The sequence below is a fragment of the Urocitellus parryii genome, chromosome 15, assembly GCF_045843805.1.
Source record: "Urocitellus parryii isolate mUroPar1 chromosome 15, mUroPar1.hap1, whole genome shotgun sequence".
Classification (NCBI taxonomy): domain Eukaryota; kingdom Metazoa; phylum Chordata; class Mammalia; order Rodentia; family Sciuridae; genus Urocitellus; species Urocitellus parryii.
The window spans coordinates 13,813,844-13,921,894 of record NC_135545.1 but is presented as its reverse complement, the minus strand read 5'-3'; the positions used below and the strand labels follow the sequence as shown (position 1 = coordinate 13,921,894).

Genomic DNA, 108,051 nt, shown 5'->3' with positions numbered 1-108,051 from the left:
GTGGGGGCTTCGCTCTCCCCCTCCCCTGCCCCGGCCTCGGTTTCCTCATCTGTGAAGTGGCTCTAAGGGTCTCACCCTATAGACAGTAAGCACAGTGACGTGGGCAGGACCTTCAGAGAGGGCCTGGCGTGGAGGACAGAGGAAGTCTGGGAGCAGCGGAGAATCAGACAACAGGGATTCAGATACTCCACGATCGTCAGAAACCAACGATGATAAGAATTCCTACAATAGTACTTGCAGGCTGGGCTGGGGCTCAGTGGAGAGCGCTTGCCCAGCACGTGGGAGGCCCTGGGTTCGATTCCCAGCACCACACACAAATAAAGGAATAAGATAAAGGTCCAGCAACATCTCAAAAAATATCTTAAAAATAGTAGTTACCACCGATGAATATTTTCACATACATGTTTATGCCTACGTCAGTCCGTCTGTCTGTCGGTGTGTCTGTGTCTCTCTCTCCCCCCCCCCTCCATATTTGGAATTGAACCCAGAGGCACTTTACCACTAAACTACATTCTTGGCCCTTTTAATTTGTTTTATTTCAGGACAGGGTCTTGCTAAGGTGCTGAGGCTGGTCTTGAACTTGTGATCCTCCTGCCTCAGCCTCCCAGGTCGCTGGGATCACAGGCTGCACCACCACACTCAGCTGCCTTTCTTTCCCTTTAAGATCAATTCCAGAGTTGGAGTTGCTGTATCAAGTGAAGAGTAGGTGACATCGTTGAGTCTCTTGATGGCTATCACCAAAAGGCTGCCTGAGAGGCTTTTTAATTTTTTTTTTTTATTTTAAGAGTGCTTCTTATTTTGTATTCTTACCAGCACTGATTATGACATTTAAAAGATTTTTTTCTCAGCTAAGTACAATAGCTCACGCTTGTAATCTTAGCAACTCAGGAGGCTGAGGCAGGAGGATCGCCAGTTCAAAGCCAGCCTCAGCAACGATGAGGTGCTAAGCAACTCAGTGTCTCTAAATAAGATATTAAAAAAAAAACAACCAAAAAACATTAGAGGCCAGCCTCTGTACCTTAGTAAAAAGCCTTGTCTCAAAATACAAAATAAAAAGGGCTGAGATGTAGCTCAGTGGTAAAGTGCCCCAGGGTTCAGTCCCTAGTGTGTGTGTATTTTTTTCTCCCAAGATACCTAAAAGATCAGTTTAATATGCATTTCATTCATTGTTTATTCACCAATTCCATTTTTCTCATTTATTGTTTGGATTGTTTTTTTGTATTTTTGTTCATATCTTTTGCTTATATTTCTATTGTATAGACAGCTATCTTATTGACTTGCAAGTGCTTTCTATATATGAAGGACCTAAAGCCTTGCTTGCTGTCCATACACTGTGATTCACCGTTTTCCTTGATACCTAGAAATCTACAATCTTTATTGTTACGAGTTCGAATGCTCCTCCCCTCTTCACCGTCTCCATCCAATTAGTCACCTCCACAGCACTCCTCCAGGGAGGCTCTGTCGGAGGCTCTTTGGACTCTGATTTTCTTCTTCCAAGGCCTTGAAGTAGGAAGGGGGTCCTGCCCCACCCTGAGTAAGCTCTTGGGGCGGGTCTGTCACCAGGATTGTCCCAGGGGTCTGATCTCTACCTGGGTCCTCAGCTAAGGTACAAGGGGCTTCCCCTAGCACATTCTGCAGCCGATTGCCCTGAAACTCGGGCTGGGCATCGGAGAGACAAAGACTGCGCCCGTTTCTCCTCCCATCCCTGTGGCCTGGGTAGCATTCCATCCTCGGCCCCTGGTCTTGCTCCTTCTAGAGCAGAGATTCTGGGAGGATTCAAAGGAGCACAACCCAGAGCCTTTCCTGCCGGCGAGGAGCCGCGGAATGCGGAGCGGGATCACACCATCTTGTAACACGCGCTCAGGCCGCCAGGGGGCAGCAGAGGGCAGCCGGTGAGCAGCGCTGGGTCCAGGGTTTGCCCCACGAGGTTGAGGCTGAGCGAGGGAAGAGGTTTCTTTCAGCCTCAGTGGCCTCCTGGACGAGCAGAGGTGGGTGTCAGAGCTCCTTGTTCAAATCAAATGGCTGAGCAGGGCGCGGTGGTGCAGCCTGTAATCCCAGCGACCTGGGAGGCTGAGACAGGAGGACCACAAATTCAAGACCAGCCTCAGCAACTTAGCAAGGTCCTAGGCAATCCAGGGAGACCCTTTCTCAAAATAAAAAATAAAAAGGAGGGGCGCTGGGTTACACCTGTAATCCCAGCACCTCGGGAGGCTGAGGAAGAAGGATGGAGAGTTCAAAGCCAGCCTCAGCAAAAGCGAGGCACTAAGCAACTCTAAATAACATACCAAAAAGGGCTGGGGATGTGGCTCAATGTCAGCGCCCCTAGGTTCAATCCCTTGTGCCAAAAACAAACAAACAAACAAACAAACAAACAAACAAACAAAATCAAATGGCTAGAATTATGACTCTATCAAGAGTCATAATCATAGAAATGCTTGAAACACAGGAAATGTATTAAATTTTCAAAATGGACATGCTAGGATTTGGGAATGTAGCTTGGTGGTAGCGCCCTTGCCTAGCATGCCAAGTCCCTGGGTTCGATTCCCAGCACCGCAAATAAATTCATAAGTGTACATTCCCTCTAACTCAACTGTTCTATTCATGGTAATCTATTCAGAGGAAATGATTAGAGCTGTGCACAAATGTTTAGCTCTTTGGATTTTTTTAGGAAACAGATTTATAGTAGCAAAATATGTATTAACAGTATAGATGCTCAACAGAATAGAGGGTTTAAGCAAATTAGAGTTCATTGATAGGATGCTTCTTATGCAGCCCTTAAAATAATCTTCTGAAAAATGTTTAATAACATGGAAAGATACTAGTGATATCTTGTTTTTAAAAGACACAACATTCTTTAGAAATGTATGTCTCTGACCCTATTTATTTATTTAGTTGTTGATGGATTTTGTTCATTCATTTCTATGTGGTGCTGAGAATCAAACCCAGTGCCTCACACGTGCTAGGCAAGTGCCCTATCACTGAGCCACAAACCCGGCCCTCCTATTTCTTTTTAAAGATAGGAAAATGTAAAGAGAACATACCTCAGCATCCATCATTTAGTCATGGTTTTCAGACATTAATGAACTGCCTACTGTGTGCTAGATGGTCTTGTTACCGCTGTTGACCGGTGACGAGTTCTTGCTCCCCGATGTTGAAGAATAACACCAAAGAAGCACGCCGAGGCAAGGTCAGAGTAGAAATTAGAAATTTATTAAAGGACAGAAGAAAAGACTTCTCCCGGAGGAAGAAGGGGACCCAAAAGGTGGAATCCAGTTAGCGGGCAATGTGTTCCCCTTTTTATAGGTTTGGTGAAGGAATGTAGGTGGGAAGGGTTTGGGACAAAGGAGTAATCTGGTCATTTCCGAGTCAAGTTTGCTGTTCATTAACATTTCTTTGGGATGAGCTACCTCCAAATCTGTTGGGGGCTGTATCCTGGGCTTCATTAACATTTCTTTGGGATGGGCTGTCTTCAAGTCTGTTGGGGGATGTTCATTAACATTTCTTCCAGGTGGACTTTGGCCTAGGGCCTTTTCGGAACTTTATTAACACTCCATGAGTTGTCCTGTTTTCCCTGAGTCATTCCCAGCATGGCCTCCATTTTAGATTTCACTCGATATTAGACCCGATTTACCTAACTACACTGACTACCTAACTTTAAATCTGGCTTCAGTCTGTTGGTGCACAGGAGCTGCATCCAACATTTAAGTGCATCTCTGAAGAGTGGAGTCACCAGTCGCTCAAAAACTACATACCCCAGCCCTTTTCATTTTATTTTGAGGCAGGGTCTCCCTAAGGGTGGCCTCAAACTTGTGAACCTCCTGCCTCAGCCTCCCAAGTAGCTGGAATCACAGGCTGCACCACCAAGCCCAGCCATTTAACAAATGTTTATTGAGCACTCCCAGGGCATCGATGCCAGCGCACTGGGTACGCGACGGTGAGCAAGGACAGAAATCCACCATCTCTTGGAGTTGACATTCCAGCAGAGGAGACAATTGACAATAGACGCAATCAGCAAGCACTAGTAAAGGTCTTGGTAGCATCTGAGAGACATGTTTGCTGCTTTAGGAGGGGAGGGCAGGAAGGAGCTCAGTGGGAAGGTGAGGAAAACCCTGAAGGAGGAGCAGAGGAGCTAAGCGAACACGGGGGAGAGCATGCTCCAGGCAGAAGGGAAATCCCGTGCAAAGAAAGGCCTGCAGCTGAAAGTGCTCCTGATTTTTTTTTTTTTTTCCAGGAAGGGTGAGAAGGCTGGAGGCTGGTGAGTGAGGTCATAGATGTCCGAGTTTATTCGTTTTTGAAGTTTAAAAGGGTTTTAAAATTTTTCTATTGTTTTATTCATTACTTTAAAAACTTATTTTAAAAAGGAAGACCAAATAGTGTCAGATGACTGTCCTTCAAAACCTATTCCCTACTTTTCTGGGATCCTGAGCCAGCTAGTCCTCCTTTAACCTGTTTCTTATCTGTAAAATGACTAATAGAAATAAAACAGGCTGCGCTGCGTGTCCGGCTAATCCCAGGAAAGCGTTTACCGCATGGCTGACGCCTCGTGCTTAAGAACGGTTCCTGGCGATTATTAACCCATTGCTGTCTTCCGTCCCCTAATTCCTTCTGGGAGAAGTGGGAGCGCGTGCGACAGGAAGACAGTCATTTCCCCTTTAAAAGAAACGGGGGGTGGGCCGGGAGTGGGCTTCTCCGCACCCTTTCCAAATTCTCCAATCCCCGCCTGGCATTTTCTGCCCGAAAGTCTCCGATTGGACCATCTACACCAATTAGAAGCTGGAGCGGGCACAGCCCCGCGCTCAGCTCCGCCCCTACGTAGGCCCAGCCCTCTGCCCGGTCAGCGCCGTTGCTATGGGGACTGGTGGGCGGCGAGGGGGAAAGCCCCGGATGTTCGTTGGGGATTCAACATGGCGGCGGTAGTAGCCGCGGTGGCGGCGGCGCAAGAGAGCTGAAGGCGGCGTAAGGGCGCAGAGTTCCGGGCCGAGCAGCCAGGCCGTCTGCGACGGTGGCGCCGAGTCGGTAGGCTAGGCGGTCTGGGCAGGGATGGTGGGGGTAGGCCGGGCGCCGGCGGTGGAAGAGCTTTGAAGTCGGAGGGGGCGGGGCCGCCGGTGTCAAAGTTCACAAGTGGAGGGAAGGGTCGCGTTGAGAGGGTCGGGGGTCAGCGCTGAGGGGAGGGAGGCGTAGAGGAGATCCGAGGTCCAGCTCTGGGGGGCGTGGCGAAGGGCAGGGCAAAGTTTGAAATTTGAAGTGGGGGCGCGGAACGAGTCCCCCAAAAGTGTGTGTGGGGGGGTCAGAGTTACTAATGTGAGGGGGGGTGCGCCTACATGGGTCAGAGGTCACAACTACGGGGACGGTGGGTTGCAGATCTAAAGGCCACAACTAACAGGACAGGTGAATGAGTTTTAGGTTTGGGGGTCTTTTAGGGGATCAAAGGGGGCGTGGCTAGAGGGTACAAAGGTCAAAATCTGACGGGGAGACCGAGGGTTCGGAGGGTCTAAAACTGAAACCCAGGGGACATACTGCTGGAGCGAAGGGGCAGGGACATCCAGAAGAGAGGTCAAAAGTGCTTCCTGGTGGTGGGAGACGGGGAACCCCTCCCACAAATGATGGCGCTGGTCTCCTGCTAGATCTCTTCCCCTGCTTCACTGTGTCCCCATCTAGCCCCCCACAGCCCCGTGGGGTCTTAGCCTGTTGTTAAGAACCTAAGTGCCTTGCCCAAGGTCAGCTATAAGTTGTGCCGCCGAGAGTCCACCTCTGGATTCTGTCTCAGAGCCCTGTGTTTCTGCCTCTCCAAGAATCGCAGTGTTGGTTAACGTTTAATGAGGGCTCACCCCGGGCCGAGTGCCGGTACCTGGTTTTGTTCCATCGCTATCACAATCGGAGCAGTGAGTTCTGGAGATAAACCCACTTTACAGGCAGAAAAAGAGAGGCTCAGAAAGCCGCCGAGGACAGGGGCCGATTCAGAGTCGGGTCAGAATGCTCCCAGAGCTCCTGCCTCTAGCTTCCACACTGACCGTTCCCCGGTGGGTCTGTGTCTGGAAGCAGCAGGTTGGGCAGGGCTGGGCCACTCCCTGGGCAAGAACAGAGTGTGTTTGGTCTCCTTGGAAGGGTGTGATCTGGGCGGGTTCCCGTGGGTCTGTTGGAATGGGATGTTGGTGGGTGGCCCACAGTTCAGGGAGACTGATGGGCTCATGGTTGGGAGGGTGTCCTTGGGGGGGGGGGGACCTGTGAAAGCCGGATGTTGTGTGTTCTTGGCCCCCAGCCTCTCCCTGGGTCCTCAGTGGCTCCCACCTCCTTTCCTGCCGCTGTTCCCCCAGCTCCCAAACTCTCCAGCTTCAGGCGTAGGCCTCCTCGCAGGCTCTGACCTCCCTGTTCCCCTTTTGCAGGATTTCCCTGCAGCTTCTCCCTCTGCTGCTTCCCAGCCTGCTGCCGGCCGCACCTGTTTGCTAGGGTGCGCTTGGAGTTTGCCTGTTAGAAGTGGGTGTTCCAAGCGCTGCCTGGCTTTGGGGAATGCCTGGGGTGGAGGGTGATTGCTGGGCGCTGGGACTGCAGCAGAGGACAGGACCCACAGAGCCCCCAACCTCAGGGTCTCCTGTGGGAGCAGACTAGAACCAGACGCCCACCTGTGACACATGGTGACATCTCTGCCAACAGTGATGAGGGCTGGAGCGTGTCCATACCCTGGGCCTGGCCTGAGACCTTTGTCCCTGGGAAAGTCCCTTGAGGAAGCTCCGAAGGTTCGGTAGCTTGGAAGGAGCGCCGGGCGCCGGCTGTAGCGGAGGCCATGTGTGGGGTTGGGGAGACCCTAAGGCTCAGCCCCGGAGGGCGGGGGCAGGAGAGGGGCCAGGAGTTTCCTCCCCTGTGACACAGCGCAGTGCTGGGCTGCCTCGTGGAAGTGCTGCGGGGACTCAGAGCACCTGTCCTGGCCTGGATCAGGGAGGCCTGGCATCAGGGGGGCCTGGCATCAGGGGGCACGTCAGCACTAGGCTTGCTGCTGCCACTGCCACCAAGAAGGGCCCCGGAGCTGGTGCGAGGCCTCGCCCCACCTGCCCCTGGCTGGCTCTGCGGCCGCCCCTCCCCCCGGGCCCTGGCATGGCTGGGAGCAGGCAGGCCGCCAGCAGCCCTCTGAGGCACCCAGCTCCAGCCTTGTGCTGCCAGCTTGGCACAGTGAGGGCAAGGCTCGGCCGTCGGAGACCCACACTTTCAGGTTCCTGCTCGTCACCCAGCAGCCTGGGACCTTGGGCAAGTGGTTTCTTATTAGCTGATTTTTACCTTGTGGTAGATTTTAGGCTGAAAATGTAGGGACGAGTTGTAGGGGTGCGCAGGAAGGTCAGAAGGGAACTCTCCAGGTCCCGGGGAGCCAGCCGTGCTAGATGGCGCAGAGGCCACCTCTCCCTGCAGCCTGCCTTCCCCGGGCCCTGGGGCAGCGGGAGCTTCCCTGCTCAGCGCAGGCACACTTGTCCCACTGAGCCTAGGAATGGTGTCCCCGTCACATGTCCCCGTGCCCCGTGCTTTTCGTGTTCCATCTTAGACTTCGGGTGTTGCTCTGGGCGGCTGGCCTGGCCTGGGGCAGCGTTCCGTTTTCCTGCCTCTGAGGCTTTTGTGACTGGGTCTCAGGAGTTATCCATTGCACTCTTGGTGGCCCTCCTGCTGGCTTCCGTCGGAGCTGTAACAGTGTTGCGGTGAACATTCTAGACCGTTTGCTGTATGCCAGGCCGAGTCTGGCCCAGTCGCCTTGCAGTGGCAGTGCTGCCTGTGGCTTCACAGCCCGGGCCCAGCGCCTCCTGAGGGGTTTCCGTGCGCCTCCCGACAGCTCCCAGCTGACCTCGTGCCACAGTCTGCAGCCACGACAGCAGCCTGTGGGGGACCCCCGGTAAGCCCGTTGGGAACGTTGGAAAGATGGTTCATGGCACTGCCTTAGCTGGGGCCGGACACCGACGAGTCCCACACCAGAGGCGGAGGCAGGCTGGGAGGGCTTTGACCTCTACCCCGGGCAGGCAGGACGCTGGCCCAGCTTTGATGCAGTTCTCCTTGGAGGGCAGCGGCCAGGGCTGGCGTTTGGGTGAGGGGCTGGGCTGACTTGAACCTGCTCCAGGGGCGAGGAGCGGGGAGTAAAGGTGGGAGGGGGTGGCACAGCCTCACTGCACTCTCACATGTGACCAGCACAGACAGCCGCTGACAGACCTGCTGACTCCAGACTGTGACAGCCCAGAGTCAGGACTGTGAGGGAGGAGCCTCAGGCAGAGGGCTCAGGGCCCGGGTAGGGCCGTACCTGACCCAGCCTAGGAATTACGCAAGGGCTTTCTGGAGAAAGGGACCAGAAAGGTTGATGAGAAACAGTGATCCGGGCTGGAAAGGAGGCAGAAAGAAGGAAAACAGGCAGTGGGTACGGAAGGTGCAAAGGCCCTGAGGCCAGAGCGAGGAAAGCCCATTACTTCAGCTGAGGTGGGGGGGATGCGTGGAGGAGAAAGGGGTGTGGCGGACAAGCAGGCCTGGCGGGGTTCGCCTGTGTGAGGGGAAGTCATTTAAGGGTTTTAACAACATCTGGTTTCCCTTTATAAAGACTGTGCAGGCCGCTCTGGGAGGGAGGGACCCAGGGTGCCAGGGAGACGGGGTAGGTGGGGTGGGGTGGTGTGTGCTGCTGTCATGGTCCACGCAGGAGAAGAGGGTGGGTCGGTGAAGGTGACTGTGATGCAGGCTTGTCCCCTGCTGACCGGGTCTGAGTTCTGACCCGCATTCACCGGTGGTCGTTCTGGCACTCTGAGACAGTGCGCTGCTGTCCCACTTTAGGGATGAGAACACGGAGATCCAGCCGGGGTGTGCCTTGCCTCGGGATACGGCAGGCAAGGCAGAGGCGGGACTGCACCCCAGGCTTCAGGCTCCAGAGTCGCTGTTCACTGTGGCCCCCTGGCCCCTGCCTGTCCCCTTGCTTCGTACCCAGGCTCCTTTTTAGACAGAAGCCCCAGGGGCCCTCTGGACGGATGCGGAGTCCCTCCTTCCTCGGGCCCTGTCCCGCTCCCCTCCGTGTGGGCCGCACCCTCCTGCGGCTCGTGGCAGCTGGACTTCCTGGCCAGACGCCGTGGGGTGTCCCCGCAGCTGTTTCTTCCATCTCCAGAGCCGGCGGTTAAGGTGCTGCCAGCAGGAAGCCGTCCCCTTCCAAGTCGCGGCCAGGGAACCGGGACCCTTCCCGTCCCAGCCATCATCCGGGGCTTATTGTCTGCTAGACACATTGACCACAGGAAGGGCAGAGGGAACTCTCCAGGTCCCAGGGGAGCCGGCTGAGCCAGATGGCACAGCAGCCACCTCTCCCTGCAGCCTTCTCCTGGGCCCCGACCCCGTCCCCGGTTGTGGCCTGCCTTCCCGGGCCCTGGGGGCAGCGGGAGCTTCCCTGCTGGGGTGCACAGCTGCCCCCAGGGCGGGTGCTCCCCTCAGGGCGGAGGAGGGGCTGAGGCCACTGGCCTGTGAGGTGCTGGCCCGGGCTTGGCGCAGAGCTGGGCGAGCCCTTGGTGAGCCTTGAGCTTGATGGCTTTCCCGCTGCTGTTTCCTGCCCCTGGCCTGTGGGCTCCCGGTCCTTAGCAGCTGTGGCCACCTGGCTCCCGTTCTTGGCTCCGCACGGGCACGTGCTTCCTGAGCGTCACCGCCAGGGCTCTGTGGGGACCCTGAGGACCGGTGCTCCTGGCCCCATTTCTTTCCTCCTGTGCTTCGTTTTCAGGAGGCAGGTTTGGCCGCTGTGCCTGGGTCGCCTATGCGCTGAAAGCCCTGCACAGCCAGCAGGGTGGCCGCCCCGGGGCCAACGGCCTCCCTGTGGCTGCGGTCCCTTCCCAGAGACAGGGTGCCTGCGGTTTCCCTCCTCTTGCCATGTCTGTTCCTGGGAGCACCACCGCCACCGCCACTGCCACCGCTTTTACCCAGAGGTCGCGGGAGGCCGGGTCTGTCCTGCCCCGGCGTTTCCACTCCGAGGTTCTGGGTCAGAACAGCTCGTGCCACCAGTGCCGCCGGCTCGTGTGTGCCCGCTGACCCCCCTCTGGCAGGCCAGGCCGGTTTCCCTGCTGTCAACAGGGCCACACTGCGTGTGAGCGTGGCTGTGGACAACTTCTAGAAGTGGGCTTGAGATTCGTCCCTTCTGCTGTGCCAGTATGTCCCACCCTGCAGACGGGTGGTGCCAAGTCACACTCCCACCCTGGTGTGTGGCAGCTCCACACCTTCGCTGCCTTGGACAGTAACACCTTTGACCTTTGCCACTTTGATGGGTGACAAACGGTCCTCATCATCTTTCTCATTTTAATAGAGTGGAGTGGAGTGTCCTTTTCTGAGTTGTCTGAACCTGATCGTTTTCCTTTTCCTGAGAAGGGGAGGCAGGCCTAGGCCCCGCCACCCCCCAGGAGGTGACAGATCCGGCCTCCCCCCAGCCTTCCTGGCCCCACCTGGAGCCCTCACCTGCCTGGTGCGGAGCGGGAGGGCTGGGCTCCTACTTCCTGGCTGAGTGTGCGGAGCAGTCACTGCCCCTGTCTCTGCCCTGTGTCCTTGTCTGTAAAATGGGGACATCGGCGCGTCCCAGTAGGGTTGTTTTGAGGATGTAAGTGCACATTCAGCAGGTGAGATACTAAGTGCCAGGACCGTGGCTGCTGAGTTCAGTAGTTGTGATAGTACCTGGCCCACGCCATTAACAGGCGTGGTCTAAGTGCCTTCTGCAAACTGACTTAATGGGCCTGTCCCTCCCATCAGTGCCAAGACATGGTGTCATTATCATCTCCCTTTAATAGGGGAGGGATGCTAAGCATGGTGGCACACGCCTGCAGTCCCAGGTACTTGCGAGGCTGAGGCAGAGGGTCACGAGTTTAAGGCCAGCCCAGGCAGTGGGCGAGACCCCAACTCAAAATAAGCTTTAAAAAGGAAGCCAGGCTGGGTGGCGCACGCCTGCAGGCCCAGCGACTCAGGAGGCTGAGCAACTTAATGAAGCCTTAAGCAACGCGGGGAGACCCTGTCTGAAAATAAAAGATAAAAAAGAGCTGGGAGTGTGGGTCAGTGGGTAAGCACCCCTGAGGTCAACCCCTGGTACCAAAAAAAGAAAAGGCAGGGCTGGGGTTGTAGTCCAGGGGTACAGTAGTCCCCAGTGCTGGGAAAGATGGGGGAGGAAATTGGGACCTGGGTCACTCGCCCAGGGTCAGCCCTGGGTCACGGAGCAAGCAGGACTGGGACTGGCTCCTACCCTGGGACCCCTCCTGCTGCTGTTCGTCCCTCCTTCCCACAGCCCCTTCTAGGATGTCCCCATTCCAGGCAGGCTGCGGGGGAGCTTTGAGGGGACACTGTGGTGGGGGGGACATGGCAAAGTCCTCTCACTGCGAGCCTCGCCCCCTCCCACCCCAGGTGCTGGCCGGAAACTCCTGATAAAGCAGCACTGTGTGGAGCTTCGAGCTCGTTCCCAGTCTGGTTTCCCCGCTCCCACGGGACAGAAAGTGGCTTGTCATTCTGGACTGAGGGAGATGCTAGGGACTCCCCACTAGCCTCTGACCCCACCAGTGGCCGTGGTCGGGCATCGGAGAAAGAAGGACACTGCAGCCCCTGGCTCCTCGGAATAGTCTCCCCACAAGTGAGGAGCCCCTGCAGGGCCTTGAGCGAGGGGCCCGTCCCTTCCTGGTGCCCACGGGGCCTCCCCAGGCCTGGCCTGCCTCCCCAAGGCCCCCACAGCGGCCGCCCCCGGTACTTGACTCTGACAGGCGTCTGCAGCCCGTGCTCTCCAAGGACCTTTACCAACCACAAGTGTGTGCTGCAGAGGGGCACGATGTGCGTGCCAGTTAGCAGAGTGTCACAGGTGGACAGACCTTCATCCCTCCTGGTCACAGCCTCCCTGGTGACCGCCATTTGTTCCTGATGGCCAGCGGGGCCTTGCTTTTCCAGAGAGCGGGTACTCGGGTTGTGCGTTCCTGGCCACGGAGCACTGCCCCCGCTGGCTGTGGCCTGTCCCTTCCTTCACCCCTCCTTGCTGCCAGCGAGTGTCTGTTTCTCTCTTGGTGGCTTCCCTGTCCCTTCTGCACATGCATTTCAGGAGCACGACCGGGAGTGCGCTGTTGGCACAGAGAGCCTGGTGTCACCACGATGTGTGTCCCCCTGCAGGGTGGGGGTGACAGCGTGGTCCCTGCGCAGCCCCACACTGGAGACTGTCAGTTTTCAGTTGCCACCCGGGACAGGTTTATTCTTCTCTCCTGCCAAAGTAGCACTTGGTTCTCGTCGGGTGGGTCCCCCTGTTCCTGCCCGCCGGTGCCTGGCGCTCCGGCTCGCGCTCCTTCCGTGTGGAGGAGTCAAGCGTGGATCCCTGATAAGCCTGGCTGCGGCCGGGGACCCCGGGGTGAACCCCAACGTCAGCAGCCTGCACAGAGCCCTCCAGCAGGGGTACAGGCCTGGACCGAAGAGTGACACCAGGACAGGGCAGGACTCTGACATCCAAGCCCCCGTCTTGCCCCCTTCACCCCCTGCTGGGCCCAAGCCTGGTCTTGTCCCCAGCCCTTCCTCTCCTCATCCCAAACGGCAGCACCTGTCCCTCCCTCAGGCCACCTCACCGCCTGAACCTCCCAGGGCCTCCTCGCCCTTCCCTGCTACCCTTATGCCTGTCCTCTTAACACCTGGCCACATCACGCCCGGCCCTGCCGGGGACCCTCCTGTGACTCTCTGCCAGAGGAAGAGCCTTCAAGGCCCAGGGCCCTGACCCGGCCTTCCCGCCTGCCGCACCCTCGGCGCCCTCCGCCCTCTGCCATTCCTGGACATTCCAGGTCGGGTCTCGCCCCAGGTCTCTGTTTCTTCTCTTCCCTCTGCTGAAAGCGCTGTCCCTCTGTCCATTCAGTCACCCTCAGAGACCCCTGCCCACAGGGTCTGCGGTGGCACATCCCACACCTGCGTTTTTCTTTGGCCGCCCCGGCTTGACCTTCACCCTGGTGCTCGTCACCGTTACTTATGCGACGTGGCGATGGGGGTCTGTTGGGTTAGGGTGCACCCTGCCCCTGCGAGAACTTGGCGCACATTATTGGGGGTGGCGTGGAACGACGGGCCTCGCTGTGTCCCATAGTTTGTTCCCATGGTTGGTGGGCAGTGGTCTCCATAAATGCTGGTGGGCTGGCGCAGCACATGCCTGCAATCCCGGCTACTCAGAGGCTGAGGTGGGAGGATCACAATTACGAGGCCGGCCTCAGCAATTTAACGAGACCTCATCTCAAAAACCAAAAAGGACTGGGGATGCGGCTGTGCATAGAGTGCCGGTTCAGTCTCCAGCACCAGAAAATAAAATCAATAAACAAATGTGGGGGCTCGCTCTGGCTGAGCTGTGATGACGGAGGGTGGTCACAGTGTCTAATGGGACCTGCTGTGGGCGGGAACGCAGCCACTTTCCTGAGTAGGAAGTGTCACTCCGGGAATGACCTGGCCTATCTAGGGGAGGAGGGGTTATGGGCACGGGAGGCTGAGGCACAGCCCGTGGGTCCCCCCCTCGAGATCACAGGGCCCTTTGAAGAGTGGGAGAAGAATGGGGCTGCCCGGGTTCGCATTCCGAGGCCCTCGGCTGCGCGCCTCGGGCCTTCCTGCCCAGCGCAGGCCCTTTCTCAACGCGCGCCCTTCACATCCTCGCCTGGCGCCTGGCGTGTCCACCTAGATGTGATTGTCTAGTTTTAAACACGTGCTGGCCTGCTGTGACCTCCAAGAGGACACAGTGGTAGATAAACAGACCCGGCTGCCACCCCTGGAGCCTGTCTCCTCGCCTCAGCCGCCGGGGCAGCCCTGCTCGGAGGCAAAGAAGGCCTAACATGACCTTGAGCCTGGGGAGTCCTTTTTCTGGACACAGGATCCTCGTTAGACTGATTAGAGGGCAGGGTGAGCCAGCGAGGTTGGCGCAGCCCGTCCTTCCTGGAACCCCGAGGTGGCCACACCCACCTGACCCATTTCACAGACCGAGGCCGGGTGGCTGCCGTGGTGGCCAGTCCTTGGCGCGTTGCGGGCTGGCACTGAGCCGAGCGGATCCGCAGCGGCTCCTGGCCTGGGGACCGAGGGTGGAGCCACTCCCAAACTCTGGCCTTGGCCAAAGCCTGACCAGGCCACTGCCCGCGTCCCCCCGGCTGGCCGTCCTTTCTTCTTGATTTCTTATTTCTTCAAGTTGAACCCCGGGTCCGGGAGCGCCTCGCCCGGGTGCTGTGCGGCTTCCCCAGTTGGGGGCTTGTCTTCCTCTGAGGTCGAGTCCTGCCGGGAATAACCAGGGCTCCCTGTGGGGTCACTCTGCGGCCATCTCACTGGGCTCTACGTTCCTGCTTCCCACGTGGCCGCGGCGCTGCTGTGTGTAGGTGTGAGGGCGGCAGAGTGACCCCAGCACCAGGCATTCAAAACAGGCCGCCCACCCTGCCCTGGTGCAGGCCATCACGCACCGCGCTGTCCTCGCTGTCCTCCTGTCCCCAAGTCTTGGCTGCGGTGAGAGGACCCACCCTCCACTCGCTCTCGTCCTGGCCGTGCCTGGCTTCATGTTTCATTTAACTATTAGCGCAGCGGCTTGTCAGTGCGTGCCCCACCCCCCATGCCTACTGGTCCATGAACTGGGTGTGCCTTGGTCATCTCCCCAGCAACTCTCGCAGAGTGTCACCCTTGCCTACACGGGCCTTGCCCACTTCCTGGTCTGTCACCGTGGCAGGAGGTCTCTGCCCTCCCTGGCACCAGGCAGGACTGGCCGCAGGCTTGGCCTTGTGGGGGAGGATCTCTGGCATGGCAGGGCCACCCCTCATTCCCGGCCTCTTCCCGACACCACCTCTGAGCCCTGGCAGAGGGTGGCAGGGCGCCCAGAGGGGAGGCTGTAATTTTCCTGAATGATTTCAAGGCTAATGAAAGGTTTTCCCTTGACTAATCAGCTTACAGTTTAATTATCAGGGAGCAGGATGCGGGGAGCAGCTGTGGCTGGGGTCTCCCTGCCACATGGCGGGATGGAGGCGGGGCCCAGCCTTACCCATGGGGGGGCAACAGCTGGGCCCACCCACACCCTCCAGGAGGTAAGCAGGGTGGCTGTCCCTGAGGGTCCGGGTGCAGGTCAGCAGGTGCTGGGGGGGGAGCCGCGGCCCCTGGCCAGGCCCCTCATGGCCTCACTTCACTTACTTTTCGCACCTCTGGAGGCCCTGCCCGGCTGGGGCCAGCTCTGATTACAGTTGTTCTGTCCCTCCTCATCCTGCCCACTCTGGTGAGCCCTGGAGGGGCGGCCAGGCGGGGCGCTGTGGCTGGGAGCCCAGAGGAGCCAGGGCCCTGGGCTGGAGCTGAGGCGAGGGCTGGGGTGAGGAGCAGGCCCGGGCAGTGGTGCCGGGGCTCCCTGGGAAGGCAGGTGGCTGGGCCCGGGTGGGGTGGGCCCTGGGGCTGGCCGTGCCAGGCTGGCTTCATTCCTTGCATTCCTCAGCAGGCCCCAGACTCTGGTGGCCCTGGTGGGGGAGGGTGGGCCAGCCCCTGGACACTGCCCTGCGCTGCGCTGCCCCCTCCCCTGGCCGCCCCAGGCCTCACTTTACACCCTCGGCCCCTGGGGAGCAGTGAGTGCTGCGGCCCAGGCTCTGGCTATGGGCGCCTGAGTTACAGGAGTGACAGCAGACCCAGTGACTCAGTGATGACACAGTGGGAAGTAGGGCTGGTGTCCCCATGCTCTGGCAGGGTGGCCTGCCAAAGCTCGGGGGTGGCTTCTGTGCTGCCTCGTCTGCCTTGGCCGCCCTGGGTCCCGTCCGGGGCTGTCCAGCAGTCCGGGCAGCTGTGCCCATCCCTGCTTCTCAGCCTCTTGTCCCTCCCCAGCCCTGCGGCTCTGCTTCCTCCCCCTGCAGAAGGGCCCGGCTCTGTGTTTTGCAGTGGGATCCTGCTGAGGCCAGAGGCCTGCCGAGCGAGCGTCTGGTGGAAAGGGTGCTGAGGCGCTGGGCGGCCCCCCTGCCCCTGGGGTCTGGAGGAGGAGCTGGGGGCCACGTCTGACCCACAGTGGGGCTGGTGCTGGGGCCGAGTTGCAGCCTGGCAGGAAGGACCCAGACCCCTCCGTGAACCCAGAATCTGGCCATCCACTGCCAGTTTTCATTTGCAGCCCTCGGGAGGACTGCCTGCCGGCCCCTGGCTGGCCACCAGCACAGGTGGGTGCAGCAGAGCCCACGTGGCATGGCAGAGACCTTAGTTATTTTATGGAGACGGCAGTGATCGCCAGTGCTCCCGTGTGCCCCTGCCTATTGGGGGCCGCCGGCCGCCTCTCCCGGTGCAGCTCCAACACAGCCTCCTCTGTGCCTCAGGGAGCCCCTGAGCCTCAGGTGTTCCCACCTGACTCTTTCCTACTCCCCAGAGTTCCTGCTAGGGGAGTGCGCGAGTCGGCTGTGCACAGGCGCCACGCAGAGCTGCTGCCCAGTGTCACTGTGGTCCCTGTGACCGTTACACCTGTTGCAGTCGTTAGAGAGGCAAGGGTGCAAGATCTCGGGGTGAGCAATCCAGGACTCGCCACTCTGTGATTAGGTCACTTCTCCTTTTAAAAAATGTGTGGCTCCTCTGCGCCGTGGAAATGCTCACGCAGCCAGGAGAATGGCCTCCTGTCCTCTCCAGGCCCCCGGTCCAGCTTTAGCAGGTACCAGTCGTGACCAGGCTTTCCCAGCTGTACCCACAGCCCCTACCTCCCGATATTTCAAAACAGTTTCCAAAGATCGTGCACTTTACCCAGGAATGTTTCAGACTTAGTTATAATTTAAAAAAAAAATTTTTAGTTGGACACACACCTTCATTTTATTTATTTTTATGTGGTGCTGAGGACCGAGCCCAGGGCCTCGCACGTGCTAGGCGAGCGCTCTGCCGCGGAGCCCCGTCCCTCAGACTTATTCATAAACACGAATTCCCTCATGTTCCCAGTTGTTTTCAAGTCCTTTTCCTTCTGTTGCGTGTCGGTCCAGAGTCTGCCCTTGGCCTTGGTTGAAAGGCTCTGCCTTCCACCCCGCGTGTCCTGTGGTTTCCCCCAGTCTGCACCCAGCCAGGCCTCGTCCCAGGTGCATCTCCTGGGCTACCTATAGCTGGGAGCAGGTCCAGAGGCTCGGCCTGAAGGGAGCACCTTCCAGGGGTGGCAGAGTGTGAACCTGGGGGGCACTTAATGTCCGCGTGGCTTCCAAGTTAACTTTGAAAATTAAGATTGCTAAGTGGAAAAAGACAGTGGATCAAAGCAAACCTTTTAAAGCTCTCCTCACGAGGCGGTGCCGGACACAGCAGGAGCAAGGCGGGGGACCCAAAGGACGGAGGCCGGCAACTCCCCTGGGCCGGTGTGTGACGGCTCCAGCTTCAGGTTGACCCCTGGGTCCCCGTAACTGACTTGTGGTGCGCGGCTTTGGGGTCGCATTCTGCTAAAGGCACAGGCCCTGCTCTGGCCCTGCCTGCCATGCCACCCGGGCAGCTTTCCCGGCCTCTCCGCCTCTTCTTCCTCGGCAGCAGGATGGTGACCATGTCCTTTGGAGGACCAGTGCTCCAGAGCCGCTGTTCCTCTTGGGCAGGACCTTGGGCCTCAGCTGCCCACCGCCCTCAGGCTCTGGCTCCTGGCCCACCCAGCCCCCCCCCCCAGTGTCCTCTCCCGACCCCCCAGGGCTCCCTCATTCTTTCTGATCTTTGCTGATGTGCCACCACGTCAGGAGCCTTCCCAGATTTGTCCTCTTGTGTAGCACTTTGACGCTCTATTCCTTTTCCCACTTAGTTACTAGAACATCAGCCCGGGAGGGCGGGGACTCTATCTTACTCACTGCTGTGGGTGGCCCCAGTGCGTAGAGGAGTGGCTGTCCCCACGGGCGGAGCGCATGATGCAGAGCCCTGACTGCAGATGAATGGGGTGGTGAGGGCAGACCTGCTCTGCTGTCCTGTGCGACCCGGGTCGGCGCCTTCCCTTGAACCTCACTGTTCTCTGCCCGTCTTGCTTGGCGCTGCCACTGCCCTGGTTCTGTGCGTAATGCTTTGTGGGGGCCTCATTGCTGTCCCCTGTCGCCAGCACAGGGCACAGAGGAGCCGGTCAGGGGCTGTCCCTGCCATGGGGTGCTTCACCTGATCTTAAGGAATGATAACTGCTTCCAGCTTCCGTGACCGGCTGTGGTGCCCAGGGCTGACCAGGACTGGGACGCCTTGGGCTGTTTGGTGGCTAGAAAGGCATCCTGGGCTGGGACTGTGATTCCAGAAGGACGGGAGAGTGGCAGGTGTGGAAAGGCCTGGGTGTTCAGGCTGGGCCGGGGTCGGGGGGACAGAGACTGTCCGCAGGCCACGCGGACGCAGAGGGCGCGCCTGGGGTCCGGCCATGCTGCCTCGTGCCCTGCATGGTGGGAGTCTAGCCCGCGCGTGGGAGCTCCACGTGCAGTTTCGTGACTAGTGATGCCCTGTGGCTGCCCCAGATGGAGGGCGTGGGCACCGTGGCCCCGGGACCCGCCTGTCGCTCCACCAGGTCCTTTTCCTTCTTTCTTCTTGTTGTCTGTTTGTTGTGAAGGACTTTGGATGTCCCCGGGAGAGCAGAGAGTCACCTTGCTGACGTCCCTCTGGCCCGCCACCCAGCTTAGATGAGCCTATTGGCATGGCTGAGCCCGCAGCGGCTGCCCGTGTGCCCAGCGCCCTGCCTGCCTGAGCCACAGGCCTGGCGCTGTAGGTCTGCGGGGAGGTGGCGTGCGGCAGGCGTCCGTGGCATTTTGCTCTCAGGGTTCCGCTGGGCACACGAGGGAAGCCCTGTGCTGTCAGAGCCTCCTTGGCGGGTCGGAGGTCCCTTCTCTGAGGCAGCCTTGGTGCCCTCTGTGATCCTGCCACCCCAGCTGCCTCCGCTCACCTGGCACCAGCCGCTTCCCCAGCCTTTGGAACAGCAGTGGAAGTGGTGCTTCCTGTTCCCAGTGACCACGCTGGTGCCCAGGTCACCAAAAGGGACTCAGGTGCAGGCGCTGAGCACCAGTGCAGTGTTAAGGGTGCTCTGGTCCCCTGGCAGGTCTGTGTCACGCACAGGGACCTTCCTGCAGGAGAGCCTTTGCCCCCCCCCCCCCCCCCCCCCCCCGTTAGCCAGGTGCTCGTGGCCCCTCGTGGGGACCCGCTGGGGCAGAGAGTACTCAGGCTCCGCACCTGGCTGCCTGGGTTTGCTGCACAGCCCTGCCACCTCCAGGTAGTGACTTTGGACTAACTGCCTCTGCTGGCCTCTTGCCCACGTGGAGACTGCTGTGTAAGGGACATCTCATCCACGGAAAGCACTCAAGAGCGGGTGCAGAGACGGCTTTGTGTCGTGGAGGAGGGTTGTCACCGTCACTTGTTCGCTCATTTAGCGGATTCACTGTGTGCCTCCTGGGAGTCCAGCCCGCCAGCCACTCCCATGACAGGCCGGCGGTGACCTGTCAGGCTGAGGACCAGCCCCCATAGGCCGTGTAGATACATACCAGGTCCGGTGACAGCAGGGGCAGGGGAGGGACCCCGTGGCTGTGGGAGGCCAGGCTTCAGGCTGGGAAACCTGGGAAGGGTTCCTGGAGGAGGGGCCATCTGGCTGCGGAGCAGGAGCTGGTGTGTGGAGGTCTGCTCGAGGAGAGTTCAAGGCGGAAGGATGGGAGGGCCTGGCGTTCTCAGTCAGTTCTTAGTATTTTGAAGTGAGCTTTTTATTTTGACCACGTAGATTCACGAGGGTTTTAAACAGTGCGAAGGGGGATCTGGTGCCCTCTCCCCTCTTCCCCTCAGTGAGGCCATCTTGCAGAACCGTGGTCAAGCCCACACTCTGCGGGGACGTGGACAGCGGTCAGGTCGGAGCCGCCGTCGCAGTAGCCCTCCTGACGTCCTCTGAGCCCACCCCGGCCACTCGCCCACCTGTTCCCGGGTGTGATCTGTCGTGTGAGTGGACTCGCACTCCGGGCAGCCTTTGGAATGGGCTTCTGCACGCTCCTGCCCCCAGAGCGTCATGCGGACAGCGCGCACTGTGGGTCCCTTGTGTGGTGGCCGCCAGGTGCTGCGCCGATGCGTGGCCGTGCTTGAGCCCTCAGTCAGGGAGGTGCGGGTGCTTGTCCCTGCCTTCGCCATCGCACAGAGAGCGGCTGTGGCATCCCCCTGCAGGTTTCCGTGGGGCACGTGGGTTCCGTTCTCTGGGGTGGACACGCAGCCGGGGATGGCGGGACGGGGTGGCGGTCGCATGTTTTGAGGCAGTTTCCCGAGTGCGGCACCGTGGGGTTCCCCCCGGGAGTGTGTGAGCGGTTCCCGTTCCTGTGGCCTCGCCAGCACTTGGTGTTGTCACGGCTTTTTTATTCTGACTCTTCTAATAAGTGAAGTGACAGCTCGCCGTGGTCAGTGTGTACCTCTGACGGCTGATGACGTTGGACTTCCTGTCCTGGCGTCTCTGCCATCTGGCTGTCCTCCTTGGTGGGATCTCTCAGGCCTCTTATTTTTCTTTCTTTCTTTCTTTTTTTTTTTTTTTTTTTTTGTTGTGGTGCGGGGCTGTGAGCCCCGGCCTTGTCCACGCGAGGCCTTGCGCACTCCGGCCCCTGAGCTCTCTCCCCTGCGCCTGGATTGTGCGGTTTTGGCTCTTGAGGCCTGAGGACGCTCTGCTGCCCGGGACAGCAGGCCTCGGTCAGTGTGACCTGCAGACCTTCTTCCAGTCTCGGCCTGTCCTTTATTCTCTCCACGTGGACTTTTGTAGAGCAAGGTTCTTAATTTTGATGAGGTCAATTCATTAATTTTTCCTTTTATGGATCGTGCTTTTGGTGTCAGCCTAAGAGCCCTGCGCCTTGTGCTAGATGCTGAAGATAGTGCCCTAGTTTTTTTTTTTCCAAAATTTTTATAGGTGTGCATTTTGCATTTAACTTAACTACAGTGAGATAACCCTCCACACCTGCCAGGGTGGCTGCCATCACTAAAACAGAAATGACCAGCGCTGAGAGGATGTGCAGAGAGCAGAGCCCCACGCTTTGCTGCGGGCATGTGAAATGATACAGCCTCTTTGGGGACCAGTTGGGCAGTTTCTCAGGATAAACACGGAAGTACCATGTCACCCAGAAGTTCCACTCCCAGGTAAACATCCAAAAGAAGTGAAAACAGAAATGTGAACAGGTACTCGTACACCCAGGTTCATAGCGCCTCACAGCCCGGGAGGCCGCCAGCCCGGCAGGGAGGAAAGAGAGGTGCCGCGGGGTCTTCAGAGGCGGGAGGCGGGTGTGCAGGTGCCGCCCCCAGCGCAGGATCCCAGGCAGGGCCGCCTCCAGGACAGAGCGCACAGGGCCCAGGACGCTGTCACTGCTCAGCCTCAGAGCCTTGGGCTTTGGCACCAGGCGCCGTAGAGACAGAAAGGAAAGGGCAGGTGGCAGGAAAGGGCAGGTGACTGACGCCGGGACCTTGTTCCTGCTGCAGCCAGGGCTGCCCAGCCCACCCCCTCTGGCCAGAGCCCGAACCAGCTGGTCTGGTTTGGGGAGGTGGCCGCCCAGGTGCTCTCTGGTGACTGCTGCTAGGTGCCCCACCCCCACAGGAGGTGGGGCCTGCGGTTTGGGTCTTCCGGGACCCCCCATACCTGGCCTGCTCTGGCCCAGGCCTGGTCCAGCCCCTGCTTAGAGCCCTTGGCTGGGAGGACTGGGTGGACAGGGCTGGGCTGCGGCTGTGGGCCCCTGGCAGGGTGCCGTCCGTCCTCGCAGCGCCTGCCCTGTGCATGGAGGGTCTCTGTCCTCAGGAGCTGGCTGCTGTTGGGAGGGGGGGCGAACAGGGGTGGACAGGACACAGGTGTCTGTCCACACACTCACCTTGTCACCTGCTTGCTTCACCAGGGTCTGGACCCTGTTCTGGCCCGGGCACCAACAGGAAGGGGACCCCCAGCAGAGGCCTGTCACTCGCAGGGCCTCCGCGTCGTGAGCGCAGGAGGGAGAGAGGCAGGCAGGCGGCAGGCTGGGACCCAGCCTGGAGCAGAGCAGGTGCGGGAGGCCAGGCCCTGCCCTCAGGAGGCTTTCAGCCCTGGGAGGGACTGAGAGGTCCAGCACACCAGGGGGCGTGCCCCGGGCCAGCAGGGAAGGTGGGGCCTGGGGGAGAGGGCTGGATCCCCTCAGGGTGCTGGAGAGGCGGCTCTGGGCAGGCTGGCCTCCCCCTCACCCTGGTTAAGGTGCTCGCCGTCTGTACTGGGCGACATCAGCTTCCTCCCTTTCCAAAATGGGCCTGCTGCAGCACCTGTCCCATCTAGGGCAGTGGCTGGGTGACCACGCTCAGCTTAGGACCTGGCCCGACCCGGAGTGCTGCTCCCGAGGGGCCGCTTGCACTCCCCAGCCCTCGCCTCCCCTGAGACCGAGACGGAGACGGGCCAGCAGCGGCGTCCAGGTCCCAGCCCCGTCCTCTCCCGTTCACATCCCCCTCCCGGCTGCCCCTCACCTCCCCTGGCTGTGTCCCCTCCCTCCCCTGGCTGTGTCCCCTCCCTCCCCTGGCTGTGTCCCCTCCCTCCCCTGGCTGTGCCCCTTCACCCCCTGGCTGTGCCCCCTCCCTCCCCTGGCTGTGTCCCCTCCCTCCCCTGGCTGTGTCCCCTCCCTCCCCTGGCTGTGCCCCTTCACCCCCTGGCTGTGCCCCCTCCCTCCCCTGGCTGTGTCCCCTCCCTCCCCTGGCTGTGCCCCCTCCCTCCCCTGGCTGTGTCCCCTCCCTCCCCTGGCTGTGCCCCTTCACCCCCTGGCTGTGTCCCCTCCCTCCCCTGGCTGTGCCCCTTCACCCCCTGGCTGGCTCCTACAGCACTGGCTGGAATCCAGGGTGGGGCTCGTTCCAGACACCCCTGCACAACAGAGAGGCCACCCAGCCCTTGCCCAAGGGCCCTTCACCCTGCACCTAACTACCACCCTGATGCACCCTGACCTGAGCCTGCCTCCAACCTGCTGGCCTCCCAGGGCCCCAGGCACTCCACCTTGCCCGGCTGGGCTGTGGCTTCCCGACCCTGGGGGCCAGCCTGGCGTCAGGGTCGAAGAGGAGGTCAGTGGAGGAGGTCAGTGGAGGCTCAGCTGCCGAAGTGAGTTGGTACCTGAGTTTGGGTGGTTTGCTCTTAGCCACTCGCAATCCCCTGGGCCAGCCCTGTGCTGGGCAGTGGCCAGATAGTAGTCCTGTCCTCATGGAGCAGGTGCCCACCAGCCGCCCCACTGCCCGCTGCCGTGGGCTCCCGGCTCTGGCCTGCCAGCTCGCCCTGCCTCCTCCTCCGCCTCCCTCCTGCTGGTGGGAGCCACATCCAGGCTCAGCGGCTGCCAGCACAGGGCCGTCACCAGGGCCATCACCAGCACTGCCACCAGCACCGCCAGGGCAGCCGGGTGCAGGGCCAGCCACTTTGCTCCGCTGGTTCTGCGCGTGCTCGCCTCGTCCCCCTTGCTGGAACCTCCACTGGCCGCCCCTTTGAGGGTGGCCCGGGCTCAGGGAGTAGGAGGGGAGGGAGCTGGCGGGCCCTCTCACTGCCCACACCTTTCTTGGGCCGGGGCGGGTCATGGTCCTTTCTGTGTGGTGCTGGTGCCGTCAGCGGGGACTTGACCCGAGTCTCAGCAGGCCCCTGGCCTCGGTGCTCTGCACGTTCCTGGGTCTGGTCTCCTGGGCGGGAGGGTTCCTGCGGTGACCGAGTCACTTTGGAGGGACACAGTACCTGCTGCCTCTTGTCTCGGGAACCCTCGGCCGTCGTGGGAGGTCTGTGGACTGCGTGCCTGTGGGCACATCCCGTGTTCTGGGGGTGGCTGCCCTCCATAGTGTGTGTCCCTGGGCTCCCCGGGTCCCTGCAGCGTGTCCCTTGTGGGAGTTCCTGCTTCTCTGGGGTGCGTGGCTCCCTGCGTGTCTGTGGAGGCGCAGGGCTGGCTCAGGGCCGCCTCGCCCGCCCTCCTGTTGGCTGAGAGTTGAGGGTCCGTGGCGTCGGAGCTCCTCCCTCCGTCTTCCCACTGATGCCTCTGAACTCTGTTGGCGCCCCGTGTTCCAGGCAGGACCTCAGGCTCAGGGCACATGTCCCTGCCCCGTGCTTCACACGAGCAAGGCACTGAGCCCTAGCCACCAGCTCCGGGGCCCCTGCTCCTGTGCCGGCTGCCGCCAGGGGCTCGGGGTGCGTTGCCAGGTCTCCCTGTGACCAGCGTCCATGGTTCTGTGTGTCTGCCGTCCATTCTGCGTGCCTGCGAGGTGGTCTGGGGGCTCCGTCGTGTGTAGTGCCCCAACACCGAGGCAGCACGCGTGTGTGTGTCTGTAGCAGGACGCCCACGTGCCGGTGTTGGTAACTGGGCATCGGGCTCCACGGTAAGAGCACAAGTGTGTGCAGTGGGCGTCCGTGGCTGCTCAGGGTGCCGTGTGCCCGTGGGGTAGGGGACGGTGAGCGCTTGGGATCCCGGGCCAGGGAGGGCCCTATCGGGCCTCATCTCCCTCCTTCCTGCCCGGCCTCAGGGGAGGGACGAGTGAGTCCTAGTCTGACTCCCTGTCCCCAGGCTCACCACGCTCTCAGGTTTGCTGTGGCATCCATCCCCTCCCTGGGCGCCTCTGGGGACGAGGGGCACAGTGTCCGTTCTGTCTGTGCCCTATTGTCATGGCCCGTTTAGGAGCAGGGGCTGGCAGGTAAAGGCAGCTCCGTCTCTATTCAGCCACGCTGTGCCCTGTGCCCTCCTGTGCTGGGCAGGGATGGGGACACCAAGCGACTCAGGTGGCTGAAGCCCTGCCTTTCGAAGGGAATAACCTGCCCCTGGAGGGCGGCCTGTTGTCGTCCTTCTTCACCCTGGAGGGCTGAGGCGAGCATGTGCCTGCGGGCAGCCGGGCCTGTGCTCTGTGATGTGTCCACTCGTTCATTCGTTCGTGCGGGAGCAGCAGTGGTGGCAGAGCCAGCCCGGAGTGGGGACCCACGTGGCCCAAGCGTTGTTCTACGGGCTCTACTTGTGTCATCTCCGTTTCTGTCCAAACATCCCGATGAGGTAGGGACTGTCATTACTCCGAATCTGCAGATGAGAGCACTGAGGCCCAGAGAGGTTGAGTGATTTGTCCCAGGGACACACAGCTTGGGATGATAGAGTTGGTACCTGAGTTTGGGGGGTTTGCTCTTAGCCACTCGCAATCCCCTGGGCCAGCCCTGTGCTGGGCAGTGGCCAGATAGTAGGTCCTGTCCTCGTGGAGCTGCCGTCCATTGGCGGAAGCAGGTATCCATCAAAAGACCACGTGACACACGGACAGTGCCGGCTGGGACGGATGGCCACTTGGAGATGGCAAGGTATGGGGCAGTTGGAGGGTCAAGGAGGGGGCAACTGGGGGCCCAAGCCAAGTGCACAGTGTCTGAAGGCGCTGTGGGGGGGGGGCAGTGCTGCCTCTGGGCTCTCCCAATGACCAGCTTCCCAAGGTGAGGGCACCTCTGGGCTGTGTCGCTGTGACCTGTCCCCGTGTGGCCGCTGATGGGTTCTCGAGGCCTCTCTGTGGTCCGCCTCCTGCCCTCTTCCCTAGGGCCCTGGCCACGAGGCTTGGGTGAGTTATGAGGCTCGCTGCAGGGGGACAGCCCGGGTTGGTCGCAGTGGGCACGGACGGCAGTGTTGGGCACACACCGGGCTCTTTGCTGAATTCCGAGGCATCAACCTCCGACTCTGAGGTGGAGTGGAAGAGCGGCCTTGGGGACCCCTGCCGGCCCTGTCCCTCCTCTCCCTGCTCCTCCTCGGCTTCAGGACTCCTGTTGGCAATGGCGTCAGTCTTTGTCCCCAGGTCTTTACTGAGCGCTGCTGGTGCCGGGTGTTGCTCAGGTTGCCAGGACCCATGCTCCCCTGGGGGGTCCAGGGAAGGGCCCACGTGTGACACCCTGTGGCAAGTGCCCTGGGGAAACAGCAAGCGGACCCCAGCTTTGTCGAGAGTCGGGCTGGGCTCCTGAGGACCATGTGGCCAGCAAGGGGAGTCGCAGCTCTGGGCAGAAGGGACAGTGGGTATGCCATAGGCTTTGGCGTGGCCAAGGGGGGAGGCCCTGGTGGCCAGAGCAGAGCAGTGGAGGGCCAGGTGCGAAGGCGGAGCCCCAGGAGGAGGGGAGCAGGGGATTTGGTCCCCAGGCAGCGTTTCCATCTCACCTGGTCGTGTGGGGAGTTGTCTCTGCTCACGTCCCATGAGCCTCTGGGTCCTTCCTGGGGAGCGGAGCAAGCCCCGATTTCCCCTGCTGTGGTGTCTCCCTGGGGAAGGGGTGGAGCCCACCTCCCTGGGCTCTGCCCCTTGTCCCCTGCGGTGCCTCTGCTGCCCTCCCCAGCTCAGTAGTTGATGGGTGGGCGTGTCGGGGTCTTGTGCATAGAGCAGGTGGGGGCCTGTGGTCCTGCACCTGAGGACCTGGGGAGAGGGAGGGGGCAGATGTGGCTGGGAGGGAGGGAGGGGAGATGTGGGGGAGGGGGGAGATGTGGCGGAGGGCGTGGCGTGGCTGGGGTGGGGTGGTGAGGAGCCGCGGGGGGCTGCAGAGGGAAGCCAGACCCCCACCCCCGCTGGTCAGCCCTGGCGGGAGCCGTCCTCCCTCCCAGAACCAGTGGTGGACATGATGGCCGGGCAGGCCTCTGTGCGGGCGGGGGCCAGCGAGCACTTCCTCCCTGGCTGTCCCTCCCAGGGTTTCACGTTGGTGACTAGGAAAGGGTGTCTGTGACCCTGGCTGTGTCCCCTGGGCTTGCCGTGGGCCCAGTTCCACTTGGGTCAGCCTGGAGGGCAGGGTGGAGGGCCGGCGGGTGGGTTCCTGGCCACACGTGTGCGCCCGGGCACACACACACCAGGCGGCTTCGTCACACCGGGAGCTTGTTCTTCCCCGGGCTGCACAATGACGAGGCCTGGGCAGTGTGTCACTTTCCTCTCGGAAGACGAGCAGGTGAGGGGCCACTGGAAACGGCCGCCGCTGCCGCTACCGCGGGGCCGGGCAGGAGCCGCAGGGCTGAGGAAGGCGAGAGGTTTTCGTGGACGTGCGCACTCTCCGGGTCCAGGGACACGTGTGCCTCATGTTCAGGATCAATCAAACACGACTTCAGGGGCACCTGTGCCTGTCCTCTGGTCTCTTCCCCGGGGTCCCTGGGTCGCTCTCTGCCTCTGGGTCCCCAGGTCCCTCCTGACTGTCCAGTGCCCTGGCCCTGTCTGCGGTGGCCAGGGGGAGGTGCAGCAGGCGCAGGTGCCAGGCCCTTCTCCGCTGTTCCCCAAGCGCCTGTGGGGGGTGGGGGGACAGTATCTAGGTGTCTGTGTCACAGGGAGCAGGGTGGGACAGTCCTTGTTCTCTGGAACTGACCTTCGAGGGGAGAGGTGGACACAGAAGACTCACAGCCCCGCCGCACACGCTCACCATCACCCCCCATGGCCAGTGCGGCAGGGGACGATCTGCAGAGGGTGACAGGACGGGACATCTGAGTGTAGACCCGTGGGGGGGCAGGTGGGCAGCGGAGAGTCAGGGGCGCCCTGCAGGGGCACTCGCTGCGCAGCCGGGCACAGTGACCCTGTGGCGAGCAGAGCGAGCGTAGGCAGGGGCGGCAGGAGGGCAGTGGGGTGCCAGGCAGGCCCTGCAGGACCGTGGCCCCAGGAAGCAAAGGGCTTGAGGCAGCTCATCCCGAGTGAACTGGATGGCCCAGAGCCAGCTCTGCTCGATGGCTTTGGAGAAGGACTTCACCTCTGTGAGCCTCAGTCTCCACATCTACAAAATGGGACCCAGAGTGGCCACTAAACCCAGGTGCAGGTGGCCTGTGAGCTCCGCCTGGGCACTGAGGTGCGGGTCCCCTCGTGGTGACCCCACGGTGCCAGGCACAGAGCTGGGCCCAGAGAGCTGCGGGGCCATCCTGTCTCTCTGCTGCTGCACACATCGGGCTGGAGGCCGAAGAGGCGAGAAACAAAAAAGGGGGGGAGGGGCCGGAGCCCTTCTGCGTGCTGCTCCCCACACCCCTCAGGACAGGACAGCCAGGGAGGAGGTGGGGACCCCTGGAGGGACCAGGGATGAGAGGCAAAGTGAGGTCTGGGCATAGAGCAGGCAGGGAGGGAGGGGGCGTGGCCAGGGCTGGCTGGAGGTGATGGTAGCCGGCCTGCAACCCCCGCAGGACAGGCAGGTGGAGCGCAGCCTCTGCCCGCTGGCTGGTTCACATCCCAGCTGCCTCTCCCTGGGCCCCCTGGACGGGGGGGGGGGGGGGTCCTGCTCTCCGGGCCTCAGTTTCTGCATTTGAGGATCAGGGTGTGTCTTAGGCTGGCCACGAGGACAGACTCGGATTAGGCCCGAGAGCAGTGCCCACACAAGCTGACCTCCGCTGACGGCCACCGCCGACTCCCACAGCTGGTGCAGCTGCAGGTTCAGGGTCAGAGGGCCCAGAGGTCTGTCCTGCCTTCCTCGCTGTCCCCTGGGCACGTGGGCTGTCCCGGCTGCCTTCTTCCTTGTCTCTGGCGTGGGCTTGTACTGTCCCCTTCTTCCTCCTGGGTCAGACGCATGGGCTAAATGAGGGGCGTGGCTGCTCAGCCCCAGTGCAACTGCGGGTAGGGGTGCCCGGGTGCCCGGCGTTGAGCGCTGTCTGTGTGCGGCTTGTCCTGGCTCTGGCCCCACGGACTCGGGCAGGCCTCAGCGCCTGTTCCCTGTGTTCAGGGGAGAACAGGCTGGACATGGACGTCCTAGGACTCGCTCGGGTGGTGCCTCGGAACCACTCCAGGGAGCAGCGCCATCATCGCTGCCTGCCCACGGGGGAGCCAGCACAGGCCCCAGAGCTGCCCAGGACGGTGCTGGAGCTCCCTGGATGTGGCGGGCCAGGTCCCCCTTCCACGGGTGCAGTGAGGTCGCCCTGCCACTAACAGCGAGCCAGCTGCGGGCGCTCAGCGGCCGACTCATGTTCCCAGCGGGCTGCGGACCCGCCCCTGCACCCCTGCCCACGAGGCCAGGCGCTGGCCAGGACTGCAGTGCCTGGAGCCGGCTGGGTGGGGCTCCCATGGTCATTATAAACACGGCCAGTTCCTCTGTTTGTCCTGTCCTCAGGACTGTGCCCAGAGGAAAGGGGTGGCCCAGGCAAATATCCGGAGGTGTGCCCCTCTGCCCCTTCCCCGCAGGGGCACATGAGGCTGTAGCCTGCAAGGTGGCTTGGGGGTGTATGCAGGGGCTGTGGGGCAGCGGGAGGCAGGCCACCCCGACAGCCCCGCGCTCCTGGTCCTGGGTTCCTCTTATCTCAGTATCTGCTCCTCCCCCCCTGGGTTTAGTGAGGGGTCGCGGCTGACCCTGTGCCCTTAGCCGGCAGAGGCCGTGGGAGCCGCCTTCGTGCCCCACAGTGGGAGAAGGAGCTGATAAACAGCACGGAAAGTTCAAGACGAAGAACAGGCTGCACACGGAAGACGGGGAGGGTCACGGGACACGGAGCAGGAACTAGAGTGCCCTGCATGGGATGGGGTGGGGACTTTCAAGGTTGTAGGGACAACCCTGGGAGCCAGGACTAGAGACCTAGAGTTGAGCCAGGGAGCAGAGAGCGGCCAGGGCCACCAGGCGGACCAGGGGTGCATGGCTGGAGGACAGAATGACAGTGTTCAGGGCTGGGGAGAGACTGCGCAGGGGCTTGCTGACCCTCCTGGGGTCAGAGAGGGGGCTGGGGCTGAAGTGGAGGGTGCCCTGTCCGCCCAGGTCTGCTTACCACACACCCGGGCCCTGGAACCCAGGGCCAGCAGAGAGACAGAGCCAGCGGGGGAACCCTGGCCAGGCCTGGCTCTGGCCACCTCTGGCCTTTATGGACCAGTTGAGACAGGTTGGCTGCCTGTCCCCACCCGCTTCCCACTGGGCTCCTGCTGCCAGACCGGTTCCCCTGGTTGGCTCTCCAGGACGGCCTTCTCTGGCCAGGGCTGGCCGCCTCCCCCTCGGAGCTGCACTCAGGAGAGGAGCCCAGGAGCCAGAGAGCCAGGCCTGGGGTGGGGGCGTGTGGCCTCAGACCCTCTGCAAGTACCCTCTCCCTAGGCCACGAGACGGTGCCACCCTGCGCCCAGCACTGTCAGGCGCTGGGAGCCAGCTGGGAGCAAGACGGAAGTCCTCCTGGAGTGTGGCTCCTCACCCTCTCCTCCACTCCCGCGGCCCCTCTCCGTCCAGAAGCCCCCCTCGGCCCGCACTGTCCCTCCCTGGCTGCTCCAGCTCCCTGGATCCCAGCTCTGACCACTCTGAGTTGTCTTTTTTGGGGGCCAGATTTTTTTGCCCCATAGAGACAACCCCATGAGGTCAGAGACTGTCCAGGTCACCACTGTGTTCCTGCTACCAGCCAGCAAAGAGCTGGGCACAGAGGAGGCCCGTTGTCGAGTTCCTGAATGAGTGCACGGATGGATGGACAGACGGACATTTTCTCCCTGTTTTACAGATGAGTCATCCGAAGACCCGAGAAGGCACATCACCTGCCCTTGGGCACTTCTAGCCCAGCCACCCTCAAACCAGGTCTGTGTCACCCCAGGGCCCATGTATTAGGGCATGGGGGCGGCCCACGGCAAGTGGCAGTGCCTGGAGCCCTCCTCCCACAGGCACCTGCGCGGCCTTCCAGTACTTGATGTCACTGTGCCCAGCCCTGAGCTGGGCACGTTGTTCACTCATTCATTCCTCACAGCGCCCTGTGGGATTGGCCAGCGCTTGGAGGGGTTCAATCACTCACCCAGGGTCACAGGTAGCAAATGGCAGAGAGATTTCTGCTCCGGACACCTGGCTTCTCTGCCATCCTTTCGAGGGCTCCCGTAGGGTGCCACCATCACCCTCCCCTTGGGGGCCCCATGACAAGTTCCAGACCCTAAAGACAGGTTCGTGTCACAGTGAGGGTACCCGGCACCCTGCCTGTCCGTGGCTGTGGGTGGAGTCGTAGCTGAAGGTGGGCAGCAGCTGGAGCCCAGGGTCAGGGCCCTGCCAGCAGGGCCGGGGCGATGGCTGAGTGCTCAGAACACGCTAGGCCCGGGTGGGACCCAGAGGAGACTGGGCAGCCAGGCCTGGCCCGGGCCCTCATGTCTGTTGGAGGGGGTGATGGAAACATCGAGCAGGGGACACGAGAAGCAGCACCAGACTTTTGACAAGTGAAGCCGTCGCTGGGCCGGGGTGGATTTCCTTGGGGTGGAAGGGTTCACTGAGCACTCAGTGCTGAGGAGGGGGGGCGTGGGGTGCCGGGCAGGGCGCCCAGGCACAGGACAGCTGCCCAAAGACACTGATGGGTGAGGGAGGGCGCCCCGAGGTGAGAATGGAGAGTACTGGGGCGATCGTGGGCCACGGAGGGCTGCGGGGCTCTTCCCGTTGACCCCAAGCAGGGAGAGCTGCGTGGGCTCGAGCGACAGGGCCGTGCTGACCTCCGAGTGCCGGCCGGACCCAGGGCCAGGGCCTGGAGGAGACTGCTGAGGAGGGGCCGCCAGGGACCCGGGCAGAGGAGAGGGAGCATCGGGCAGGTGTGGGCAAGCCCCACTGGCCCCTGGCCCGCCACTACCAGCATGTCCTCTGGCAGGTGCCCTGGTAGAGGAGCCCGAAGCCGCGGCGCCATGTTTGGGAAGAGGAAGAAGCGGGTGGAGATCTCGGCGCCATCCAACTTCGAGCACCGAGTCCACACGGGCTTCGACCAGCAGGAGCAGAAGTTCACGGGGCTGCCCCGCCAGTGGCAGAGCCTGATCGAGGAGTCGGCCCGCCGGCCCAAGCCCCTCATCGACCCCGCCTGCATCACCTCCATCCAGCCCGGGGCCCCTAAGGTACACCGCCGCCTCCCCGACCCCCACATCCCGGCCCAGTACTGGCCTCCCCACCCACCCACTTCCCCACCCAAAGCCCTTACTGGTCCACTGGCCTCCAGGCTCTGTAATCCTGTCCCCAGTGCCAGTCACCCAACTGCCAGCCTGCCCAGAGCCCCTTGGCAGTGCGGGGACAGGCCTGCTCCCAGGCAGTGACCAGCACCAAGTGGTCTGGGCTGGGATAGGGCGCACAGAGGTGGCCCGGACGCAGGCCTGAGGGTGAGCGGCTCAGAAGGGCGAGCTGCGGGCTCTGGAGGAGGCGGGCGGGTGCCCGGGAGGTTTCCACGTGTCCTGGGCTTTTCTGCCATCTTGAGCACAGCGACCAGGCTGGGGTTGGAGCCGGGCCGTGGCTTCAGCCTGTACTCTGCCCCCTGACCCCACCCCCATGTGGAGTTGAGGAATGATGGTCCTGATGGCCCGGGGGTGGCCAGGCTGGCCTTGGAGTGCAGAGTGCCTAGTGAGGCCACTCTTCATCCAAGGGTGATGGGACCCACAAGGGCTGCAGGCCGGGGCACTACAGCCAGCGGGTGGAGGTGGGCACGCCTGTTGCTCAGCAGACTGGCGCCCTGGCAGGCCTGTGGCTGACTCATCCTCCCCCAGTGCCCTGGCGGGGAGGAGGCCGAGGTCATCGGGTTGATCGTGGACAAAGTGCTGGGCCTCAGTCTGGGGCCGCTGGGGCGCTCGTGGCGCTGCAGGGTGCTGACTGCTGTGGCCTCTCTGCCCCTGCCTAGAAAGCAGGGTTCACGTCCAGAGCTGTGTTTGGGCTTCTCCTGCCACACACCAGCCACAGCCCAGTGGCGGCCACCTCTGTAGGTGAGCACTGGTCTTCTGTGCCCACGCTGCCCCTGTGGCGCCCCAGGCCCTCCCTGTGGCCACCGTGTGCAGGCAGGGCCCAAACTAGCTGGCTCTGCTAGCCAGGAGCCCCGCCAGGAAGGGGCGCCTGTCTTAATTCACAGAGGTGACCCTCAGTCCAGCACTGTCCTCAGGCCCCGCAGGCTTTGTGTTGGCTGCCCTGGGCCAGGAGTCCCCATGCCCCCAGGGGCCTCTTGGCCCCCTTCCAACCCCGCTGCCCAGCCACACCCTGCGTCTCAGGGGAGGCCGGGCTTCTAGGCTGGAGCTCAGACTCAGGAGGCAGGGGCAGCAGCGGGCCGCCAGGGGCTGTTTTTTGCACATTAGAGGAAGTCCTGGGCCCCTGTCCCTGCTGCCAAAGAGCCACAGCAGTGGCAGAGCCCTCCCCCAGCAGGTCCCATGGTTGGCTCCTGTGGCCCCTTCCCGCCGCCCCCTTCCCACTGGGCTGCTGCGTCTGCTGAGCACCTCTGTGTGCCGCGCAGCTCGGGGGCCCAGATGTCGCGGGACTGGAAACTGATGGGAGAAAACGGTCACTGCCCTAGGAACGTGGCACGTGGCAGAGCCCCGCAGTGGACAGGTGTGCTCCTACTGCACTGGGGTCAGCCCCTGAGAAAAAGAACCCGGGGAGAGGTGGGAGGTGGGAGCTGGCGTTCTAGACTTCGAGCGGCTGGGGTCAGCGGAACCCGAGAAACCCAGTTTGAACAGAGACCTGAAGGGTGGGAGGGGAGAGGCCGTGGCTCCCTGGGAGATGTGGGGTCCAGGTCAAGGGACAGCAGGTGCAGAGCCCTGAGACTCGCACCTTGTACGGGGCTTGAACCCTGAGGCGCTTAACCACTGAGCCGCCTCCCCAGTCCATTTTATTTTTTATTTTGAGACAGGGTCTCCCTATGTTGCTCAGGCTTCACAGAGTTCCTTAAGGCTGTCCTTGAACTTGGGATCCTCCTGCCTCAGCCTCCCAGGCTGCGGGGACAGCAGGCATGGCCATCACGCCCAGGGTGTCTGCAGCTTAGTGGGTGTGGGAGAGCCCTGAAGGCCACAGCTCTGCCTGAGGGGAGGCAGGTGGTGGCCGCGGGCTGCGTTTGCATTTGCCATGTGGCACCCAGGGCCCCCTTCCCTGCAGTTTGGGCCCAGGCGTGTCCATTGTCCCTGCCCCCCACCTCTGGCCTCCAGGGGAGCAGAGAGCTGGTTTGAGGGTAATGACCTGGCAGTCTGTAGAGGAGACGTGCCCAGCTGGACCCCGGGCACAGCGTCCTGTCCCTCACGGCTCTTCAGAGCTGACGATGGGGCGGTGCGCCCCTCCTCCCACCAGAGCAGGACTCTTCCCGCCCCGGGAGCCAGATGAGGGGTTGCCACCTAGGGGTGCCATCCGTCCTGGCTCTGGGGTGACAGCCGGGCCCTGGCGAGTGCTCCTTCGGCTCCCTCCTGCCCTGAAGTGTGGTGGGGGAGGGCCCAGCCCCCTCCCCCGCCCTCCCGTCCCCCTCCATCACCCCCTGGCATTTCTTCATTGCGTCTCTGTCTTGTCTCTGTGTTGTGTCGTCCTGTCTGTCGGATGCCCTTCCTGTGTCCCCTCCTCCTTGCCTGGCCCCCACCCTGCCATTGCCCGGGACCCCAGACCATCGTGCGGGGCAGCAAAAGTGCCAAGGATGGGGCCCTCACGTTGCTGCTGGACGAGTTTGAGAACATGTCGGTGACCCGCTCCAACTCCCTAAGGAGAGACAGCCCGCCACCCCCCACCCGTGCCCGCCAGGAAAATGGGATGCCCGAGGAGCAGGCCCCCCCAGCCAGAGGGGGCCCAGAGAAGTCTGGTGGCCGAGGCCGGGTCACTGGCCGCAGCGAGGCGGGGGGCAGCAGTGGTGACAGGCGGCGGGTGGGGCCCGAGAAGAGGCCCAAGTCTTCCAGGGAGGGCCCAGGAGGGCCCCCGGAGTCCTCCCGGGACAAACGCCCCCTCTCCGGGCCTGACGTCGGCACCCCCCAGCCTGCCAATCTGGCCAGTGGGGCGAAGCTGGCGGCCGGCAGGCCCTTTAACACGTACCCACGGGCCGACACGGACCACCCGCCCCGGGGTGCCCAGGTAACCCGTCCCCCACTGTCCCCTGCCCCTTGCTTCCCCCTCCCCGCCTGCCAGCCCCAGCCCAGGCCCAGCCCCTGTGCGTCACTCATCCTGACCACCATGTGTCTGTCCCTCAGCTCGGAACAGAGCCGCGCTGGCCCCTCAGCCCCCTCTCTCTTCTGTTTCAGGGAGAGCCTCACAGCAAGGCCCCGAACGGGCCCTCAGCGGGGGGCTTGGCTGCCCCCCAGTCCTCCTCTTCCCGGCCTCCCACCCGAGCCCACGGCACCCCCAGCCCCGGCGTGCTGGGCCCCCACGCTTCCGAGCCCCAGCTGGCCCCTCCGGCCCGCGCCCTTGCCACCCCCGCCGGGCCCCCTGCTGCCGGGCCCCTTGGACCCCGCTCACCCCAGCGGGAGCCACAGCGAGTGTCCCATGAGCAGTTCCGGGCCGCCCTTCAGCTGGTGGTGGACCCCGGGGACCCCCGCTCCTACCTGGACAACTTCATCAAGATCGGGGAGGGCTCCACGGGCATCGTGTGCATCGCCACCGTGCGCAGCTCCGGCAAGCTGGTGGCCGTCAAGAAGATGGACCTGCGCAAGCAGCAGAGGCGCGAGCTCCTGTTCAACGAGGTGGGTGGCCGGGCTGCATCCAGGCCTCGGACAGGGCAGGGCCGGGCAGGGAGGGTGCCTCTGGGTGGAGTGCCCGGGGGGCCGCGGCCTCGGCTCTCCCCTCCTGCTCCGTGCACCAGCCACCTCCCCGCTGGAGGGTTCCGTCTCCGCCCTAACAGCGCCCCCCCTCCGTCCCAGTGTGCCTCCCAGCCTCAGGGGAGGTCCTGGGGACCCCTGAGGCCCTCCCTCAGTGTCCTCTGGGCCTTGTCACCCATCAGGGTCCACCTGGCCTTCAGATCATCCCCTCAGGCCTGTTCCTCCTCTGGTTCCCTGTCTCCAGGAGACCCCACCACCCCTTCTGTCTCTAGGACAGCGCCCTGGACTCTCTTTGTCCCCCACCCACGTCTCTATGCAGCCTCCCCTCTTGGACATCCCCTAAATAGTCCCCATACAAGAGCCCAGGGGGGCCAGATGCACTGGCACATGGCTGTCATCCCAGCAGGTCAGGAGGCTGAGGCAGGAGGACCCCAAGTTCAAAACCAGCCTCAGAATTTATTGAGGCTCTAAGCAACTCAGTGAGACCCTGTCTCAAAATTGTAAGATTTTTTTTTTTAAATCAGGCTGGGGTGTGGCTCAGTGGTTAGCATCTCTGGGTTCAATCCCTGCCCCCCCCCCCACCAAATAGCCAGGGCTGTTTGCCGTGTAGGCCAGCCACGTCCTGCTCCGCTGCACAGACCCTCACAGCGCCCGCCCCCGTGCTCTCAGGTGGAGCCCTGGCCCTTCACTGTCCCTTGAGGTCCTTTTTGATCCGGCCCCAGTGAGGCGCCTGGTCTGTCCAGCTTCCTGCTCTGGCTCTCGTGGCCTCTTCCACAGGCAGCTCCCGGCTCAGCCCCCAGAGTCTGGGTAGGAGAAGTGGCCCCCTCTGACGCAGGATTCCTCAGAGGAGCTCAGGTTGGGGGTCGTGGGGACAGCCCCTGTCCTCCTGTCTCTGCGTTTCCTGGCCTCCCTGGAACCCACCCTGTGCTCCCTAAACCCCGCCTGCCCATCCCCTGTGGGCAGGGTCCCCACAGGCCCGGCTTCCCCTTGCGGCCTCTCGCCCCCGCACATGCGTCTTGTTCACCTCAGGCTGCGGGGCTCGCCCGTCCCTCTCCAGCGCCAGCCTGGTGGTCAGGGCCCGCCACCGCTCGCCCAGGCGGGAATGGAGGACGGGGTCAGAAGGCCGGGTGGTGCATGGGGTGAAGGGTCGGCCGCCCAATGGAGGTGTCGGGCCTCCAGCTGTCTTTAAGGCCTGCTTGGGTTGGGCAGCGGGGAAGGCCACAGTGACCGGTGAGCAGAAGTGGGGTGGAACCTCCCGAGGGGACGCTGCGCCCTGCCTCACGGACACCCCCCCAGGTGGTGATCATGCGGGACTACCAGCACGAGAACGTGGTGGAGATGTACAACAGCTACCTGGTGGGCGACGAGCTCTGGGTGGTCATGGAGTTCCTGGAGGGCGGCGCCCTCACCGACATCGTCACCCACACCAGGTACGCGGGTGGCCGCACCCTGGCTGACCACCAGCCTGCTGGCTCCCAAGCTCCCCTTCACACCCCCCTCCCGTGTCAGGGTCACGTCCCCCCAGATAGGATGGGTAAGGCCACATCTCAGCAGTGCCATGAGCCCCAGCCTGGGTCCCTGTCCTCTTAGATTCTTCCCCGTCCCCACTCAAAGCAGGTCTGTGTCCCCCATTGATTGGGATTGTGTCTTCTCAGATCCCTCCTCCCATACCCCAAGTCAGGGCCGTGTCCCTCTCAGACCCCCGAAGCAGGGCCCCCTCGCTCCTCGCCCCTCACCCCCTTGCCTCTCACCCCCTCGCCCACTGCCCATTGCCCCTCGCTCCTCGCCCCCTCGTCCCTTGCCCACTGCCCCCTCGCTCTTCGCCCATTCACCCAGTGCCCCTTGCCCACTGCCCTCTGCCCCTTGCCCCTGGCTCCCTCGCCCACTGCCCCTGGCCCCCGCAGGATGAACGAGGAGCAGATCGCTGCCGTGTGCCTGGCCGTGCTGCAGGCGCTGTCTGTGCTCCATGCCCAGGGCGTCATCCACCGGGACATCAAGAGCGACTCGATTCTGCTGACCCACGATGGCAGGGTGAGGAGGCGGGTGGCCAGGTGCTGGTGCTCCCCCACCTCTCCCCAGGTCCCCTCTGCCATTGGGGACACGTGCTGACCCTCAGTTCAGGGCTGTGAGGAGCAGTAAGCTGATCTGTTTCCCGTGGAATAGTCCAGACCTGGGCCCAGGGGCAGGCACCTAGACTGACGGGGGCCTCGGCCAGGTGCTTCTGCCTGCGCTGAGCAGCTCAGTCCAGCCCCGGCGGGCCGTGGGTGCCCAGCCATCGCCCTGCCGTAGACTGAGGTTCAGAATCCAGGGCAGTACCCAGAACTTGTATATAACCCAAGGGGGACATCACTGTCCTCGGGTGAGGGAGCTCGAGGTCCCTCATGTTCCTGCGAAGGCAGGGGGTGTGCGGTTTTCACGGAGCCCGAGGCGGAGAACCCCAGGCTCTAGACAAGTGTGTTTGGGAATGTTCATGAGCCTCCTGAAATCGCAGGCTCCTCCCCCCAGAGTGTGTTTTCTGGAAAGATCTAGATACCCTCAGTAGTCGGGAGGGGCCCAGGGTTCCGGACCCTTGGTTCTGGGGTCTTGGCTGTTGCCCAGGCAGGCTGTGTCTGTCTGTCTTTCTGTCTCCACCACCCCTACGCGCGTTCACACACACACACACACACACACACACACACACACACACACTGGGGCACAGTGTGTTGCTTGTCCCCATCCCCACCCGGCCTTTGGTATGTGCAGGACTCAGGCCACTTCCCTTAGCCCCAGGGCACCTGGTGTCCCCTAGAGTTTGTTAGTTCCAAGATGAGAGACCCCGAGGGCTCCGCAGGGTCGGCTGCAGACCCCGGCTCTCACCTCTGGGCTGTGCCTTGGCATCAAGGTGTCCAGGGCAAGGAGAGAGCCTGGCGGGCCCCTCTGCTGCCCCCAAGGCCACGCCCTGACCTGGCCCTCTGTCCCCAGGTGAAGCTGTCCGACTTCGGGTTCTGCGCCCAGGTGAGCAAGGAGGTGCCCCGGAGGAAGTCGCTGGTGGGCACACCCTACTGGATGGCCCCGGAGCTCATCTCCCGCCTTCCCTACGGGCCAGAGGTGAGCCAGCCGCCCAGCTGTCCCGGCGACATTTGCAGCACAGCCCTGGTGCTGGGCTGAGGAGACCAGCCTGGGCAGTGGTCGCAGGGACGGTGCAGTGGAGAGGGCGGGTGCGTGTCTCGTCGTTGGTGGAGCTCTGGTTCTGGATGCTGGCAGAAGTGGTCACTGTGGGAAGGGGCCGCGGCCGTGGGAGTTCACAGTGGGGAAGCCCGATCTGGCTTCAGGGAGCCCAGGTGCCCTCATGGCCCCTCTCAGTGTGCTGGGGGCCCCTCCCCTTGGAGAGGGCAGACACTCTCCAGCCATCCCGCTGCCAGCCCTGGCCTGTGTCCCTCCCTTGCCCTGGCCTGTGTCCCCCCCCCTTGCCCTAGCCTGTGTCCCCCCCCCCCGCCCTGGCCTGTGTCCCTCCCGCCGGTAGCTGCTTGGTTCAGGACTCCTCCCTGGTCACTCCACAGGACTTGACCCAGTGCCTGGCCAGGAGAAAGGACCCCTGGGAAGCACATGGGGGACTCAGGCTGGAGTGGGGTCACCCTGGCAGGGGAAGCTGGTGTGACTCCGAGGGGACATCTCAGAACCGTCTGAGACTGACAGAAACCCTTACAATCAGATTCAGAACAATGTGAAGGTCGTGGACCCCAGAACCGTCCCAGGCTTCCGACAGCCACCCCGTGTTTGTTCCCTCCCCAGCCCTGAGGTCCTCGTGGCCTGTGCCCGGCAGGCGCCCCCTGATGGAGCAGAGGCGGCCTCTGGGGGAGATGCTGTCCCCTGGGAGAGCCTCGCTGCTTCCTGCTGTTTCTGCTGAAGTCCCAGGACTAACTCTGATTGGCTCAGCTTGGTCACGTGCCCTGTGTCCCCACAGCTGACCCAGCAGCCTAGGTCATGGCCACATTGGGCCACAGTAGACCTGGTGCACTGAGAGGGAGGGCTCAGCGGAGGAGGCGCGAGTGCCCTTAGAGAGCAGGCGGGCAGGGCCGGGCGGGCAGACCCTCAGGAGGAGGCCATCCAGGGTCCAGGAGCAACATGGCGACGGCAGACCAGATCCTCACCCAGGGCCTCCCGCGGACTGGCCGCTCCTTCTCAGTCAGCCTGCTGTCCCTCCCCCAGGTGGACATCTGGTCACTGGGGGTCATGGTGATTGAGATGGTGGACGGGGAGCCCCCCTACTTCAACGAGCCCCCCCTCAAAGCCATGAAGATGATTCGGGACAACCTGCCGCCGCGACTGAAGAACCTGCACAAGGTCAGGCCCCGGCAGTGAGGGGCGGGTGGGACCGCGCCCCGGACAGGGCACCCAGGGTCCCGCACCTCATCGTCCCCAGAGGTGCCGCCCAGCCGAACACACCACGCAGCAGGGCCGGGACCTGCCCGCTCGCCCAGACAGGTCAGGCCCACTCCAGGGCCCGGCTGTGGCCTCGTCCTCCCAGATCACAGCAGTGGGCAGGAAGCAAGCCCCAGAGGCTGTGGGTTGTCACCGCCCCAGGTCAGGCTCTGACCAGGGCTTCTGGGCCCTCCCTGGTCAGCAGGTGCCATCCGCACATTAGAGGAGGCGAGGGAGACCTGAGGAGGTGGCAGCGGAGCTGGCCCTGGGCCCGGTGCGGGGCTCTCTCGACCCTCCTCTGCCTCCCCACAGGTGTCACCGTCCCTGAAGGGCTTCCTGGACCGCCTGCTGGTGCGCGACCCGGCCCAGAGGGCCACGGCAGCCGAGCTGCTGAAGCACCCGTTCTTGACCAAGGCCGGGCCGCCCGCCAGCATCGTGCCCCTCATGCGCCAGAACCGCACCAGATGAGGCCAGCGCCCTGGCCCTGAACCAAAGAGCCCTTGGGTCACCCTGCCCTGCCGGAGGCCAGTAGGGCAGCGTCCCCACTCCTCCCAGCCCACGAGACACTCCGTGTGGCGCCACCTCCTCACTGGGGGCTTTGTGGGACCTACTACTGAACTCTGGTTTTGGACTTTGAAAAACACAGGGACTTGGAGCAAGTGAGGCTCCTAGGACCCCCACCCTCCGGGGCAGGCCCTCCCCTGCGTCTGTCTCCAGGACAGATGGATGGACGGATGGCGGCCCACACACGTTGCTGGGAACCTGCAGCAGGGTCGCTGCAGGCGGGGACATACGGAAGGTGTGTGAGTGCGCGTGCCTGCGTGTGCACCTGGCAGTCCCTCTGTCCTCAGCCCGCAGGTGGGCGTCTCTGAGACCTCGCCTGGCCTCCAGCCTCCTGAGCCATTGTGGAGGTCCATCATGAATGTCTGAGAGTGGCCTTCTCCAGAGCCCGCACCCCTGGGGCTGCAGGGGTCAGGGGGCTGCCCCAGCCCACCCCTGCAGCTCGCGACTACTGCACCAGACAGCCTCCGTTTTCTAGAGATCTATTTATATTGTCATTTTATAACGCTAGCCCTGCCCCCAACTGGGGACAGACCATCCTTGTTCTGTGGGGTGGCACAGGGACAGAACCACTGCCTGAAGATTGGGTTCCTGCCCCGCCCTCCCCCGCCAAGTCAGTTTTACAATTAAAACATTTTCTTGTTTTGTGGGGTTTGTGCGTGTGGTGCCCGAGGCCCCGGCCTGGCTGCTTGGGTGGGAATTCATGGGCAGGGGCCTGGCTGACCAGGATTTTGTGACGGTCCCCCGCCCAGGCCCCAGACAGGAGTGGGACAGACCCCGGTCCTGGAAGCAGCCCAGTAGGCAGAGTCCACGGGCCACAGCTGCCAAAGGGCAGTTTCCTGGAAACTTCGAGAGTGTTTTGAGCTGACCTCACCCTTGTCGTGACTACTGACAAGACAGCAGATGAGCCAGTGACAGCAGACGGGCCACGCGACAGTCAGGCCAGTAGACACACGGGCTCTTTAGTGACCTGATGAAGTTGAGTGACCTGGAGCCGCCAGCCTGTGCTGCTCACTCGGCCAGCAGAGGGCGTCCCCTAAGCCAAGGGGCTGAGCCCAGTGGGCCAGCACGGAGGTGACCACCTGCCTCCTCCCCAGCACCCAAGAGGGGGGCAGAGGCTGACAGGAGCTCCCCCTGGAGCCCAGTGGGCACCCTGGCACCAGGACCTCAGCCCACCTCAGGCGGGGTGGGCCGAGGCGGGTCCGAAGACCTGCCCTCCCGCTGAGCTGACGGGAGCCGCCGTCCCTGCGGGGCCTGCCTGGGCGTCCTGGGCGCTCACTGTCGGTGCCAGAGCTGTGCTCAGCCCGCGGGGCCCCATGGGGACAGATTTAAGCCTGAGAGTGAGGAGCCCGCTGCACGAGAACCTTCTTGAGGCCCAGGGAATGGCACGTTCTGGAAAGCAGAGGCCCCAGCTGGCAAGACGAGGCAGAGACCAAGACCCAGCCAGGAGGGCCCACGCGGGGGCCGGGGCTCCTGGGGGCACGCCTCGCCTCGTACTGAGGCCTGGCTCCGCCTCAGCCCAAAGTGGAGTGGACGGCCTTGGCCGTGGGCAGTTCCGCCAGTGCCCACCACGGGCTGGGAGCAGGCTGCTGCTGCGCTGTGTGAGTTGTTCCAGAAAACAGGAGCCCAGGCAGGCGCACGCAGGCTCCCCGGGAACTGCTGGTTGGGGGGCCCTGTCACTGCAGTGGAGTGACGTCCTGGGGAAGGGGAAGCTGCCGCCACCCACGTGCCATGCTGGGACAAGGGGCCGGTGTGGTCACTTGTAGGAACACTGGGAGGCCGCTTGCCTCTGTGTGCCCCCCCCTCCACCCCGGGCTTCAGGTGCCCCCTGCTGGCAGAGCCGGCTGGTCCCCCTGCGCCTCAGGCCTCAGTCTGGGCAGATGGGCCGCTCAGAGGGGCGTGTGAGCCTGGTGGCAGCCGCCTGGGGCCACAGGGGGCTCACTTTGCCCAAGTGTGACTGACCGACCTCCATGAGCAACGGACGTCGACTCGGGGCCAGGAGGTGCCGTGCTCAGGCCCAGGTCCAGGCAGAGGAGCCAAGGGCGGTGACGAGGCCCCAGGTGAGCCACTTAACAGGTCAGACCGGTGCAGCAGCCCGGGAGTGTAGAAAGGCAAACTCCTGGGCCCCACCCCAGGCTGAATCAGAGACTGGGCGGAGCCAAGCAGACTGTACCCCTGCCATGCTGGGGACAACACGGTGCTCTCCACTGGGTGCTCTCCACTGGGCTGCATCCAGCCGTTGTCATTTTGAGACAAGGTATCGCTGAGTTGCTGAGGCTGGCCTCAAACATGTGATCCTCCTGTCTCAGCCTCCTGAGTCGCTGGGACTGCGGGTATGTGCCACCGTGCCAGCGGCAGTCTGTGGTCAAGGCCTGTTCCAGTGTGGAAACCCCTGAGGTCCACACTGCTCGGGTGAGACACGGAGCCATGTGGGATTCCCCCCTCTGAGGCGGTGGATCCCAGTGACCCTCCTTCCACCTCGTTCCTTCATTGGAACTAGCGCTCCTCATGGGGTACGGTACAAAAGGCCACACCACCACAAAGAGCTGGGAAAGGTGGGGCGCTCTCCTCAAGGGCTTGACCCAGAAGCAGCAGCATTTCTCCGGGAGCCAGTCACACACGGTGCCTGGGCGCGAGGCCCTTGGGAATGCAGTCTCCTTCTGCACAGCCCCGTGGCCCTCAAAGCTGTGGAGCTGTGATTGCTCGCCTCGATGGTTCATGGAATTTTCTTGGCCTTACTGAAATGTTGACTAACAGCACAACAGAGAACGCAGAGGCAGACCAGATTCGTGCAGGAGCTTCCTAGCGGAGAGCGATGGCCCACAAACCAATAGGGGAAATGTTAAGGCAGGTCGGTGGCCTGTCATCCCAGCAGCTCAGGACGCTGAGGCAGGAGGATCCCCAGTTCACAGCCAGCCTCAGCCACTCAGACCCTGTCTCTAAAGAGCCTCTGGGTTCAATCCCGGTACAAAAATAATCATTTATAATAGGATTCAGAAATGGAGAAAATGTTTGCAGAGTCTTACGCTGATAAGACACCTTGGGGGAAACAGAGTGGTCCTAATAGGAAGAGGAAGTCGGAGAAGAAAGAACCCAAGGGCACGCAAGGCGCACAGACTCGGGTCATCAGAGGAGCCCAAAGTCAGATGCCGATGCCGTCTCACGCGGTGAGCGGCGGATCAAGTCGGCCCTGGTCAGATTAGGCACCGGACACATGCAGCTTCCTGTCACTCCAGCAGTCACCCTGGGACTTCCCAGAGCCAAGTGCAGTCTAGACACGGGGACCGAGCACGACGGTGGCCACACAGCTTTATTTATGGGGCAGGAGCTGGACGCAGCCTGCGAGCCCTTTCTGGGGACAGAGTGCAAAAATGGGGGGCTGTCCCCAGGATTCCTGTGCAGCTGTCAGAGCCAGGGACCAAGGGTGGCCCTGGGGAGGAGGGTCAGGCCAGTGAGACACAGAGGAAGTGCAAATACCAGGTCCAGGGAGTTCACAGTACAAATTAAGGGCATAAACAGTGGTCCTCATTTGCAAGTCAAAATACCAATTAAATACTACAGCCACTGACTCTGGGGATCAAGGGAAAGAAGCCGAGGGAGAAGCAACACCTCGATGGCCCATGGCCATGCTCTGGCTATTTTCTCAGCAAAGGGCACCTCCCCAAGTCTCAAGTATCAAAGGTAAAAATTATCCAGGTAAACCAGGAGAGGTGGTGCACCCCTGTCATCCTGGCAACTCAGGAGGCTGAGATTGGAGGATTGCAAGTTTGAGGCCAGCCTCAGCCTCTTGGCGAGACCCTGTCTCAAAATAAAAATTAAACAAGGACTGGGGGTTGCTTACCTAGCATGTGTGAGGCCCTGGGTTCCATCCTCAGCACCTCATAAAAATAGTGAAATAAAGGTGCGCTGTTCACACACAACGACCAAACAAACAAACAAACAAAGACTGGGGGCGGGGCTCAGCCGTAAATCACCCTTGGAAAAAAGAATCGAGGTGTGTAGCCAGGAGAGAGGGCAGGAGAGGGCGGGTTCACCCACACTTCATGCCTCCTGGCACCCCCCACGTTACCGGAAGACCCACTTCCCAGATGTGGACACTGAGCCCCATGGAGAAGAAGGGCCAGGCCCTGAGTCAGGGCCAGGCCGTGGGCTGGTGGGGGTGCCTCAGCCCGGCCAGGAGCCTCGAACTCACTTGTCCCCGTGGCCCGACGGGGACATGGGTAGGCAAGCGGCTGAGAACCAAGGGCCAAGTTTGCAGGGGCAGCCGCTGCCCAGGACGCTTGGCCTTGAAGGTGACCAAATGTTCTGATTTTTTATTTTTATTTTTCGAGAAAAACCCATTTCCCTGCTGAAGCCCTTAGATTTTAAAGGAACCAAATCACACAGACAGGAGCCATGGCCGCCATCAAATCCGACCGCGTCCCCGCCTCTTCTAAGCGCCTGGCTGACCTCATTCAACCCGAGTGGGCTGAACCGTGTCCCCAGGAGACGCGTCCTCCCGGGACCCAGGAGCGTGACCCTTGTGAACAGGGCCCGCAGCTGCGGCTGGGTCGGGTCTCCAGTCTCTGGGAGAAGCCGGAAGAGGCCAAGGATTGTCCCCAGAGCTCCTGGGAGCGAGGCCCTGACACCTAGCCCAGGAAACAGGAGCCCAGGACCGAGGCCCGCCCTCGGCCCCTCACAGAGGTCACCCAGCCAGCAGGGGGCGGGGCACTGGGCTTGGGGTCTCTGCACACACTCACCATGCCACACGGTCACTGTGCCCCGGAGGGACCACAGTGTGGACAGGAAAGAGTCAGCTTCTCTCTTCCCAGTGGCCAGTGCCTCCACGGGGCCAGAGGGGCGGCTGGGGGGAGCTGTTGGTCTGGGGTGGCCCAAGGAGACGCCTAGGACCCGGGGACAAGCGGGGCTGGTTCTGGGAGGTGGGACAGCTCAGCGTCCTTCTGCAGAAGCCCCGGGTCATCCCTGGAGTCCCGGGACCTCGGCAGCGTCCTCCCCCCCTTCTTTCCCACCCTCCTCTGAGCCTCCACCAGGTCCTCACGGGGCTGTGGAATCTCGTCCGCGATGTGAACAGGTGACCCAAGGCACCAAATGCCCCAGATGGCAAAGTCGACCTTCCTCCCCCTCCTCCCGCCCCCCAGCTCCCCTCCCGAGACAGCCACTGGGACAACAGTCCCCTGTCTCCTTCCAGAAAAGCAGCGCCCACAGGAAACAGCGCCCACAGGAAACAGCGGACACGCTTTGCTCTGCGGGTCAGCATGCTGTCCGGACGTCTGCGTCTGGCTTTTTCCTAACAGTGCACCTTGGTGGCTGTCACTTGATGGTACCTAAAAAGCATCCTGGCTCTTGATCGTGGCTGTGTAGTACTCCTCCCAACAGATGAACCAGGACAGATGGAAACTGTGCTGTTGACAGACACAGAAGGAGCTTGTGGCTGTCGCTGTTCTAAAGGACACCACGGCAGAGGTCTCACTGGCACATGATTTACCCAGCACACCTACACTTCCCCGGATGCTCACCTGCCCTGGGCCCCAGGTGATGCCTCTGGGTATCCCAGATCCCCTGTCCTTCTCTGGCTCTGACCACCCCAGTCTCCGTGTCTCTCTTGCTGTCTCTATGCCTCAGCCTGACTCTTTCCCTTTCTGTTCATCTCTTTGAGCCGGTGATGGTCGACCACGGAGCCACATCCCCAGCCCTTTTTAGTTTTTATTTAGAGACAGGATCTCACTAAATTGCTTAGGGCCTCGCTAAGTTGCTGAGGCTGGCCTCGTTTTTGCAATCCTCCTGCCTCAGCCTCCCATGCTGCTGGGATTCCAGGTGTGTTCCACCACGCCCGCCAGGCACGCACTCTATCTTTGACTGGCTCTGGCTCCTTCTGAATCCGTCTCTTCCTCCCCTATTGCCCCGCCCCCATCTCTGCCTCTGTCACAGCCAGCAAGGGGACAGACCTCGGCTCCCCACCTGCCACCCCAACACACAGCACTCAGCCCAGCCCCCCCTGCCCCCCCAGCCTCTTCCAGTGCAGCCTCCTGTCCTGCAGCCCTGGTGGGAGCCCAGCCTGCTCCCCCAGCCTGGGCACCTGCTTCCCGCAGGCTCCGTCTTAGGGACATGCCGGCTTCTGGGGTGACGTGGGTTCTGCAGGGAAGTGGGGGAGCTGGCCCAGGTTCCCACTGGACCCTCTCCTCCCGGCCTCCTGGCCTCCTGGCCTCCTGGCCCTCCGTGCTAGCAGGCGGAGCCGCTGGGCAAGCCTGGACCAGGACAAAGAGTGAACAAACCTGCCCCAGGCCCTGCCCCAGGCCCTGCCCCGGTGACACTGACATTCTGGCGGGATGAGCCAGATCATGACCCAGCAAACAGGTCCAGGACTCCGCGGATTTCTGGAGCACAATAAGTGCAAGAAAGGACGGGGTGTGGCGACAGAGAAAAGCAGAGCTAGGACGTCTGACTCTCCCAGGAAGACCCCTGGCCATATCGGTACATGAGGACAACCAGCCGTGCCTTAGGAAGTGACGACGGAGTGGAGATGAGGGCGGCTGTGGAGGCAGCTAGGAGAAGGCCATGCGGGCGGAGGGCAGCATGTGCAAAGGCCCTGAGACAGGAGGGAAGCTGGAGGGCCCAGGAGCAGCAAAGAAATATGGAACACCATGCGCAGGACAGGGGGTACATGGGCTGCCCCAGCAGGAACCAGGGAGGACTGAAGCTCACTCCTGGGGAAATCCAAGCCTTCAAGAAGGAATGTCCTTTGCCAAGGACACTGTGATTATGGTAGGCATTGTTACGTCCAGGCAGCCCGGGCTTCTGCACAATGCTCCATGTTGTGTTGTTGTGTTGTTGTGTGTGTGTGTGTGTGTGTGTTGCTGGGAGTCAAACCCAGGGCCTGTGCCAGCCCAGCACACCAGCATTACCTGGGAATTCATTTAAAATGTAAATTCTCGATGGGTGCCGCAGCGCATGCCTGTCATCCCAGTGAATCAGGAGGCTGAGGCAGGAGGAGGATTGCAAGTTCGAGGCCAACCTTAGCAACTTAGTGAGGCCCTGTCTTGATATAAAAAATAAAAAGGGCTGGGGATGGGGCTCACTGATAAAGCACCCCAGGGTCAATCCCCCCCCCAGAGTTAAGAAAAAAAGGCCAAGTGTCAGGACCACAGAATCAGGGGAGCGGGGCAGAGGCCAGCAGCCCACAAGTTCTCTGAGGGCTCTGAAGGGCACCCAAATTTGAGAACCACTGAGCTAAGCTTTCCTGCCTGCCCGAGCCTTATCCCTCTCCCCTGATCGTCCCCGACTGCAGTGGGTGGACCGTGGGACCCAGGAGTGCTGCTTAATCTGGGGAAAAGGTCAGTTGAGCTGGAGACCTCGAGGCGAGCTCTTCCTGGGCCATCTGGTTGACCCCCAGCACACTGACCACTGAGTGTCCTGAGGAGGGAGGCCCAGGGGCCACACAGGCAGGGGCTGCAGTGACGGGGCTGTACACAGAGGGCGCAGCAGCCACCAGACACTGGGAGAGCAGGGAAGGCCTCCCCGTGCCTCTGGAGAGAGCCACCAAGTGCCACACCTCGAAGGGGCTTAAGGACAGGGAGTCACCAGGGAGGAGGCTCATCCTGGTGTCACGGACAACACGGGGGTTGGCCCTAACTTAGCCCCTCCCCAGGGACACTGGCCCAGCCCAGGGCACAGACCCTGGGGCCCAACTGCAGGGTCCAGGCCCAGCCCTGCCATTCCCTGGGCAGGTACTTCACCCCCCCCCCCGTGCCTCAGTTTCCACATCTTCTTGGGGGGGCACTGGGGGTCGCACTCAGGGGCACTCGGCCACTGAGCCACACCCCAGCCCTATTTTGTACTTTATTTAGAGACGGGGTCCCACTGTGGCTGAGGCTGGCCTCCAACTTGCAGTCTTCCTGCCCCAGCCTCCCGAGCCGCTGGGATCCCAGGTGGGCGCGGGCTACGGCCTGATCTGCAGAGTGAAGTGTGTCTCAGAGGCTCCAGGCCCTTCCAGATCCCCAGCGTGGGCCTTGGGAACTAGCCTTTTTCTTTTCTTTCTTTTTCTATGGACACACACCTTTATCTTATTTATCTTTGTGTGGTGCTGAGGCTCCAACCCAGGGCCCGTGGGGGCACGGGGTGGGGCAGCACTCCAGGAGGAAGAAGGTCACAAGCAAAAACCCCAGGATGGAGCCGGCGTCGTGCGCCATGGCGCACACCTATCCCAAGTCCCAGCAGCGAAGTGAGACCCTGCCTCAAAAATAAAAGGGCTGGGAGTGTGGTTCAGTGGTTAGGCCCCCCTCCCTGGGATCAAACACCGCACACTCCGCCATGGAGAGAACAGATCACGGAAATCCAGGGCCTGAATCCAAAGAGCTGGAGTCTCCTCCTGAAGGCACTGGGGAGCCATGGAGGGTTCAGGTGAGAGAGCGGCTGGCTGGGCGTGGTTGTCGCGCCCTCCCACGGGGCTGTCGTGTGGTGGGTGGGTCACAAGTGGGTGAGGAGCCCAGAGGGCCAAGACGTGGGCAGCATGGTGGGGTCAGCGCCTTCTGGACTCCTCAGGCCCCTCCCTCGTGGTGTCCCTGCTCGGGGCCACTCCCTGCCCTGGATTCTGGCTCCACTTGGCAGCGGTCCTCCTGCCCCTGACAGGTCTGAGGCAGTGGGTGGGCAGCCGGGGCGAGGTGCGCTGAGTGCCTGTGGTGGCCGGGAGTGTTCCTGGTTACGGGTGTGTCGTGGGTTCTGCTGGGGACTTCCCGGTGCACCCTGGGTGCAGCCTACCATCCGTATCCCCTGATGTGCCCCCCCCAGGGCCTGGCCACTTCCCGGGTCTCCCAGGCAGGTCACTTTGCCCATCTGGCCTCAGTTCCACTATCACCAGCTGCTGCTTCTGCAAGCTGTAGTGAGGCTGAATGAGTTCAAGACAGACATTAATGTCCCCATCGTCCCCTGTCTGCTTCTGGGTGAACCAGTGTTTGTTCCAGGGGTGGATTTGGCTCTGTGTCCTGTGCAGCGCTTCTGAGTCTCCAGGGTGTGCCCAACTCACCAGGTCCAGCTGTGCAATCTTGGGGAGTTACTTGACCTCTCTGTGCCCCAGGTTCCTTGTCTGCACCCCGGGCATACCAACAGTGTGTGTGGAGGCCGGGTTGCTCCACCTACAGGACCGGGAAGAACGCCTGGCGCGCAGGCAGCCCTCAATTACCCGAGCATCATCACTGGGGTGTCACAGTCTGTGACAGTTTGAGCACATGTCCCTGTGTCTCAAGGGAATGTGGAGCAGGAAGTGCCGTGGGAACAGGTGGGGACCAGTCCCGGGAGGGTGGCCCCTATTTTCTCATCTGCAGAGTGAGGAACAGCGGCACCTCCCCGGGGCTGCGCTGGGGTGCGGGGCGCCCCTTCCCCACCTTTGATAAGAGATGAAATGAACCGGAAACCCCTAGAGCAGCACCTGCCAGCAGAGGCACCGTGGGGACAGCTAGTGACCCTCCCCACAGGGGGGCCACTCTGCGCCTGGCTTTTCTGATCAGCGTGGGATGTAGCGGGAGGTGGCCCTGGGCACCTGGCCTTACAGGTTCCTCCACTCCCGCTGGGTCCCCAGCGCCCATCCCCCTGCGCCCATCCCCCACTGCAACGCCCCCTGGCCTGGGGGGAGGGCCAGCAGCCCCGCCCTGTCCCCCTCTGCGACTCCCCAGGTCCCCACCTTGGCCTCTGCGCCGCCCTGGGCCTCACTTTACTGCCTGGGACCGAGAACAGCGGGCCGAGGGCGAGGGCGCAGGGGAGGGACCGAGGCTGGCGACCTCCGCGGAGGGACAGGGGGTCGGGGTCCAGGAGCCTCTCACCTGCCGGGTCCCTTAACGCGGTGTCACACCCTCTGCGCGGTGTCACACCCTCTGCGGGGCCAGCGGGTCCTCAGGTGGCCCCGGGAATGGGGCGGGGCGTGGGGGGCGGAACCGCGGGAGGAGGGAGGTGGCCCCGGGCGCAGCGCCGTCCCCCACCGCCCCCGGCTGCGGCGCCCCGCCCCCCAGGTAACCCCGAGCCCCGCGGAGCCGCGACAGTCGCGCAGACCCGGGCGATGGAGGCGCAGCCGGACCGCGACGCGCTCGGCGGCGGGACGGGGGCTGACGCGCCCCAGAGTCCCCAGGAGCCGCCGCCGTCCCCGCCGTCCCCGCCGTCGCCGCCGTCGCCGCCGTCGCCAGCCACCCCCGAGAGCCCGCAGCTCCCGCAGCCCGAGCCGCCCGCGGAGGCCCACGCGCGGCAGTTGCTGCTGGACGAGTGGACGCCCCTGGGCGGGCGCCTGCAGCTGCCCCCGCGCCTCACCTGGAAGCTGCTGCTCGTGCGGAGGCCGCTCTACCGCAACCTGCTGCGCTCGCCCAACCCCGAAGGTGCGGACGCTGCACCCGCGCCACCCGGACCGTCTGGATCTTCCTCTTGGCGGCTCAGTTTCCCGTTCTGTTGCTCCCACCCCCCTCCACCTTCTTCATCCTTCTCGTTTCCTTTCTTGTCCTGTGTCTGTCCCTGCGTCCCTCTGTCCGGCCCCGCATCTCCACGTCCTAGCGTCTCTGCCTGCACCTGCGTCTCCCTGGGCGTCCCAGCCTCTGCCTGTCTCTGTCTCTGGGTGCCTCTCTCCCCGGTTTCACCGCATCCCCCTCCGGATACCGACTCTCCCGGGGTCTGAGTCACTGCTCCCTGCCCTTCCAGTGCCACCCCGGGGGCAGGGAGGTGACGGTGCGGAAGGACTGGCCTGAGGCTCCCCCTTTGTGCATTTCAGGGATCAACATTTACCAGCCAGCACCCCCTACCGGCCCCACCCGGCAGCCCCTGGAGGCTCTAGGTAGGTGCTCCCAGCCGCCGCTAGGGGAGGGTGGACCCCCAGAGGAACCGGCTGACCCTTGCCTCTTCCACCGCCAGGCAATTTCCGGGGATGGCACATCAGAACAGAGACGCTCCAGCAGAACCTCAGGTGAGCCGCGGGCTCTGGGGCCTGCCCCAGATTCCCTGCTGCAGCCGTCGTCGCTGGGCAGCCTGCAGAAACTGACTTGGCCTCTCTGGGCCTCCTTTCCTGCTGTCAACAGGGTTGGTCATGAGAGAGGATGGGGGCCAAGCGGGCAGCACCCAGTAGGTGCTCAGCCCATTCCACCGTTACTGTTCCTGTTCTCAGCCTCTTTCCCCAGGATGGGAAGAGTCACCTGAGGCCACACCTGTCCTCCATTATCCGCATCCCTGCTCTGTGCAGAGGATGAGAGGGTGGGACTTGGTGGCTTGGAGTCGCACAGGCCTGGGTTGGGTCCTGGCTCTGCCACTTCGTTGCTGCTTGACTTTGATCTTAAGCCTCAGTTTTCCCATCTGCACAAAGGGTTCAGATTGCATCGACTCCAGGCGGCGGTGGGAGCCAGACGGTCAGGCGCAGCGCGGGTGGGTCTCCTCCTCCCAGGGCCTGGGAGGCCGGGGTCACAGCGAGTGCCAGACCCCACCTCCCCTGCCCCCTTTACAGCTGGACGGTGAAGCAGCAGTGCGTGAGCCTCCTGGCCGAGGGCCTGTGGGAGGAGCTGCTGGACGACGAGCAGCCGGACATCACCGTCATGGACTGGTGCGTGCCCGCGCATGCGCTTGGCGGCCCAGGGACTCCCCAGAGCCCAGACTCCCCTGCTCCCCGACCCTGAGCTCCTCACTGACCCCCGCCCCATGCTGCAGGCCCAGCTCTCTGGCCAGTACTCTGAGTCTCTCAGGTTTCAGCCTTTCCAGGCCCCTAAATCTTTGGGCTTCCCTGAGGCTGTTCCTTTTTGTATGAATGCTTGTCCCCTCTGTTATTGTTTTTCCTTTCTTTCTGGTCCTGGGAACTGAACCCAGGGGCAGTCTACCCCTGAACCACATCCCCAGCCCTTTATTTTCATATTTTGAGCAGGATCTCACTAAGTTGCTAAGGCTGGCCTCTAACTTGTGATCCTCCTGCCTCGGCCTCCATAGTTGCTAGGTTACAAGCATGTGCCACTGTGCCCGGCTTCTCTGTTATTCTTGGGATGGATTCATATATATGAGAACACACACACACAGACTTTTTTTTAGTTGTAGATGGACACAATACCTTTATTTTGTTTATTTAGGTGTTTTGTTTTGTTTTGTTTTGTTTTTTAATGTGGTGCTGGGGATGGCCTCCGGCCTCCTGTGCCAGGCGACTGCTCTACCTCTGAGCCCCGGCCCAGGATGGCCTCCCTTGACGGCAGGAGTCAGTAGCCCAAGGCTGGGGAGGAAGCCTTCCCTGACCGCCCCCTGCTGGGTCACATGGGTTTGCCCCAGGGCTCTGGGTCCCTGTCCCATCCTGACCCCTCTGCCTGCGCCCCCCTTCCATCCCAACCAGATGTCACTGTCCCCCTGGACTGTGAGTGCCCTGAGGACAGGGCGTGGGGCTATCTTGGTCCCTTGGCTGCCAGGGCCGTCCAGGCTGGGCCTGCAGACTGGGTGGGGAGCGGGTATTGAGTGCGGGAGGGGACACGGTTGTTGGGACGTGGTGGCAGCCCAAGGCCCGACCCCGCCTGCAGGTACGAGGACAGCCGACTGGACCAGTGTGTCTACGAGCTGCACGTGTGGCTGCTGGCCGCGGACCGTCGCACGGTCATCGCGCAGCACCACGTGGCCCCCCGGAGCTCTGGGCGTGGCCCCGCTGGCCACTGGGTCCAGGTGAGGCGCCTGGCCCCGCCCCGCGCGACAGCCGCTGCTTCCCCACGACCCCGAGGGGCGGAGGGGAGCAGGTGGGCTCTAACCAGGACTCCCTCCCCGCCAGGTGTCCCACGTGTTCCGCCAGTACGGCCCCGGGGTGCGCTTCGTCCACTTCCTGCACAAGACCAAGAACCGCATGGAGCCCGGTGGGCTTCGCCGGACCAGGGTGACCGACTCCTCCGTGTCTGTGCAGCTCAGGGAGTGACAGGCTGACCCTGGGCCTCCCAGAGCCTCCCCTGACCCCGAGCACCCCCTGACCTTTGACCCCGACCTTGGCTTCTCCCCTGAAACCTTCACACATCCCTGAATGGCCGGCACTCTGAGCTCCAGAGGCAGGGCCACTCCTTGCAAAGTCAGTGCTTGTCAGATAGTAGGTGCTCAATAAACTTCCCTGAGTGAATGAATGGCCACCTGTGCCCTGGTCTCCCCTCCCTAGAACTTCCCTTGGTTCATTTCTCCTTTGCAAACCCTCCAGCCCTTGGCCCTCCAGCATCTTCGTGAGCCCTGGACTTTTTGCGCTGACCCTGACCTCTGTGATTCCTTCCCACCCCTCCCCAGCACAGACCACTCGACATCCCTCCCACCATTTCTCCTCTGTCTCTTAACCCCTAGACTCTTCCCAAGTCCCCTCCGGCCCCAGCCCGTGCCAGTCATCATGCCCCAAGCTGTCCCCATGCCCCTCCCCCCACCATCCCTGTGTCTCTGCTCTAGTCCCACAAGGTCTCCAAACCCAGATGTCCCCAAGGGCACTTGTCCCTAGGGTGGGGACACAGGTTGTAGCCTGAACAGAAGGATCCAGATTTGAGCTAAAGTGTCTTCCACGTGTGGGGGGAGGGGATTAGAAGTTCTCAACCCCGCCCCAAGGTCAAGCTCTAGCAGACCACTCCACCTGCCCGGGTTGGGGGTGGCCAGGGCCCTGAAGGCCCCTGGTGTCCCAGACCCGTCTCCTGAGGGTCCCAGCTACCTGAGGGCCAGAACGGCTCAGGGCAGGATTTGTACCCAAAGCGTGGAGACTTTCACTATGCAGCCACCAGCCAGCTCCTCCCGCGGCTCTCCCCTCGAGTCTCTGCGTCCCACCCCAACTCCACAGCAGAGCTGGTGGCTGGGCCACCCTCCCGGGCATTTGCATGGCCAACCGCTGTCCCGCAGTCCCACCCAGTCCTGCGTGGACGTGGGTCCCAAGCACACTAGATGGCAGACGGACAACTTGTCAAGGGCTGTATTGCAGAGAGGGTGGCGGGTGGCGGGCTGAAGGCGCCCTCCTCCAGGGTCTTGAGGCCGGGGCTGGGCGGGGGCTGCGGTGAGTCCCCCCGGGATCAGTAGCACCTGCAACGTAATCCCAAATGGTCACCGGGCTGTCAGGGCTGGGGTCCAGGGCGTGGTGGGGAGCTGGGGTGGGGGTCCAGGCCTCCGAGTTGGGGAGCGGGGCTGCTGGCCCGGGAGTGTGTGGCCGGGGCTCCTGGGGCTCTTGGGGAGCTCGGCTGGGCTGCTTTGGGGGTGACACAGCAGGTGCCGGTGTCTGGGGGCCTGGGTATTTGAGTGTAGGGTGGGCTCAGGGGCCTCCAGGGCTGGGCTGGGGACTCTTGGACTGATTTGAGGGTTGGGGCTGATCTAGGGGGTGCAGGTGGGTGGGCAGCCCCAGGGCGGCTGGGAGGGGTGTCCTGGACCGGTCCTGGGGTCTCCAGGGCTGGTGGGTTAAAGCCTGAGAGTCCCAGAGTTGGGTGGGGAGCTTTAGATGTGACAGTCTGCAGCCGGAGGCTGGCGTGGGCCTGGGGCTCCTCCTCCCAGGCGACGATCATTCCAGAAGGGGGGCGGGGTCTGAGTTTAGGGAGCTGAGGGACCCAAGGGGCAGGGGCTGCCTGGCCCAGGCTGGGGTGAGGTGCCGGGGGACCTTGAACTTGGGGACACCCAGGACTGGTGTCTCTGGGGGGCGGCTGGGGCGGCCCCGGGGCGCGGGCACCTGCAGTACAGCGCGGAGATGGCGTTGGACCAGTCCCCGAAGATCCCCCGGCGCAGCTCCTCCAGGCGCGGGTAGGAGCCCGAGGAGAACTTGCGCGTCTTGCCGGCCTTGCCCGCGCGGGACCACACGGTGAGCTCGCAGCGCGGCGCCACCACCAGCGAGGACGCCGTGTTGGCCCAGTCCGAGGGCAGGAAGGGCAGGTCGGCGCCCGGCTCCACCGAGAGCTCGGCGCCCCGGCAGCAGTTGTCGTAGTAGGGGTCGCTCTTGTCGTAGAGCTTGGCGCAGGTGCGAGTCCCATCCTCGCGCTTGAGGTCGGCCGGCACCGGGCAGGCGCCCTGGGCACCCGGCACAGCCACCAGGGCCAGGGCCAGCAGCAGCGGGCGCAGGAGGGACATGGTGACACGGCAGGGCTGGCCCCCTCGCGGTTTTATGCACCTGAGCCGTGGGAAGGGAGAAGGTGCAAGATAAGGACTTGGGAGGGGAGGAGGGGGTGCCCTCCCCCGAGTGGGGACCTTCCCCGCCCAGGCCATGGACACAGGTGGAGGGAGATCAAGCTTGCAGAAAGCCTGGCACCTAGCGTTTGACACAGCAAGGCCACCATGGTCAGTAGGCAGGACTTGAGGTCATTTGCAATACATAGGTGGCTTGGGGTCCCTGCATGGGGAAGGCAGGGTTCTCAGGCGCTGACAAGGCAGCCGAGGGTGGTGGCCCTGGCCTGTCATCCCAAGGGCTCCAGAGGCTGAGGCAGGAGGATCTCCAGTTCAAAGCCAGCCTCAGCAAAAGTGAGGCGCTAAGCAACTCAGTGAGACCCTGTCTCTAAATAAAATACAAAATAGGGCTGGGGATGTGGCTCAGTGGTCAAGTGCCCCTGAGTTCAATCCCTAGTACCCTGAAACAAAAACAAAAATAAAATTGACAAGGCACAGAACAATCCCCCTATTAAATAAGGAGAGGCAGGCAAAGGGAGAGGGAGGACCCAACCCTTGGAAAAGGAGAAGCTGGAGCTAAGGAAAGGTGCTCTGGAGGGGAGGGGAGGAAGAGCTCCTCACCAGGACAGGAAGACAATTCCAACCAAGACTGGAAACCCAGCATCTGGGGTTGACGATTCGAAGAACACTTTCAGCCTTTGAAGATAACATACAAAAAAGGCATGGGGAAATTTTTGCCACACTCAGATAACAGAGCTGATAGCTATAATATATAAAGAGTGCTTACAAATGGACAAGAAGAAATCAGCACACCCCAACACGTGCTTACACTGAAGAACAGACCCAGGAGGGGGAGAAGATGGGGGAAAGAGGCTGCCACCCCACCCTCTTTCCCAGGAGCCAGGAGACAGGGAGGGAGAGAGAGAGATGCTGGGACAGAATACAAGGCCTCCCATGTGTCAGGCAATTGTACCACTGAGCTACACGCAGCCCCACCAGGAGCTGTCTTAACCAAGTCTGGAAATCTTGAATCTGTAAAATAAATGGTGGCCCTGTTGAGCTGTATAAAGTGGGAACAATTTAGCTGGCTGTGGTGGCACACACCTGTAATCCCAGCTACTCAGAAGGCTGAGGCAGAAGGATTGAAATTTCAAGACCAGCCTGGGCAACTATTGTAAGACCCTGTCCGAAAAATTAGAAATTAAAATTTAAAAATTAAACGGGCTAGGGGTGTAGCTCAGTGGTAGTGCGCCCCTGGATTCAATCCCCAGTACCAAAGCAACACAAAGCAAACAACTAAAACCACTGATCAGACTTTCCTAATTTTTTTTTTATTTAGTTGTAGTTTGGACACAATTTTCTTTATTTTCTTTCTTTATTTGTATACGGTGCTGAGGATCGAACCCAGGGCCTCTCACGTGCTAGGAAGCGCTCTACCACTGAGCCACAACTTTAGCCCCTGATAAGACTTTTATATAGTAAACAAACAAACCAACCAGATCTGTCTGGGGAAAATGATCTCATCTCCGTTCATACATACACAGCGAGCTCTCAGCCAAAGGAAAAAATTCAGGGGAACCTAGAAAGGGAGAGAGGCTGGGAGCTCGGGGCTGGATGGGGCTGAGCGCAGCCCTGCAGGAGCTCTCCAGAGAGGACAGGGTCAGTGGCGCAGAGGGGCTGACCGGGGACGGGGCCGAGGCTCTGTGAGGGAGCACGAGTCTGGCCTCAGTCTTCTCATCTGTCAAGTGGGTATTGCTTCTTCCTATACCGTGTGTGTGTGTGTGTGTGTGTGTGTGTGTGTGTGTGTGATTACGGGGGCCGTGAATTCAGAGAAAAGCCCAGGGAGCCAGACGGCCTGTGCACAGAACTTGTGCACAGCACCACCCCCAAGGCCTCAGGGGCACAGGGATCCTGTCTTCTGCAGAGTGCTGGTGCAGGGTCAATGAGGTGATCCAGGTCACGGTGTTTAGAGGAGGCCCAGCTCTTGCCGAGTACCACAGAGCATTGGCCATCGTCATCACTATTAAGACCCCTAGCGGGGAGGCTGGCACAGATAAGAACCATGAAATCTCGTCTCCAGACGTCAGCCGTCACCACAGCACAACACTACAACACTATGTGCCTTCCAAGGCCACTGGGTGAGCCCTGCTGTGTCTTCTGCCTTGGGGGTGGGTAGCGCAGTGGTTAGGGATTCTGACTCTGCCACCTGCTTGCTGAGTGGCCGTGGGCAGGTGCACTTACCTCTCTGAGCATCAATTTACTCCTCCCTTCAGTGGATAAGAGAAAGTAAGGTCTCTCTATAAAGTGATCTGTACCCATATGAAACCTCATGAGCACGCCATGAGATTATTACTATGATATAAACACGTGTTGTATGATACTGAACAACAACAAGGAGTGGATGTAATATATGAAGTGAGGGGTGGGTCCCCGCAGGTGCCCAATCAACAGGAGCTTCGCGACTGTCCTCACAGTGATCCACCCTCCCCTGGCCGGCTCCGTGTCCTTCTCCCCGCTTTCCTCCCGTGACCCGTGAAATCTAATCTCCAGCTGCTCACTTCCCAGAGAGCCTCCTTGACGGTAGGACCACAGAGCCCCGCCTCCTGGCCCTGCAAGGAGACACGTAAGTGTGGCACGGTCACCCACAGTCCCACCCGTGAGGGCCCCAGGAGCCTGAGACGCAAAGGGCAGGGAGACCCCGAGAGGGAGGCAGATCCAGGGCCAGCGTCACGCAGAACCACGGAGACCAGGGCGTGTCACCAGTCCAGCACCTGCACTCACACGGGTAGGGGACAGAGCAGCTCCTTCACACTGTCCCCAGGGTGACACCACTGTCACCAGTGCCTCCAACACCACTGGGGGTCACGGATTCTCACTGGTGAATTCCTCTCCCTCTCTCTCTCCCTCCCTCCCTCTCTCTCTCTCTCTCTCTCCTGGGGATGATCCCAGGCTCTGCGCTCTAGGCTCATGGCTCTCAGGGAGCCTCACCCCAGCCCCTCACTGGTGACTTTGGAAGGTCTACACACTTGAGTGCCAACGCATGCTTGATCCGCAGGCCTGGGGACACGCTCACAGACACCCTCACTGGAATGTGGAGTCCCACCAACAAGCCCCCAGCCCCGGCCCCCAGCCCTGCACCCTCGAAGTCTCCATGCACACCTGAGCCTCACACGTGCGTGCAGCGCTCCACCCAGGAGTGATCCCCCGTTTATCAGCACAGACTGCACAGGGCTGGGAAACACCGGCCTCTCTTCACTACACCATTTTTTTTTTTTTTTTTAATTTACAACGAAGAACATCCTGCCCTTGGGGAACCCATAAGCCCTTGAGAGAGTGGGATGGTAAGTCAATAATTGGGCACCATGTGAATACAGTGCTAGCAGAGGACTCCGGGCGAGCGGTGGGGAGAGAGACAGGCTTGAGGTTCTAATCTCCACCGCTGTTTTGGTTTGTCTAGGAAACAGAATAAGAAGCCCTCTCTTCAGATCCCACCACCTTGACTCCACATTTTTGAGCAGACAATAAAAAGGTCACGGCCACAGACTCGAAGTTGCCACTGGGAGGAAAGAGGAGGCATCTGCCGCCCTCAGGATGGCACCTAGGCGCGAATGGCAGGCGGGTGGCACATGGTTCAGTCGACACTGCGACGGATGTTGGTCAGATCGGCCCTGAGGTTCATGTTGGGCCATCAGAGCTCATTACCATTGTGTCATGATATGTCACTGAACAGGATTACTTTTATGTACAGTCACTCGTCACTGAACAATGGGGACACATTCCGAGAACTGTGTCACGATTTTGTGATGCAAACGTGGAGTACCTACACAAACTAAAGCGACACATGAGGTCAGGAGGTGATACCATCTCAGGGACCAAATCCTATATGTGGCCCCTTGTTGATGGAAATGTCATCATTTGCAAGCATGGCCGTCATTCCTAAGGGATGACATGACCTCAGAGAGCCATAAATGGTTGGGAGGCAGTGGTTCTCAAAGTGTGGTCCCTGGACCAGCAGCAGCAGTAGCTGCCAGAACACTAAGTTCTTAGTCCCACCAAAGCAGGGACTCTAGGGCGGGACCCAGCCACCACCCCCGGGTGATTTTGATGCAAAAGAACTTGGGCTTTAGGGATGGGGATGCACTCGCCTGGCATGCGTGCGGCCTGGTTCTATCCTCAGCACCACATACAAACAAAGATGCTGTGTCCACCGAAAACTAAAAAAATAAATATTAAAAAAAAAAAAAAGAACTTGGGCTTTGCTCCAGGGCTTCAGACATCACTGGTTGTATATTAAATTTAGATAATTTTCTGTATTGATAATCCCCATTTGCTCAGCTCCTTTAAAAGTATATTTTATAGCCAGGCGCAGTGGCAGGCGCCTGTCACCCTGCTGCTGGGGAGGCTGAGGCAGGAGGATCGAGAGTTCAAAGCCAGTCTCAGCAAAAATGAGGCGCTAAGAACTCAGTGAGACCCTGTCTCTAAAGAAAATACAAAATAGGGCTGGGATGTGGCTCAGTGGTCAAGTGCCCTGAGTATTAAAAAAAAAAAAGGAAATTGTATATAATTTTCCTGGTTGCAAAACCTTAGCGATTAGAAAAAAGAACATTTATTTCTTGGGGCGGGGGTCTCAGGTGGATCTTCATAAGGCAGTGCCTGGAACCCAAATGCTTAAGATGAACTTCTCCGACACAGACAAGAAGATCGGTCACCATCTAACGTCAGGACACGGTTGACATCCATTTTCTCGGACACACCTGCGTGCAGGTGAGGGGTGCCTTTTCTCAAGGTTCCCTGGGTCCCACAGCCACCTTTGGGTCTGGGCCAGAGCTATGCATACGTGACCCAAATTGCCCGTAGCCGGGGAGGGGGAGGGTCCCGCCCGGGTCCCGCCCGGGTCCCGCCCAGGGCCGGTTCTGAGGCGCGGTCTGTGTCTCCTGCACAATCCAGGTGACGCCCGGCGGCCCGGGACACTCTTTTAAGTCTCCCCGAGACAGATCAAGCAAGAACACGGCCTCGACTTGGAACCTGCGGCGGGAACAGAGGTGAGCAAGGCCCGGGAAGGAAGGAAAGTGACGAGGGAGAAACTCGGACCAAGTCCAGAAGGAGCCGGGCGAGGAGGCTCAACCCTCCGGGCGGGCGCAGCTTCGGCTCTTGCGGGCCCGGGAGGCGGGGCCTCCACGTCGAGCGCGGAGAGGGGGCGGGGCCTCCACGTCGAGCGCGGAGAGGGGGAGGGGCCTCCACGTCGAGCGCGGAGAGGGGGAGGGGCCTCCACGTCGAGCGCGGAGAGGGGGCGGGGCCTCGCTGGAAGCGGGACCGGGAAACCGCGATCCCAGAGCGGGCGCGAGGTGGCGCCAACGCGCAGAGGCTGAGCGAGTTGGTTCTGGATCCCTGGACCCGGGTTCAAATCCCGGCTCTGCTGCCTACGCGCTGTGTGACCTGGGGCGAGTCATCAACCTTTCTATGCTCCAGTTTTCCTCATGTGCGAAGTGAACGTGATTCACTCAAAAACTAGTTGCACCCGCTTGGAATTTTGAGATCTGCAGGGAAGTTGGCACTTGCTTTATTTTGGTAGTTGGTGCACCCCCCTTTTTATTTTTAATCAACGATGAGTTACAGCTGCACCCCTTTTAATAGTCTTTCCAAATGAGCAACAATAACCCGTGACCTAGTGGATCTTGTGTATTACATATTTGGGGTTTTCTCCTTTAATGCGTTCTTATTTCAATCACGACAGTGACAACGTTTCTTTCCTTTGTGCACTTGGCTTTTATTTCTTTGATTCTGTTTTCTTTGACTTTATTGTGCTGCTCTTTCCTAGCACTTGAGATTGACTTTCGAGTCTCGTTTTCAGCCTTTTCTTTCCCCACATTTCTATTTAAGGCTTTATGGATTCTGTAGAGGATCGCTGTGTGGCTTCCATGTGACAAAAAGCCCAGTGTGCTGAGACCGTTTCAGGCACACGAAAAGAGATCAGCAGTTTGCTAATGAAGATGCTGGCGTGGGTTATTGTTGTCGTCGTTATTATCATTATTGGTGCTGAGGATTGAACCCAAGGGCTCTGACCACTGAGCCACGGTCCCCACACCTTTTTGATTTTTATTTTGAGACCGGGTTTCACTAAGTTGCTGAGGGCCTCCCTAAGTTGCTGGGGCTGGCTTTAAACGCGCGATCCTCCTGCCTCAGCCTCCGGGGCTGCTGGGATTACAGGCGTGTGCCCCAGTGCCCTGCAGGATTATTATTATTAATCAGGGATCTTGAAGACGGAGAAAGATCCAGGGCCAGAGGCCTGAACCAGCCTTTGGTGAGTTTCCTACAGCGATCATGACAAATGACTGAAACTCAGTGGCTTAAAGCGTCACGTTCATTCTTGCAGATCTGGGCCTCAGGAGTCCAAACTGGGCCTCACTGGGCTGATGTGTAGGTGCCACAGGGCGGGGTCCTTCTGGAGTGTGTGTGGGGGGAGGCCTTTTCGTTGGGGTTTCTGGATTCTGGAGGCCACCAGCCTTCCTCCTTCATCAAAGCCAGCAGCGTCTTCAAATCCCTTCCCATACCCTCCTCTTGTGCCTCTCTCTTCCTCCTTAAAGGATCCGGGTGATTGCTTTGGACTCCCCTATAGAATGCAGGGTGATTCCCATAGTGACGTTCTGCTTGGAATAAGTGTCCTCTGAAGGCACATGTATGAAAGGCCTGGTCACCAGCCCTTGGTGCTGTTGTGAGGGGGTGGAACGTAAGAGGGGGAGCCTGGTTGGAGTCCTGGGTCACATGAGGTGGCCCTGGTCCTGCCTCTCTCTCTCTTTAGCACCTGGGTGCCATCAGGTGATCAGCTTAACTTTCTCACATGCTCCTGCCATGACGCCATGATGTCCTGTCCTGCTACGGGCCCCAAACCACCACCCACTGACCATGGGCTGCAACCGCCCAAACTGTGAGCCAAAATCAGCCTTCTGTCCTTCTAAGTTGGTCATCTGAGGCATAACCATCATGGAAAGTGGATCAACCCACCCCCTATCCACGGGCGATATGTTCCAAGAACCCCACTGGGGTCTGAGGCCACAGAGGGTACCCGTTCTGTCCGTGCTCTGTTATTTCCCTCTGCATACAGACCTACGACGGAATTCAGTGACATTTCCATCTTGACTAAGCGCTTATCGTGCACTGTGGCTGTAATTTTTGCAGTCTGAGGTGCCACAGAAAAACCAGCGTGAATTTCCTTTTCCTTTTTTGCAAATTCACAGATAGAAGATTGGTTTTCAGCAGCTCTTAGCAACCTCAGCGCAAGACTTTTTTTCTTTGCTTATTAAGTCGAGAGCATTCACCTTTTCACTTAAAGCAAACATTTTATGGCTTCTCTCTGACATATCTGAATCGCTGGCATCATTACTCTTGTGTTTTGGGGAAGTTATTAAGAAAAATGGATGTTTCTCGAACACAAAGACTGCGATACTATGACAGTTAATCTGATAACCCAGAGAGCTACTAAGTGATTAACGGGCAGGTAGCATATACATCGTGGATACACTGGACAGAGGGAAGATTCACGTCCCAGGCTGGATCGAGAAGGACTGCACGAGATTACATCCTGCTACTCAGAACACAGTGTGCTAAAAAAAAAACTTATGAATTGTTTATTTCTGGAATTTTCCATTTAATATTTTCAGACCACAGTTGGCTATGAGTAGCTGAGACCATGGGAAGTGAAACTATGGAAGAAGGAGGACGCCTGTATTTTAAGATCAGCTGATGAGTGACTTAATTTCATCTGTAACCTCAACTTCCTTCTTGCTGTCTAACTTAATATAATCACAGTTCTGGGGACATCTCTGGGGGCCATTATTCTGCCCACAGATAAGTATTTGGTTTTACCGCTAATGAGGAATATTTTTCTTTTTCCTATCAAGAGAGAGAATTGCCGAGGCCATCTGGGGCTTCCCCGTGGCAGAACCCAAGCTTCAAGTGTCTTGTGCTGGATCATCAATAAGTGGCTTCCTCTTCATGGTCTTAGGTGGCTGCTTGGGCTCCGTCCTTCACGCCTGCGTCACGACCAACTCATGGAAGAAGAGGAGGAGGGAGAGAGCTGAAGGGGCACTCATCCCAGAAGTGACGTAAGTGACGCGTCTGTCGACGTCTTGCTGTCAGAGTTTAGCTCCAGCTGAGTCTGGACTCAGGTCAGCCCTTGGCCTGGCCACCATCAAGTTCCCTATTACTGAAAAAAGAGCAGATACTGAGAACCTGTGCCAAAGGTCGGGCAAGAGCCAGGTCGGGTGGATGACAGAGAGTCAGACAGGGCCAGGGCTCCAGGGGAAAGGGGAATCTAGACTTTCTACAGCCAGGTGCACAGAGGAGGGGGACACAGTAGCTCGCGGTCTCTGAAGGTCGCCAGGGCCTGTCCTAGAGCCTGCACACGTGCCCTTATGTGGCAGAAAGGACTTTGCGGATGAGTTGAGGATCTGGCAAGGAGGAGAGTGTCCTGGAGTATCTGAGTGAACCATAAACGGAATCACAAGTGTCCCTTTCAAGAGGGGACACAGGGCTGGGCACGGTGGTTGGGAAAGCATCCCCAGCAGCAGGAACAGAGGGAACAGCCAATGCAAAGGAAGATTTGAGGACTGGCAAGGGGTCTGTGGCGTCAGAGAGAAGAGGTAGGTGGAGAGCCCGGGACGAGGTCAGAGGACGGAGCTTTACAAGGCCTCTGTCACTCTGAATAAGTGGATGACAGGAGTCATCGATGGGACTCACCCCAAGCAAGACAGAGCCGTGGGACAGCCACTCCCCCTGAAGACCCACTCTGAGAAGTGACCGTCCTTGGTCTGGGCCCGCTGGGTCATCTTGGTCCCTTGCCAGTGACTGTTTAGGTTGGGGCTTGTGACACCATTTGGAGCAACACAGCAATCGTTGCTTAGCACCTTGCTGAGTTGCTGAGGCTGGGTCTGAACTGGCGATCCTCCTGCCTCAGCCTCCCGAGCCGCTGGGATGACAGGCAAGAGACAAGGCACCCGGCCGGAATGGAGATGTTAGTGTAGGTCAAAGGGGATTCTGATAAGAGGCTGTTGGGGAAGGGTCTCCTTCACAGTGAGACACACAGTAAAAGTCTGTCCCTTTTCTTCCTCTGGACCTTGCCAGGGGATGGAACGCCTGGAACTTGTGACCGTGAGGAACTCCAACTTGAGGATGCGGAGGACGCTGAGGCCAAAGATGGGAAGAATCTCGATTATTGATAACACAGGTGCGACGTCCTGAGTTCACCAGCCCTGATCGACCTCACCCCAGACTTCCTGTTATGGGAGATCACAAATCCCTGCTTTTTTACTTGCCTATTTATTTATGCTGGGGATTGAACCAGTGCTCACACTTGCTAGGCAGGTGCTCCACACTTGGATGGCTCTAATTGTTCATACGTAATGTGAGGTTTCATTGAAAAAAAAAGAGGGAAAGCAACCCGTCAGTACTGGAGAAGTTAACAGGTATCCATCAAAGACCAGGGATCAGCCAGGTGCAGTGGTGCCCACCTGTCATCCCAGAGGCTTGGGAGGCTGAGACAGGAGGATCGTGAGTTCAAAGCCAGCCTCAGGAACTTAGCGAGGCCCTGTCTCTAAATCAAATATAAAAAAGGGTTGGGGGGCTGGGGATATGGCTCGAGTGGTAGCGCGCTCGCCTGGCATGCGTGCGGCCCGGGTTCGATCCTCAGCACCACATACCAACAAAGATGTTGTGTCCGCCGAGAACTAAGAAATAAATATTAAAAAATTCTCTCTCTCTCTCTCTCCTCTCTCTTAAAAAAAAAAAAAAAGGGTTGGGGATGTGGCTCAGTGGTTGAGTGTCCCCGAGTTCAATCCCAGGAAACAAAAAGAAACAAACAACAACAATAAAAATTAAACAACAACAACAACAAAAACAGGCATCAAAGAGGCCACTTGCAGACTCAGGGAGCCAGCCAATGAGGTGATTCAATCTGAACAGAACTCAAGACAGCTCTTACTGCACAAGAATAAAACATTTTGAAACCAGAATGGGAGAGAAGAGGGGCTGGGCTGTGCCCAGTGGTAGATGCTTACCCAGCATGCAGGAGGCCCTGCTCGATCCACAGGAGCACACCCACACGAAAAAGGGAAATGAATCCAGGGTGGCCTAGACCATCTGATCATTTGCAATAGTTTCTTCCCTTCCAAAATGAGGAATTTGTTTCTTTGTTTTGGGTACCAGGGATTGAACTCAGGAATGCACCATCACTGAGCCACATCCCCAGCCATTTTGTGTATTTTATTTGGAGACAGGGTCTCACTGAGTTGCTTAGGGCCTCACTAAGTGGTTGAGGCTGGCTTTGAACTCGCCATCCTCCTGCCTTGGCCTCCTGAACCGCCGGGATGACAGGCGTGCGCCACCGCACCCAGCAGGAATCCATTTCTTGGGGAATATTATAAATCTCTGCCTGTTGATCTCAGGCTTGGCCATGTCACCTGCTTGGGCCAGGGCAGTGCGGCTGGAAGCGGAGTGACGTGTCTCTAGGAGCCGGAGCATACCCACCGCAGGCTCTGATCTCTCCCTTGTGAGACTGTCAAGTGTCCCTGTTGGGGGCTGCACCTTCATCTGGATCCCAGCAAGGAGCCGAGACAGAGCTGCCCTGGGTCCTGTCGATCGATGCAGAAAAGGCATTTTCTAAACCTCAACAGCCGTTGGTGACTTTTCAGAATCTCTCAGAAAACCAGGGGTGGGGGGGGGACGTCACTCAAGCTGCTGGAGCATCTGTGAAACCTGGGCTCACACGGTGCCATCGGGTGAGACGCTGAGCGCTTCCTCCCTGCGACCAGGGGGAAGGCAATGTCCTCTCACCAGCTTTTTCCAGGTACTGAGGCTGGACCCAGTGTCTCTTCCAGGTGTCCCTTGGCCCCTGGGGATGCCTGCACCTGCCCCCAGGCCTGTCCAGGTCCTCACAGGACCCCAGGGAGCTGCTCGGGGAGCCGTGCCTTTGGTTTTCCCCTCTGGCTAACCCCCTCCTGGTGCTGGGGACTGAACCAGGGATGCTCTACCCCTGAGCCACACCCACGGCCCCCCTCCATTTTTTCCCTTTTTTGGGGTACTGGAGATTGAACCCAGGGGGGCTTAACCACTAAGTCACATCCCCACTCCTTTTTATTCTATTGATATTTTTTCTTTTGAGACAAATTCTCACTAAGTTTATTAGGACCTGGCTAGGATGCTGAGGGTGGCCTCCAATGTACGATCCTCCTGCCTCAGCCTCCTGAGCCGCTGTGATGACAAGCATGTGCCACCACGCCAGCCGTCTCTTGTCATCCTGACTGAACATACTACTAGGAGTTCCACTGAGTGAAAAAAGTAAGGGAAGGAATGGAAAGTTCAGGAAAAGGAGACAGAGAACTCTTTACCGGTGGCATAATCATCCACATAGGAGATCCAAGGAATCTACAGAAATAGTCTTGGAACTGCTGAGGGAGTTGAGCAAGGTCACAGGATACAAGGCAAATACACAAAAGCCAACATAGTTCTAAGCAACAGCAATGGATGCATCCCTCTGTCATCAAGCACTTACTGAGCACCTACTGTGTGGCAGGGACTGTTGTAGGTGCTGGACACAAAGAAAAACAAACAGACAAGAGTCTGCTTGGAACACTGAATTCAAACTCCAATGCTGCTGTGTGCACACCTGTAGTATCAGCAACTCGGGAGGCTGAGGCAGGAGGATTGCAGGTTTGAGGCTGGCTTCAGCAACCTAGCAAGGCGTTGTCTCAAAATAGGGCTGGGGTGCAACTTGGTGTTAAAGGGCCCCTGGGTTCAATCCCTGGGACCAAAAAAAGAAAAATAAAACCATATAATACCATTTTCAACAACGAAAAAATGAAACGTTTAATTGAATGATAAAAAAATATGCATAGGACTTATATATACTAAAGGTGACAAAATTCTGATGAAAGACATCAAAGGAGACTTAAAAGCAGAGAGAGCTACTGTGTTGGTGGATGGGAATGCTCAAGAGACGCCCATCCACTCTGTACTGATAGATGGGTTCATGGTGATTCCTATCAGACCCCAGGCAGGAGTCTTTCTAGATGGCTCTAAAGTTTACCCGAGAGCTAAAGGATCTGGCACAGGTGCGACAGTTTTCAAGAATAAAGTGGGAGGGTGAGGCTCCCTGACTCCAGGGCTTAGTGGACATGACGGTAATGAAGACGGTGTGGTGTCCCTGCAGAGCCGGGTGGAGAGCTGGGGACAGACGCAGGGACTCACCCCCGACTGACTCTTGAAAAAAGTCAGTTTCTGCTAAGGAAGGCCGGCGATTCCACAGCAGGACAGTCGCCTCCAACCGATGGCACCAGAACATTCGGACATCGGTGGGCAGAAGGGACAGACTGCACATGGGTCCCAGGCTTACACAGAGACTGCAGGATCCTGGAACCGGGCGCACCCCTGCCGTCCCAGCCACTCAGGAGACAGGGGCAGGGGGATTTCGAGTTCAAGGCCAGCCTGGGCAACTTCATGAGGTCCCTGTCCAAAGCAGACAGACGGCTGAAAACTTTTAGAAAAGGAAAAACAATGACGGACGGACTCACAGTGAGGCAAGAGGAGCTCTTAACTCTACAAGGGCGTGAAAGCCACGTGCACCCAGTGGAGATGGTACTCTGAATCTTGATCTCTTTCCCAGTCAGTGGGGGGGTGCAATGCTTTCTCCCCCGCCCCCCGCCTCTCATGCTGGCCCCCGAGCCCAGGGCCTCATGCACACTAGGCAAGGGCTCCACCACTGGGCTCCACCCTAACTCCCAGGGACCATGTCTCCGACGCCGGGCAGTGGCAGCCGCTGCAGCTCCCCGTCCCCCACGTGACCACCAGGGCTAACCACCGACACCCTGTAGCGGGCCGCGTTGCTGGGCTGTGGTGTCCAGCGGTAGATGGACCCAATGCATTTTTGACTTGTGATGTTTTCAGTCTATTCATAAGTTTGTTGGACAGATCTCCATGGGAAGTAGAGGGACATCTGTTTAGAAGAAAAAAATCTTTGAGATCAAGGGCTACGCAAACAGCTCTTAGACTTGACACCAAGATCACAAGTCACGAAAGGAAAAAAAAAAAAAAACCTGGTAAATTGGATGTCATCGGTATTCATATTTTGGCTCCAGGAAAGACCCCAATAAGAGAACAAAAGACAAGATTAGGAGAAAATGTTTGCCAACCACATGTCTCACCAAGGAACAGTATCCAGAATGTATCTATAGGTTTAACGTCTCCAAATTGAAACCCTGGAAGCAGGAAGGCCGTCGTGCACACCTGTCATCCCAGCAGCTCACTCAGGAGGCGGGGGCAGGAGGATCGCAAGTTCAAAGCCAGCCCCACCACTTAGCCAGGCCCTGAGCAACTCAGCGAGACCCTTTCTCACAATAAGAAAATACAAAAGGCTGGAGCAGCAGTAGTACTATTACTGCTACTACTACTAATAATGACACGAATAAATAAACTAAAGACAACACTCTAATCAGAAAACAGACAAGGATAAGAAGAGACATTTCACCTAAGAGGCTACAAAGGAGCCCACGTCCCATATGTTAACGATCATTAGCCACTGGAAAAATGCACATTAAGACAACAGTGAGATCTCACCACGCACCTATTAGAATGATCAAAACAAAAAACTGACAACACCCAATGCTGGTGAAGATGCTGATAAACCGGTCACTCCTGCATGGCTGGTGGGAGTGGCAATGGTGCAGCTGCTCTCCACCATGTTTCTCTCCTGAAGAAAGAACTGGATGCAAGAGACAGAGTCCTAACTCAGGTTCAAGACTCCGATTCCAGACCTTCCCCCAGCCTTTCAGGATTTTCATTTTCTTTCTTTTTTTCCAGGGTCTCCCACATGCTATTTGAATGCTCTACCACTGGGTTACACCCCCAGGACTTCTTTTATTATTATCATTATTATTTGTTTGTTTGTTGGCACTGGGGATGGAACCCAGGGGCGCTCAACCACTGAGCCACATCCCCAGCCCCTTTTTGCACCTTATTCAGAGACAGGGTCTCACCGAGTTGCTAAGCGCCTGGCTTTTCCTGAGGCTGCCTTTGAACTTGCGATCCTCCTATGTCAGCCTCCCGAGCCGCTGGGATGACAGGTGCCCGGCAGCACTTCCTGTTTTATTACAAAATATTTAAGGCTTACAAAAGAGTATTTGAAGTGCACACATGAGTCATGCATGTTAATGGTAAATGAATATTCATGAACCCTGCAGTCAGTCAAACTCAGAACATGGCGATGCCGGGGAGCCATTCACCTGGTGCCCGGGTAGCCAGCTGGCACACGGCTTTATTTATTATCCCAGTGCTTTTCTGTTTGGTTTAATTATACAGGAGTGGGTAGTTTGATTGTTGTTGACGCTTACCAAAATGCCACCTCAGGCTACGCAGACTTCTGCAACTTGACGTTGGAACTCAATGTCATGTCCCCAAGTCTGTTAAAATCAGACGCTGCCATGGAATGAGGAGGGCCGGGGGTTTATTGGCAGGTGATACCTGGGAGAGCTACAGAGGAGGGGAAATCTGGCAGGGAAAACCTGACACTGGGAGGCAGATGGGGCACATCTGGAAAGCAACAGGGATTAGTGCCACTGGGAAAGGAGAGACGAAGAAATTGTCTGTGGCTTCCCTGGTCTTGGCTTCGGAATGGAGGCGGATTCTGCAGATGCCGCGGCTGGAAGCTAAGTGGCATGTTCTCTTTTGGAAGGGGATCCAAGTGGCGCCCCTCCAAGGATGCCGGAGTTCTAAGATGAATCCACATTGAGAAGTGTAGCCAGACGCAGTGGTGCACGCCTTGAAATCTGAGATACCTGGGAGGCTGAGGCAAGAGGTTCAGGAGTTCAGGCCAGCAACTTGACTTTGCCTCAAAACAAAAATGGAGCCGGGTGCTGTGATGCACGCCTGTCATCCCAGGGGCTCTGGAGGCTGAGGCAGGAGGATGGCAAGTTCAAAGCCAGCCTCAGCAATTTAGCAAGACCCTTTTTCAAAACAAAACAAACAAACAAAACAAAACAAATCAACAACAACAACAACAAGCTGGAGATGTGGCTCAGAGGTTGAGCACCCCTGGGTTCAGTCCCCAGTACCAGAAATAAAAAAAAAAAAAGCTGTTCATTCATTTTCTTTACTTTTTTAAATATTTATTTCTTAGCTTTAGGTATCTAGGAGGGTGGACACAATGTCTTTATTTTACACTGATGTGGTGCTGAGGATGGAACCCAGTGCCTCACACATGCTAGGCGAGTGCTCTGCCACGGAGCCCCGGCCCACCCAGCCCTCATCCATTCTCTTACTGCATAGTTTCCGGGACCCCATTTCCTTTATCCATCCAGTTAGTGGCTCTTTGGGTGGTTTCTAATTTCTCGTTGTCACCAACAGTGCTCCAAAGTACATTCTTGTGCCGGCTTCAGTCCACAGGTGCTGGGGTCTCCCGTGATATATATCTTAGGGGGAGAGTTTCTGGCTCATGGAGTCTGCATCTATTGGACTTTCAGGGTAATGCCAGAAGCTTCCCCTCGACACACACCGCTCCCCTTCCACTTAGGCTAGCTCCAGTGGGTTTCCGTTGCTTGCAATCAATGAGTTCTAACCGACCTGGGCCCACCAAAGAAATGCCTTCTGGATGACATCTCTCTCTGGGACATTCCTGGGACAACCCTGACAGTAGTCACCTGCAGTGGTTGACACACGTCCTCAAGTCGAAGTCTCATTGCCATTGCAACAGCAGCAAGAGGCGAACTACAAGAGGTGACTGGGTCACGGCCGCCACCTTCAGGATGGATGAGGGCTGTCCCTAGCCCGGGAGGGGCCTCCCGCCGAGTTCCCCGACGGTCCTGCTCCCACGCATGCGCGCTTTCGGGACCGGCGAGAGGCCACGCCCCCACGCGCTCCTTGGCCTCCTGAAGGCGCTCCCCGCAGAGCCGCCCGCGCCCGGGACTCCCCGGCTCTGGAACCGGAAGAAATAAATCTCCCTTCTGAGTGGACCCTGCGGTCCCAGGGACGTGGTCCCAGAGGCCGAGAATGGAAACCACCACCAAAGGCCGTGATGGCGGATGTGACAGTCACGACGAGTGTCCTTAGAGACACACCCGGTGCAGACCCGAGCCCAGGAGGAGGCCACCGTCCCGCTGACCTGACCCCGACACAGCCCCCTCGGGCAGCTTGTTCCTTGTGACTTGGTCGGGCCCAGGACGGGCAGCCAAAAGTGTCCCTCGTGATCCCCGGTTGTCCCTTGAGGTTCTCCCTCTCCCCTTTCTCACTGCCCCCCCCCCCGCCCCGTCTCTGTCAGTCACAGTCAGGCACAGGGTGCAGTCACTTAGACAAACAAGGTCAACGTCACAGGCAAATTGTTCACTTTTCACAAAGTGCATAAAAATCACAAGAATAAACATCTTTGGGGACTTTACAACCAAATACCTCTGGAGGCCGCGATCGAAGGGCCTGGTGATATCTAAGGGGAGGGGACATGCAGCAGGGTGTGGGTCAGACACACAGGTGTCCACTGGCCACACACTTGAGGTCGCGCACCAGGAGGCGGAGGAGGTTGAAGGTGACGGAGGCCTGGAGGCAGGCAGGGGACTCCTGTGGGGACCGGGGCTCAGTGGCTGCCTTGGCCAGGCCCAGCTGCTCCACCTCCGTCCTCTGCCACCCACTCACCTTCTCGGGGGCCTGCTGCAGCCTCTGTAGCCAGTGCGACAGGCGGTGACGGTGGCCACCCTGGGGCCTGTGGGCAGAGGAGGGCGTGTGAAGTGGGCCTGGGCACAGGGGACACGAGGGTGTCACAGCCATGGCCCAGCCGCCCAGGACCCCAGGACTCACACAGGCCTGCAGCTGGGACTGGATGTGGCCCAGCATGTGAAGGGGCTGGTCCAGGACGTCCCCCAGGGTCGAGTTGGCCATGGTCCCCCAGGACCCGCAGCGTCAGGGCCAGCTCTGCCTGCAAGGCCACAGGGCGCTCCCACACCTGAGGGGACAGAGACAGTGAGAGGTCTCCCTGAGAGACAGCTGGGAGGGGACAGGGAGGGAGGACAGGGAGAGGGAGAGGAGGGGCAGGAGGGGCACAGCAGTGCAGGCAGCAGGACTGGGGAGGGACAGTGGGCAGGGAGGGAGAGGGACCGTGAGAAGGACAGGGTCCCCTGGGAGGCGCAGAGTGGGCCCAGGAGGCCAGGCTGGCCTGGCTCTGCCAGCTCACCTGCAGCTGCCCAGGTCCCAGGGCCTGGGGAAGAGCGGGGAGGGGCACTCAAGGTCCTTGAGCAAGAGCGACTCCTCCTGGGGAGCAAGGGCACAGGTTAGCCCACACTGGAGGGCGAAGGTTAGCCTACACAATAGGGGCCCAGGGAGCCTCATGAAGGGGTCCTTCACCCTCTCAAAGCCTCACCTTCACCTCCCCCAGCTTCCTTCCTGGCTCCTGGGCCTCTTCCCCAAGAGGAGGCTGCAGCTCTCCCAGGCTCAGGGCTCAGGGTCTCACACTTGCTCTCTTAGGGCATCTCTGACCTCAGTCTCCTCTTCTAGATCTCAGCCTCAAAATGCCAGCATTTTTTAATTGATTTTATTTTTTAAATAACAGTGGAATGCATTACAATTCTTATTACACATATAGAGCACAGTTTTTCATATCTCTGTTTGTATATAAAGTATGTTCACACCAATTCATGTCTTCATACATGTACGTTGGATAATGATATCCATCACATTCCACCTTTATTGCCGACCCCCCCTTCCTCCCTTCCCCGCCCACCCCTCTGCCCTATCTAGAGTTCATCTAATCCTCATCTAAGGCTCCGCCTCCCTACCCCACTATGAGTCAGACTCCTTATTATCAGAGAAAACATTCAGCATTTGGTTTTTGGGGATTGGCTAACTTCACTTAGCATTATCTTCTCTAACTCCATCCATTTCCCTGCAGATGCCATGATCTTATTCTCCTTTATTGCTGAGTAATACTCCATTGTGTTTATTTGCCACATTTTTAATCCATTCATCTACTGAAGGGCATCTAGGTTGGCTCCACAGTTTAGCTGTTGTGCATCTATGTTGTGCCGCTGTAAACACTGATGTGGCTGTGTCCCTGTGGTAGCTGTTTCTAAGTCCTTCTGACTGATGGTTTGAATTGATTTTAGGAACCTGGTAAAATCCTGTGTGTAAATCATCACAAGGAGCATGCAGTCCAACAGACCTCACAGCCATCCTACCAGAGAAACGTTAGGAGCAAGTCTATTAACACTAAGAAACAGAAAAAAAAAATGCCAGCACTTCCCGCTCCACCCAGGCTGTCCCCCGCCCGAGCTCCTGGGCACACCCCGCCGCCGCCGCAGGAAACGCGCCCAGACACTGGGAGCCTGGGGCCGGGGAAGCCCGGGGCGGGGCCGGGGAGCCCTGGGAAAGGGAAACCGACCCAGGTTCCGAGTTCTCCCACCGGAAGGCGACTTCCTGAGCCGGACGATTCCTGGCAGCTCCGGGTGGGTCCAAGAGGTCGCCCGCAGGTGAGGGAGCAGGTGTGGGAGGGGCTTGTTCTGGCCACGCCCACAGGGGGTTGGTGAGCAGATTCTCTCTTGGGGGAGAGGTTGTTGGAGGCTCCAAAAGGGAGGCTGCTTAGGGGAGGGGAGACCACCCAGAGGGAGGAGTGCTGTGGGATGGGAGCACAGAGAGAGTTAATAAGCCAAAGATAGAACTAAAGAAAACTAAGAGGGTCAGATGGGGCGCGCAGGCCTGTAACCCAGACCGGGAGGCTGACGGAGGAGGCTCACCAGCTCCAGACCAGCCTCAGCAGGACGTCCTCAAAACACAACAGTGCAAAGGCCGGGGATGCAGCTCAGTGGTAAAGCCCCCTGGGTTCAATCCCCTGAACCCAGACAACAATTATCAAGAATGTCGAGGATTGAAGGATTTGATCAGTGCGGGCCCATTCAGGTTCTGAAACGTCTCACCGAACTGCATTCATAGGAACACCTGCTACACGTTACTCGAAAAGAAAAGAAAGTGTGAAGATGGGAGATTGATTGGATCTGAGTGTGCACCAAGCAACAGGGACTTGTGATTGTTACTAAACCTTCGACCATAAAGTTTATTACCAGATGGTCACTCATGAACCTGTGGGCCCGGTGTGGTCTGCAGAGGGTGAAATCAAGGAAACATTTCTACCTGTGAATTCCATTTATAATTTGTTTTCTTCTCTCTTTAAAAAGTCTCCTTCTTTCAATGTGCTTATTGGCCTCTGAGTGATAGCAAAGCTTCTTCTGGGTAAATTGTGGTCAGGTGTGGACATCCAGTTTCACTTAAAGCCTTTTGGGGTTCAACCCTCTTTTTTTCTTTGTTCAGAATTATTTTAGTGTTATTTTAGCCAGGCATGGTGGCGCATGCCTGTAATCCTAGCAACTGGGGAGGCTGAGACAGGAGGACACAAGTTTGAGGCTAGCCTCAGCATAAGTGAGGTTCTATCTCAAAATAAAATTTTAAAAGGTGGTGGTGGGGGAGCTGGAGATGTAACTCAATGGTAAAGCACCCCTGGGTTCAATCCCAATACCAAAAATAAATTATTTAAAAACTGTACACATTTGGGGGGATACAGTGTGATAATTTGATACAAGGATACAGTGTCAATATCCAGGCTTTAAAAGTCATTCTTGTCCATCGTGAGCATGCATCAGAATAATAAATAGTTAAACACTTTTAAACACACACACACAAAGGAAAGGGCAGCCCCCCACATCTGAGACCAATGGGGGACAGTAATGAAAGTGTCACAGAGGAGTTCAGGACCCCGTTGACTGTGACCAACCCTTTCCTCTATTCAGCCCATCACTGGTGCAGGAAGTGTTTATGGGGCGGTTACTGTGGGTGGAAACTTCTAGACACTCCAGGTCCACCAAGAACAAAAGACACGAAGACTATGCCCTGCCCCTCCCGGAGGTGTGCTAGTGGGAGGGCCAGACAATGGCAAAACAATAAATAATAACAACCAAGTCGGTTGCAAGAAGCGCTTTCGAGAAAAATTAAGCGGGAGTTGGAGTGGGGTGTGCGGAGGGAGCCACATGCTGTGAGACGGTTGCAGAAGGTGACATCATCACAGATAGAGGGACCATCGGTGCCAAGGGAGCATGTGAGGGGCACTCCACCGGCCCTGCCCGTCCTGACATTGCCACACATGACGGAATCCGCAGTGCACCACGCCTGCCATCCCAGCAGCCTGGGAGGCTGAGGCAGGAGGATTGCGGAGTTCAAAGCCAGCCTCTGCGAAAGGGAGGCCCTCAGCAACTCAAAGAGACCCTGACTCCAAGTTAAAAACAAAAAGGGCTGGGGTGTGGCTCAGAGGTGAAGGGCCCCGGAGCTCAGTCCTTGGTATCTAGGCCCTAAAACACATGGAGAGTCCTCTTCACACTTTGAAGGTGGGAACTGGGCTTCCTGCGGCCTTGACAGTGAGGGACTGGTGAGGGGACCTGGCTGAGCCTGCAGCAGGGACGCGCTGAGGGAGGCGGAGCTCGGTCTCACACCTGGTCTCACGGCACCTCCTGCCTTCAGAGGCGTGGGGTTTCTTGAGGACACTTGGCTGGGTTCTCTGTCACCTGACTCTTGCACATCTAAGGAGTCCCCCGAGGGGACACAGGGGCTGACTTTTCTTGTCCACCCAATCCCCCTACCCTCCCTCCTCGTCCTAGATATGGAGACCAGTATGGGCCACCGTTACGGTGTGGAATCCCGTGGTCCCCAGGGCAGCAGTGTTCCGAGGGGCTTTGGGGGAGATGGCTCTGATGTCATCCGTGGACGGAAGCCTCTGGAATGTGAACCAAAAAACTCTTGGCTCCCCTAAGCTGGTTCGTTTTGTCACAACTGTGGAAAGCTGAGGATGACTGCCACCAAACTGAAGATTCCCTCTCCTCTCATCCTCGGGGCTCCCTGTGGCCACGTGACTCCCCCCTCCCCAGGACCTAACCTTGAAACAGGTGGCCCTGCTCTGTTGGAATCAGGACCTGCCTGGGGGCCAGACTTTCCTGTGCAGATGAGGACAGACTCAGAGCAAGGCAGAACAATCCAGGGTGGGCTGTGGTTTGGAAGGGCAGGAAAAAATATATATATTTTCATTCCACTTCAACCTAAAATTTGACATTTCCTGTCTGTATTAGTCTCTGACGGCTGCTGTAACAAAACCGCATAAACAGTGTGTAGAACAACTCACAATGGGCAACGGTGAAGGGATCAGCCAAAGGTGTGCATCCAACTCAGTCCTGGGAAGTGAAAAAAAACAGTCACCAAAGGACAAATACAACGTGACCACACTTACAGGAAGTCCATAAAGAGGTCACATGCAGAGAGACACAGCAGATGGTAGTTACCAAGGTGAGGAGGAGCGGGGGTGGGGTGGGGGGGGGACAGGGCTGGAGATTTGGTTTGGCAGGATGGACAGGGCCAGGCAGTTGTAGCTCCACAGGGTGAGTCTTCTTCACACAGCTGAACTGGAGGCCTTGAAGTGGATGAGATGACAGACCTGGGGTGTATTGGCCACAAGACAATTTTTTAAAAATTGTCCAGGGCTGGGGGTGCAGCTCAGTGGTAGGGCACTTGCTTAGCATGAGGGAGGCCTGGAATTGATCCCCAGCAACACAACACCAATGCACAATGTGTAAATGGAAATTATTTAACCCAAAGGAACAGGAACAGGGACAAACCGACCAGCCAGTGCCTCAAAAGCCAAGGAATTCTGAAGGTCAGATGCTAGGAGCCACAGCAAAAATATTGATACAGGCACCTTTGGGTTTAGTGACTGCCAACCAGCCATTCAGATTATGATTATGTTAAGTTACATTATGGTAATTGTCTCCTGCTGTTTACCTGGGCCCGTTTCGGGACTCAGGTTACTCATGTCACTCTTGTAATGGGAGAGTTCCCATTGGTTGGGAAAGGATGGTAGGAGGGTGTTCCGGGGGAAGTGGAGCCCCCCCCCCCCCCGCTCAGGTAGAACACAGGTGGTGGACCCACTTGTTAGGGGACGCACACGGCCTCTCACAAAATAAAACTTTGTTCCAGTTTGACTGGCTTGTGTTTTTGTGCCCAACCGGGTTGCAAGATTGCAAGCCGGCGTGCACTGACAGCCCAGCAGGGAAGCGCTCAGCAGGGGTGCGGCAGGCAGTGCTCGGCGACAGCAGCGGCAGGAGCGGAGCTCAGCCAGCCCGCTCGACCCGGGGCCAAGCAGCCTGCAGCAGTCAGACATCTGGACTCAAGGTTGGGGGGCAGTTCCTCAGGAGCCCCGAGACAGGGCTCACCTTTTCAGCTCTGAGACTCCTGCGTTCTGGGCTCCTCATGGCTCCCTCACGTCACTGCACCCTCCTGCTCCCCTTGTCACCCCTCCTGGGGGACACTGGCCTCCTGTCTCCCCCGATGAGGCCCTCGGTGAGGGCACTGGACAGCCCAGACGTCCTGTCCCCATGGCCCTCGCTTCATGTCACCTGCAAGTCCCTCTGCCACTCGGGGCTACATATCCTCAGGGCCCAGGAGTTAGGGCCATGGGTGGGGCCACCATTCAGGCCACCACACACCGTCACAACGCGGGCCTCCAGCCTTGGGAGCGCCAGCAGACCTGTGACTGTCACCTGAGGGCCTCCCGCACACTCACTCCTGCCCCTTCAGGTCCCTTTGGCTCATCTCACTCCCGAGTCAGGCGGTTGTTACAACAGCCAGGCGACTCCGCCAGGCCACGCAGTGACCAAGAAGCTCGTGGACAATGACATCACGGGCGGGAAACGTCCTGATGCCCGCGTTACTTGGCCCCGGGTGGCTTTGTCCTGGGCGCCTTCTGCTGCTGAGGAGGATCGGGCTCCGCCAGGTGCGGAGGCCCGGAGCCAGGACGCTGCAGCCCTGTCCTGGGGACGCGGAGCAGGACCGCAGGGAGCCGGCAGGACACACGGAGTCCTCCTGTCCCTCTCTGACCTCCTGTCCGGTGGAGGGCACAGGGACCCGCTCCTGCCTTCTGCCGTGACCTTGTGTCTTGGTGCCTGGCTCGGCTGGCAGTCCCCACCCAGCAGGTGGCCCTGGGCCTGGGCCACGGCAGCTGGTCCGCAGCCAGGCTCTTGTTGGCTTGGACGATTTAGAGATCCTTGTAAGAAACAGAGAAGAAAAATATTTTACTTTGCTATTTTTATAAAAATAAGCAATCACGGGAATATATGGAGAGGGTCGCCCCAGGCCTGGGGAGGGACAGCGCAGGGCAGGCCACACGGGCCACCTGCTGCTCCTCAGGTGCCCTCCCCAGGACCCTACCACGGCCCCATGTCTAGCACCCGCTGCTCGGGGCTCCTGGGGACACTCTTTCTGGGGAAAGGGAAGGACAGGGAGCCACAGGCAAGTGCCTCACCTCAATCTAGTCCCTTCCGAGTGGACAGCCCATGGCCAGTGTCAGCTGCCACCAAGGGACTCTACAGAGCCCCTGAAATGGCTGCAGGTGGGACAGCTCTGGGGCCACCCAGTGCAGAGCTCCGCAGTTGGGGGAAAGGACCCGGCTGCACTTGGGGGGACCTTGGACCCACCACTGTGGCCCCCCATGTCCCTGCAAGGCGTCCCCTGAAACCGCCTCCTCAGAGCTCTGCCTGCAGCCGCCCCTCAGCGCTCCCAGGAGCCAGGCCTCGGCCTCCTCCCCAAAGAGGTCCCAGTGGACTTGGCCCTGAGCCTCAGGAAGGGATCACTGGCTGCTGGGGTGGCCATGGGGACCCGCGCATGGTGACAGGTGGAGCATGCTGTCCCTGCCGTGCTCAGGGGCACAATGGAGAGAGCCCTCACCTGGTGGCAGGGGTGGGACGCTGGCAAGAGGAGGCTGCGAGGGGCAGAATCCCTGGTGCCACAGAAACTCGGGGAAACTGAGCCAGGACCCTGGGACCCGATGGCTCTGGCCGAGACGCTGATTCTCAGAGACACTGAGAGGCTCAGGAGACGCAGCGCCATCATGTCAGGGGGACCCCAGGTCCCTGCTGGTCCTAGAGGAAGAGGACACGGGGGACCGTCTTCAGAGCGGGGAGCCCCAGGAAGGGCCCTTGCCCCTGAGGGACCTGGAAAACTGCCTTGGGGACACGGGGTCAGGGCAGTGACAACCTCCTCTCCCAGAGCCCCCTGGGCCTGCAGGAGGAGCCACGTCCCCCTAGTCAGAACTGGAGGTGTCCCCAGCTGGTGATCTGGCAAGGACCTCAGATGACAGTGACGCCAAGCAGACCGTCACCTTCATTTCTGGCTCCTCCACGTGTGTTGGCTTACACGGTGCTGGGCTGTCCCTGAAGTCCAGGAGCCACAAATCCTAGTTCCGCATCCAGGGGCCCCAATCCAGTGCAGCTGGCGGGAGGAACCCACTCCCGGGGGATCCAGGGACACAACTGCTTTCTCGCCCGCTGGCCCTGGGGACCCCGTGTTCCTTGGCGGTGGTCCCTGCCCTCCACCCTCAGGATCTCGGGGTGTCTGGGAGGAGCCGTGTCCTCCCGCCCAGCCCCATCTCCACGGGGCCTCTCCCCGCCCACGTCTGGGTGCATATGTCCCCCTCTGGGAGGTCACCAGTCCCACTGCATTGGGCCCACCCTGATGGCTTTGCTTGTTGATTGCCATTATAGAGACCGTCTCCACAGAAGGTCACACTGTAGGTGGGGGACGAGGACTTCAGCATACCTTTGGGACAGCTGGAGGACCATAATGCAGCCTGGGCGGGTGGGTGGGGGAGAGGTCACCAGCATGGAGCCTTCTCCTATGACAGAACGTGGGCCAGTCCAGCAGGGGCGATGGAGGCGGGTGGGAGGCTGGGAACTGGGAGCCCAGGTGTCCTGGTGGCACCTCAGGAAGAGGGTGGGAGGGGGTGAGGTGGGGAATGTCCCATGGGGCTGGATGGCCTCCCGCTCCGGGGCCCACAGAGGGGCTTCGGGGGTGACCCTCTGACTTCCAGGGGGACAAGGGAACCCAGACCATCAAGACACCCCAAGGTGGCTCCGTCAGGGCCAGGAGGGGCGCTCGGGGATGCTCCTAGAAGCCGGCTCCCTGATGGCCGTGGACGCAAGAGGACCTGAGACAGGAGGCCAGGCAGTGACAAGGACGTCCTGGGAAGGCAGATGCAATTGTCTCGATGGAGAGCGTGATCAGACTGGGGGCCCTCAATCTGACCTGGGAGACCTGGGGGAGAACAGACGTCTCCAGGGGGGGGACAGGAGGGCAGCCATGGGGCGTCTGTGAATTTGCACAAAGAAACCCAGGAGCGGGGCCCGGGCTGCGGTCAGAGGCCCTGAGAGGAAGGCCTGCGCCCTCCCCAGGTGGCAGCCTGAGTCAGCTTCCAGTGCCAGAGGGATGCAGGGACTGGGACCTGGGAGAGGGACCTACGCGTCACAGCAGGGGTGTCAGGAGCCATCCCTCAGCCCTTCTGCCCAGGGACCTGACCTGGGTGCTGCACTGCCTTGAGCTGGCTCCTGACGGCCAGGACCCGTTCCCTGACTCCTTGTTGTTGCTGTCGCTGTTCCTATTTGTCCTGGGGGCTGAACCCAGGGCACCTGGCCACGGGGTCCACAGGGAGCCCCCCCTTATCACTTGGAGACGGGGTCTCCCTGCGCTGCTGGGAGGAACCTCCAACTTGGAATCCTCCTGCCTCAGCCTCTCAGCAGCTGGGCTGCAGGTGTGCGCCTCTGCCCTCCAGCGGTCAAGGTCAAGGAGGGCGTTTGCATGTGAACAAAGCCATTTAAAATGTAAGGGACACTTGGGACAACTTAGATATAAGAGATAATTAGTGTCAAAAGTCCCTTTCTACCTACTTCATGTATCACTCTGCCCTTGAGGTTCACAGTCTCCTGGGTTGGATTGTGTCCCCATAGTGTGTGGGGAAGTCCTAACCCCGTACTCAGAGGGTGACCCCATTTAGAGTAGGGCCACTGCACACGGGAGCTGTTAAGATGAGGTCATTGCAGGGGGCCTGAGCCTTGGTGTCCTCATAAGTCAAGGAAGAAGAGAGGAAGGGGAGACCCCAGGGAGCAGAGGCCGTGGGACAACAGAGGCAGACACTGCGGGTGCCTCTGAGGAAGGCCCAGGGTGGCCACAAACTCCAAAAGCTGGACAAGGGAGGAAGGCGTCTCCCCTACAGGTGGCAGAGGGAACCGGCTGCCCAGGGCTCCAGGTGGGACTTCCGGCCTCCAGACCTGGGAGACGGTGGAGGCTGTCCCTCTGAGCCCCTGGTCTGCCCTGTTCCTGAAGCCTGTTTTGGCCAGCGTTTTCCCTGCGGTGACTGAAGGGACCCAGCCAGCACAACCCTAGAGCAGGACACCTTCACCCGAGGGCTCACCGGTCCCAGGTCTCAATCCGGGGACATCCAGCTGGTTCCTCAGGCTCCAGGGGAGGCTGGACATCAGGCAGAGGGTGTGGCGGAGGGAAGCAGCTCCCAGGACGCCCAGGAAGCTCACTCCCCTCCCCAGACACCAAGTGCATTCCCCTGCCCCGTCCCCAGTGCCCCGCTGCCTCCAGCCACCCCCGGCCTCCAGTGACCTCAGTGAGTCCCCTCAGGGGTCAACTCCCTGATGAGGCCAAGGAGTGGCCCAGCCATTTCTCCCCCAGCCCTTCCTGCATGGTCTACAGGTGACCTTGGGGGACACCACATCTGAACACACCAAAGACCTAGGACACTAAAACACGCTGTCCCTGGCATCGACATGGGGGGACAGACACACCCAGGGCCACTCTGCAGCTCTCCCGAGGTCCCAGCTCACTGGCAGCCTGACCTTGGCCGTGGTGCTGTGTTGTCACCATGGAACCCGGCAAAGGGCCCCAGATTTCGTCTTTCTTCACCGACGGCCACTTGTCACCTGTTACCTGCCCAGCACCGCCAAGGGGCCACAGGCCACTGCGCTGAACAGAATCCTGGGACACAGGATCTGGGGGACTATGGAAGCTGGGGACCCAGCGTGCCACACTGAGCCTCCTGTGAGCTTGGGGACACCTAGGGAAGTGGTGACAGGAGTCCTGACCAGGCCAGAGGTCTATGGTGATGAGAGAAGATCAAACAGATCCTCTGTCCTGTCCCCTCCCATCCTGGCCATGACAGGAAGCCATGACATCCCAGAGGTGACGGCAGACACCTGGATCGTCCTCAAAGGGGGAGGGGGCCATGATTCCTGGAGCATTAGGACTGTTTTCCAGGCGGGAACGCAGCTCTGGTCCCTGAGGGGCAGCGTCCCTGGGCCAGGACCAGGACCAGGCTGCCATCCCGCTGCAGGGCCAGCAGAGGCCTCCATCCTGAGCACCAGGGAGCAGCTTGTGGCCCTGCCCGGGACCTGGGAGGGCTCCCTGCAGGGTCCCAGGGCAGCCCAGGGACACTCTGCCTTCTGCCCAGGAAACCAGGACCCCACAGTCCGAGCCCCCGGCTCCCGCTGCAGACCCCAGACAGGTGGCAAGGGGCTTTGGGCAGCTGCAGCTGGGGAGACAGAGATGGCCACCAACAGGACACACACGGACATGGGCCTCACAGGAGAGCCAGGGCCTCGCCGTTTATTTGCACAAAGTTTACAAAAGTAGAAAAATAAACACTTCACTGGATCTGAGTGTCACACAAATAAATAAGGCCACGTGGAGGGCTGGGGACAATAAATTAAGGAGTGTCGTCGCTGCACAGAGGAGACCTGGGATCCCTCGACGGTCAGCAGGGTGTGGGTCAGACGCACAGGTGTCCACTGGCCACACACTTGAGGTCGCGCACCAGGAGGCGGAGGAGGTTGAAGGTGACGGAGGACTGGAGGCAGGCGGGGGACTCCTGTGGGGACAGGGGCTCAGTGGCTGCCCTGGCCAGGCCCAGCTGCTCCACCTCCGTCCTCTGCCACCCACTCACCTTCTCGGGGGCCTGCTGCAGCCTCTGCAGCCAGTGCGACAGGCGGTGGCGGTGGCGACCCTGGGGCCTGGGGCCTGCCGTGGGCTGAGCCAGGGCCTGTGGGCAGAGGAGGGCGTGTGAAGTGGGCCTGGGCACAGGGACACGCTGGTGTCACAGCCATGGCCCAGCCGCCCAGGACCCCAGGACTCACACAGGCCTGCAGCTGGGACTGGATGTGGCCCAGCATGTGAAGGGGCTGGTCCAGGACGTCCCCCAGGGTGGAGTTGGACATGGTCCCCAGGACCCGCAGCGTCAGGGCCAGCTCTGCCTGCAAGGCCACAGGGCGCTCCCACACCTAAGGGGACAGAGACAGTGAGAGGTCTCCCTGAGAGACAGCTGGGAGGGGACAGGGAGGGAGGGCAGGGAGAGGGAGGAGGAGGGGCAGGGAGAGGGCACAGCAGTGCAGGCAGCAGGACTGGGGAGGGACAGTGGGCAGGGAGGGAGAGGGACCGTGAGAAGGACAGGGTCCCCTGGGAAGCACCGAGTGGGCCCAGGAGGCCAGGCTGGCCTGCTCTGCCAGCTCACCTGCAGCTGCCGCAGGTCCCAGGGCCTGGGGAAGAGCGGGGAGGGGCACTCGAGGTCCTTGAGCAAGAGCGACTCCTCCTGGGGAGCAAGGGCACAGGTTAGCCCACACTGGAGGGCAAAGGCTAGACCACAGCAGGGGCCTGGAGGGGCCAACAGTAGGAAGAGGGCAGGTTCCCTCAGGGAAGGGCAGGCTCCCTCCAAGAGAGACCTCAGGTCACCCAGAGCAGCCAGAGCAGGAGGGAGCCCAGGGAAGACAGGGCAGAGGCCAGTCCTGCAAGGAGGCTGAGGGCCACCCACAGAGCTGCACGGGGAGGCCCAGGGATGAGCCCAGGGCACAGGCAGGAGGGACAGGGACACTCACAAAGGCGTCTCTGGCCTTCCTGAAGGCCTGTAGCTCCCGCGGGGCCAGAGTCTTGAACTGGGCCATGTCACAGTCCCTGGCATCTGGGTGGGCGCTGAGGGCACTGGGCACAGGGACTGCCCGTGTCCTCGTCAGCAACGCAGACATCAGCGTCAGGAGGAGCGAGCAACGTCCAGCCGCGCCTGGACCAAGAGAGGACAGGGTCAGGGGCTGGGGATTCAAGGATGGAGCGGGGACTGGGGACGGTGACCAGGCCATGCTGTGGGGCTCACCCAGCTTCATCCTCGGGTCTGGTGGCCGTCAGCGATGGGAACACAGGGTGCACCTGCGGCTGTGTCCAGGCTCTCTCCTGAGGTCCTTGGGTCTGGGTGCTGCAGTGTCCCCAGCTTCTGTCCCCGTGGTGCAGGGTGCACTGTCCCTGCAGCTCCATGGGGCAGCTTTTATCCCTGCTCAGGGCAGCCCCAGCTGATGTAGGAAAAGCGAAAATGCACCCAGGCCTGAGCTGGCCACCAGGGGAGCCCGGGCTGGGGAAGCCCGGGGGCGGGGCCTCGCACAGGTGAGCAGCCGAAGCGAAAGGGAAAGGGACAGGACTCAGCCTGGCCACCGCAGGACACTCCCAGGAACCCTCAGCCCTGGGGCGGCCCTGGGTCACAGGAAAGGGTTCCAGTGCCTGCTGGGAGGGACCCAGGACTGGGGTCCACAGAGAGAAGGGGACCAGCCTTGGGCAGGGTGTCCCCTGCAGGGAAGAGATGGCAGGGCACCCCAGGGAGTGGCTGCCCTGAGGACTGCAATTCCCAGAGGGGGAGGCCCAGGGCGGAGGCTGCAGGCTGGGAGGGTCAGGAAGGGAAGGTCCAGAGTGAGGAGGCCACAGCGCTCCACCCCTCCCCCCTGCTGCCAGAGCAGGCCAGGGACAGAGCCTGGAAAGAACTCGAAACTGTCCTTCCTGGGCACTGCACCTGGCGGGGGCAATTGGCAACTGGGCAGCTGCCCTGTGCTGTGTCAAGTAACAGAAAACTAAACTGGAGAGGCAGGGGCACACAGGGCGGGTGCAGCAGGCGGGTCCTGAGGAGAGGCTCTGAGCACAGAGCCAGGGGAATGAGGGACGGAGCCCACACAGGGAAGGAGAGCCACCCCTTCTGCTGAGCCCTGTCATGTCCAGCTCTGCTCCAGGTGCTTCATCTCACCTGGCACTGGACATGCACATTCGCACCCAGGGAGCACTGTGGCCTGCCCTCTTTTGCAGTAAGTAGTAAATTGCAGAATCTCAGGGAGGTTAAGTGACCTGCCTTAGGACACACAGCAAGGAAGCAGTGAGGTCAAGACTGTGAGTGTTTCCTCTGACACTTGGAGCCTAATCCCAGTCTCCCTTGTGCTTGGGTCTCCTGGACTAGAGCTCATGACTGTGAGGAAAGACAGTCCTCTGTGACACTTGCCTCCATCCCAAAACCTATGTCCAACTCACTTTCCTGGAGTCACTGTAACTGAATGGCAGGGTCAGAAGTGACACTCTTGTCCCCTGATTCTGGGCATCAGTCCTTGTTGCTGTCGAGGGCGAGTCCAAATGAAAACACAGAACAGAAAACATGGAAGGCGACACTGTGTGTGACTGTAATAAATTAACAGCAGGGTCAGGAGCGCCAACAGGGACTTCACAGTACACGGAACACACATGTAACAGAGTCCAGGGAAGACGCTAATCCAGGACCAGGTGCCCTTCACTCCCAAGTCCCTTAGGGAATGGGGGCCTTTGGGTGTCCCTCAGAGATTCAGAGATTCAGACTCTCAAGGCGCCTTCCAGGGTCCCAATGAAGGGACAGGATTCCTGAAGTGGGTTGAGGTTCCTGGCAACCTCAGTGTTGAAGGCAGCGAGGGTCGTGCCCAAGTTCAACGCTCTTCTGTGACCCAAGCCACTGGAATAACCCCAGGACACTCATCCACCATAAAGCCCCGCATCCTGGGACCCACAACTTCTCTCATGAAGAGCGGGTGCCAGTGGGTCCTGGTGGGGCCAGTGTATGGAGTCTCAGAGTCCATTGGCATCGAGACAGCCAGGTCTAGGGCGAAGCCGCCAGTGGATCCGGGTTCGTGATGCCCGCGAAGGCCAGCAGGTCAGACACAGGGTCCCCAGTGCGCCACCAGCCTGAGGTCCCGCGTGAGCAGGCGCAGCAGGTTGAAGATGACAGAGGCTTCATGGCAGCCAGGCGAGTCCTGAAACCCGGCAGGAGTCAGGACTGTCCTTCCCCAGGACCTCCGGACAGGGCCCTGTCCCCCCAGTCTCCTCCTTATCCTTCCACCCGCTGCTGTCCCCTCGGTGGGAGCCCTGCACCGCCCACTGCACTCACAGCTCTTCTCGGTTTGTGACGCCTCCGCGGTGGCCTGGGGGACTTCCTCCTGGAGCCCTGAGGGATCAGCTGGAGCTGCAGGGGCGACGCGGGTCAGTGGGGCAGCCGCCTGCCCCAGCGTCCCTCCTAATCAGCCAGTGGCCCTCCCTGCTGCAGACCCAGCCCTGATTTGGTGGGCGCCAGGAGGATGAGAATCGGAACTGGTGTCCCTCTGAGCAGAACAGCTCTGCAAACTGGTTGGGGCTCCCTGGCATGAGCAGGCTGAGGTCCGCGCTGTCACTCACGCAGGTCTCCAGGTCGCGTCCCGCGGCCGCCAGCAGCTGCAGGGTCTGGTCGGTGCCAGGGAGCATCTCCGGGTGTCGCAGGCCACTCAGCACCGCCTGGGCGTCCGCGATGCTGCGGGCCACGTGGCGCAGCGCAGCACAGGACTGTGGAGACCCGAGGGCAGATGGCAGTTAGAGTCGCCGCGCCAGCGCCCCGCGCCCCCTCCCAGGCACCTGGCCTCACCGAGGGCCGCGGATGGTCCCTCCGGGGGCGGAAGGAGCAGTTGCGTGGCCTCCAGCTCAGGGTCTCTTCCTCCTGCGGGACAAGCGTCAGGTGAGGCCGGCACCTAATCGCGGAGCCCGCGAGGATGTGGGGACGCGGCGCTGGTCTGTCCAGGTGGCTCCCCCGTGATCCCCTAGGCGCAGCAGCTTTGCGACCCGGGGTCGGGGCTGAGATGTGCCCCGTGCTCCCCGCCCCCACTGCCCTGCCTGGCGCGGCCACCGGGACCCCTGCAGCACAGAGCGATGTGCCCCTCCGCTGGCGCCCAGCCCGGGTGGTGCCTGAGCTCGGGCTCTGGGGAGCCTCCTGCTCAGAATCCTGCAGCACAGTCCCAGAGGCGCGGCTCAGCGCTGGTCGCAGGGGCCCTAGGGACACGGATGGGCGCGGGCTGGCCCCTGGTGGGCTCAGGGCTGGGCGCAGGGGTGGAGGGCGGTCCCCACTCACGTAGCTGTCCCTCAGCGCCTTGATCGCCGCCAGCGCCCTCGGGTCCAGAAAGCGGTAGTGCGACAGCAGGCAGCGCCTGGGCACTGTCCCCCTGGAGTCCGACGCCACACCCAGTGTCCACAGGACCCACAGCCACAAGGCCACCCAAAAAGCCCCGCTCCTGGGCCTCATCTCTGCTCCTGCAGGAGGCGAGGACGTCAGGGAGACCCAAGGATGAGCCTTCCAGGGCAGCCCCTGCCTGCGGTTGAGTGGAGGGGTCCTCAGAGAGCATGCGCTGGAGGCATGCACAGGACAGACCCCTTGGACCCCGAGGCCCTCTGTCCTCTCAGCCTCTGGCCCCTCGCTCTTCACCTCCGATGCGCACTCGATGCCTGGAGGTGCCCCTCTCTGTGTCCTGTGTGGTGTGCACAGTGGTGTCCACCTTCCGCAGTGGCCTCAGGGCCATCCATGGTGACTTTTATGTGAGTGGATGAGAAGCCCTTCCCCGCCAGGCTTCCCCGTCCCAGGTACCCTTTTCGCAACGTCATCGCTGGCCCCAGGCCGCGTGGGATCCCTGCCTGGCTCAGAGGACTTTACCCTACAATGGTCTGGTGCCAGTCTTGGCTCATCTCTTGCTCCAGGGCAGGTGGCCTGGACTCCTTTCCAAACACAGGTTTGTCTTTTTGCCCCGCCTGCTTCTCCGCCTGCACTGAGGAGCCACTGGAAGCCCACGGTCCCTCTCACCAGGCCACAGCTCGGCTCCCTGCCCACCTGTCCAGGTAGCCGCCTGGGAGCTCACCCTGCAGTGGTCCTGCCCCCATCCTGGGCCTTGGGGTTACTTGGGCGTCTCTTCTTCTTCCTTCCTTTCCTGCCTTTCTTTGTCTCTGCTGCACACACACTTTCCTGTTCTGATATTAAGTCCTATTCATTTCTTTACTAATTATAGAAGTAGAGTGAGATTCTTCTGGAGAACTAGAACCATGGACTGTTCTTAAGTGTCGCTTAGAATGACATTGCCAAGGCAGGCGGGCATCTCCCACGGGCAAGCCCCATCCTACCCTCTCCTCCTGTGTCCACTGGGTTTTCTCCCCCAACATGGTGGGGTAGATCCTCCTGGCCACCGTTGTACAAATGAGGACACTGAGGCCCAGAGAGATTATGAATCCTGCCCAGTCTCATGGGTTAGTGGATGTGGAGTGGTGATTTGATGGTAGTTGTCTGGGTTATGGTTGGAGATGGTCGCTGTCTACTGTCCCTATTACAATGGTTGAGGTATTTTCTAGCAAATCATCCAGGCTACAGAGATGGGTGTGATTGCTTTGTGGTGGTCATCTAACCTAAGCAATTCCCATCACAATGAATCTCAGTCCGGGACATCTTGAGGGAAAAGATGCTGTGTTGTTCCTACCAGATTGGAATGACAGGCACAAACTGCCTTCTCAGCAATACAAAGGGAGACTGAAAGGTTTTTAAAAATAAACCATATGTAAGGTTTGTGATATCTTCAGTTGCTGGGTCAAACCTCACCTGAAGCCTTACTTCTCGATTTTGTATGTCTTTAAGTTCTTTGTGGCACAAGCCAGCATTAGTTTGGAGTTTGACTATTTATTTGCCATTAAAGTGTCCAAACTGATATGCAGCATAGAACTGAAATAAAATCATATGCCTCCAAAGATTGAAGTACTAGAAGTAAACTTGGAATGGCTGGAAGAATGGACTATAAATTTCAGATGAAAACTATTGACAATTGCCAGGTGTGGTGCTACATGCCTATAATCCCATCAGATCAAGAGGCTGAGGCAGAAGGATTGCAATTTTGAGGCTAGCCTCAGCAACTTAGGGAGGCCCTAACCAACTTAGAGAGACCCTGGATTAAAGTACAAATAAAAAGGAATGGGCATGTAGCTCAGTGGTAAAGCCCCTCTGGGTTCCATCCCCAGTACCAAAAACCAAAACAAAAATTCAGAATTTATGGACAATCAGTGATGCAGATCTGAGCACTACAATGCAGGATATTAAGCTCAAGTTGTGGGCAATAAAAATCATGTCTAACACCATCCTAATGGAAAGCCTTCTTGTACAAGACCCCGTGCTTGAGACTATACTCTTAAACAAAACAAAACGAAACTTTAGGAATTTAAGCAACAACCAAAGAAGAGAAACTCTGGAGCATGTACTTGTGAGTCTAACACAAAAATGATCTAGAAACTGGGTCACCAATACTGTTGGTGTGAAGGGGATCTGGTGCCACTGTGTGACTGTCAGTTATAAAACAAACCACAAAACTCTGAGGACATTTATTCCAGAGAAATCAAAACGTAGCCATTCAATAGCAGAGTTGTTTGCTATTTAAATGCTTCTAACAGCCTTATTTGTAAGAGTGGATCAGAGGGTGAATGGCTGCACCAATTCCAGCTCATAGAGACCAGGAAATAGGAATGAGGTATCGAGGCCTGGTGCCCTTGGAGGAGGAAGAGGGAGGGAGGCCGGTGGGCATGGTTACAAAAAGGCCTGCTCAGGGATCCTCGTGGGATGGAGGGTTTCTGTGTATGGTTCCTTTCCTATTCCTCTATTTATTTATTTTTAATTTACTGTTGTACGAGGGATTGAACCCAGGGGTTCTTTAACACTGAACTAGACCCCCAGCCTTTTCAATTTTTAAATTTTCTTTTGAGACAGGTCTCATCAAATTGTTGCGGCTGGCCTCGAATTTGCCATCCTCCCGCCTCAGCCTCCCGAGTCACTGGTAATACAGGCTTGTGCTCCAACACCCTCAGCTCTTTACATCATTCCTTATAGTGGTCTGTGAATTTTTCATTATGCTGACACAAATTTTAAAACTGTCGGGGAAAAATAAAATCTACAGGAAACGGAGGGCTTACTCAAAAGGTTAACCAGGGGAACGTCAGCAGGGTTAAGGGAACTGACAAGGGCTGGTGACGTACCCCAGGGCGGAGCCACAGGGGGACTGTTACTGACAAGGCCGAGAGGGTGGCTTTAGGTACAGGGACACAGCCCTAGACGTGGCCCTGCTGTCTGCGCTCCCCGCGGTCTCCTGACAGCGCCTCCCGGTGACTGAGTCTGCGGGCCAGAGGGAGGCCAGCCTGGGGCTAGGAGGGCTCAGCAGAGACAGCAGCGCTGTGGCCACGCAGCAGAGGTCAAGGACAGTAGCTTCTCAGCCATCAGCAGCAGGTCTAGCGGTCAGAGCGACATCCTCTCACAAATGGTCTACCCCACCAGCAGGGGGAAGCCGTGGGAGTCTCTGTTCCAGGGCTGGGGGTGTAGCTCGGTTGGTAGAGCGCATACCTCACATGCACAAGGCCCTGGGTTCGATCCCCAGCACCACCCAAAAAGTAGAAGAGAGTTTTCATCCCAAGTGTTGGCTACTCGGGTAGAGTTCATTCTCCTGTAAGAAATTAAAAAACTCTTGTTTCAGTTGTAGATGGACACGGTACCTTTATTGTATTTATTTATTTTTATGTGGTGCACACGTGCTGGGCCAGCGTTCTACCACTGGGCCACAGCCCCAAGGCCCCTTGTGTCGTCCTTTTAAGAGTCACAGTCACTCCCTTCCCAGTTCAGCGCTTCCAAAACCACTGGCATTCGCCGATCTGCTCTTCATTTTTGTACTTTTGTCACTTCAAGAATGTACAATACACCAGGCGCAGTGGCACACACCTGTAATCCCAGACACTAGGGAGGCTGAGGCAGGAGGATCACGAGTTCAAAGCCAGCCTCAGCCACGGCGAGGCCCTAAGCAGTTCAGCGAGACCCTGTCTCTAAATAAAATACAAAAAAGTAGGGCTGGGGATGGGGCTCAGTGGTCAAGGGCCCCTGAGTTCCATCCCTAGTAACCCCTCCCAAAACAGGATGTAAAATAGAGTTGGGGTGGTATCTGCATATGTGAGGTACTGGGTTCAATGCTCTGCACTGCATATAAATAAATAAATAAAATAAAGGTATTTTTTAAGAAGTACGTAAAGTAAATGGAAACATCCAGTATGTAACCGTCTGGTGTAAATGAAAAAAAAACCTGGACAGGATTGTGCAGAAGTTTACCCAGACAGCTGTAAATATCAAGAGTTCATTCATTTTTATTACTGAGTCGTGTTTGTGTTACTGTTTTTTTTTCCTGTCACTGTGACCAAAAGACCCGAGAAGAACAACTGAGAGAAAGACAAGCTTATATGGGTTCATGGTTTCAGAGATTCAGTTCATAAACCACCGTCTCCACTGTCCCGGGCCCAAGATGAGGTAGAACATCGTGGCGGAAAGGCCTGGTGAGGAGCCTGCCCTGCTCAAGCTGCCAGGAGACAGTACGAGAGAGAGGAGGAGACAGCGGACCAGGGGCACACCATAGTAGTGACCCTGCGTGTCCAGCCATGCTTCACCTGCCTACAACCACCACTCAGTCTTTTCCACTTATTAATCCATCAAGTGGATTAATCCACTGCGTGGGCTACAGTTCTCATCATCTAATCATCTCCCCTCCATGAACACAGGAACTTTGGGGGGACAAACTCATAAGCAAACCATAACAGTGTTCCGTGACACGGATGTCCACTCCTCTACAGAAGGACATGGTTATTTTCCGGTTTGGGGCCGTTGTAAATGAAGCTGCTATAAACATATATGTATAGGGTTTGTCTTCATTTTTCTGAGATAAATTCTCAGTGATGCAATTATTGAATCACGTGGCAGTTGCATGGTTTTCTTTTTTTTTTAATTCTTTCAGTTATAAATGGACACCATATCTTGATTTTGTTTATTCATTTGCATGTGGCACTGAGGATGGAACCCAGTGCCTCCCCTGTGCGAGGCGAGTGCTCCATCCCTGAGCCCCAGCCCCAGCCCACGTGTCAGTTCTGGTTTCCAGAGTGGCTGTGCCATTTCGCAGTCTCACTAGCAAAGTGAGAGTGATCCGGTTTCTCTGCGTCCTCACCAGCACCGGGTCTTACCGCAGATTCTTTTAGCTGTTGTATGGAATGGGATCTCATTGGGGTTTTTAACCCATTAAGTTCCACGTTTTTGTTTCTGAGAATATTTCAACAAAATTGATGAAGCTGCATAAAATAGGTTACAAATCATCATCTAGAGCTTACAAACCCTTGGTGTATATATTCATCTGTATATAAATATAGAAAACAGATATATGATGTCAAATGTTCTAAACATTCGCCTATTACCTTTCTCAAAATAATAGGCCTCAAAAACATAACAATTATTTTAAAGTTTCACTGCTCACAATTTATGGGTATTCTACGTCGGGGATGATGGGACAGGACAAGCACTTGCCTCGCTTTCTCCAGCCCCGGGTTCCATTCCCAGCACCAGAATCAAAGAAAAAAGAAAACAGAAGAAAGAAACAACAATAGTATTAGAATCTGTTAATATCGACAATTAAAGTCATTGAAAGAAGACACATATTTTTACAGCACGTTACAGCGGTATCACACACCCTTGAAATATCATTTATAGTTTTTACCACCTCCAATGTATAGTAGTTATTAGACGAGTTGCTGTATCTTGCTCCTTAACACATCATGAAGAGACACTTATATTACTGTATCACAAAATTATTTTTCTGGCATGGTAATTTTGTTTCAGTATAATTAGCCTCCTTCATAGTCCTGTGTGTTCAATATGATGCATTTAAAACTACAATTATAGAGCCAGGCACGGTTGCACACACCTGTAATCCCAGCGGCTCAGGAGGCTGAGGCAGGAGGCTCTTGAGTTCAAAGCCGGCCTCATCAATGGCAAGGCCCTAAGCAACTCAGTGACACCCTGTCTCTAAATAAAATACAAAATTGGGTGGGGATGTGGCTTAGTGGTCCAGTGCCCCTGAGTTCAATCCCTGGCAGGAAAAAAGAAACCCCCAAAACCCACAATTATAAACCAATATGTAATTGTTGCAAGGCTGTAGGATACAAGATTAATACATAAATGTCAATCATTTTCTTGTGTCATTACAATGCACAATTTGAATTTGCAATTAAAAGCACTGTTTATAGGGCTGAGGATATAATCAATGGTAAACCCCATACTTAGCACATACAAGGTTTATATCCGGTCCCCACAAAAAAACATCATTTACGTTAGTACCCCCAAAATGAAATACTTATGGACAAATCTAACACAACAGGTATAAGATCTGTGTTAGCAAAACTACAAAGCCCTAATGAAAGAAATTACATATATCTAAAAATTGAGAGATCTTCCATGTTCATGGATAGGGAGACTCAATATTGTGAGAAGTCAGTTCTTCCCAACTTCTTTTTACACAGTCAGTGCCATCCAACCCAAACCCGGCTTGCAGGGGTGCTCAAAGCCCTGGGCTTATCCCCAGCACTGAAAAAAAAAATCAAAGCATGTCATTGGAGGATACTGATAACTCAACAGTTTGTAAGGAGATTCAAAAGACCCAGAAGACCAACACAGTAGTAAGGCAGACAAGCAAAGTGGGGGGATTGGCATATTCCAACCTGAAGACTTCTTTCAAAACTATCACGGTCAGCACAGGGGGGTGTTGGCCAAATGACAGGTGGATAGATCAGTGGAGCCCAGGAACAGAACAACACAAATGTGGTCCACCGAGTTGTGAGAAAGGAGAAAAAAAATCAACAAAATGGAGAAATGATAGGTTTTTATTATTTTCAACAAATGGTGCTGAAACATTTGAACATCACATGCAAAAAATAATAATAAATAAATCTAGACACAGACCCCACACCTTTCACCAAAATGGACTCAACATGAAGCATACACCTAAATGTACAACGAAGAACCAGAACCTCCCTAGAAGACAACGTGGGGAACATCTAGGTGACCTTGGGCTTGTTGATGGCTTTTTGGATACAATACGAAAGGCATCATCAAAACAACTAAAACTAAAGCTAGAACTAAAAATTGGGAACCATGGCTCTGAGAAAGACACTGTTAAGATAATGGAGGGAAACACGTCCCTTCTCCCAGCCCCACTGAAAACCAAGGCTTTAATCAACAAGGGGGACACGTCAATGCCAACCAGTAGGGGGCTGGTTAGTCGATGAGCCTGTTGGGGCCGAAGCTGGGACAGGCGGGTCTCTCCACGGCCACCCTCCCTGCTCCTTCCTCCTGCTCTGGATGGAGGAGGCTGGCCTTCGGCCCCTAAGAGACCTTAGCAGTAAAGCCAGGAGAGGGACAGGAGGGCAGGGCATTTGTTCCTCCCGCTTCCTCCCTGTGGCTCGACCCAAGCTGATCTGTTCCTTGACCCACCTGTGGGACCCTCCTTCCCAGGGCCAGCAACCGGATCCTCCTCTTGCTCCTTCCTTTAGGGCAAGGGGTGCCCGCCCAGGCCCCTGCTGGCCCTAGGAACTTGCCCTGTCCCTTGTGACTCCCCTTCAGGACACAGTCCTTTCGTGAATGCTTCTGGTGTCAACCTGGCCTCAAATTATCCTGAATTGATTGGGCCAGCTGTTTCCTGCTGGGCCTTAACTGATACACTGTAATTAAAGTCAGAAGATGCAACAGAGATCTCAAGACACCTGCACAGCAGCTACCAAATGGAGGAAAGCCTGGTTCCCGTTGGAGTGAAATTGCTCACAGAAAGGCAAAGAACAGGAGAAACAGCTACAAACTGTTAAAAATAGGTCTGCCTCCAGGAAGGGGACTCAAGGCTTCCTCCACTGTCCAAGTGGTGTGTTTATATCAATGTCTGTAAGAAAGTGTCACCTCAACAGTCAGAAACTAACACACAACTAACATTTTGGAAAGTTTTTATCTGGAAAACTGATGCAGAGGTGGGGTGAGGGTGGGGACATCACAGGTGAGGTCTTTATTTTTTCTTTTGTGACTTTCTGTTCGCAGGCTTTATTCTGTGAACATGACTGGGAGCCTTCACCAAAGATGGAGACCAACTTTATTCAGAACTAAAACCCACAGATTGACCGAGACAGACCCAGAGACGCTGAGCTGAACGTTGGTTGGAAAAGGAATAAGAAGAGGGATGGATCCCAAAAAGGAGACAAAGAGGGAGGAAGGGAGGGAGGGAGGGAGGAAAGAAGGAAGGAAGGAAGGAACTGAGAGAAGAGTCTGGTGAAATGAAGACAGACAGCAAAGTAGACCCTGAGAAGCTTCAAGGCGGCCATGGCAGTAGAGGACAAGCCTTGAAGCCACATAGTGTGTCCTTCAAACCCCAAGATGATCTGGATGGAAGAAAGCTTAACTCACAGCCTGGAGCACGTGGTTGCTTGCTCGGGGTCTGTTATGAAAGTGGAAGAAAGATAAGGACAAAGAGAAAGGACAGAGGGAGAGCAGAGACTGAACTTGTGGCCGGGGACAGACCAGGAGCCACCTCTGGCTCAGGACCATTTATTGGGTAACCCTGGCTGGGATCCTGGGGACTGGAGCCAGCACTGACGTTCAGAAAGGATCCCCAGGTTGGGGACGCCCGGCTCAGAGCTCCTCCTCATAAAAGCCACCACCATGGCCGGAGCAGGGAGCAGTGTGGAAGGTGGACAGCGCTCAGCTCCCCACAGAAGACGGTGGACAGTGGGTCCTGCAGCAGCCCGAGGCAGGGGAGGGAGACACAGGTGAGGAGTGAAGGGAGAGAGGGCAGCGGTGGAGACCGTCGGGGTCCATGCGGTCTGTCCCTGCAAGGGATCAGCCACGCTCTCTGAGGACGAGACCTCACTGGAACCACAGGCAGGGGCTGCCCTGGAAGGCTCATCCTTGGGTCTCCCTGACGTCCTCGCCTCCTGCAGGAGCAGAGATGAGGCCCAGGAGCGGAGCTTTTTGGGTGGCCTTGTGGCTGTGGGTCCTGTGGACACTGGGTGTGGCGTCGGACTCCAGGGGGACAGTGCCCAGGCGCTGCCTGCTGTCGCACTACCGCTTTCTGGACCCGAGGGCGCTGGCGGCAGTCAAGGCGCTAAGGGACAGCTACGTGAGTGGGGACCGCCCTCCACCCCTGCGCCCAGCCCTGAGCCCACCAGGGGCCAGCCCGCGCCCATCCGTGTCCCTAGGGCCCCTGCGACCAGCGCTGAGCCGCGCCTCTGGGACTGTGCTGCAGGATTCTGAGCAGGAGGCTCCCCAGAGCCCGAGCTCAGGCACCACCCGGGCTGGGCGCCAGCGGAGGGGCGCATCCTGCTGAGAGCCAGGGGTCCCGTGGCGGCGCTGGGCGGGGCCTGGGGAGCACCGGGCACATCTCAGCCCCGACCCCGCATCCCAGAGCTGCAGCGCCCAGGGGACCACGGGGGAGCCACCTGGACAGATCCCCGCCTCGTCCCAACATCCTCGCGGGCTCCACAATTAGGTGCCAGCCTCACCTGACGCTTGTCCTGCAGGAGGAAGAGACCCTGAGCTGGAGGCCACGCAACTGCTCCTTCCGCCCCCGGAGGGACCATCCGCGGCCCTCGGTGAGGCCAGGTGCCTGGGAGGGGGCGCGGGGCGCTGGCGCGGCGACTCTAACTGCCATCTGCCCTCGGGTCTCCACAGTCATGTGCTGCGCTGCGCCACGTGGCCCGCAGCATCGCTGACGCCCAGGCGGTGCTGAGTGGCCTGCGACACCCGGAGATGCTCCCTGGCACCGACCAGACCCTGCAGCTGCTGGCGGCCGCGGGACGCGACCTGGAGACCTGCGTGAGTGACAGCGATTCTCGTCCTCGTGGCGCCCACGAAATCTGGGTCTGCGGCAGGGAGGGACACGGGCTGGTTAGAAGGGACGCTGGGGCGGGCGGCTGCTGCCCCACTGACCGGCGGCGTCGCCCCTGCAGCTCCAGCTGATCCCTCAGGGCTCCAGGAGGAAGTCCCCCAGGCCACCGCGGAGGCGTCACAAACCGAGAAGAGCTGTGAGTGCAGTGGGCGGTGCAGGGCTCCCACCGAGGGGACAGCAGCGGGTGGAAGGATAAGGAGGAGCCTGGGGGCGACAGGGCCCTGTCCGGAGGTCCTGGGGAAGGACAGTCCTGACTCCTGCCGGGTTCCAGGACTCGCCTGGCTGCCATGAAGCCTCTGTCATCTTCAACCTGCTGCGCCTGCTCACGCGGGACCTCAGGCTGGTGGCGCACTGGGGACCCTGTGTCTGACCTGCTGGGCTTCGCGGGCATCCCAACTCCACGTCATTGGCGGCTGGACCCTGGACCTGGTGTGTCTCCTGGACAGTGGGAGCTTAGGCTGCAGACACTCTGCGAACACTGGCTGCACCTGGCTCCACCTGTACAGGTGCAAGAAGCCGTCACTCTTCCCAGAGAGAGGACTCAGGTCCCTGTGGTGCCCGGAGCTCCTCCAGGGCCAATGCAACAAAACAGCCTTGAGCCTTGCTCAGACCCTCCTGACCCTGTCGCTGGGGTTGCCAGGAATTGCAACCTTCTTCAGGAATCACCTCCCTTGATTGGCACTCTGGATGGCCGCCTTAAGACTTTGTGAATCCATGAGGCTCCGATCAGCATCCAAACAGCCCATTTCCTGAGGGACTTGAGAGTGAAGGGCACAGGGTCCTGGATGACCGTCCCTCCCTGGATTCTGTTACATACGTGTTGCTTGTACTGGTGAAATCCTGTATTTGCTCTTCTGACTGCTGATGTTAATTTATTACAGTTATTGAACAGTGTGGCCTTCGCATCTTTTCCTTTCTGTTTTCATTTGAACCTAAAATCCACAGCAAGAAGAGCTCATCCAGGGAATCAGGGGACCCGAGATTCAGTTCTGACCCTGCCACTGAATTAGAGTGACTCCAGGAAAGTGAGTTCTGTGGGAGCTCAGTCCCCTCCTCTGCACAGTGAGGGCGGCTGCTTCTCCTGCAAAGGAGCAGCACACCTGGAAGTGGTGTTGGTGAGGTCCTTGCTGACATCCTCGGGGCTTCCCAAATGACCTCCATCAAAGGAGCCTGCGCATAGGCACAGAAATCCTCGGATTACTGCTCTTGGTCCAAACCAGGGGACTAGCCCTCCTGGCTGCCACCTGCAGCCTCCTCCCCAAGGCCACACAGCTGCTAAGGTTGGAGCCAGGATGGAAGCCGAGAGTCCTGGAGCTCCAGAGCGACTGCAGGGCACTGCCTGGGCTGACTGTCCAAGCAAAGGACAGGGCATGTGGAAGAGTGGCAGAGCAGTGACCAGATGGGCAGGGCCCTGGGCCCCATCCCCACACCACACACTCACACTCACACTAACACACTCACACTCACACTAACACACTCACACTCACACAGACAAAAACAGTGGTGCCAAGGGATATGCAATCTGTGACAATGTGCAGAATTTGCAATGGGTACAGTGTCTCCTCAGGCAGGATTAAGGCTCCTGTACTGGAAACTGAACTGGGAGATGCCTTGGGCATGTCCTACTCTGATTTGGAAGCAGTTGTATGAATGAGAGCTCAGAGAGTTGGACTGTGTATCCATTTCCTGGAAGTGTGAATGAGGGACATAGGTTTTGGGATGGAGGCAAGTGTCACAGAGGACTGTCTTTCCTCACAGTCATGAGCTCTAGGTCCAGGAGACCCAACCACAAGGGAAACTGGGATTGGCCTCCAAATGTCAGAGGAAACACTCACAGTCTTGACCTCACTGCTTCCTTGCTGTGTGTCCTAAGGCAGGTCTCTTAACCTCTCTGAGATTCTGCAGTTTGCTACTTAATGCAAAAGGAGGCAGGCCACAGTGCTCCCTGGGTGCGAATGTGCATGTCCAGTGCCAGGTGAGATGAAGCACCTGGAGCAGAGCTGGACATGACAGGGCTCAGCAGAAGGGGTGGCTCTCCCCCCTGTGTGGGCTCCGTCCCTCATTCCCCTGGCTCTGTGCTCAGAGCCTCTCCTCAGGACCCGCCTGCTGCACCCGCCCTATGTGCCCCTGCCTCTCCAGTTTTGTTTTCTGTTACTTGACACAGCACAGGGCAGCTGCCCAGTTGCCAATTGCCCCCGCCAGGTGCAGTGCCCAGGAAGGACAGTTTCGAGTTCTTTCCAGGCTCTGTCCCTGGCCTGCTCTGGCAGCAGGGGGGAGGGGTGGGGCGCTGTGGCCTCCTCACTCTGGACCTTCCCTTCCTGACCCTCCCAGCCTGCAGCCTCCGCCCTGGGCCTCCCCCTCTGGGAATTGCAGTCCTCAGGGCAGCCACTCCCTGGGGTGCCCTGCCATCTCTTCCCTGCAGGGGACACCCTGCCCAAGGCTGGTCCCCTTCTCTCTGTGCACCCCAGTCCTGGGTCCCTCCCAGCAGGCACTGGAACCCCTTCCTGTGACCCAGGGCTGCCCCAGGGCTGAGGGTTCCTGGGAGTGTCCTGCGGTGGCCAGGCTGAGTCCTGTCCCTTTCCCTTTCGCTTCGGCTGCTCACCTGTGCGAGGCCCCGCCCCGGGCTTCCCCAGCCCGGGCTCCCCTGGTGGCCAGCTCAGGCCTGGGTGCATTTTCGCTTTTCCTACATCAGCTGGGGCTGCCCTGAGCAGGGATAAAAGCTGCCCCATGGAGCTGCAGGGACAGTGCACCCTGCACCACGGGGACAGAAGCTGGGGACACTGCAGCACCCAGACGCAAGGACCTCAGGAGAGAGCCTGGACACAGCCGCAGGTGCACCCTGTGTTCCCATCGCTGACGGCCACCAGACCCGAGGATGAAGCTGGGTGAGCCCCACAGCATGGCACGGTCACTGTCCCCAATCCCCCTCTGTCCTCGCATCCCCAGCCCCTGACCCTGTCCTCTCTTGGTCCAGGCGCGGCTGGACGTTGCTCGCTCCTCCTGACGCTGATGTCTGTGGTGCTGAGGAGGACACGGGCAGTCCCTGTGCCCAGTGCCCTCAGCGCCCACCCAGATGCCAGGGACTGTGACATGGCCCAGTTCAAGACTCTGGCCCCGCGGGAGCTACAGGCCTTCAGGAAGGCCAGAGACGCCTTTGTGAGTGTCCCTGTCCCTCCTCCCTGTGCCCTGGCCTCCACCCTGGGCCTCCCCATGTAGCTCTGTGGGTGGCCGTCAGCCTCCTTGCAGGACTGGCCTCTGCCCTGTCCACCCTGGGCTCCCTCCTGCTCTGGCTGCTCTGGGTGACCTGAGGTCTCTCTTGGAGGGAGCCTGCCCTTCCCTGAGGGAACCTGCCCTCTTCCTACTGTTGGCCCCTCCAGGCCCCTGCTGTGGTCTAGCCTTTGCCCTCCAGTGTGGGCTAACCTGTGCCCTTGCTCCCCAGGAGGAGTCGCTCTTGCTCAAGGACCTCGAGTGCCCCTCCCCGCTCTTCCCCAGGCCCTGGGACCTGCGGCAGCTGCAGGTGAGCTGGCAGAGCCAGGCCAGCCTGGCCTCCTGGGCCCACTCTGCGCCTCCCAGGGGACCCTGTCCTTCTCACGGTCCCTCTCCCTCCCTGCCCACTGTCCCTCCCCAGTCCTGCTGCCTGCACTGCTGTGCCCTCTCCCCAGCCCTCCTCCTACCTCTCCCTGCCCTCCCTCCCTGTCCCCTCCCAGCTCTCTCTCAGGGACACCTCTCACTGTCTCTGTCCCCTCAGGTGTGGGAGCGCCCTGTGGCCTTGCAGGCAGAGCTGGCCCTGACGCTGCGGGTCCTGGGGACCATGGCCAACTCGACCCTGGGGGACGTCCTGGACCAGCCCCTTCACATGCTGGGCCATATCCAGTCCCAGCTGCAGGCCTGTGTGAGTCCTGGGGTCCTGGGCGGCTGGGCCAGGGCTGTGACACCAGCTTGTCCCTGTGCCCAGGCCCACTTCACACGCCCTCCTCTGCCCACAGGCCCTGGCTCAGCCCACGGCAGGCCCCAGGCCCCAGGGTCGCCACCGCCACCGCCTGTCGCACTGGCTGCAGAGGCTGCAGCAGGCCCCGGAGAAGGTGAGTGGGTGGCAGAGGACGGAGGTGGAGCAGCTGGGCCTGGCCACGGCAGCCACTGAGCCCCTGTCCCCACAGGAGTCCCCCGCCTGCCTCCAGTCCTCCGTCACCTTCAACCTCCTCCGCCTCCTGGTGCGCGACCTCAAGTGTGTGGCCAGTGGACACCTGTGCGTCTGACCCACACCCTGCTGAGCCGTCGAGGGATCCCAGGACTCATCTGTGAAGCGACGACACTCCTTAATTTATTGTCCCCAGCCCTCCACGTGGCCTTATTTATTTGTGTGACTCTCAGATCCAGTGAAGTGTTTATTTTTCTACTTTTGTAAACTTTGTGCAAATAAACGGCGAGGCCCTGGCTCTCCTGTGAGGCCCATGTCCGTGTGTGTCCTGTTGGTGGCCATCTCTGTCTCCCCAGCTGCAGCTGCCCACAGCCCCTTGCCACCTGTCTGGGGTCTGCAGCGGGAGCCGGGGGCTCGGACTGTGGGGTCCTGGTTTCCTGGGCAGAAGGCAGAGTGTCCCTGGGCTGCCCTGGGACCCTGCAGGGAGCCCTCCCAGGTCGCGGGCAGGGCCACAAGCTGCTCCCTGGTGCTCAGGACGGAGGCCTCTGCTGGCCCTGCAGCGGGATGGCAGCCTGGTCCTGGTCCTGGCCCAGGGATGCTGCCCCTCAGGGACCAGAGCTGCGTTCCCGCCTGGAAAACAGTCCTAATGCTCCAGGAATCATGGCCCCCTCCCCCTTTGAGGATGATCCAGGTGTCTGCCCTCACCTCTGGATGTCATGGCTTCCTGTCATGGCCAGGATGGGAGGGGACAGGACAGAGGATCTGTTTGACCTTCTCTCATCACCATAGACCTCTGGCCTGGTCAGGACTCCTGTCACCACTTCCCTAGGTGTCCCCAAGCTCACAGGAGGCTCAGTGTGGCACGCTGGGTCCCCAGCTTCCATAGTCCCCCAGATCCTGTGTCCCAGGATTCTGTTCAGCGCAGTGGCCTGTGGCCCCTTGGCGGTGCTGGGCAGGTAACAGGTGACAAGTGGCCGTCGGTGAAGAAAGACGAAATCTGGGGCCCTTTGCCGGGTTCCAAGGTGACAACACAGCACCACGGCCAAGGTCAGGCTGCCAGTGAGCTGGGACCTCGGGAGAGCTGCAGCGTGGCCCTGGTGTGTCCCCCCCCACACATTGATGCCAGGGACAGCGTGTTTTAGTGTCCTAGGTCTTTGGTGTGTTCAGATGTGGTGTCCCCCAAGGTCACCTGTAGACCATGCAGGAAGGGCTGGGGGAGAAATGGCTGGGCCACTCCTTGGCCTCATCAGGGAATTAACCCCTGAGGGGACTCACTGAGGTCACTGGAGGCCGGGGGTGGCTGGAGGCAGCGGGGCACTGGGGACGGGGCTGGGGGATGCACTTGGTGTCTGGGGAGGGGAGTGAGCTTCCTGGGCGTCCTGGGAGCTGCTTCCCTCCGCCACACCCTCTGCCTGATGTCCAGCCTCCCCTGGAGCCTGAGGAACCAGCTGGATGTCCCCGGATTGAGACCTGGGACCGGTGAGCCCTCGGGTGAAGGTGTCCTGCTCTAGGGTTGTGCTGGCTGGGTCCCTTCAGTCACCGCAGGGAAACCGCTGACCAAAACAGGCTTCAGGAACAGGGCAGCCCAGGGGCTCAGAGGGACAGCCTCCACCGTCTCCCAGGTCTGGAGGCCGAAGTCCCACCTGGAGCCCTGGGCAGCCGGTTCCCTCTGCCACCTGTAGGGGAGACGCCTTCCTCCCTTGTCCAGCTTTTGGAGTTTGTGGCCACCCTGGGCCTTCCTCAGAGGCACCCGCAGTGTCTGCCTCCGTTGTCCCACGGCCTCTGCTCCCTGGGGTCTCCCCTTCCTCTCTTCTTCCTTGACTTATGAGGACACCAAGGCTCAGGCCCCCTGCAATGACCTCATCTTAACAGCTCCCGTGTGCAGTGGCCCTACTCTAAATGGGGTCACCCTCTGAGTACGGGGTTAGGACTTCTCCACACACTATGGGGACATAATCCAACCCAGGAGACCTGTGAACCTCAAGGGCAGAGTGATACATGAAGCAGGTAGAAAGGGACTTTTGACACTAATTATCTCTTATATCTAAGTTGTCCCAAGTGTCCCTTACATTTTAAATGGCTTTGTTCACATGCAAACGCCCTCCTTGACCTTGACCGCTGGAGGGCAGAGGCGCACACCTGCAGCCCAGCTGCTGAGAGGCTGAGAAAAGGGGGATTCCAGTTGGAGGTTCCTCCCAGCAGCGCAGGGAGACCCCGTCTCCAAGTGATAAGGGGGGGCTCCCTGTGGACCCCGTGGCCAGGTGCCCTGGGTTCAGCCCCCAGGACAAATAGGAACAGCGACAGCAACAACAAGGAGTCAGGGAACGCGTCCTGGCCGTCAGGAGCCAGCTCAAGGCAGTGCAGCACCCAGGTGGGGGCCCTGGGCAGAAGGGCTGAGGGATGGTTCCTGACACCCCTGCTGTGACGCGTAGGTCCCTCTCCCAGGTCCCAGTCCCTGCATCCCACCGGCACTGGAAGCCGACTCAGGCTGCCACCTGGGGAGGGCACAGGCCTTCCTCTCAGGGCCTCTGACCACAGCCCGGGCCCTGCTCCTGGGTTTCTTTGTGCAAATTCAGAGACGCCCCATGGCTGCCCTCCTGTCCCCCCCCTGGAGACGTCTGTTCTCCCCCAGGTCTCCCAGGTCAGATTGAGGGCCCCCAGTCTGATCACGCTCTCCATTGAGACAATCGCATCTGCCTTCCCAGGACGTCCTTGTCACTGCCTGGCCTCCTGTCTCAGGTCCTCTTGCGTCCACGGCCATCAGGGAGCCGGCTTCTAGGAGCATCCCGAGCGCCCCTCCTGGCCCTGACGGAGCCACCTTGGGGTGTCTTGATGGTCTGGGTTCCCTTGTCCCCCTGGAAGTCAGAGGGTCACCCCCGAAGCCCCTCTGTGGGCCCCGGAGCGGGAGGCCATCCAGCCCCATGGGACATTCCCCGCCTCACCCCCTCCCACCCTCTTCCTGAGGTGCCACCAGGACACCTGGGCTCCCAGTTCCCAGCCTCCCACCCACCTCCATCGCCCCTGCTGGACTGGCCCACGTTCTGTCATAGGAGAAGGCTCCATGCTGGTGACCTCTCCCCCACCCACCCGCCCAGGCTGCGTTATGGTCCTCCAGCTGTCCCAAAGGTATGCTGAAGTCCTCGTCCCCCACCTACAGTGTGACCTTCTGTGGAGACGGTCTCTATAGTGGCAATCAATCAAGCAAAGCCATCAGGGTGGGCCCAATGCAGTGTGACTGGTGACCTCCCAGAGGGGACCTATGCACCCAGACGTGGGCAGGGAGAGGCCCCGTGGAGATGGGGCTGGGCGGGAGGACACGGCTCCCGCCAGACCCTGGAATCCTGGCCAGCCCCCTGCAGGTGGAGGAGGCCAGGGAGCTCCTCCCCAAGTCGCAGGGGGCTGGCCCTGAGGACACCTGGCTTGTGGCCTTCTGACCCCAGAACCATGAGACAAATACCGTGACTTGAGGCAGCTGGTCCTGGGTCCTCTTCTCCCCCAGCCCTTGGAGCCTGGAGCACCCGCTGCACCTTCTGCGCATCTTTATTGTGGAAAACTGTGGATCCGGGCTCAGAATTTGGAGTTTGGTTTCCCTCTGGGCCTGGAAAATCAGGCTCTGAGTCCTTCTCCTCCTCCTCCCGTTCCTTGACCAGCGACCATCATGCTGACGCCTTGCGCCCCTGGCGTACTGTCCGTCTATGCTGCAGTGCGCAGTGCCCTGGAGTAGAACGCGACGGCGCCTCCCCATAGTCTGGGATCTCCTTCCCCTGGGGACCTGCACTGTCCTGTCTGCCACTGCCACTGGACTCCCTGGAGAGTTGGGCCAACTCTCATGGATCATCAGGATAAAGGTCAGATCTCGGGACCTGTCTGTGGGACAGAGGGGAGCTCGGTCACCTCCCATGGCCACCTACGAGGGGACCCTCAGTATCAGGGACTCCCTCAAGGCAGCCATCCATCAGGGTGGGGAACTCTGAAGGGGAAAGGGGGGAGACGGTGTTTTTAAATCCCTGAGAGACGGTGTTTTTAAATCCCTGAGAGTGGCTCCGCGGAGAGCACTACAAGGTCCCCTGGTGACTTCCTAAGGTCCTATAATGGGACCTCTGGCCAGGCCCGGGGCTTCTGCGAGTTCACCTTCAGCCGCGAAGCACCTCAGCTTCCTTGGGGAAGGCGGCCAGGCTGGCGCTGTGTTGGACACCGCCTCCCCTGCCTGTCTTGAGACACTGACCCTGGGTGTCACTTTAAATGCAAGTGGCTGGGGGACACACATGTTTTTTCTTTTCTTGCATTCTAGGATGCTTCCTTATGAAGTTCCTCTCTAAATGGCTTTCTCTTCTCTCCAGATGGGCACAGGGAAGAAAAATGGAAAGATCCCAAATATGCAGATTTTCTTTTTCTTTTCTTCTTTTTAAAATATTGTTTTAGTTGTAGATGGACAGAGCACCTTATTTTTTTGGTTTATTTGTCTGTGGTGCTGAGGACTGAGACCAGAGCGTCTTCACGGGTGCTAGACAAATGCTCCGCCACGCAGCCACAACCTCAGCCCAAGTTTTTTTTTTTTTCTTAAAACCTTTTTCTGAGGATTTCATAGGCTCCCACGTTATTTTTTTTATTCTAATTTGTTATATATGACAGCAGAATGCGATTCAATTCATAGTACACAAATAGAGCACAGTTTTTCATGTCTCTGGTGGTACACAAAGTAGAGCCACACCATCCATACATGTACTTAGGGTAAGGTGTCCATCTCTTTCTACCGTCTTTCCTAACCCCATTCCTCCTCTTCCCCTCCCTCCCATTGCCTTATCTAGAGTTTGGCTAATCCTCCCTCGATGCCCCTCTCATCCCCTTTATGAATCAGCCTCCTTATATTAGAGAAAACATTTGGCTATTGGTTTTTTGGGGGGATTGGCTGACTTCACTTAGCATAATAAACTCCAACTCCATTTACTTGCAAATGCCATGATTTTATTCTCTTTTAATATCGAGTGATATTCCATTGTGTGTGTATATATATATATATATATATATATATATATATATATATATATATACCACAGTTTCTTTATCCATTCATCTACTGAAAGGTATCCAGGTTGGTTCCACAGATTAGCTATTGTGAATTGTGCTGCTATGAACATTGATGTAACTGCATCAGCGTCACATGCTGATTTTAAGTCCTTTGGGTATAGTCCGAGGAGAGGGATAGCTGGGTCAAATGGTGGCTCCATTCCCAGTTTTCCCAGGATCTCCATACTGCTTTCCATATTGGCTGCACCAATTTGCAGTCCCACCAGCAATGTAAGACTGTGTGCCTTTTCCCCCTCATCCTCGCCAACACTTATTGTTGTTGGTGTTCTCAATAGCTGCCTTTCTGACTGGATATTAAGAGATGGGCCTGTGGTAAAAATTTGCTTCCATTTTGTAGGATCTCTGTTCCTTCACTGACTGTTTCTTTTGCTGAGAAGAAACTTTTTAGTTTGAATCCATCCCATTTATTGATTCTTGATTTTAATTCCTGCGCTTTTATAGCAGTCTTATTAAAGAAGCCGGGGCCTAATCCGACATGATGGAGATTTGGGTCTACTTTATCTTCTAATAGGTGCAGGGTCTCTGGTCTAATTCCTAGGTCCTTAATCCACTTTGAGTTGAGTTTTGTGCATGGTGAGATACAGGGGCTTAATTTCATTTTATTGCATATGGATTTCCAGTTTTCCCAGCACCATTTGTTGAAGAGGCTATCTTTTCTCCAATATATGTTTTTGGCACCTTCGTCTAATACAAGATAACTGTAATTATGTGGTTAGTCTCTGTGTCCTCTATTCTGTACCACCGGTCTACCAGTCTATTTTGGTGCCAATGCCATGCCATTTTTGTTACTGTTGCTCTGTAGTATAGTTTAAGGTCTACTGTAGTGATGTCGCCTGCTTCACTCTTCTTGCTAAGAATGGCTTTAGCAATTCTAGGTCTCTTATTTGTCCAGATGAGTTTCATAAATGCTTTTTCTATTTCTATGAGGAATGTCATTGGGATCTTGATTAGAATCGCATTCAATCTGTATACTGCTTTTAGTAGTGTGGTCATTTTGACCATATTAATTCTGCCTATCCAAGAACAAGGGAGATCTTTCCATCTTCTAACGTCCTCTTTAATTTTGTTCTTTAGCGTTCTATAGTTTTCATTGTAGATCGTCTTCCACCTCTTTCATAAAAATACGGAACACTTCACCAATTTGCTTGTCATCCATGCACAAGGGCCAATCTAATCCTCTCTGTATCGTTCCAACTTTAGTATAGGTGCTGCTGAAGCAAGCCCACTCCCACATTCTGGGCTGACGCTAATCTGATCTAAAGCGCACTCTATGGTGATAAAGTTGTTGTATGTGCATCTTCTCTAGAGTAATTAATACAGCCATGTCATTTTGGGGTCTCTGTCTTTTCCTGAGCTCAAGTGTATTTTTTAATGATAAATTCACCTTTTCTCCTGAACATTAGTCTTGTTGTCTAACTGAAGTGTTTTGCCCTCCGTTTTTCTTTCTGCTGTCTTGGCTCAGAGCAGTCGTTCAAGGGTTAACTCCTTCTCCTTTGAAGAGCCCTAAGCAGGAAAAGGAACAGTGAGAGTAAATCTGCCTCCACTAGGATGAAAGGCCAGCTGAACCTTTGACTTCAGCATCCACCATGACTAAGAGGACTTTATTCCGAATGTTCCCAATTTCACAGGCTCTATTTTAATTTCTAAAGGGCTCAGTCTGAAAGTCTGTATAAGAAACCCTTATAGCTCTTTTGAATCCTATCTGTGGAAGTCATACTTGGAAAAAAGCTATAAAAATCTTTATTTTTTGCTAATTTCCAAGTCTCTGTGTGCACACCTGCGTATTCTAAGTTGTGTCTACTTGTGGGCTTG

The 108,051-nt window shown here is 58.8% G+C and overlaps 7 protein-coding genes, 1 non-coding gene and 1 pseudogene across 9 annotated transcripts; 4 read left to right on the top strand and 5 right to left on the bottom strand.

The window, feature by feature from the left end:
* Positions 1–4,869: 4,869 nt before the first annotated feature.
* On the top strand, positions 4,870–40,825 carry Pak4 (p21 (RAC1) activated kinase 4). 2 transcript variants are annotated; one of them, XM_026412140.2, is made up of 10 exons: positions 4,870–5,016; positions 30,231–30,304; positions 31,344–31,581; positions 34,082–34,540; positions 34,708–35,145; positions 36,517–36,650; positions 37,125–37,251; positions 38,182–38,307; positions 39,409–39,543; positions 39,934–40,825. In XM_026412140.2, exons 3-10 carry the CDS (start codon positions 31,378–31,380, stop codon positions 40,087–40,089), a joined length of 1,779 nt encoding a protein of 592 aa, XP_026267925.1. In that variant the 5' UTR covers positions 4,870–5,016; positions 30,231–30,304; positions 31,344–31,377; the 3' UTR covers positions 40,090–40,825. The 2 variants fall into 2 exon arrangements, with proteins under 2 accessions (XP_026267925.1, XP_026267926.1); XM_026412141.2 differs by lacking the exon at positions 34,082–34,540.
* A 9,402-nt stretch (positions 40,826–50,227) lies between these two features.
* On the top strand, positions 50,228–53,074 carry Nccrp1 (NCCRP1, F-box associated domain containing). The gene is made up of 6 exons (XM_026412171.2): positions 50,228–50,537; positions 50,924–50,986; positions 51,064–51,115; positions 51,647–51,742; positions 52,692–52,830; positions 52,934–53,074. The coding sequence occupies exons 1-6, from the start codon at positions 50,228–50,230 to the stop codon at positions 53,072–53,074; spliced, it is 801 nt and encodes a 266-aa protein (XP_026267956.2).
* Positions 53,075–54,185: 1,111 nt separating this feature from the next.
* On the bottom strand, positions 54,186–55,224 carry Sycn (syncollin). Its single transcript, XM_026412170.2, has 2 exons — positions 54,830–55,224; positions 54,186–54,195 (listed from the first exon to the last, which is right to left on the bottom strand). The coding sequence occupies exons 1-2, from the start codon at positions 55,222–55,224 to the stop codon at positions 54,186–54,188; spliced, it is 405 nt and encodes a 134-aa protein (XP_026267955.2).
* A 16,527-nt stretch (positions 55,225–71,751) lies between these two features.
* Positions 71,752–79,197, bottom strand: LOC144250296 (interferon lambda-3-like; annotated as a pseudogene).
* Positions 79,198–82,915: 3,718 nt separating this feature from the next.
* LOC144250295 (interferon lambda-3-like) lies at positions 82,916–84,296 on the bottom strand. The gene is made up of 6 exons (XM_077792810.1): positions 84,287–84,296; positions 84,015–84,196; positions 83,654–83,731; positions 83,280–83,423; positions 83,090–83,185; positions 82,916–83,014 (listed from the first exon to the last, which is right to left on the bottom strand). The coding sequence occupies exons 1-6, from the start codon at positions 84,294–84,296 to the stop codon at positions 82,916–82,918; spliced, it is 609 nt and encodes a 202-aa protein (XP_077648936.1).
* Positions 84,297–86,123: 1,827 nt separating this feature from the next.
* On the bottom strand, positions 86,124–87,788 carry LOC144250294 (interferon lambda-4-like). The gene is made up of 6 exons (XM_077792809.1): positions 87,695–87,788; positions 87,344–87,522; positions 86,864–86,935; positions 86,641–86,784; positions 86,357–86,431; positions 86,124–86,222 (listed from the first exon to the last, which is right to left on the bottom strand). The coding sequence occupies exons 1-6, from the start codon at positions 87,786–87,788 to the stop codon at positions 86,124–86,126; spliced, it is 663 nt and encodes a 220-aa protein (XP_077648935.1).
* An 8,286-nt stretch (positions 87,789–96,074) lies between these two features.
* On the top strand, positions 96,075–97,383 carry LOC144250293 (interferon lambda-4-like). The gene is made up of 5 exons (XM_077792808.1): positions 96,075–96,245; positions 96,646–96,717; positions 96,797–96,940; positions 97,075–97,149; positions 97,285–97,383. Exons 1-5 carry the CDS (start codon positions 96,075–96,077, stop codon positions 97,381–97,383), a joined length of 561 nt encoding a protein of 186 aa, XP_077648934.1.
* Positions 97,384–99,888: 2,505 nt separating this feature from the next.
* Positions 99,889–101,269, top strand: LOC144250292 (interferon lambda-3-like). Its single transcript, XM_077792807.1, has 6 exons — positions 99,889–99,898; positions 99,988–100,169; positions 100,453–100,530; positions 100,762–100,905; positions 101,000–101,095; positions 101,171–101,269. The coding sequence occupies exons 1-6, from the start codon at positions 99,889–99,891 to the stop codon at positions 101,267–101,269; spliced, it is 609 nt and encodes a 202-aa protein (XP_077648933.1).
* A 6,087-nt stretch (positions 101,270–107,356) lies between these two features.
* On the bottom strand, positions 107,357–107,459 carry LOC113198743 (U6 spliceosomal RNA). Its single transcript, XR_003302894.1, has one exon. It is a non-coding gene; the product is annotated as a U6 spliceosomal RNA (small nuclear RNA).
* Between the last annotated feature and the right edge of the window lie 592 nt (positions 107,460–108,051).

Excerpts from the sequence above, each read along its gene's own strand:
- Pak4 (XM_026412140.2), top strand. The coding sequence starts at position 31,378 with ATGTTTGGGAAGAGGAAGAAGCGGGTGGAGATCTCGGCGCCATCCAAC. Across the intron at positions 31,582-34,081 it reads TCCAGCCCGGGGCCCCTAAG|ACCATCGTGCGGGGCAGCAA; the intron begins GTACACCGCCGC and ends CCGGGACCCCAG. Across the intron at positions 36,651-37,124 it reads GACATCGTCACCCACACCAG|GATGAACGAGGAGCAGATCG; the intron begins GTACGCGGGTGG and ends TGGCCCCCGCAG.
- Nccrp1 (XM_026412171.2), top strand. The coding sequence starts at position 50,228 with ATGGAGGCGCAGCCGGACCGCGACGCGCTCGGCGGCGGGACGGGGGCT. Across the intron at positions 51,116-51,646 it reads ACGCTCCAGCAGAACCTCAG|CTGGACGGTGAAGCAGCAGT; the intron begins GTGAGCCGCGGG and ends CCCCCTTTACAG. Across the intron at positions 51,743-52,691 it reads GACATCACCGTCATGGACTG|GTACGAGGACAGCCGACTGG; the intron begins GTGCGTGCCCGC and ends CCCCGCCTGCAG.
- Sycn (XM_026412170.2), bottom strand. The coding sequence starts at position 55,224 with ATGTCCCTCCTGCGCCCGCTGCTGCTGGCCCTGGCCCTGGTGGCTGTG.
- LOC144250295 (XM_077792810.1), bottom strand. Across the intron at positions 83,424-83,653 it reads GGGACCTGCGGCAGCTGCAG|GTGTGGGAGCGCCCTGTGGC; the intron begins GTGAGCTGGCAG and ends CTGTCCCCTTAG. Across the intron at positions 83,015-83,089 it reads TGCAGCAGGCCCCCGAGAAG|GAGTCCCCCGCCTGCCTCCA; the intron begins GTGAGTGGGTGG and ends CTGTCCCCACAG.
- LOC144250294 (XM_077792809.1), bottom strand. The coding sequence starts at position 87,788 with ATGGCCCTGAGGCCACTGCGGAAGGTGGACACCACTGTGCACACCACA. Across the intron at positions 86,785-86,863 it reads GGGACCATCCGCGGCCCTCG|TCCTGTGCTGCGCTGCGCCA; the intron begins GTGAGGCCAGGT and ends GGGTCTCCACAG. Across the intron at positions 86,432-86,640 it reads GACGCGACCTGGAGACCTGC|CTCCAGCTGATCCCTCAGGG; the intron begins GTGAGTGACAGC and ends TCGCCCCTGCAG.
- LOC144250293 (XM_077792808.1), top strand. The coding sequence starts at position 96,075 with ATGAGGCCCAGGAGCGGAGCTTTTTGGGTGGCCTTGTGGCTGTGGGTC. Across the intron at positions 96,941-97,074 it reads GACGCGACCTGGAGACCTGC|CTCCAGCTGATCCCTCAGGG; the intron begins GTGAGTGACAGC and ends TCGCCCCTGCAG. Across the intron at positions 97,150-97,284 it reads GTCACAAACCGAGAAGAGCT|GACTCGCCTGGCTGCCATGA; the intron begins GTGAGTGCAGTG and ends GCCGGGTTCCAG.
- LOC144250292 (XM_077792807.1), top strand. Across the intron at positions 100,170-100,452 it reads GGAAGGCCAGAGACGCCTTT|GAGGAGTCGCTCTTGCTCAA; the intron begins GTGAGTGTCCCT and ends CTTGCTCCCCAG. Across the intron at positions 100,531-100,761 it reads GGGACCTGCGGCAGCTGCAG|GTGTGGGAGCGCCCTGTGGC; the intron begins GTGAGCTGGCAG and ends CTGTCCCCTCAG.